Below are 122,396 nucleotides of genomic sequence, written 5' to 3' on the forward strand. Positions count from 1 at the left end.
TTCAATTTGGGCATCATGCTCAGTACAGACAGGTGGGCCGAAGGGCCTGTTCCTTTGCTGTACTATTCCATGATGCATGAAAATGAATAGTGAACTCACTTGTGTGAGTGGTTGAAGAGTTAGCACTGGTGAGACAGTTAGTGACAGAAAAAGCTGTCTGGAAAATGAGGTAAAAATATCCATGGCAACTTGCAAATCTGATTCTTCAGGATTTCCTGTATTTTTATATGAAAAAAAGATCGACGTCCAATCTGAATTCCCAGTGAGAGATTTGACACTTCCAATAAGTAATCCAGGACAGCCTTGCCATCCTCTCTCAACTCCCGGGTGTGACTTCCTGCATGCCTTCTCCTGTGCACCGCATCACACGCATTAACCATCTGTACAACGAGCCTACGGCCACATAACCATCCACCCACCCGTGAGGGGGGAAATGACTGATGAAGGTTTTGAAAAGTACCTCCACCACAGTTCAGGAAGGAAGCATGTGTTAATCAGTCCTTCCAGGATTAGACTTACACAACCTGGTAGGATTTCCTTTGTGATTGATTTTTCCTGGCATTCTCAGGAACTCAGGATAAGGACAGATAAGGAAGAAAAGTAGTGATGCATTCCCAAAAGTCAGCCCGTGCAGAGACAGGCATTTATTTAAATTTAAAATGTAGTGCAACGCTACTGGAGCGCCAGCGACCCAGGTTCAAATCTGGTGCTGTCTGTAAGGAATTTGTACATTCTCTCCATATCTGCGTGGATTTCCTCCAGATGCTCTGATTTCAATATGAGGGCTGTAGGTGAATCGGTGTATTAGCGGGTCAAGGGTTTATAAGCCCTAAATATGCCAATTAACCTACAACCCTCGTACGTTTTGTTTTTGAAGGTGGGAGGAATCCAGAGCACCCGGAGTAAACCCATGCAGTCAAGGGGAGGATGTACAAGCTCCTTACAGACAGTACTGGATTCGAACACCTGTCAGTGGTGCTGTAATGACATTGAACTAACCGCTAAGCCAACCGTGCCACACTGTGTTTCTCAGATTACATGGGCAGTTGTCACAGTTTGAAAATTATGAAAACTTTTTTTCCATTTCCTCATTTGTTTAGTTTTATATTTGAGACTTTTCCATTTCATGCAATGAAAGGAAAAAAAAAGCCTTCACTATCCTCTATAAACTTGAGAGGACAGCTGGATGACAAACTCCTTAACTTCCACACATCTAATCTCTATGGGTTGTCTGAGTGCACCTCTAGTTTTGGAGTTCAGTGATGAGGACACGAATGTCTGCAGATTCCCCTGCATCCATGAGAAATCCATCCACTGAATCTGCACCAGTTTACAGGGTGAAATCCTGTTCATTGGGAGGAGGTGGGACATCTGAGAGGTGATGGGTAAATAGAATTAAGATTGATTTGAATCAAGGTGTACGTGTTTTTCTTTGTTTTCTTTGTGCCTTTATGTATTTCAAGAGACATATGATATGATATGAGCTTATTGTCACACTGGGGGCATTTGTGCAAGAAAATCTCAGGGAGATACCAGTTTTTACAGAGAGTGATGGGGGCCTGGAGTGTTTTGCGGCGGGTGGTGGTGGAGGCTGGTACAAAAGGACCATTCAAAAGACTCATAGATAGGCACATGGATATAAGAAAAATAGAGCAGTATGGGTATGAGGTAGGGAAGATTAAATTGTTGTGGAGTTGAGCCAGAGGGACTGTGCTATGCTATTATGTTCTATATTCTATTATCTATTTTCTATACAACAGCACAATGTACAAATGCATTGAAATACTTAGTGCTGCAGGTATGTAAGATGCACCAAGTACAGTGCTATAAATTAAATTACCATGAGACAAAAAAGGGATAATTAACTTAAAAGGTTGATGCCATGATTATACACAATTTCACTTTGTGCAGAAAATCAGTGATGTTTCATAGAGCAGGCCAGAACTTTAGATGATCCTGTAGTAATTCATGGTCTGGGATATGGCAGTTCAGAGAGATTCCGTAACCTGATAGCTATTGGGAGAAAAAGACTCTTCTTGAACCTGTGGGTGCTAGTTTACAGACATATGTGCTTTTGTCCAAAGGTAAGCAGCATGATCAGGTTTTAAGCAGGGTGATGGGGTTTATATTCATAGATTGTCAAAGAAAGTTACTACATGGAAAAAGTCTCTTCAGTCTATTGAGTCTGCGCTGACTCAATAACATTTTACCCATTTTATTTTGCCTATGCTCCTGCAAGATCCTACCACTCATCTACACACTGGAGATATTTATCATTAACCCATCAACTCACACATGTGTAGAATTTGAGAGGAGACTAGACCACCTGGAGAAAACCCACATAGTCACAGTGAGACCGTGCAAATTCCACAAAGGCAGTGCCGGAAGCAGGATCAAACTCAGACTACTGAAGCAGTGAGGTAGCAAATCTACTTCCTGTGCATCCATGCCACCCTTACTGTTAACAATTTCAAAGTACATGGCGATTGTTCACTTTTATTGGTGCATTTAATATTTTAGCAATTTTTTTACTATTTATGAATGAAGAAGACTCTTATTCACATTCCATTTCATTGAAAAGCTTTGACTGCTGGTAAGTTCAGTGATGGAGCTTAACTGGCTGGAAGTGCAATTTGAGAGTGAGGCTTATAATTTAGTCTGGGTCAGACCTGTGCTGCAATGGCACATGACGGACAGAGTGGGACTGGGCTACTATGTATGCTCAACAACACTCTCCACACCAAAGCAGTGGGCAGTTAACCAAGTGAGTTATTCTCTTCCATATATGGTTCATCATGACAGGTCACCTTGAACTTCTGAAGGACCAGAATGTTCCTGGAAATAAACTACCTGTCATCTCCAGGAAGTGAAGATGCCAACAGTTTCCCAGAGGAATTAAGCCAGCTGTTGGGAGAGTAAGACAACAAGAGGCAGGTCTCAAAGGATGTGTAGGGTTGGATTCTGACTCTACATTCATCAGAATATGCTTCCTTTCCCACCAGAAATATCTCTGGTTGAGTGATGCACTGCCACAAGGGGTCTGATCCAATTTGTAGAGCCTTGCGATGGCCGAGCAGTGGATCTATTGTCTGTTTCAGGCAAGTCCGCCAGGTCAGATATAGCAGGGGACCACTTCCAATGAAAATCACAGGGCATTTGGATTTTTTTTAACCTCACTCAAAAAGTGCAGTAGACAGTCATTTCAGGGGCAGAACATCCTGGACTTAAGCTGAAAGAATGGAGAAGTAGATAGAACATAGAACAGAACAGCACAGGAACATTCGGCCCATCATGTCAGTGCTGAACATGAAGCCAGATTAAGCTAAATCTCTGCAGGTTGCCTGTTAACCACATCCATGCTCTTCCTGCACATTCAAGTGTCATCTAGAGCCTCTTAACCACCATCATTGGATCCGATCCCGTGACCATAACATAAACATGGAAGCAGATACAAGAATTAGAGAGGTTTTGAATTTCCGATAATGGTGTTTAAGAACACACACACACACACACACACACACACACACATGCACACACACACACACACACACGCACACACACACACATGCACACACACACACACACACACACACACACACACACACACACACACACACACACACACACACACACAACACAGAAGCAGTAATATGAATTATTGTTGGATATCTGACAACTCAATACATCAACACTTTGAAAAGAAAGCCAAGCAACTGCGTGCTGTAAATCTGATTTCCTGAACACAGGCTCAAGGGCATAGAGAGCATCCAACGTTACACCTCCACAGTTCCCCGCAAATCATTTGGCTAATAAAAGTGACCACAGTATCCTCGCCTCAAAGCAGCAATATCACGGTAATTGTTGAATCCTTCGGGATGGAGAAAGGAAATAACATTTCACAGGGCCTCAATTTTCTTGTGCATCCTTTTTTCACGTTTCCCCTCCCCTCCCCCACACTCTGCCTTGAGGAACCTTTCTGGTAAAAATGCAATTTGTTCATTTGCTATAAACAGTGATATATTTATCCATCTCAATTTCTGTTTATCACACACAGCAAGTTTCTACTGGATATGCACCATTACCTTCTCTCCTCAGTGTCAGGTTAGCCAATTCCTCTCCCTTCTAACAGAGGTGAGTTTAACATCTAAGTTGGACCCCACTGCAGGCACCACCCTTCTGTGAAGGAAGAAATGAAATGGGAGTCAGCTGGTGTACCAGACCCTGGAATCTGCTCCATCAATCAATGATGATGGCTTACCTTATACCTCAGACCCATGTTGCTCCATTAACTCTACGTATCATGATTCCCTGTTAATCTCTGCTTCTTAATCTACTTGGCAACTGAACCCCCACAGCTATCTATGGAAGCAATTCCAGGATCTCTAACAGTAACGAGTCAGAGTACTATAAGACCATAAGACATAGGAGCAGAGGTAGGCTATTCAGTCCATTGAGTCTGCCCCACTATTTAATCATGAGCTCATCTGATTCCCCACTCAGCCCCACTACCCTGCCTTCTCCCCATAACCTTTGATGCCTTGGCTAATCAAGAACCTGCCAATCTCTGCCTTAAATACATCCAATGACTTGACCTCCACAACCACCTGTGGAGACAAATTCCACAGATTTACCACACTCTAGCTGAAAAAATTACCCCGCATCTCTGTTCTAAGTGGACACACTTCAAATCTGGAGTTGTGCCCTCTTGTCCTAGATTCTCCCACCATGGGAAACAACCTTTCTTCATCTACTCTGTCCATGGCTTTCAACATTTGAAATGGTTCAATGAGATCCCCTCCTCCCCCTCCCCAAAATCTCCTAAATTCCAATGACTCCAGGCCAAGAACCATCAAACACTCTTCATATGATAATCCTTTCATTCCCGGAATCATCCTAGTGAACCTCTTCTGAACCTTCTCCAATGTCAGCACATTTTTTCTTAAATGAGGAACTCAAAACTTCTCCAAGCGAGGTCTCATCAGTGCTTTATAAAACCTCAATATCACATCCCTGCTCTTATATTCTATTCCTCTTGCCAGCATTGCATTTGCTTGCACCGACTCAACATACAAGTTTTTCTTCAGGCTATCCTGCACCAGGACTCCCAAGTCCCTTTGCAACTGGGTATTTTCAATTTGTTCCCCATGAAAATAGTCTCCCTGTTTATTTTTTTCTACTAAAATGCATGACCACATAACTTCCAACATTGTATTTCATTTGCCACTTATCTGCCCATTCTCCTCATCTGTCTAAGTCCTTCTGCATCCTTTCTGTTTCCTCTATGCTACCTCTTCTTCCACCTATCTTCTTATCATCTGTTAACATGGGCACAAAGCCATACTCTAAATTATTATTATACAACATGCAAAGAAGTGTCTCCAGCCCCGATCCCTGTGGAGTACCATTAGCAACTGGCTACCAACCAAAATATGATCCCTGCATTCCCACTCTCTGCTTCCTGCCAATCAGCCAATGCTCTGCCCTCACCAGTATGTTTCCTGTTATAGTTATACCATGTGGTCTTATCTTGTTAAGTAACTTCAAGTGCACCATCTTGTTAAAGTCCTTCTGGAAATTCAAATACACAACATCCACTGCATCTCCTTTATCTAGCCTGCTTGCCACTTCTTTAAAGAATTTCAACAGGTTTGTCAAGCAAGATTTTCACTGAAATAAACCATGTTGGCTTTGGCCTTTCATGGCATGTGCCTCCAAGAACTCCAACTCGGTATACATGGCAATAATCTTGAACTTGAGTTTGCTGTATACAAACTGAATATGGTGTTTCCTACTTTTCAGTGGCTGTGAGCACTTTGAGACAGTTTTAATGCATTGCCCTCTGTACCTTCCTGTCTAACGAATGGAGCAAACATGGGGCTCCCACACTATTATAGAAAGAACATAAAACTGTAGAGCACCAGGAATGGGTCCCTAACCCACCTTGAGGCCAGTCTAATCCCATCAGCCTCCACATGCCTCCTCCATTCACTGCCTGCTTCTGTGTCTCTATTAATGCCTCGTAAATGAAATTATCATATCTGCTTCTACCACTTCCTCTGCCAGCATTTTCCAGGACCACCACTCCCTATGTAAAAATAATGCCTTGGAAATCTCCTTAAAACTTTTCCTCTCCAACCTTAAGCCAACACCCTCTAAGATTTGACTTTTCCACACTTGAAAAAGAATCCACCTGTCTGCGTTATTGAGGCCTCTCATAATATCAGGTCAATACTGAGTGTCCAGTGCTCCATAAAAAACATTATAACTTTGTCCATCCTTTCCTTATACCTACTATCCTTCAATCCAAACAACATCCTGGCAACCAGAACAGCACACAATTTTGTTTTGAAGGTTAATTTCAGGTTATTTTGTTAATTTATCCCTAACTATAATACAGCACAGTAGAAGCCCTTCCACGCCATGAAGCCCACACCACCTATTTAATCTATCAACCCTTTATATTTTGGGAGGGTTGGAGGAAGCTGGAGCAGCCGGAAAAAACCCACGTAGATCATGGGGAGAATGTACAAGCTCCTTACAGACAGCTCTGGATTCAAAGCCTGCTCACTGTCACTGGAATTGTATTGCGCTAAATGCTATGCTCATGGTGGTCTCACTGAAGTTTTAAAGCCTAAATATCATAATAAAACTCAATATAAGGTTAAGGAAAATCATATCTCCAACTAGACAAGTGACGTCCTTCTGGACTCAATGTTCCATTCAGGTTGAAAGTTTCCCATAGTTTAGTAGGTCCTCACAACAGAGGAGGCCATTTCAACACATTTGGTTCATTAATGGAAGAGCTGGTTACATCAGGATTGGATTCAAACTTGAGTTTGCCGAGCAAACTCGTAAACCAATTCCATTCCCCCTTAATTTTCCCTGTAATCTATTCTCCTCCCCCCTCCACATTTGTATCAATTCCAAGTAACCTACCAACTTGCATATTTTTTTGGATGTGGGAAGGAACAAGAGCACCTGTATAAGCCAAGATGGCAGCAGGTAGAACATTAAAACTCCACACAGAAATCACCCCAGACTAGGGATCGAACTGGGATTTCTGAAGCTGTGAGGCAGCAGGCACTCACTAGCTGCACCACTACACCACACCAGAGGACAGCACTCACTAGCTGCACCACTACACCACACCAGAGGACAGCACTCATTAGCTGCACCACTACACCACGCCAGAGGACAGCACTCACTAGCTGCACCACTACACCACACCAGAGGACAGCACTCACTAGCTGCACTCACTACACCACACCAGAGGACAGCACTGCTAGAGCAGCTCGGCTGGGTAGAGCATGACTGACACTCCCTGGAAGGTGTGGCACTTCGATCAGTGTGTAGCACAGCGACTGAAAGGAAAGAGTTTTGTGTGACTGCAAGATGGAGTGGGAGAGCTTGAATTACTCTCAGCTCTGCAAACTTAAGTTTGAAGCCAATCTTAATGTAGCCAACTCTGCCATTAATGGGCCTGACAACCTCATCATCCTCAACTTCACTTGCAAGAAAAAAAACAGCGATAGCCAAGCCCATGGCTTTGAACTTCATTTGCTTTTAGAATTCACTTAAGTGCTAGAGCAGAATTTGGCCATCAGCGCGCCCTGTTTTCATTTGCCTTTTAGTGTCTTATTACAGTGCCCGTGAAGTGAACTGTATGACTATCTCAGATGGTGAATTATACCTCAAGGGACGATCAGGCATGGTTTGAGGTTAGCCTGAGGTTTTCATAAACTCTAAAAGTTACAATCAAGATGAGAAGCTTGAGATTCAAGAAACAGTCTTCAGTGGCAGAATGTACGAGGAATTCAGAGGCAGGAAGGTTTGAAATGCTCATGAATGTGGTAAAATCCATTCAAGAGAGTGACAGAAATACAAGAAATCAGGAGCACAACATAGACCTGTTATGTCCCTCAATACCACGGAACACAATCTGGCTGCTCTACATTTGCCTTAGCTTCTGTTTCATATCAGTTCCCCACAGCCCTTAATCTCCCAACATTTATTTGATTGAAAAAAGTTAAACTGAGTTCAAATGATTTGTTTATTTTCACATGCACAGTGAAACACTTTGTTTTGCATGCCATCCAGGCCAGGCAACACCCAATTAAGAACAGCAGGTGGCACAATAAAAACAAAGGTGCAAGGTACGATGTCACAGCAAGTCAAAGAGAGCAGTATACCAAGGACCAAGTGCAGGGTATAGAGAAAAGTGCAAGAGCATCATCTTTTTATTGACCTCCACTTTAACTGCTTCAAATGATCTTGCCCCCATTACTCTCTGGATAGAGAATTCCAGAGAGTCACTAATCTCTGTGAAAAGACAATTCAGTACATCTAAATGTCCATCCCCTTATCTTGCAGCTATATTTTCTAGTTCACTAACAAAAATATCTTGTCACGTCCCCCCAGGATCTTATATGTCTAAAAGGTATCTCTTCACTTCTCAGGAAGGAGGCCTTCCTGAGAAGGTTGAACCTGGAAAGGCTACCAGCAGTTATCATTTCAACCTTCTGCAGAAGGTTTATCATGAAGTCCTCACCATGTGGTGCGGCTGCTACAGAAAAATGGATTGGAGGTCAATCCGCAGGACCATAAGGAGGATCACTGAAGTCTCCCTCCACCCAGTCAACGTGATCTACCAGGATCTTTGTCCAAAGGCCGTGCAAAATCATCAAGGACTCCTTCCACCCTGCACACAGCATCTTTCAGCTTCTCCCACTGAGAAAGAGATACAGAGATATCTATCATATCCAGCACCACTAGGCTGAGGAACAGCTTCTTCCCACGAGCAGTAAGAATGTCGAACGACCACAAGAACTGCTCACACTGACCATCCGAGACTCTCACATTTGTGAAACAACATTTATTTGTTTGCTTATATATATGAATACTTGACCTGCAAATGTATTGTTTGTCTATATGTGGGTTACGTCTGGCTATGTGTCTGCATGTTTTACACCAAAGACCAGAGAATGATATATTGGGTGGGACTTGTGCATTTAGATGACAATACACTTGACTTGCTAAGATCACTCAGCATTCTTCCAATGATCCAAAATTACAGAAATATTTAATCAGTCTCCCCATGATAGAAAAATCCTGGCATCTATCTATAAGCAGCATATTTTAAGTGTAATATAGGCATCATGTTCAACTCAGACATGAGAGGCTGAAGGGCTGCACTTTTCCAAGTTTTGGGCTCTATCTAGGGAATTTGCTAGGTCCTTCTGGACTTCCTCCAGTGCTAACATAATCCTACTGATAGTTAATGGTTTGTGCATTTACAGACTCACGCCTCCCTCTCAATGCAATTTCCTCTCCCCTCACCACCCTGTCAAATTTCCATGCCACCGTGGTTCCGACCAATTAATTACTCCCAAGGTAAATAGTCCCTCGATTGGGAGCCATGCCTTCGGCTGCCTGAACTCCATTTTCCTCCTTTCTTTCGAACTTGAAGGTGACCTTAAAACCTACATCTATGAGCAGGTTTCTGTCCATTGTTCCTGTTCTCTGCAGTGTTATTATGATTGGTTATTGTGACCAAAGCAAGAATACATGGATTTTTTTTCTACTGATGTTTCCAGTAGTGGGAGAGTCTGGGACCAGAAGGCTCAGCCTCAGAATAAAAAACTGTCCCATTAGAACATAGGAACATAGGAACATAGGAAGTAGGAACAGGAGTAGGCCAAAAATAGCCCATCGAGCCTGCTCCGCCATTCAATACGATCATGGCTGATCTAATTTATGATCTAACTCCACCTACCTGCCTTCTCCCCATATCCCCTAATTCCTCTATCATGTAAAAATTTATCTAACTGAATTTTAAATATGTTTAATGAGGCAGCCTCAACCACTTCCCTGGTTAGAGAATTCCAAACATTCACTACTCTCTGGGAAAAACTATTTTTCCTCACCTCTGTCCTAAATCTACTCCCCCGAATCTTGAGACTGTGTCCTCTCGTTTTAGTTTCCCCGGCCAGCTCAAAAATCCTTCCTACATCTATCCTATCCATACCCTTCATAATCCTATATGTTTCTATAAGATCTCCTCTCATTCTTCTGAACTCGAGCGAATACAATCCTAGACGATTTAATCTTTCATCCTAAGTCAACCCCTTCATCCCAGGGATCAACCTAGTAAACCTCCTCTGGACCATCTCCAAAGCCAGTATATCCTTCCTCAAATATGGAGACCAGAACTGGACACAGTACTCCAGGTGCGGTCTCACCAGTACCTTATACAGTTGCAACATTACCTCCCTACTCCTGAATTCAATTCCTCTAGCGATGAAGGCCAACATTCCCTTTGCCTTCTTAATAACCTGCTGCACCTGCAACCTAACTTTTTGCGATTCATGCACAAGCACTCCCAAGTCCCTCTGCACAACAGCATGCTGTAGTTTTTCACCCTTTAAATAATATTCAGCTCTTTTATTTTACTTGCCAAAGTGGATAACCTCACACTTACTAACATTGTACTCCATCTGCCCATCCTTTGCCCACTCATCCAGCTTAACTATATCCCTCTGCCGACTCTCCACATCCTCATTACAATTTGCTCTTCCACTCAATTTGGTGTTATCTGCAAACTTGGCTACACCACATTTTGTCCCCTCCTCCAAGTCATCAATGTAAATGATGAACAGTTGTGGGCCTAACACTGACCCCTGCGGCACCCCACTTACCACTCTCTGCCAACCTGAAAAACTCCCATTTATCCCGACTCTCTGCCTCCTGTCAGACAACCAATTTTCAATCCAGGCCAATATATTTTCCCGGACTCCACTTTCCTGTAACTTACTGATAAGTCTCTTGTGCGGCACCTTATCAAACGCTTTCTGGAAATCCAAATATACAACATCAACCGGTTCCCCTCTATCCACCGCACCCATTATATCCTCAAAGAATCCTAACAAGTTTGTCAAACAAGATCTTCCCTTTCTAAAACCATGCTGCGTCTGCCTGATTGAACACTTACGTTCCAAAAGTTTCACTGTTTCATCTTTAATGACGGCTTCAAGTATTTTTCCAACTACAGACATCAAGCTAATTGGCCGATAATTTCCAGTCTTCTGCCTACATCCCTTCTTAAAAAGTGGTGTGACATTTGCTGTCTTCCAGTCTGCCAGGACCTGCCCAGAATCCAAGGAATTTTGGCATATGACCACCAATGCATCAACTATAACTTCTGCCATTTCCTTCAGAACCCTTGGATGCATATTATCAGGACCAGGTGATTTGTCTGGCTTTAGTCCCATTAGTTTCTCCATCACTACTTCCTTTGTAACAACTATTTTATCAAGGCCTTCCCCAACATTCACATCTTGAACTCCGCACTTGGGCATGCTGGACATGTCTTCCACCGTGAAGACTGACACAAAATATTTGTTCAATATCTCGGCCATTCCTCACTTTTTGCTACCAGTTTTCCTTTCTCATCCTCCAAGGGTCCTATGTTAACTCTGGCCACCCTCTTCCATTTTATATATTTATAAAATTTTTGCTTTCTGTTTTTATATTTTGTGCCAATTTACTTTCATAATCCTTTTTCCCATTTCTTATTACCCACTTTGTAACCCCTTGTTGTCTCTTCAAGTTTTCCCAATCTTCCAGTTTCCCACTGCTCTTTGCAGCTTTGTACACCTGCGCCTTCAATTTTATACTCTCCTTTATTTCCTTTGTTAACCACGGTTGATATTTTCCTCCCTTGCTGCCCTTTTTCCTGACCGGAATATATTTTTGTTGAGCATTACAAAATATTTCTTTGAAAATCTTCCACTGTTCCTCAACTGTTTCATCAATTAGCCTGTGCTGCCAGTCCACTCTGCCCAATTCCTCCCTCATCCTATGGTAGTCACCCCTGTTGAAGCATAATATATTAGTTTTAGATCTAACTATTTCCCCTTCCATCTGAATGAGAAATTTAATCATACTATGATCGCTATTTCCCAGATGGTCTCGGACTATTACATCATTTACTCTACCTATCTCATTGCACAACACTAGATCCAGGAGAGCATTTTCTCTTGTGGGTTCCTTAACGTGCTGCTCAAGAAAGCTATCGCGGATGCATTCTATGAAGTCCTCTTCCAGACTCCCACGACCAACTTGATTTTCCCAATCTATGTGGAAGTTAAAGTCCCCCATGACGACTTCCGTATCATTATTACATGCCTCACTTATCTCTCTATTTATTTCCTGTGCCACTAAACTATTGTTATATGGTGGGCGATAGATAACACCCACCAATAATTTTTTTCCCTTTGTTATTCTTTATCTCTACCCAAATGGACTCAACATTATGCTCTTTAGATCTTATATCATTCCTCACTACTGCCTGGAGCTCATCTTTGATTAAGAGTGCAATTCCACCTCCCTTACCATCCTGTCCATCTCTTTGCACCACCTGATACCCTTGAAAGTTTAATTCCCAGAGAAGAACAGAGAAGAGAGGTTGTTTCTTCAGTTAGATGGTGGAGAATCTGTGGAATTCATTGCCATAGACGTCTATGGAGACCACCCATGGGTACAATTGAAGTAAAAATTAAAGAGGCAAAGAGAGCATATGAAAAAATATTTGCTTCCGTCGTAAATACAGTCATCAGCATTAGTGAAGATATAAATTGTGTAGGAGGATTTCAGTTTTCAGATTTCCAATTTCAGATTTGTTGTCAGAGTACGTACATGACATCACATACAACCCTGAGATTCCTTTTTTTCCTGTGGGCCAGCAGAATTACTGTACTCATTGTACATGTGAATAAATAAAAAATGTAAACAATCTGACTGTGCAATACAGAGAGAAAAAAACTCTATAAAGTGCATAAGTAAGAGTCCTTAAATGAGTCCCTGATTGAGTTTGTTGTTGAGAAATCTGACGGTGGAGGGGAAGCAGCTGTTCCTGCATCTGGCAGCGTGACTTTTGTGGCTCCTAGACCTCTTTCCTGAAGGTAGCAGTGATTACAGAGCTTGAGCTGGTTGATGTGGATCCCTGATGATTTCTGCTGCTCTCCAATGGCAGCGCTCCCTGTAGATGTTCTCAATGGTGGGGAGAGTTTTGCCTGTGATGTCCTGGGCTTTTGCAGGGCTTTCTGCTCAGGGGTATTGGCGCCCCCAGTCCATGATGCAGCCAGTCAGCACACTTTCCACCACCACACATCTGTAGAAATTTGCCAGGGTTTCTGATATTATACCTAACCTCCGCAAATTCCTGAGGAAGTAGAGGTGATGACGTGCTTTCTTCATGGTTCCATTTATGTGTTGTGTCCAGGAAAGATCCCCCATGAATGGGACATGCTAAGGAAAAAAATGGAAACTCAGGCCCGAAACATCAGTAGCATAGTATATCTTTACCTCCCATGGGCGCTGCGAGACCTGCTGAGTTCCTCCATCATTTCTGTGTCTTTACTTCCACATGGATGCTGAGAGCAATGTTAAGGAACTAAACGAATACTTAGCATCTGTCTTCATCAGGAAAGGAGGTGCTTCCAACGTAACAGTTGAAGGAGAAGTTAGCTGTGACACAGCATATATTTGAAATTGAGTGCCCTAAAGACATTAGAAATTTGGATGAACTTGAAGCAGATAAGTCAGCAGGATTAAACTGGAGAAGGATTTTGAGCAAGGAAAGGAGGAACATAAAATATTGTAAAATTAGCTAAGGAACATTGAAATAACATTGCACCCAAAAATTAAAAGATCTGGCTTGAAAAGTGCATCCATCTTATTTGCAATAAGAGAGAGAGAGTTAAATATGCATTCTGAGCTTAATGATTCTTACATTGCCAAGAGGTTACGTGGTCATAAATCTGCCATATATTCCCTGCTAAATCAGAAGCTGCTGTCAATGTGCAACTGTGGGGAATCATTAAATCTGTGCAGGATAACATCACAAAGGAGCCTTTGGTTTCAAAGTCAATGCACAGGGAATCCACCCAGAATGATGGCATTGGGCTCGAGGTTAATGGGATGCTAGAAAATAATGCATAAATAAAACATCTACTCTGCTTGACAACTTTAAATTTGCAAACTAAATCTACAGTGCCCTACATAATGTTTGGGCCAAAGCCACTTTTTATCCCCTTTATTTCCCCCTGTGCTCCACAGTTTTTAATTTGAAATCAAATAATTCACATGTAATTAAAGTCCACAATCCAGATTTTATTCAAGATTATTTGCATACATTTTGGATTGATTATGTAGAAATTACAGCACTTTTTATAATCGTCCCCTCATTTCAGGACAACATAATGTTTGGGACATTTGGCTTTACAGGGTAGTGAGTACACAGGTATGTTTAATGGCTTCATTGGTGCACGTACAAGAGAGCTCGGCCTAATACTAAGCTTTTAATCACCTTTGCGATCTGTAGTTGCCATTTTCCTACATGAGGGCCAGAGTTGTGCCAATGAATGTCAAAGAAACCATTATGAGTCTGAAAAACAAAAATAAAACAGTAAGTGACATCAACCAACCCTTAGCAACACCAAAATCAACAGTTTGGAACATCATTAAAGAAGAAAGAGTGAGCTGGTGAGCTCAGTAATCGCAAAGGACCTGCTATTGCAAGTGCAATGTGACCCAGATTTGAATCTGGTGCTGTCTTTAAGGAATTTGAATGTTCTCTCCGTGTCTGTGAGGGTTTCCTCCAGGAGCTCCAGTTTCTTTCCACCCATCATGACATAAGTGGGTTGTAGGTTAATTGGGTATATTTGGACAGCATGGGCTCATGGGCTGGTAAGGACTGTTACCGTGCTGAATGTCTGTATGTCTACATTTTAAAAATGTAACATATCAAAGGACTCATCCCATCCCAGCCATTCTCTCTTCACCTCCTTCCCTTTAGGAAGAGTATGAAATGTCTTGCCACCAGATTCAAGGACAGTTTCTTTCCTACCATTATCAAACTCTTTCATGAACCCCAAAATTGTAAAATGATGCTGCCTTGGCTCTGCAACAACTGAGCTCCCTTGGGAACTCCGCACTTTTGCACTGCATCTTACTTGTTCCATGTACAAGATGTACAACTGACTTGCTTGCAAAACAACCTCCATCACTGCATTGTGGATACTTGATGAAAAACTTGAGGTTGAATGATTGAATGTTGGCACTCAGCATTTCAACCTGTGCTTCATCTCCCCATGGTAGATCAAAGTAAGGAAAACTGACATGAAACAATATTTTGCCCTCAGCGTGAGTTGGATTGGCATTCACTTCAAAGAGGTTAGCTTGAAGTTATTTGAATTTTAAATCCTAACTAGCGCCTTGGGAATTGAACAGTAAAACCCCCGGTATCCAGCACCTATGGGGATTGGTAGATGCTGGATTAGTGAATTTTCCAGTGGCTTGACTTTGTATATTGTGTGATTGGCGAACTAACTGCAGGGGTGGGGGTTGGGGGTGAGCCAATTTTAAACTTTCGTACTTTTTACCTATTTTCCACATTTTTTTTTCCCAGTTGCTTGAGGCTGCCGGTTGCTTTAATTCTGGATAATGGGAATTTTACTGTTTTTGGGTTGGTGATCCATGTTTTTTATAACTAGTCCAATATCATGTGTCTACAGACTGGGAAGAGGAAGAGAGAAGATGTAACATCTTCTGGGATGCATGTCAGTGGACATGAAAGAATGAGCAGATAAACTCAGGGTGGTGAAAGATGAGATAAACTTTGATCCTTGTTTTCTGCTTCTCATTAATCATTCAATAGATGTGGGCTCTGGTGGTAAATGCAGCATTCCCTGCCTGTCAAATTATCCATCAGAACAGAGTGGTGAAGTGTGGAGTCAAAATTAAGTTGACATTCTTGTGAGTACATTCACACAGTACTGTTAGGGAGGTCCAAGTTTTCGAATGGTGCATTAATGGTGGGAGTTAAATAATATTGGCAATTTCAGGTTTTAATTTCTATTCCAAGTATCCAAGTTGCCCCATAATTGACAAGGCAATTAGATGTCAATCACATTGATGTATCCAGAATAATATAAAGGCAGGCCAGGAAAGGATGATAGACTTCCACTCTTGGGGGACATTAATAAACCAGATTTTATTTTAAATAAAGCAGTAAGTAATGGCCACTGTCACCAGTGATGTTTGTTTTTATGCCAGATTTAATGAATTATTTGAGTTTAAAATCCTAACTACAACGTTGGGATTTGGATCAGTGATCCATGATTCTTGATACTGGTCCAGTCGCATGTGGATGAAAATCAAAACTACTCTAGGTACTGGAAATCTGAAATAAAAACAGGAACTGCCTGTGGAGAGAAACAGGATTAATGTTTTAAATTGGAGACCTCGTGTCTGGATCTACTGCCCCTGATGAGGGGTTTATGATCTGCAAACTTAATTGCTTCTCTCTCCTCAGATACTGGCTGACCTGCTGAGTGCTTCCCACATCTTCTGATTTTATTTCAGATGCATGACTGCATGCTCACAGCATTATTCTTGAGATTATGCTGAATAAAAGCCATTCATTGATGCCAAATTCTCTTGGAAATGTCATGAAAGAAAAAGAGAACTCTGCACTTGATGTCATTATGAACAAAGCCAGATGCTCGCCACCACCCGAAAAAAAAATCACATCAAATAACATGCAAGTTTCATCAGTTCTTTAATTCACTTCCTCAAAGCCGCAAGTCAATGCTTAGTTTATCCAGGGCTGGTTTCCAACATTCTGGTTTCACATTGCCTACTGTTTGTCATCAGGAAGCAGTTCAATCTCTCTGGGAAATGAGTCTCCTTTCACGATGTTATGTCACTCATTTCCCTCTGTTCCCCACAGGACACCACCTCAAACTACTGATTGTGATGTGAGAGGTTTCAGAACTACCCACCACATCCTGTCAATCTGGGCATGAGTCCGTCAGCTTTCTCGTCCTGTCCTACATTGTTGCTCTGCTGTGCATCTGTGGGAATAGAAATGCACCATCTTTTATTACAGTTCTCCCCTTCTTACAGAATCAAAGAGAGATTCTGTGGAAGCAGGCCCTTCTGCCCATCAATTCTGTGCCAATCATCAACACCTGTATGCACTCAGGTGGCTCTCAAACTTTTTGATCAAATTTATTCAAACTCCCCACATGAGCGATTCCTATCATCTCGGGAATCAGTCCCATAAATTTTCACTGCATTCCTTTTTGGGTAAGATCACCTTCCTCAGTTAGGGAGACCAGGCTGTATATAAAATCTTTGATGCAGTTTCATCAAAATTTTTGCAGCTGAAATAAGACATCCTTTCTCCTGTACTCACACCCTCTTGCAATGAAGGCCAACAAACTAGTTTGTTTCTGAAGAACATTTGCAACCATTTATTTCCACCAATCCCTCACTAATGGGGTTACATCCAATTAGTGCAGAGGCTCTCAACCTTTTTCTACTCACCTACCACTTTAAGTAATCCCTATGTCATTGATGCTCTGTGATTAGTAAGAGATTGCTTAAGGTGGCATGGAGTGGGAAGGAAGGTTGAGAATCACTGCTCTAGAAATATTTTGCTTGAGAAAAATTGCCATTGGCCCAATTCCTTTGGAGTTGAGAAACTGTGCATATAATAAGTCAATTAGGTACGATTAAAACAGTGGCTTTCAAACTTTTTCTTTCCACCCATGCACCACCTTAAACCATCCCTTACTAATCACAGAGCATCTATGGCATAGAGAATACTTAAAGTAGTATGTGAGTGGAAATAAAAAGGTTGAGAACCACTACACTAATTGGATGTAACCCCATTAGTGAGGGATTGGAGGAAATAGATGGTTGCAAGTGTTCTTCAGAAACAAACTAGTTTGTTGGCCTTCATTGCAAGAGGGTGCGAGTACAGGAGAAAGGATGTCTTATTTCAGCTGCAAAAAATTTTGATGAAACTGCATCAAAGATTTTACATACAGCCTGGTCTCCCTAAATGAAGAAGGTGATCTTACTCAAAAAGGAATGCAGTGAACATCTATGGGACTGATTCTCGAGATGATAGGAATCGCTCTTGTGTGGAGTTTGAATAAATTAGGTCTGTGTCACTTACAGTAACGGGAATGGATCTCAAGGAAACCTATAAAATTCAAATAGAACAGATGTAGAGAGGATGTTCCTCATCCAGGAATCACCGCCTTAGATTGCAGGGTAAGTATTTTAGAGTCAAGATCAAGCAGAATGTCTTCAGCCAGTCAATGGTAAATGGGTGGATTTTTTTTTATCAATGAAGGCAGTGGAGCCCATCATTCAAGAAAGATGTTGATATATTTCTGAATGCTAAAGGGATTAAGGTTTAGAGGGAGATGTTGGTAGCATGAGAATAAGCAGCCAATATCATATTGAATGGAGGAGGTAGTTCGAAAGGCTGAATATCCTTCTCCTATATGAATCAGAATTTATTGTCTTTAACATGTGACAAAATTTGGTGTCTTGCAGCAACAATCATAGAGCAAACATTCATATAAACCACTTTTACAACGAGAAAAAAAATGCCTAAAACGTAAGCAGTGTCTTTGGTTCAGGAATCTGCTGGGAGCAGGGAAGAAGCAGTCCTTGTGATGCCGAGTGCTCGTCTTCAGGCTCCTGTACCTTTTTCCCGATGGTAGCAGATTGAAGAGGATAGAGGGCGGTCTTCAAAGATAGAGGCTGTTATTAAGGCACCGTCTCCTGTAGATGTCCTCAATGGAGAGACCTGCCTGTGATGTGGCAGGTCGAGTTACTGACCCTCTGGAGTTATTTCTGTCCTGAGAGTTAGTGCCTCCATATCAGACCAGCCAGAATGCTCTCCACCTGTAGAATTCTTGAGAGTTTTCAGTGGCATACCAAATCTCCTTAAGCACCCCACAAAGTATAGCCACTGGTGAGCCTTCTTCATGATTGCATCGGCATGACCTTAGATTCACTTTCCTACAAGTCTGCAAAAACCTATAATCCTCTTTGCTCTGAAGGGTTAAGCCCAACATTGAACACATTCACTAATTCAATCTCCCTTGCTCTCTCAGATAGATAGTTCCAAAGAGTCCCAAGTCTCTGAGAGAGTCTCTTTGGGCACCACATTTAGAGTAGCCAATGGCATGGTTAGCACAAGGGCAGCACGGTTAATGTAGCGGTTAGCGCAATGCAATCACAGCACCAGTACCTGGTTTCGAATCTGGTGTTGTCTGTAAGTAGTTTTTACATTCTCTGTATATCTGCGCGTGTTTCCTCTGGGTGCTCTGGTTTCCTCCCACCTTTCAAAATGTAGGGGGAATTTTAAGTTCATTGGGGTAATAGGGTGACAGGGCTTGTTACTGTGCTGTACTGTATATCTAACAGCAAATTCTGACCTGCAAATACATGTTTATTCAATGCACCCTCATTCTAACTTCCCCAAGCAGGGGTAACGGCATCCTTATTGTTGAGATCCCTCAGAATCGTTTATCATTCTAAGCTACTGAATAAACATGCTCATCTTGGTTTTCTTCCTGCTCTTTACAACTATGGAGATATCAGGTATTGCGGCCCTTGTCAGTCCATTAAGCAAAAATATTTTCAGGTAAGTTAACTCATAATCTTGTTTGGAGTGAAACACGGAAGTCTACAGATGCTGTGATTGTAGTACCTGTAAAAACACAGAAATGCTAGAGCAAAAACACACAAATGCTGGAGAAACTCAGCAGGTCAAACAGTGCCTTTATGTAGCAAAGGTAAAGATATATCACCAACGTTTTGGGCTGGAGCTCTTCATCAAGGTGCTGGAGGAACTTAGCAGGTCTCACAGCGTCCATAGGAGGTAAAGATATATAACTGATGTCTTGGGCTTGAGCCCTTCCTCAAGGTATGAATATCACGAAGAAGGGCTCGGGCCCCAAGTGTCAGTTAATGTATTTTTACCTCCTATGGATGCTGCGAAGTCTGCTGAGTTCATCCAGCATTTCTGTGAATTTACTCAAAATCTTGTTTCATTTGTGAAGCTTCGTGCACATCACAAAGGAGTGGATGAATGCCACTTGATATAATGCTTGCACCAAGATCAACTTCCACACTTCGTAAATTGACATGAAACCTGATGCTTTGCCCTCAGCGTGAGTTGGATTGGAACCATGAGCTTGTGCAGAGCAAACAGATGGATGCTTCTTTTGCTGTGCTAAGTGTTTCATCTTCAATGCCCTTTATATACTGTACAATGTACAAAGCACATGTTGTGGAGTCTTCGTCAGTGTCACTGCCAATATTGCCGCTGAGGGAGAAGTAAGAACAATGACACATTGTTTGGCGTCTTGCTCTAAAATGATTTTGATCTGTATTCAGCCTCCCTGCTCACTTTCCATGACAATTACCTCTTTGCCTGGAGTGCAAAATTATTTTATATTTTTCTTTAAGGGAAGAATTGTGGAATTAAGCAATACTTCAAATTAGAAAGCTGTTAAATGAAACTATAGAAACCATGGAACACTACTGCACAGAAACAGGGCTTTCAGGCCATCTAACCCGTGACAAACTATTTATTCTGGCTGGCCCCATTGACCTGCCCTCCTATCCATATACCTATTCAATCTTTTCTCATCCATTGGTAGTTTGTTCCACACTCTCACCACCCTCTGAAAGAAATAGTTCTCAGAATATTTCCCTTGAACATTTCATCTCTAACCCATGGTCTCTTGCTCTTGCCTCACTCAACCTCAGTGGAAAATGATTGTTTTCATTTACCTTATCCATGCCCCTCATAATTTTTTATACCTCTATCAAATGCACCCTCATTCTCCAATGCTCTTGTTCACCTTTCCCTATAATTCAGCTCTTGAAATCCTGGCAACATCCTTGCAATTTTTTTCTCCACTCTATCAATCTTATTGATATCTTTCCTTTCGATGGGTGACAAAACTGCATGCAATACTCTGAATTTGGCTTTACCAATGTTATGTACAACTTCAAGATAACATCTGAATTCCTGTACTCATTATCTTGATTTATAAAGGCTAATGAGCCAAAAGTTATTTTTAGAACCCTATATACCTGTGATGCCACTTTCAATAAATTATGTATCTGTATTCCCAGATCCTTCTGTTCTACTACACTTCACAGAGCCCCATCATTTACCATGTAAGTTCTACACTGGGTGGTCCTCACAAAGTCCAACCTCCCACATTAATTCCATCCGTCATTTTACAAACCTTTTTTCCAGCTGATCTAGATCCATCTACAAGCTTTGAGATCCTTCCTCATAGTTCACTACACTCCAGATTTTTCTGTCAACTTTGCTGGTCGCTTCGACCAAATTATTATCCACATCATTGATATAGATGACAAAGAACAAAGGCCAGGCATCAATCCATTCATCAGGACTCCAGTCAGCGAGGCAATCATCCACTACCACTTGCTTTTCCCACAAAGCCAATGTCTAATCCAATTACTTCATCCTGGATGCCAAGAAACGAAACCTTCTGGACCAACTCCCACGCAGTATTTTGTCAAAGGCCTTACTAAAATCAGAATCAGAATGTTATTGTCATGAGCAAGTCATGAAATTTGGTGTTTTATGGCAGCATTATGGTGCGAGCATGCATATTATAACCATCTCATGACATTACTATATAAAAATAACATTAATGGTGCACGAGAAGTAAGGCACTGACTTTGATTCATTGATTATTCAGGAATCTGATGGCAACGACAAAGAAGCTGTCCTGGAACCATTGAGTGCTTATCTTTAGGCTCCTGTACCTTTTCTCCGATGGTAGTAGAGAGAAGAGGGCATGGCCTGGGTGGTGAGGGTCTTTGAGGATAGAGGCTGCTTTGTTAAGTCACCGCCTCTTGTAGATTCCTCGATGAACTCTGTGCCAGTGATGTCACAGGCCGAGTAAACACCCTCTGGAGAATGTTCTTGTCCTAAGTGTTGGTGCCTCCATACCTGGCAGTGATGCAACCAGCCAAAATACTCTCCACGGTACACCTGTAGAAGATTTTGAGTCTTCGGTGACATATTGTCCATGTAGACAACATCCATTGCCTTTCTTTCATCAACCTCTCTGGTGTTCCTCTCAAAAAACTTTATCAGATGGGTTAGACATGACCACAAGTGCAAAGCCTTGTGACTAGCCCTAATAAGACCCTCTCTTTTCATGTACTTGTGTATCCAGTTTCTTAGAAAATCTTACAACTGTTTACCCAATACTAATGTCAGGCAGACTCACCTATAATTTGCTGAGTTTTTATTATTGTCAGAGACTGAAGCTGGTGTTTATATTTATTTTCCACCTTGCTTGATCCAATCCTTTATATCTAATTTGATGCATGTGGTGGAACACGGTAGTGCAGGTGTGACCTCACTAGACTGTACAAGTTGACCCACCTCTGACACTGTGATTTCTCCCTGTGCACGCCCAATAAAGGGTGATAGCCCTAGTCTCCTCCCTCTATACCAGCCTTGGATCTGGGCCAGCAGCATGTAGAGATGTGCCTGATGTTTCTGGATATTAAAGCCTTTAATCACTTGCTTCGTGTCTGCTTGTGGTTATTAATCATGCCATAATTTAATATCCAGAGTACTTGCCAAGGACAAGGTGATCTGAGTGGAGAAGTTGGAGACCAACCCTAGGGTTCTAGAGGCCTCCTTCAAGTTTGATATGTGGCTTCACTGCTTAAAGGCCTACATGAGATGCCACGAGATTTCCACAGACATGGACAAGTTCAATCTGCTCTTTGCATCAGTGGGCCATCGAGCTTCCCAAATAATACAGGACTGTGAAAAGTACAAGGATGCAATGGCCCTGCTGTGGTAGCAATATGGTGGTCCCATTACCAGCTGGTCACCTGACACAAGGCTCCTGGTGAGCAAATTGATGACTTTGTGAGGACCATGAGGGAACTGGGATGAGCCTTCGGGTGTGTAGATGTGACTGTGGCAGTCTACTAAGAGGAGCTCATCTGTGATGGGCTAGTGGCCAGCTTCCTTTCCAATCATATCCTGGAAAAGTGCAATTGGACCCTGCAGGAACTCATGCAGATGGCTTGATTACTGGAGGCAGCCCAGAAGAATGCTAAGGCTTACACTGCAGGCCATGCAGCCACCAAGTGGGGAGCACGGGCTCTGCCATTTTGAGACTCGGGGACCCTGACTCCCAATGCTGCTGCCAAGCACATGAGGTGCAACTACTGTGGCCAGACCAACCCCCGAGGCAGTACTATCCAGCCTGTCATGAGACCTGTTCGAACTGCAGGAGGAAGGAGTACTATGCCAACGTATGTCATTATAAACCTTCTACAGCAAAGCCACTTGCAGACTGCAACCCACATCGCTATCATGGATCGACCCACTTCTGGTGCCACTTCCGTTTTTAAATTTAGACATACAGCACATTAACATGAGGCCATGCTGCCCATTACATCCAATTAACCTTCAACTCCTGTATGTTTATTTTGAAGATTAACCGGAGAACCTGGAGGAAATTCACGCAGTCACGGGGAGAACATACACACTCCTTACACACAGTCTTGAATTCGAACCCAGGTCACTGGCAGCGTTGCACAAACTGCTACCCTAACTGCGCTACTCCTTATGGTAGGGTAAAGTTTGCTTTGGGGAGAAAAGCAGCGACCTTCATGAGGATTCACTGGTGTCTGGCCTTCATGTGGCTAGACATAAGGGGTTAAGTTCCTGTACAGGTGTCCATGAGCTGGATCTGGATGCAAAAGCATCAATCCCATTGAGGGTATATTAAATTCACAATGAATTCAATTTAAATGAGTTTAGTCATGGTGTCCGTGGATTGTTGTAAAACCCTTCTGCATCCATGAAGGAAATCTCTCATTTTGATCTGATGGTTAACTCTTATGTGCCCTCTTAGATGGTAAAGCAAGTCACAAGGTTCAGGCACATTTATGGATGTTATAAGTTTTGAATGAGTCAGCGAGACAATATCCCATGAGTGGGTCATCCTAACGATGAGGTGGAAACACCTGAGATCACAGATGCTGGAACAAATGCTGAAGGAACTCATTGAGATTTGCTTCAGATACTGCCCACTTTTTCACATCTTTTGCACTATTTTTTTTTAAAAATGTAATTTATAGCAATTTTTGTGCTTGTAATCCTGCCACAAAACAACAAATTGCATAACGCATGTTCATGACCATAAATTTTGATTCTGACAGTTGACACGCAGCGGTAACCTGCCAAATTCCTGGTAGCATAGGTCCATAAGATATAGGAGCAGAAGTAGGCTATTCAGCCTGTCAAGTCTGCTCTGTCATTGAATCGTGAGTTAATCTATTCTCACACTTAGTCCCACTCCCCTGCCTTCTGCCCATAACTGATACCCTGACTATTCAGATACCTACCAATCTCAATTACCTGGCCTCCACAGCCACCCCTGCGGGCAAATTACATTGGTTCACCACTCTTGCACTCAAGAAATTCCTCCGCATCTTTGTTTTAAATGGGTGCCCTTCAGTCCTGAAGTTGTGCCTTTTCCCGTACTTTGGGAAACAACTTTTGCCATGGTACATTTGCAACCTTGCTACATTGTTTAAGTGATGTAATAATGCTGCAAGCCCACATGCGAGATGGAAAGCTCGTCAAAGGGAACTTAAGGCCCTACCATTAGGCAAGCCCCCTAAAGATAGGGATTTAGTCTTGACCTGGCCTGTAAACCCATCTTCTTTCTTGGTGAGGTTGGAAAGGTAGAGGGCTGGGGAGATCAGGGAAGCAGATTGGTGATCCTGAGATTCAAGTCCTTACCAAGATGATCTTTCCCAGCACCACAAAGACACCTGTCAATGGCACATGGTGTCTGCACCCACACTGACCCGCAGGCACAGAGGCAAATGCAAATGCAAAAAGGCAGGGTTGGGTGAAAGAAGAACCAGGGGGCATGGGTTAAGGGTGAAAAGTGAAATATTTAAATGGAACATTAGCGGGAACTTCATGCAAAAATGGAGAGAGTGCAGAATGAGCTGCCAGCTGAAGTAAAGAATACGGGCACAATTTTGAAAAGTAAGATAAATTTGGAAAGGTTTGTGGATAAGAAGGGCATGGAAGTCAATGGTACAGATACAGGACAATGGGACTAGGCAGAATAATAGTTCAGCACAGAGTAGATGGGCCAAAAGGCCTATATCTGTGCTGTAGTGTTCTATGATCATATGGTTCACACTTTTCACTGTCAGTTTACAAGGATATTGTACTTTTACAGAACAGTGCAGCACAGGTACAGACCCTTTGGTTCTTGATGTCTGTGTCAAAAAATGTGTTCAGATTAATCTAAATCTCTGCTGCTTGCACACGATCCCTATATCCCTAATATAATCCCTAATTCCATGTCTATTTAGAGGCCTGTTAAACATTACTGTCATATCCACCAACAGCAACTCTTGGAATTCCATTCCAGGGACTTAACACCTTCTCTGTCAAAAAGGTGCCCCTCACATCTCCTTTAAACTCCACCCGCCCCCACCCCTCATCTTAAACACATTTCCTCTAATATGTGACATATTTTACCCTTGGAGTAAGGCCACCTTGTATATGCTTCTCATAATTTTATGAACTTTCCTCATCACCCTCTGACGCTCCAAAGAAAACAACCCAAGTTTGTCCAACTTCTTCCCATGGTTTGTACTCTCTAATCCAAGTAGCATACCGGTAAATCTCTTCTGTACCCTTTCCAAAGCCTCCACATCCTTCCTGTAATGGGGCGACCACTATTGCACACAATACTCGGAATACAGATTTTTTTAAATTAAATTTTAATTTTAACAATGGAGTGCAGTAGAAGGCACTTCCGACCCATGAAACCTGTGCCGCCCAATTACACTCAATAAGCCTACCAAATCCCTACGATTTTTTTTCAGAATTCAGAATCAGGATTTTATTGACATGAACAAGTCATGAAATTCGGTGTTTATTGACAGTGTCACAGTGCAAATGTACATATTATAACCATCTTATGACATGACTATAAAAAAAAATAAAAAAAATAATGATAGTTGATGAAAAGTAAGGCCGTGTCTTTGGTTCAATGATCATTCAGGAATCTGATGGCAGCGGGCAAGAAGCTGTCCTTGTGCCACTGAGTGCTCATCTTTAGGCTCCTGTACCTGTTCCCCAATGGTAGCAGAGTAAAGAGGGCATGGCCTGGGAGGTGGGGGTCTTTGAGGATTGAGGCTGTTTTTTTAAGGCACTGCCTCATGTAGATGTCCTCGATGGAGCGAAGTCTGGTGCCTGTGATGTCGCAGGCTGAGTTAACTCTGGAGTTTAATCTTGTCCTGAGACTTGGTGCCTCCATTCAGACAGTGATGCAACCAGCCAGAATGCTCCCCATGGAACACCCGTAGAGGTTTTCGAGAGTTTTTGGTGGCATACTGAACTGCCTCGGTCAGACAAGCCTTCCTTGTGAATGCATCAACGTGGTCTCCAGGGCATAATCTCAGAGATGTTTATCCTTAGCAATTTGAAGTTCTTGACCCTCTCCACTACTGAGCCCTGGATGAGGACTGGGTCATGTTCCCCAGACTTTCTCCTGAAGTCCACAATCACCTCCTTGATTTTGCTAATGTTAAGTACAAGGTTGTTGGTGCGACACCACTCATCTAGTTGATCTATCTCCCTCCTGTAAACTTCTTCATCGCCATTTGTGATTCTGCCGACAATTGTGATGTCATCAGCAAACTTTTAGATGGCATTGAAATTGTCCCTGGTCACACAGTCATGGGTGTATAATGGGTAGAGCAGTGGTCTAAGCACACATCCTTAGGGTCCACCTGTGTTGATGATCAGTGGGGAGGAGATGTTGTTTCCAATTCATACTGACTGTGGTTTTCCGATGAGAAAGTCAAGGATCCAGTTGCAGAGGTGGGGGAGGGGAAGTGCGGAGGCCTAGACTTTGTAGCTTTTTGACCAGCACTGGTATTGAAGATGGAGCTGTAGATGATGAAAAGCAGTCGTATGTATGAATTGCAGTTTTAGAGGTGATCCAGAGCTGAGTGGTATTGCACCTACTGTGGAGCGATTGTGACGATAGGCGAATTGGAGTAGGTCCACATCTTTACTTAGGTCCATGTTAATCTGGCCATGACCAGCCTTTGAATGCACTTCTTCACAGTAGAAGTCAATGTTACTGGGAGTAGACGTTGAGGCAGCCCACGGTACTCTTCTTGGGTACCGGGATGATTGATGCCCTTTTGAAGCTGGTGGGAACTTCTGACAGCCACAGTGAGAGGTTGAAAATGTCTGGGAACACTCTAGCTAGTTGGCTTTAGGAGGTCTGGGGGAGTAGGAGAAACTGGAGCTCCAGGGGGAAACCCACAAAGGTCACAGGGAGAAACTCCTGACAGACAGATTCGAACATGGGCTGCTGGGGCTGTGATAGTGTTGCGCTAACCGCTACGTTTGACTTTTTTGGAAGTGACACATAGTCCTCCTGGACATGATGGGGTCTCCATTATTCATGGATAAGGTGCACAGGGAATTCCCTCTCATCCCCTTCCCCGAGACTCCATGTTATAAAGTAAACGCAACTAATGTGTTCAAGGCACTGTTATGGGATGTTTTCAAGGACATTGTTTCTTTGCTTTGACTGTGCACAAGGCCCAAATGTATCCATTCCAACTCATCACAGAGGCACAGTGTAACAGTTAACGCAACTTCGAATCCTGCTCTGACTGCAAGGAGCTTTTGTACATTCTCCCCATGTCTGTGTGGGTTTCCTCCGGGTGCTCCGATTTCCTCTCACTCTTCTAAAATATACTGGGGTTGTAGGTCAATTGGATGACACAGGCTTTGAATCCCGATACCTATCGCTGGTGCTGTAAGTTGGGCTAACCACTACATTAACCATGACACCCAAAAATTTCTTCCCATCACGGAAATGAACTCTGGTCCCCCATGTGGCAGGCAGGGAGAACTATACTATGCTAACGAGGAACCAACGTTCCTCAACTAGCTCCTGGAAGTAGTAAGGCAAATGTAAGCTGCATTAAAGCTTAAAGTAAGCCTGTGTGACAGCACCAATGCTTAATATACTCAGGGATTCCTACTGCCTTGTTGTTGAATAGGCTCGTGAGGCAGTATTTAGATGTTATGCCTCTGGGCACCAGAAACCTGAGTCTGATCCAACACTTCGTTCGGTTCTTTCGGATGTTCCAGTTTCCTCCCGCATCCCAAAGATGAGCTACTCATTCAGTTAATTAGGGACACACAGTCGTGCTGCACGGAACAGGCCCTTCAGCCCTACCCATCCATGCTAACCTAATTGTCATTCTGGAATAGTCCCTTTTGCTTGCATTTATTCCAGATCCTTATAAACCTTTACGATCCAAAGATCTGTTCAAATCTTTTTTGAACTGCATAATTCTGACTGTTCCTTCTACCAGCTCACTCCAAGACTACCCTCTGAGTGAAAATGTCACCCCTCAGGGGTTCATCAAAATCACTCCCCACTCACCTTCAGCCTGTGGTTCAAGAACCATCTTGCCCACCGAAAATTTCCCCTCATGTAGCTGGGAGGAGTTTCCGCATTGAATGAATGGAGATGCGAGACAACAGGTCATAGGGGAACAAGTTAAAGCCAAGATATAATGCTGGAGAAACTCAGCAGGACACACAGTGTACTTTAAAAAGCAAAAATAAAGATACATGACCAACATTTCAGGCTTGAGGCCTTCATCAAGGAATGAGTAAAAGGTAGGCAGGTGTCCGAACAAAATGGTGGGAGGAAGGAGGACAGGTCCACAGCCAGGAGGTAATAGATGGATAAGGGAGGGAAGGCACACCAGCAAGCAGTGGGGAGGGAGGGGATGGTTCTGTGAAGGGAGAGGGAAGGGGTGGAGAGATGGAGGAAAGAAGACAGGGATAGTAAGAAGAGGGAGAATGGAGAGAAGTCACTGTTAGTACCATCTGGTTGGAGAGTGCTCAGATGGAATATTAGATGTTGCTCCTCCAGTTTAGGGCTGGCCTTGGTTTAACAGTGCGAGGCTGTGGATAGAGATGTTGGCGCGGGAGAGGGGGGATGAAATGAAGTGGGTGGCCACTGAGAGATCCCTGTCATTGATGCAGACGGAGCGAAGGTGCTCAGCGAATCAATCACCCAGTCTGTGTCCAGTCTAACTGATGTAAAGGGAAGCACAAAGGGAGCACCAGATGCAATGAATGACTCCTGCAGATTAACAAGTGAAGGGACCATGAATGGTGGGGAGGGAGGAGGCATGGGCGCCTCCTAGAGTCACAGGTGTAGATGCCAAGGGGCGATAGATGGGAAGGGATGAGTGGACGAGGGAATCACAGAAGGAGCAGTTCCTAAGGAATGAGATAACTTTGAGAGCCAGAATGGATTTGATGGGCTGAATGAGCTCCTTTTACATCCTGAGAAGTCGGATAATGTTGACAATGCTCCACTTTGATTGCAAGACATTTAGCGATATCTGGAAGGAGTTATTTCACCACGTCCTCCTTTTATCTTTTTCAACTGATAGCCAGCTGGAACAGTGACGAGAGGAACAAGTTAGACCACTTCTGGGGCCCCATTGATGTCCTCTGGCCAACGTTACCCACCCCTCCTCCGAGTTCACACTGAGTTCAGTCGCGATGAACTGCTGACCACAAAGCTCACAGTTGCCAATCCCATTTCATGTGGAGTCGTGCATGCTCAATTCTGCTGTTCCCGCTGAATTAGTGCCCCAGCAGGCTTTAGGTCACATTGATATTACAGATTTGCTTTCAGTCGATTTGTGCGATCATAAATTTTTTAATGTTCTGAGCCAAAGGAGCAAAAACACACACACACACACACACACACACACACACACACACACACACACACACACACACACACACACACACACACACACACACACACACACACACACACACACACACACACAGTGGTCAAAGTGTAACAGAGAGGAAAGCTTAGAAAATCCCTGTGGTCTCTACCAAAGAGCAAAAGTTTGAATAATTTCAATAAAAAGTCCCTGTCTAATCTTTCAGAAAAGATTAAAATAAATAAAAGTACCCAAATTAACTTCTGTGTTAAGATTATGAACAGGCAAAGGAAATATGTAGGAATGAGTGTCGTGCACTACCAATAACCACAGAGATACAGCTGAGGGAACGATAGGCTTTAATATATAGAAGAACCTTGCTGGCCCAGATCCAGGTATAGGAATGGCAAGAAGGGAGAGGTGGCTCGACCTTTATGGCCCAGGACCACGGGGGAGGAGACATAGGGTATGAGTCATCAGTGGGCGGGCCAGCTCCATATATACAGTAGCCAACAGTAACTATATACAATGGAGGAAACATATCACCACATTGGGGTAAAAGGAGGGGAGGGGAGCATGGGAGAATTTGGAGACTGGAGTTGAAGGAATGGGAGAGGAACGGAAGAGGACGTGAGAATAAGGAAGGGGAGTAAATGAATGAATGATGTTTATTGTCATATACATTAGTACAATGTACAGATGTGATGAAAGTCTTCTTTGCTGCAGCGACACAGGTCAGTAATTCATGCTAACATCAATTTAAGGTATGTGACTTTCATTTTCCCTGTATCTTCTCTGAACTGTGTTCCTTCTTAAGTAAGGGTACAGAATCCGTACATGCTCAAAATACAGGAGGACGGCGACAGGTACATTTCAGCATTGATGAAGCTTGGGCATTTTTCAAGAGCAGCCATCCTCTTCATGGGCCATATGACCCCCATGGGGGCCATGGAATATTTAATGGATTCCACAGATTGAAATTATAACTTTTTAAATGTTTTTCTTGTAGTCAGTAGGAGAGAAGCATGGAAGAAGCCAACTGAATTTGACTGCTTCATGGGGAAGAGGGCCCATAAACTTTGAAAGAGTCCTAAGGGGGCCATAGCTGATAAAAGGCAAGAATGGCTGGTCTAGAACATGGGATGTAGAACATTACGGCACAGTACAGGCCCTTCAACACACTATGTTGTGTTGGCATTTGTTAACCTACTCTACAACAATCTAATCCTTGGAGCCCATTACCCTCCATTTTTCTTACATCCATGAACCTATTTATGAGTCTTTTAAATGTCCCTGTTGTCCCAGCCTCTAACACCACATTTCTCAATGCATTCCAGGCACCCACCATTCTCTGTGTGAAAAGCTTACCTCCATTCATCTTAAACAGGTGTCCTTTGGTGTTAGCCACTGCTGTCCTTGGCAAACGATGCTTTGATCTCCTTTCCTCCAACTCTGTCTTTCTGTCTTTCTTCACTGTCTCTCTTGTTCTCTTTTTCTCCTCTCTCTGTCTCTATTTCTCTCTCTCTCTTTCTCCTTTTTTCTCTCTCATTTTCCTCTCACATTCTGGAAGGCAGGGTAAGATTCAAAAACAAGGACAGGAAATTGGACGACAGTTCTGTCCCATCACCCGTTGATCCTGCAGCCCCTCTCAATAATCTGATCCTGGCATCAGCACCACTTTCCTACCTCTTCTCTGTAACTCTTGATCTGCTGTCTTAACATCTGACTGTCTCTACCTCAAGAATATTCAATGGTAGTCTCCACAGTTCTCGAGGTGAAGGGGTCAGGGTTCGGATGATTCATGACTTAGTGAGAACAAATTTCTCCTCATCTCTGTATAAATATGTGGGCATCTTTATCAAGATTCAAAATTCCTTTTATTGTCAAGTAATATTACACAAAATTGCCTTCAGCCTGCTGTAACTGTCCTACGACACTTCTGATAGTAAAAGAAAAAGAGAAGCAAAAGAGGGTCCCTTCTGAGTCACTGAGTGTCGGTGAATTCGCCTCCAGCACTCCCGCAGCCTCTGCAGCCGCACAGGTTCTTATTATTTACATTGGCGTCCAGAGCTCAAGATCCAAATCTCTGACACGTTCGGGTAGACTTCAGTGCCCAAGAGTCCTTTGTGAACCCTTCTTGCCCATCAGAGCCCCATGACCTGAAACATGATCTCTTCCCACAGATGCTGACTGACCAGCTGAGTCTTTCAAGAATTTTCTCTTTTTACTTCAGCAACTGTATTAGCATGTTTATTCATATGAAGACAGTGACACATTGTGGTAGTTCAACAAACAACAGGGAAGAACCAATCCTTGAATCTGGTGGTGCATGAAGTAACACTTATGAATCTTCTTTCTGATGGGAAAATAGGGGGCTAGTGGGGGGAGGGGGGCGTGGGAGGGAAGGTGGTGAGGGGATGAAGAGGGACTCTTAATATGTATGAGTTTCTTAACGTGTTGGCTGCTTTTTCAAGGCAGCAGGAAGTGCCGGTGAAATCGATGGAAGGGAGTGGGGTATATGTGATGGCCTGAACTGTGTTCACAACCCTGCAATTTCTTGAGTAGTTCCCGTAGTACAAGGTGATGCATTCTGGCTTAGAAATGCACAAAAGTGCTGGAAGAAAGTCAGTAGGTCACGCAACATCCACAGGAAGTAAAAGGTGTCCAAGGTGTCATGTCTGGGCCCTTCATCGGGAAAAAGAAAACAGAATAGATAGATGCATGAATTAAAAAGTGGGCCAAGGGGGAGGAGGAGAGAGCAGGAAAGAAGGTGAAGGAGGAGGAGCACAGGCTTACAGGTGATTCGATGGATACAAGTGGGAGGGTAGAAGTGAAAGAAGCTGAGAGGTGAGTGGGGGAGAGGGAAGTGGCCTAGGAAGGGTAGTTGTCTGATAGGGGAAGGAAGGGAAGGGGTAGGGAGCTGGAGGAAGAGAGATACGGGTAGGGAAAACGTGAGGCTCGGGAGAAATGGAGAAATCGATGTTAATGCTGTGTGGTTGGATTCCGCCAGGATGGAATATCAGGTGTTGTTCCTCCAATTTGTGGGCGATCTCAGTTTGGCAGTGCATGAGGCCATGGACAGAGGTGCCAGTGAGGTGTGGAGTTGAAGTGGCTGGTCGCTGGGAAGTTTATCTCCCCATGGATGCTCTCTGACCTGTTGAGTCCCTCCAGCTTTGACGGGGTGGGGGGGGGGGGAGGTGGTGGGAAAAAGGGTTTGGGCCCAGGGCTGAGGGTGGGGAATTGTGCCAGAGGTGGTCTGGATGTTTGCTGGTGGCAGAGATCAAATGGAGCGAGGGCAGTTGTCACTGGACCCCACCCAGATCAGACCAGCAGCGACATTGGTTTCTGTGGTGCTTTGCTGCCCTCCAGTGGTAATGCTGATGACCACCCAAAGCCAGCTGAGGATTAATCTCAAATGTTCCTTTTATTGTTATGTAATAATGTATTAAAATGTAATATATATGATATACTTCAACTTTTGTCTGCTATAAGGGCAAAGAGTCACCATAAGCATTGCCTGATGGCCCTAACAATAAGAGAAAGAAAAGCAAAAGTGCGTCCCTTCAGAGACACGGAATGTCCATGGATTCACTTCCAGCATTCTGCAGCCTCACAGTTCTATCTATTGGCAACCCCAGCTCCAGATCCAAGTCTCCAATACGATTTTAAAACCTTCAGCACCTGAGGCATCTTTGGAAGCCCTTCTTGCACTCAAAACCCTCTCAAATCCTGGATCCGATGCCCGGTTCCCATGAGCCAATCTCCAGTGGACTGCAGCCTGTGTAATTCCTTCAACCACAAGTCACAGGCCGCCCACAGCACGTGTGGGTCCTTCTGCCACTGAGCCTTTTGCTGGTCTGCTGCCATGGTCACCCCTGTCCTTTTTCCTTCCATTCCTGAAGTAATCCCTATGCCATAGATGCTTTGTGATTGGCAAGGGATTATTTAAAGTGGAATGTGAGTGGGGAAAAAAGGTTGAAAACCACTACTCTAGACCCAATTGTTAAAGAAATATTTTGCTTGAGAAAAATTGTCATTGGCCCATTTCCTTTGGAGATATGAAACGGTGCACATAATGAGTCAGTTAGGTAAAATTAAAACAGTGGTTTTTAATTTTATTTTCTTTCCACTCACAAATCACCTTAAGTAAACCCTTACTAATTACAGAGCACCTATGACATAGGGATTACTTAAGTGGAAAGAAAAAGTATGAAAACCACTGGTATAAAACTAGAAGTCATTGAATTAAGGTGAGAGGGGTAGTCGCGGAAGCAGATACAACAGTCGTGTTTGAGATGCATCAAGATAGGCACCTAGATATTCGGGGGATGGAGGGATATAAATCAGATGCAAGAAGCTGAGTTTTAATTTGATTTGGACTTCATGTATGACCCAGACATGTGGGCCAAAGTGCCTGTTTCTGTGCTGCACCAATGGTCTAATGTCAATCCACTGCAGTGGAGGAGGTTGTAGGGCAATCTTACATAGGTTATATAAACTTGTGAGGGGGCACAGGTAAGGTGAATAGATAGTCTTTACTCCAAGGTAAGGGTGATTAAAACTAAAAGGCGTGCATGGAATGAGCAGCCAGAGTAAGAGGGCAAAATTATAATGCTTAAAAGATGTTTAAGTAGGAAAAGGTTAGAGAGATGTGGGCTGAACACAGCCAAAGTCCTGTGTCCTTGCAGTAAAGTTCTCTGCTGGGTACAGCCAATAAAGTATTATTATTATTTTTTGGGAAAAATTTCTTTGAACCAACTCATCATTAACTCATCTACACTACTAGTTAGGAGAGAAGCAATGCATTCAGTGTTGACTTTCTCATTAGAAGACCACAGTCAGTACGAATTGGAAACAACGTCTCCTCCTCACTGATTATCAACACAGGTACACCCCAAGGATCTGTGCTTAGCTCACTGCTCTGCTCCTTATACACCCAAGACTGTGTGGCCAGGGACAATTCCAATTCCACCTACAAGTTTGCTGATGACACCACATTTGTTGGCAGAATCACAAATAGCAATGAAGAAGCGTACAGGAGGGAGATAGATCAGCTAGTTGAGTGATGTCATGCCAACAGCCTTGTACTTAACATTAGCAAAATCAAGGAGATGATTGTGGACTTCATCCTGAGGCAGGAGAACACCACCCAGTCCTCATCAAAGGCTCAGTCATGGAAAGGGTCAGGTACCTCAAATTCCTGCACATCAGCATCTCCGAGGATTTGTCCAGGAGCCTCCAAGTTGATGCAACCACAAAGAAGGCTCGCTAACAGCTATACTTTGTAAGGTGTTTGAGAAGATTTGGTATATCATCAAAGACTCTCGAAAACTTCTACAAGTGGATAGCATTCTGGCTGGTTACATCACTGCCTGAATGGAGGCGCCAAATCTCAGGACAAGAAAGAATTCCAGAGGGTTGTTAACTCACCCCGCGACATTACAGGCACCAGACCTTACCCCATCAAGGACATCTACATGAGTTGGTGCCTTAAAAAAACAGCCTCTATCCTCAAAGACCCCCACCACCCAGGCCATGCACTCTTCAATCTGCTACCTTCAGGAAAAAGGTAAAGGAGCCACTCAGTGCCAGAGGACAGCTTTTCCCCGCTGCCATCAGATTCCTGAATAATCAATTAACCGAAGATACTGCCTTACTTTACATGAACTATCATTTTTTTAATATATATGTATATTATTGTTGTAAGATGGTTTATAATATGAATGCTTACACTATGAAACTGCAGCAAACACCGAATTTCATGACTTGTTCATGACAATAAATTCTGTTTCTGATTCTGTCGATCAACATCTCTCACTGAACCTGTTGGGTGTGAGGCCTCTGTAATGGTTTGCCTGGAGACTTGCTGCCATCTCGTGGTCTTGTGGAATATGTGCACTCCAAAATGAGTATCAACTTTCCTCACCTTGAACAAGGGTTCAGGCCTGAAATGTCACTGATATATCTTACCTCCTATGGATGCTGAGACCAGCTCAGTTCCTCCGGCATTTCTGTGTTTTTACGACAATCACACTATCTGCCGACTTTCGTGTTTCACATCAACACTCCTCCATTCTCACTCCTGACTCAAGTGGGAACTCTTGCAAACTGGGAATATTGCACTTCAATTAAATCTTGATTTAAATTTGGACATACAGCGCGGTAACAGCCCTTTTCGGCCCATGAGCCCATGCAGCCCAATTTCACCCAATCAAGCTACAGCCCCCAGTACATTTGTGAATGGTGGGAGGAAACTGGAATGACCAGAGGAAACCCAAATAGACACGGGGAGAACGTACAAACTCTTTACAGGCAGTGCCAGATTCAAATCCTGGTCACTGGCACGGTAACGGCAATGTGCCAACCGCTACGCTAAACTATAGTATAATTCCTGGGTGGGTGATGGTTTAACAAAGCAAAGAACATTCACCCAGTTTGGACAAAAAAATGACTTCTGAAGGGCGACTTCATTATTTTATCTAACTCTCTGTTCCAGAGATGCCATTGAGTCATGAAGTAGTTGCTCAGTTTAGTTTATTGTCAAGTGTATCGAGGTTTCCTTTTGTTGTGCTGTATGGAAGCAGGCCCACTGGGCCAACTCATCCAAGCTCACTAAGTTGTTTACCTTAGCAAATCCCTTCTCTCTGCATTTGGCCCATATCCCTCCAACCTCTCCTCTCTGTATACCCATTTAAATACCTATTACAGAACTGCACACAATACTCCAAGTGCGGTCTCACCAGCATCTATTACAGTTGTTACATGTTGTCCTAACTCTTGTACTCAATGCCCTGATGTTATAGACAGATAATTGTCCACCCCAAACTACCCCAATAACAATAACAGACCACAAGAGAACCTTGCGAGTCGATAACAATGATGTATCCCTTCCAGACAGGCTGTACAACAAAGGAGAATAAACAGTCTCTCTGTGCTGGTCCAAATGTTCCTTTTTATTGTCACATAATAATACATTAAGAATATAATATACATGATGTACTTCAACTTATGTGCCATAAGGCAAACAAAAAGTTGCCATGAGCATTACGCTGTGACCCTAACAATAAGAGAAAGAGAAGCAAAGGAGAGTACTTCCAGAGACGCTGAGTGTCCGTTAATTCACCTCCAGCGCTCCCACAGCCTCTGCTTCCGTACAGACTCCTGCTCGATCCATCGGCAAGCCGAACTCCTGATCCAAACCTCCGACATGATCAGGAAGCCTTCAGTGCCTGAGGCCCTTTGGGAGCCCTTCTTGCCCTTGCCCTCAACCATTTATTATTGTTAAGGGTAGAGACACAGCAATAGGTAATCCAATAATGAAACAAAGTGCAGTGTTACGGATGGCAGCTTTCCTGAGGCAGTGGGAGGTGTAGACAGAGTCGACGGAAGGAGGTTGGTTTGTGTGAAGGCCTGAGCTGCTTTCGCAACTTGATGTTTTTTCTCACAGTCTTGGTCGAACAGTGCCCGTCCCAAGCTGCGATGCAGTTAGACAGGATATATTCTGCGGTACATCTGTAAAAATTCCTGAGAGATTTTGGGGACATGCTGAATTCCCTTAGATTTTTTGAGGAAGTACAGCTTCCCATGCGCTTCCTTGAACAAAGACTTGATGTGTTCGGTTCTGGGTCAGAGTGCAGGTGGAGTGTGAAATAATTACTCTGCCTTCAGACCTTCAGAGGGATGGTCATTTCTCTGCAGATGTTCCGTTTCATTAGCTACAAAATAATCAAAACGATTTCAAATGGAAGCATTTTTTCTGTTTAATATCTGCACAAAAATCCTTGGCAATCTCTGATACAGTCCATCCCTGATTTAAACCCTCCACCATTGGTGGTTGACCTTCAGCTAATTGGAACCTGAACTTTGAAAGCCACTTCCTAAATCTCTTTTTAACTCTCATTTTTTCTGAAAAAAAATTGCCTCACTCCATGCAAAATTTTAGCTTGAGCCTCATATCCCCTCGGAGGTTTTGGCAACATGTTTTCATTCCTCCTGCACACTGTTAGGCGCCTTCAAATAGTTGCAACACTATTGAGGGTATTGATCACACTTTAGTTTGAAACTTTGCCCCAGCTTCACATAACCAGTCACATCATTTAGAATGATGTAATTTAGTGAATACTCACAAGGTCCATTTCAATTATTGGTAAGAAAATTGGTGGGACAGTTTTTGATCTTGTAGAGGTGTACAAAATAACAAGGGGGAAAGATAAAAAGAATGGTCACCATCTTTACCCTAGGGTAGGAGAATCTACAACTGGAGGGAGTGGGGTTAAGGTGAGAGGAAAAAGAATTAAAAAGACCCGAAAGGCAACTTTTTCTCACAGGGAGAGGTGGGGTTCTGGATGCATTGCCAGAAGAACTGATAGATGCAGGGACAATTATGTTGAAAAGAGATATAAACTGGTACTTGGATAGGAGAGGGTGAGAGATTTTTTTTTAAACTTAGAGATATAGCACGGTAACAGGCCTTGCTGGCCCACAAGCCTTATGCACCCATGTTACCAATTAACTTTCAAAGCCAGTCTCATGTCTTTGGAATGTGGGAGGAAACCTGAGCACCCAGGGGAAATCCACACATGTTGGCAAGAATATACAAACTTCTTACAGACAGCGCTGGAGTCGAAACCAGGTCGGTGGGACTGTGTTATCATTCCACTAACCACTATGTTTGTCTTGTTTGGAAGTTACACATAGTCCTCCTGGAGATGTTGGGTCTCCAACACTCCTGGATAAGGCCCACAGGGGATTTCCTTTCACCTATTTTGCTGGAGCCAGTTGCAAGCAAATGAGCTCCAAGTTGCCTATCTGAGCTAATTTTCCTGCGCTTGGTTCATGCCTTGGGGGGCACAGTTCATGTACCAGTTAGCCAATGCTTTTACAGCTCCAGTAAATGACCAGCCAGCATGGCTCAGGTGGGCTGAAGGGCCTGCCTCCGTGCTGTACATCTCTATGCCCCTACAATTCGAGGTAAATGCATTCAGTGCTTGTCATTGCAGAACACAAAATTGCTGGAGAAACTCAGCAGGTCACTCAGCATCCATGGAAAGCAGTAGGTGCCTTCCCACCAGTATCTCCCACTGACTTGCAAAGGGATCCACAGCTCAGTTGCAAGCTTTCAGCATGCTGATTGTTTCCTCGGGCAGAGTCATCGTGTGCTGGAACTGAAACGCTCCATCTCTTTCCTTTTAGCTGCTCTTCACTTACCTAATATTGCACTTTAGATGCACGCGCCTTGGAGAACAAGGCCAGATACCAACCTCTCGTCTCTGTCCAGAATCCTCTGACTGATTCAGGGCCCAGAACAACTTGGCTACAGCCGCTTCCATGGTGATGTCATACCCAAGGATGATCCCAGGCACGGTCCATCCCTGCATGGATGTACAAAAGGTAGAATCAAAGGGATATGGCAGCACCAGGAGAAGATATTGCTCAAATGTTTGCAGCGTATATCTTTTAACATAATTTAATATTAATTTAGAGATACAAGACCTTCTGGCCCATGAACCTGTGCCATGTGACCAATTAACTACAAAACCTGTACATTTTTGGAGAGTGGGAGGAAACTGGAGTACCCAGAGGGTACTGACGCAGTCAAAGAGAGGACTGACAAACTCCTTACATACAGTGATGTATTCGATCCTCAAGTCGAGTCACATCACCTTTATTTATTTTTCATACCATTCTTGCAGGTAAAGATAAGATAGCATTTCTCCAGGGCCATGGATCATATTTACATAAATATAAGTTAGAATAAAAATTAAACACTATAAAATATTAAGACAATAAAAGTAGAAGTCCATGGTACCCTATCTACACCTGTTCTGATGGCTTGAGGGAAAAATTGTTTCCCAATCTGGATGGAAGGCCCCGAGTGCTGGAGTACCTCCTACCAGATGGCAGAAGGGAGAGCAGTTCACATGAAGAGTGTGTGGAGTCCTTCACAATGTTTATTGCCTTTCGCCTGGATCGAGTGTTGTAGATGTTATTCATGGCAGGAAGAGAGCCCCCAAAGATCTTTTCGCTGATTTCGCTATCATCTGCAGGGTCTTACGGTCTGAGGTAGTACAGTTTCCATACTAGATGGTGAAGTAGTTACACAGGATACTCTCAATGCATCCTCTGTAGAATGTAGTGAGGATGGAAGGTGGGAGATGGACTTTCCTCAGCCTTCGCAGGAAGTGGAGGCACTGCTGGGCTTTCTTGACTATGGATCTGGTGTTAAGGGATCAGGGATCAGGTGAGATTCCCTGCCAAGTGCACTCCAAGGAAATTGATACTTTTGATTACCTCAATGGTCGAGCTGTCAATGGTCAAGGGAGCATGGTCCCCCGGGCCCTCTTGATATTGACAACCATTTCTTTTGTTTTATTAATATTCAGATGCAGGCTGTTGACTCTGCACCAGTCCATTTGCCTTGATATTGACAACCATCTCTTTTGTTTTATTAATATTCAGATGCAGGCTGATGACTGTGCACCAGTCCATTTGCAATTGCAACTCATCTCTGTACGCTGACCCATCATTTTTATTAATAAGGCCCAGCACGGTTGTGTCATCAGCGAACTTGCTGATGTGGTCCAAGCTGTGTTTAGCTGCACAGTCGTGGGCCAGTAGTGCGAGCAGCAGTGGACTAAGCACGCAGCCCTGGGGGGGCCGGGGGGGCTGTGTTCAGAGTGATGGCCTTATAAGTGCTGTTACTGATCCTGACTGCTTGAGGATTCCTCGACAGGGTCGAGAATCCAATGGCAGAGGGAAGTGTTTAGACCCAGCAGGCTCAACTTCCTTATCGGCTACTGTGATATGATTGTGTTGAATGACGAGTTGAAATCAATAAACAGCATTCAAACATACGTGTCCTTATTTTCCAGGTTGGTGAGGGCTTGATGGAGGGTGGTAGTGATGGCATTGTCCGTAGAGCAGTTAGATCTGTATACAAACTGCAGGAGGTCCAGTGGCAGGGGCAGCAGGAGCTTGATGTGCCCCATGATGAGCATCCCGAAGCACTTCATGACAAAGGACATGAATCAGACAGGGCGGTAGTCATTGAGACAGGAGACAGACACTGGTGCTGGAATAGGGTTGAGCTAATCATGTCACTCTGAGATTTTGGGACGTAGACATTATTGACAAAAATCAGCATTTCTTACCTGTCACTGACAGTCTTTGGGGAGGTTGTAGGGAGGGGGGTATTTTTGATTACCATGGAAATCCTACCTGTAATGTTTGTTCCTTGAAGAACAATTTTGTGTGGGTTTAACGCTTAAACGACTTTATCTTTTAAACTGTTTGAATGCACAACTCATTTGACTCCTGTCATAGTCGACTGCGAAATGTTGTTCTTTATTATACACTCAGAATAACACATCTTTCCCCTTTTAAAAAGAGAATAAAATCTAGAACAATACTATGTTTACACATCAAGGGGTATCTACATTCCATGGCCAGTCGCTTCCCACTCAGCAGCTTTCAATCAGTCTCTGAGGTGGTTTAACAGTCCTTTTTGGTCTGGTATGTGTTTCCACCAGTGTATTGCTTGGATTTCCCAGGGTGTTTAAGATGAGTTTCGACTGTGGGTTGGAGCTTGTGGTCGTAGATCCACGTGGTTCCTTCTCAGAGGTATCCTTCCCTCTGCCTGGGTCTGATAGGAATGTGGAACTATTTCCTCTTGCATGGATCATGTGCCAGGATTGTGATCTTGGATTCACACTTGAACTCCAGGCTTCAGGATTTGTAGGCTTTTCCCAGGCTTGTCATGACATTGTTTCTGTTTACACCAGATAAACATTCAAGCCATTCAGAGTCTTCCATGAGTGTTGTGTGCTCATCTTGGGTGTGTGAAGCCACTATGAAAACTATTTTCACCAGACTGAGCTCTTCACATTCCCACAGACCTAATATTGGTTGTACTCTCTTTCTACAATCAGTAGCTGTGACTTTAGTGTCCTTTGTGTTTGAAGATCACCATACAGAGACCATTTACTGGAAAGTTCTCTCCAGTGCAGCCTGTCACTTTTAATTTCAGTGGATAAATCTTACTCTTTACAGTGAGGGTCTTGTAATCGTCCATAGATAACAGATTCACCTGGGCTCTGGTGTCGAGCTTAAATGGAATTGCTGTCTCATTCAGTCACTGGAATGATCCATTCTATTTTACCAGCAGCCGTCTAGAGTGAATCCACGAAGAATTCCTCCATTTCTTCATCCACCTTCTCGTGGTAGTTCTTGTTTTGCAGCATTTTGCAAAATGATATTTCTTCCCACATTTATTCCATAGCCAGGACACATCTTTAGAATATGTCTACCTCCGCACCTGCTACATTTGCTGTTTGTACCTACCTCTTTGCTTTGGGAAACACCTTGTGCTTTGCTCCTCTATTTACACAGGACATCCTGTGGTCTCTATCCTGTGCAGCTCCTTAGCTTGTGCTTGTGTGGTCTCTGCTGTCCTACACATATTTACAGCCTTTTCCAGTGTCAAAACTTTTTCACACAATAGTCTTTTCTCTAAGCCCATTATCAGGGATTCTGCAAACTATTCTTCCTTTAATGAGTGAGTTTTTCAAATCTTCAAATTCATAGGACTTAATCAATTTGTGAATTTCAGCTAAGCATTGGTCAAAGCTTATACCATGTTTCTGGTCACAGGAGAAAAACTTTAATCTCTCAAACATGACATTTTTACTTGGAACAAAATACTCCTCAAATTTTGTTATCAGAATGTCCAACATGAAAGTTGTCTCATCAATTTTAAAACTGTTATAGATGTCCAAAGCCTCTTCATCCATCACATGTAAAAATATAGATGCTTTCCATTTTACATCAGCCTCTTCCACTCTATCAGCCTCTAAAAAAATGTTGAATTGGTGTTTGAAGTGTTTCCAACTATCAGTTAGATTGCCAGTAATCTGCATCAGTATGAGAGGGTTTAACTTACTCATGACAGGAACTATTGACTTTTCTTTTCTGGTAAAAAAAATCAAATCCTGAGTGAGGAGGGACATAGGATCAGAAGATGTTGAATTCTTGTGGGTAGAGTTGAGAAACTGGAAGGGTAAAACAGCTTTGATGGGATTTACATACAGGCCTCCAAAGGCCTTATTTTCTTGTAACTCAATTCATCTTCTCCAATCTAACCCTGGAGCTGAGATCCCGGACCATTCTAGTCGATCTTTTCTGTACCCCTCCAAAGCTCTGCTGACCAGAATTGGACGCAATTCTCTTTTTGGACCTAAATTAAAATTTAAATATAGACATACAGCATGGTAATATGCCTTTAATGGTTCATTTACACCCAATTAACTCACAAACTACTTTTTTAAAGGGTGAAAGGAAACCGGAGGACCTGGATGAAACCCACACAGACTTGGGAAGAAAGTAAAAGCATGGATTTGAACCCATGTTTAATTGGTCTATTAAACACAATGAATTGAGTGACTGTCAGCACTTACCTGAGCTTCAGGATGTACAGCTCCTTGAAAGCACTGGCTAGTGCAGATAATCAGAACTCCGGAGATCACGGCTTTGCGCAGTAAGCTGACAAACCAGTCGTCACCAGGAATTTGTCCAAAGCCGTATATTCGCAATACCACACCATCTGCTCCTTCTAGAGTGCCTGCAACCTGGTGTGGCAGCAAGGGAAGACACACTCACAACAATGTAAGAAATAGGAGCAGGTGTCGGCTGTCTGGCCCATTGAGCCTGCTTTGTCATTTAACAAGATCCTGGCTGATCTGGCAATGGACTCAGCTCCACTTACCCACCTGTACCCCATAACCCTTAATTCCCCAACTGTGTGAAAATTTGTCTGACTGTGTCTTAAATGCATTTAATAAGGTAGCCTCTACTGCTTCCTTGGGGCAGAGAATTCCACAGCTTCACTGCTCTTTGGGAAAAGCAGTTCCTCCACAGCTCCATCCCGGTCTTGAGGCTGTGTCCCGTCATTCTCATCTCACCTGCCATTCTCATCTCAAGACTAGTGCAGAGTGGAAACAACTTGCCTGTCTCAAGGGAGCAAATCTGCTCATATTATTCAGCAGCTTTATTTACTGGGCTTGGCCACAATTTCTGGATAACTTAAACTACTATTGCATTTGCTTTCAATGCCATCCCTGGCAGGTTGTTTCAGGCACCTACCACTATTGTGTCAAAAACTTGCCCCAAAATGCAGAAATGCTGGATGAACTCAGCCAGTCTCACAGCGTCCATAGAAAGTAAAGATATATTATTAATGTTTTAGGCCTGAGCCCTTCCTCAAGGCATGTGAGAAAATACAGGAATCTGAATTAAAGTCTGAGGAAAGAACAGGGAAAAATGAGAGGGGATGAGTACAGACTAACAGACCCCTCAAGTTCCTGTTAAATCTCTTCTCTCTTGCCTTAAACCTATGTCCTCTGATTACCAATTCTTCTACTCTGGACAAAAGACAATGTGTTCACCCATTCTTGATTTTACACACTTCTATGAGATCACCATCATCCTTTTGTGCCTCAAGGAATAAAACTCTAGACAGCTTAACCTTTCCTGACAGTTCTGATCTCGAGTCCTGGCAACATTGTTGTAAATCATCTCTGCTCTGGCTCCAGCTTAACAACATCTGTCCTGTAGCATGGTGACCAAAACTGATCACAATACTCCATGCAGCCACTGCCCTGGCCTTCCTTGGAAATGAGCTTGCAAATTTATGAGATGCAGTTGAATTAGGGCAATTATTGGGAGCAGTGGTTGTCTCACAATATTTCATCTTTTTGTTCCTCTCACAGTGGAAGGCATTCCTCAGACAAGCAGATGCTACTTTCACAATCCGGTGCCAAGGTCCCTCTCCGCCATCTCCAGGGGATTCTCCCCCAGTAGTAATCAATGCAAGATAATGACAGGAGGCAGAACACAGATCAAGTTGCATGGAGGCCAGTGGGTTAAATCCACTAACGACCAGGCAGAGAAGGTGTGATGTGACCTTGATGGTCTGTGGTCTCCATGGTTGCTTTCACATTCACCAACAATCAACTTGGAACTGAATATTGACCCTTTACGTGGCTGCTTGTGAACTTTGTTCAGACGTTCGTGTATTCTTAAAGGTTTGTTGCTAATGCATACAATATATGCAGTCATAATCAAATATCTGAGCCAATTTACAGCGAGAAGGAGGCCGTTCAGTTCATCACACCTTTTAAGTGGTGTCACACCACCAATCTTCAACTCAATGATAGCAAAACCAAGGAGATGATTGTAGACTTCAGGAGGAAGTCCGGAGAACATGATCCAGTCCTCATCGAGGGTTCAGTAGTGGAGAGGGTCAAGTACTTCACGTTTCTGGGTGTTAATATCTCCAAGGATCTGTCCTTGCAATCACAAAGAAGGCCCGCCAGCAGCTATGCTTTGTAGGGTGTTTAAGAAGATTTGGTAAGTCATCGAAGATTCTTGAAAACTTCCACAGGTGTACCATGGAGAGCATTCTGACTGAGTGCATCACTGCCTGGTACAGGGGTAGGGAAGGGGGGGGGGGGGTGGTTCCAATGCTCAGGGCAATAAAATCTTCAGAGGGTTAACTCGGCCTGCAACATCATGGGCACAAGACTTCACTCCATTGAGGACATCTACAAGAGGCGATATGTTATGAAAGCAACCTCTAGCCTTATGGACCCCCACCCCATGCCCTCTTCATTTTGCTACCATTGGGAAAAAGGTACAGGAGCCCAAAGATGAGCCCTCAGCAGCGCAAGGGCAGCTTCATCCCCACTGCCATCAGATTTCTAAATGATCAATGAACCAAAGACACTGCCTTACTTTTTGTGCTCTATTTTTGTTTTTGTAAAGTGGTTTATATGAATATTTACGGTGTGACGCTTCCACAAAAAAATAAACTTCATGACTTGTTCATGACAATAAATTCTGATTTTGATATTATCACATCACAGCACAAACTGACTTGAAATATTATCTTTTGACTCGCTTAAATCATTTTCATTTTGAAAAATACTGCAGGATTAAATATAGCAAAAGGAATTTGATAAACAACTGCTAATTCTGAAAATAGGAAATAAAAATTATAAAAAAGATATATGAAAGATTCAGTGGGATTTGGAGAGAGGGGCAGGAAGATATTTCCAGTTGGTGATTTCTCATCGGAAAGGAAACACAGCACTTAGGACAGAACAGCATATTATAGCCCACAATGTTGGTGACCTGCAGAAGCATATTCTAGCATCAATCTAACCCTCCCCAACCTCGTCACCAATAACTCTTTTTTTTCTTATATCCATGTGAAACACTAAAGTCTGCAGATACTATGTAATGAAAAAAAAAATCAGAAATGCTGGAGAAATTCTGCAGGTCTCGCAGCGTCCATATGTCTACAACATTTTGGGTCTGAGCCCTTCCTCAAAGTGTGAGTAAAAAGCAGGCAGGCGCCTGAATTAAAAGGCTGGGGAGAAGGGAAGAAGGGACAGGGGTGAAGTACAGCCAACAAACAAAAGATGTTAATTGGATATAGATGGGACACAGGAGAGGGAAAGGTGAGAATTGACAGGGGGAAGGAGTGGGGGGGGGGGGGGGTTTGTGGAAGCAGACCTGTGGGAAAAGGAGACAAAAGGAAAGAGAGTGCGAGAGAGAACGAGAGTGCGCGAGGTTCACACACAAACAGACAACTAGAGGAAAGGAACATAAACTGGAGAATTTATGTTAATGCCATCCAGAAGGAGAGTACACAGATGGAATATGAGGTGTGCTTCCCCCAATATGTGGGTGGTCTCAGTCTGGCAAAGCATGAGGCCAGGGACAGACGTGTCAGCATGGGAATGGGGCAGGAAATTGAAATGGGAGATGGCCGCTGTTGTGGTGGAAAGAGCCAAGGTACTCAATGAAGTAATTGCCCAGTCTCTCCGATATAGAGACCACATAGGAACACCAGATGCAGTGGATAATCCCTGCAGATCCCCAGCACCTGCCCTGCTTTTTACTCACACTTTGAAGAAGGGCTCAGGCCCAAAATGTTAGTTAGATATCTTTACGTCCTATGGACGCTGTGCGACCAGCTGAATTCCTCTAGCATTTCTGTGTTTTTGTTACATCCATGTGCATACATAAGCGTCTTTTGAATGTCCCTATTATACCACCTTCCACCAGCACCACCTGCAATGTATTCCAGGAACCCACCACTCTCTGAGTAAAAATGTTACCTTGGTGTCTGGCCTGAACATTCTTCCATTCACCTTAAACAAATGTCCTCTGGTGTTAGCCATTGCCACCCTGGGAGAAGGGTGCTGGCTGTCCAGCCTATTGTCACTCTTTGAAGATTCTGCCTGACCTGCTGAGTCTTTTCAACATTTCTGGTCTTTAACCACACACGTTTAAAATCATGTTGATATACTTACATATTTTTCATTAATTCCAGGAAAGAGCTGGAGTATTCTGATATCTGGTATATGCTTCAAGCTGAATATTTGCAGGGCACCTTTGTCAGCCTTCTTTGTATCCCAGTTTACTGAAACGAATATTGAGAGAGGAAGGGAAAGGAAGAAAGGTGTTAATTAATTATGTTTATTATTTGGAAAAAGAGACTATGGGCAGTAGCTGTAAGGAGACCAGAGAGGAAGGGCCACTGCCTCACAACTCCAGTCTCCCAGGTTCACTCATGACTTTGGGTGTTGTCTGTGTGGAGTTTGCAAGTTTTCTCTGGGTTTGTGTGGGTTTCTTCCATATGTTTTGCCTCCTCCATATTTCAAACCCTCAGTCCTTATGAATCTTTACTAAACCCTGTGTAATCACATCCTTCTTTTATCTAGGCTACCGGAATGGCACCCAATACTCTGAGTTTGGTCCAACTAGGTTTCCGTACTACCATGACATAATGTCTCAATCTACTCCGTGCAACAGCCAATGAAGGCAAGCAGGCTAAATGGCTTCTTCTCCTCATTGCCAAGCAGAAGGTCTGCGGACACTGGGGTTAAGTGTAATACACAAACACGCTGGAGAAACTCAGCAGGTCACTCAGCATCCATAAGAAGTAAAGGTTAACCAATGTTTTGGATGCGGGCCCTTCATCGAGTATTTGTCAGGTATCACAGCTATCACTACATTGTTTACCCATGTTGACACTTTCAGGGGATTAATTATTTCTACCCCGTAAGACCTCAAGGCATGGGAATGTAATTAGGCCATTCAACCCATTGAATCTGCTCTGCCATATTCTATCATGGCTGATTTAGTATCCTTTTCAACTTTGTTCTCCAGCCTTCTCCCCATAACCAACAGCTTCCCGTGAACAGACTAGATGAGTTGTCCCACAATATCACAAAGTTTTTCATTGGATATCCCAATGCCCTTGGGGGAAAAAAAACATGCAAATACCAATCCTTGTTGTGCCATAGGATTTGTTTGAACTCAGTTTGAACTGATACCTGCCCTAAAAATGAAGCTAATTAGGATATTCCCAGCAAGACTTAAATATGTGAAATGTATCCTTAGTGGTGATCAAGAAACATCAGGAACTTCTCTTGTTCCCTTATGTTCTTTGGGCAAAGGAATCTGTCAACTTTAAATATCTGGTGAATGAATAGATGAGTCCAGACCTTAAACAATATGGTCAGTGGTGGATCTGATCAAGGTGGCAGCGCAAGAGGGTAGTTTAAGCCATGCCCAAGTCCAAGAACAACAACAGTCACATTGATTTCAGCAAGTGGCACCGAAATGGGATCAAGAAGCCCAAGTCTTATTTATTTGAACCCTTAAAGGGAGTTGATACTAAGATACTAAGGAACATGTAAACAACAAGAGATAGAAAAAAATAAGCAAAATTGAAATGGCGAGCAGTTTATGACAAGCCAACTCACAGCCATTGGAATTTGTCAGCCATGCAAATTGTGTATTTTGGTTTTTGTTTATGTCTGAAGTGTTTAGAAATTTAAAAAAAATACTCTCTGGGAAGGTCAAGCGAGCTACACAGATCAGAGACAGCTAATAATGAATAATAAATTCCAAGCTTGCAATTGATGTTCATGTCCTGGGAAAGATTGTGCGAGAGTGAGCAGGGGCCAGAGGTCACTCTCTTAGGTTATGAGCACGTATAAAATACAGAGGCGCGATTGCTGTAGGGTTACATCGGGGGAAGTTGGATCACTGCTCTCAGTGATTTACCTTTAACCTGCTTGTTCAGATCCAATAGAGGGGGTTTGTTGGGTGAGGCAAAAGCATCCACATCTTTGGAACTCTGCTTAACAGCACGGTTTCCCTGGAAAAGCTTTGAATTGAAAAATACGCAAACCTGCAAAGCAAATTGTGACTGGAAATCAAAACATGAAAGGAAAATATTTTCTATAATCAGACAATCACAAGCCCCTTTTACACAGCCAGGTTTTATCTGCCTTTCAAGCTCCGTGTAAAAGCATTGAAGGCAGATTGGGGGTGTGGGGGATGGGGTGGGGGGGGGTCTAGACTTATCCAGCTTTGATCCACCAAGGTAGGTATTCACAGTATATTTGACTCGTTCTGTGCGAATGAGCAAGCTGGCTTCCAGAGATGGGTCGTGTATACAGCTATAAAGCAAATGTTCTGTGTAAAAAGGGCTACAGAGAGAGCCTGCACACTTAGTCAGTCTAAGAACGATTACCACTCTCCCATCAGCTGAATAAATTCACGCATGGTTCATCCTGACCAGACCAACTCAGAAAATCTCAAAGTTAATGCTATTAAATGTTAACTGGCTGATTACATTTTAGCTTTGTTTGGGAATTTAACTGCTCAGGAATGGAAAAGGCTGCAGAAGATTCATAAACATAGCCAGGTCTATCACAGGCACTGGCCTCCCATCCATTAAATGGATCTTGTGAAACACTCCCTCAAGAAGGCAGCCCCATCAGCCTGGTCACAACTTTCTCTTGCTGCTACATTAGGGCAGAAGATAGAAAAGCTTGAAGGCCAGGATCTCTAGGTTCAAGTACAGTTTCTTTCAAACAACTATCAGGCTCTTGACCTCTCCTTGTTACACTAATCAGACACTGCTCCAACACCACATCCGGTGCACACCTCTGTCTGCCACAATAGTGCAGATATCCCAGTGGCCACCCATTCCCTTGCTGAATGTCTGTCCATGGTCCCATGCACTGCCAGACTGAGACCAGCCGCAAATTAGAGGAACAACACCTCATCTTCTGTCTGGGCAGCCTCCAACTAGATGGTATTAACGTCGACTTCTCCTGTTTCTGTTAAACTACACACCCCTCTTCTTCTTCTTCTTTGCCCTATTGCCTTTCCCCCAGCTCTGTGTCCCTTTTCCCTCTGTCACCATTCACATATCCAATCAACACCTTTTGTTGGTCTAAACTCCTCCCCCTGCCAGTCTACAGTCTTTATACTTATGCCTTCCTATTCTTTGCTAATTCCTTGAAGAAGGCCTTGGGCCCGTAATGTTGTTAATATAACTTTACCCCGAAGGATATGCTGCTGGGCTTACTGAGTTCATCCAGCACCTTTTGTGTTTTGTTCCTCTACCCTTTCAGTCCAGGTAAAGGGTCTCGACCTGAAACATCGACTCTCCATTTCTCTCCATGGATTCAGTCAAAATCGTTGAGTTCCTCCAAGCAGTTTGCTTTCATTCCCAGCAAATGTTCCCAAGTCAGATACTTCTCCAATTCCCTTTTAAAAGCTGTTATTGAATCTTCTTCTGCTACTCTTCCAACAGCACAGTGGAGATTGCAATCCCCGAATATCACCCCCTCACCGCAGATGTAAAACCAATTATTTTGCCAATTATCTTGTGGCAAAGTGGGAATTGCTCGTGGAGGAATCAAGGGATCCAAAAACTATTGAATGTCAAGGGGTTAATAGAGAAACACAAGCAATGCAGGGCTGGAGTCATGAGCAGACAATGAGAAGATGGTAGATATCAAAAGGTGAGGCAGCGTCCAAGGGTAGAAATGGACCGTCAACACTTTGGGTCAGGATCCTTTATCTACACTAAAGTGTATTTACATTTTAAAAATTTTATTTTCAATGAGCAGCACAGTGTAGCAGCTAGCTCAACGCCTTTACAGAGCCAACGATAAGGTTCAAGTCCCACACTGTCTGTAAGGTGTTTGTACATTTTCCCATGTCTGCTTGGGTTTTCACCACGGGCTCCGGTTTCTTCCCACCTTTCAAAACGTACCAGGAATGTAGGTTAATGGGGTGTAAATTGGGCAGCATGGACTTGAGGGCTGAAATGGCCTGTTACCATCCTGTATGTCTAAATTTAAAAAAAAACCTGGTAGAAGCTGATTCCGGCCATTGAAACCTGTGCCGCCCAATTACACCCAATTAGCCTACCAACCTCGTACATTTTGGAAGGTTGGGAGGGAAGCCGATCACCCAGGGAAAACAAACACAGGTCATGGGGTGAATGTACAACTCCTTACAGATGGCTGGATTTGAACCGGGATAATTGGCACTGTTGATGCTAACCGCTATAATAGCCGTGCAATAATGGGGAAAGAGGAGTTAATATAAAAGATGCTAAAAGAAGCTGGAGGGTCTCACCAGGTTAGGCAGCATTCATGCTCTCCATGAATAGGATGGCAATATTTTGTTATGGGACCCTTTATGGAGACTTGGATGGGAAGTGGGAGAAGGTAAGCATGGAAAGGAGAGCAAGGTGCTAAGGGGCCAAAATGGACAAGGGACTGATACTGGCCCAGCTATTTCTCTATGTGAGGATGCACGAATTCCTGACAGCAAGACTGGTGCTATATTTTAATCTACCTGCTGGATACTGTCCACATGTGACAAATAACCTGCGATCCGCAGAGATCCAAGGATGTTGTCAACTGCGTCATTTCTGTTCTCAAAAACTGTTTTCTGTTTAATAAAATAAACATGGATTAAACATGGAATTGGACGTTGGTTTCCCTGATTCTACACAGCAAACCCTTGGGCCTCTCCCACGATTATTATGTCTGTTCAAGGTAAGAATAATTTTACATGGCACAGACATGATGGTTGGGACTGTGGATCATCAACAGATGAGAAACTGCTTAATGATGATGCCAAGTATTTTGAACAGGGAAAGCACTTGGTAGGGAAAGAGCTCTACTGTCTGAAAATAGGGCCTTTGGCCCAACTAGTCCTATTTGCCTGTGTTTACCCCAAGTCCCTCTAAACCTTTCTTATCCATGTGCCCATCCTTATGTCCTTTAAATGTTATAAATGGCCCCATTGCTACTGCTTCCTCTAGCAGCACATTCTATATTCCTACTTCCCTCTGTGTGAAATTACCTTTTAAAATGCACTTGGGGAAGATTAAGGTGAAAGAAAGAACATATGTCCATCTCACCCTGAGCCGATTTAGGATTTGGGTTGAAGATTATAATTGATTTCCTTCTTGACAATTTATTTTCTACTCCTATGTTGAAAATTTCCTGTCTCACCTCAGTCATAAATATAAAATATACTGTAATTGCATAAATAATTTTCAAACTTATATTGCGCACAATCTATTATGTTGCTCCATTGAAGGATGTATATGGGTTTGGAAAGCTTTTGAATATTTGAGACAGACCTCCCTCGACCAACAGGCTGATTAGACAAGTAGAGAGTTTCCTGAATGCCTTTGACCCAGATTTTATTGGTAGATGCCAAACAATCTGGATGGAGCCACAGTCATTCATCTTTCCTGGTGCAATGTCCATGACTTTCAAAAATGTGTGAAGGGATTGCCTCGTGGCACATTGTCATCTTAATACTGGCACAGGATCTGCTACCCTGTTCATTTTGGTTGGGACTGCCTTCTCCATTCCAACCTTGTCATGGCAGTGAGGCCAGCAGTGGAACAATGAGTTGGAATTTGATGTCCATCTCCCCCAGAATGGTCATCCATGTGGGTAAAATCAAAATGGCGAAGGGATACCATACAAAGAGAGAGCTGTATCCAATATCTCAGTGATGTGGCAGACGTGTGTACATTGCAACATAGGAATACAAGATATATGTGCATCTGACCTCTTGTTCAGCCTCATGGACTCATTACCAAGTCTAATGGTGGCTCCATAATGTGCTGAACTGCAGGTTTGCATCTACCCAACTCTCAGCTTTATGTTATACATCTTCACACATCCTGGGCACTGACCTTCATTAAATGATGTGGGCTTTTCCTTAATTATAATGGTATCGTTTGAGCAAAAAGATTTTTTGATGTGCGTTCATTATCTTTTTTTCTTAATATTTGCAATAATGTACATGGTTAATAATTTGTAAATATTTAAAATTATTTCTAAATATTTCAACTATTTTAACATTTCTCTGGTCAAAGAGAAGCAATGGATGAGGGAGGTCCATAAAGGGAATGAGCTGCCAGAGCAAACTAGAAGCAGGCATAATCACGATGTTCAAAAGACTATTTATATGGCTAGGAAGGGTGACAGGGGTGGCCAACCTTTTAATTTTTAATTTAGACATACAGCATGGAAACAGGCCATTTTATCCCACAAGTCTATACTGCCCAATTAACCTTCCCTCCCAGCGGTACATAGTCATGGGCTGAAATGTCCTGTTACCGTGCTGTATGTCAAAATTAAAAATTAAAAGGTTGGTCACCCCTACTGTAGAACATTATGGACCAAATGCAAACAAATGGAACTATTCCAGAATGCCAACTTTGCCGGCATGAACATTTGGGCTGAAGGACCTGTTTTGCACTGAATGATTCTGAGGTCTTTAGATGGCAAGAACAGTGTGACCTCAGAGCAGAACCCCCAAAAAAAGAGTTTACCTTATGAGCAATCCACTTTGTGCCTTTTGCTTCAAGTTTTAAGTGTGTTCAAAGGCAATGTCTCTGTTATCCAGGTTTGGAGTAGGTGCAGGTCACTGAATCTGTGGTTCAATATCATGGCTAATTTGATTATAACCTCTGTATTTCCACCTACCACTCAACAACTAAGCTGACCAAGTATCAGTCTTCTTCTACCTTACAAATTGTGGTGCGCTGAGGTAGCAGCGAGCAAGTACAAAACTCAAAAGACTGTACAACAGGCTTTATTCCAGTATAAGCATGAACACCAGTTCAAGCCTTCGTGGCTCCCTGTGTGACTGGCTCAGGAGGGGCCAGCTCAGGTTTTTTTCAGGTCAGCCCCTTAGAGGGTCTATTCAGGTCGGCTGATTAACAGCTGCCCAGGTGGAGTCAGCCCCTTAAGTCGTCTTCCTGCAGGTACAGAGATCGCCCCCTGCAGTCGGCTGGTGGTCGTATCACGACACAAATATTCCTGCCTTTTGAGCAAGAGGGGTCCACAAACTCATGACCTGAAATAAAACAGGGCTGAAGTGTTTCAGATCCGTGTTAAATGGAGGATGCAATGTTTTCAAACAGTGACCACCAATTTTAGGTTCTCCCACGAGAAGAAACATCCTCTTCACATCCACACCATCTTCCTAAAGATTTCTTCCATTTACATCATCTTATATGCATCTATCAAATTTACCTCCATATTTTTTGTACCAAGGAGGGCTACCCCAGAGGCTCCATATTAATGAAAATATCAGAAATATTCCCAGGATACAAATAACAGAAGATTTTAAGTGATGCATGCTGACCTCTACAGTCCAGAAATAAGTTCAAAATATATAGCTCCATCTGACCTTTGAACACACGTTATTCAGGCACAGAAAATGAATTGAAACCATTGAAAGTAATAAAGCCACACACCATAGATCCTGTAAGAATGATTGGTTTCTTCAATGGTTGAAGCAGGAAGGAAAGAGCAGAGGATGTGAACGCCATCGTGTTTGTCCCATGAAGGATGATAAACCCATCATAATTATCATAGCAATCCTGGAATTCAAATAGACATATAACACATTAATTGGATTGTCAACTGTTTCATTGCCTATTGCTTTGGAGCGTTGGAAAAGCAAAAAGAGGAATAAAGTGGGTGAAGGAATGAATTCACTTCACTTCCTTAGCAGACTGAAATGAGCAAAACTACCAGCCGTCATCCTGTCAACCTTCTACATGAGCTCTATCGAGAGTGATCTGGCCAGCTATAGTTACAGGTACAGTTGCTATAGAGAAGTGGCAGAGAGGATCACTGTAGTCTCCCTGACCTCAGTAGACATGGTCTACTGAGATCATGGTCTAAAGAGTGTGTGCAAGATGGTTGAGGACCCCTTCCACCCAGAAAACAGCATCTTTCAGTTTGGTTCAACACAAATGAGGATATTATGTGGGCCAAGTGTATTCTGCAAAGTTCATGAGCATGGCTATGAGTAACTTTTCCTTCACATGGTGTTTGACTCAAAGCTGGTGGTTTCCCCAAGTGCTGTAAAACCATTGAGATGCTTTTGAAGAGGAGGCAAGCATTTTTTGTTCTAATGATCTGCTTGATTGGCCAGAGAACTTCCATGTTCATTAACAAAAAAACAAGAAATTTAGAGTTGTAGATTCAGTCAACATGGAAACATATCCTTCATCCAATCCATTCCCCATAAACTATCAAGCACCTTTTTACACTGACCATACCTTTCATATTCTCCACTTTCCGATCAACTCATCCCCGATTCTACCACCCACTTAATGTACTAGGGTTAATTTTCAGTGGCATCAATCCCCATCAATCTGCTTGTCTTTGGAATGCAGGAAGAAACTGGAGCACCCAAGGGTAACCCATTCGGCAGCAGGGAGAATGTACAAATTCCACATGAAAAGCGGTCACAATCGAACGTGGGTCACTAGACCTGTGATACAGCCACCCCATCAGCTATCCCCATTTACTTCTCTTATAAATAATACTTTTATAAACTACAGGCTTGATAAAAAATCCTTCCTATCTTGCACTGAATTTTCTTTGGAGTAATCAGATTTGAAAACCTATTTTATTTTAACATTTCTAATGTTTATTTTCTGTTTCCCTTCACTCGCATGTTCAATCTATTGAATGCATCAACACAAACATGTAAGAAGTCCCGAGTGCATGGTCGTACATGGCTGTGGAAGCGAGTCTGGGTGAGTATATGGTAATCATATAAGAAGAGCCATACATAAATCCTTCTGGCCAAATCCTGCCAGTGCCCAGGTTTCATGTTGGAAGAGTCGATTGGATCCTTTATGCCGTCAATCATGTATTTCAAGCCTCGTTCAGGATCAGGGAATCCCCTTGCTGAGCCTGATCTGTTTGGAAAGGAAGAGCCAGATACTCAACAAATCAAGGTGTCAATGTTGAACTTAACAGGTCAAAGTGAAAGTTATTTTTAAAAGCAATGCTTTCAACACAAGTGAGGATATTATGTGGGCCAAGTGTATTCTGCAAAGTTCATGAGCATGGCTATGAGCAACCTTTCCTTCACATGGTGTTTGACTCAAAGCTGGTGGTTTCCCCAAGTGCTGTAAAACCATTGAGATGCTTTTGAAGAGGAGGCAAGCATTTTTTGTTCTAATGATCTGCTTGATTGGTCAGAGAACTTCCATGTTCATTAACAAAAAAACAATCATATATTTTATCTAAATGTAGAGACCTTCCTGCCCACGAGCCCACATTGACCAAGTAGAACCATGCGTCCAATTAACCTACTGACCCTGTATAACTTTGGAACATGGGAGGAAACTGGAGCACCTGGAGGAAGCCCACTCCGGTCATGGGGAGAACTACATCTCCTTACAGACAGTGTCGGTTTCAAACCTGGGCCGCGGGCCCTGTGATAATATTGTTCTAACCTCTGCACAAACTGTTCCACCCTTTATTTATTCACAACAGGCTTGAAGCAGATTCCAGCCATTGAAACATGTTTCCACCCAATTAACCTACCAGCCCAGTACTTTTGTTGGAGGGTGGGAGGAAACTGGAGGTCCCCAGCCAAACCCCACGCAGGTCATGGGTAGAATGTACAAACTCTTCACAGGCAGCGACAGATTCGAACCTGAGTCTCTGGCACTGTAATAACACAAACACTATGCTAAAGTAGGTGCAAGCTTCATCATCTGACCCATATTTTTAGGCAGGAAATGGTCAAGGCAATATAACTACTTCTGTAATATGGAAGAGGAAAATAAACCCAGGTTGTTGCATGATTCTTTCACCATGAAGGGCATTTCTGAGGTTCACAGGATACAGATGTTAGATTGGGATCTGAAGCTCTGTCACCATAATATAACCAAATCAATCATGAAGAAGACTCACGGGAGGTAAATCCAACCATTCTCATCTGACCTTGCGTATAGCTGAGGATAGATTTTCAACCGTTCAATAAAATCTTCAAGTTTTGTAGGGTTTTCTGAGAGAAAGAAGATTGCATCCAATTTTAAATTTTAAAATAAGTAGACTCAATAATAGTGAAACATGAAGGTCTGCACACCAGGAACACAGGAGGAACTTAGTAGGTCTTGCGGCACCCATAGCAGGTTAAGACGCATAACTGGTGTTTCAGGCTTGAGCCCTTCTTAAGACTCAACAACAAACTGATCTGAATGGAATCGAACTCATGGAAGAATTAATTTGTATGACAGTTTTGAAAGATTGGGGAAATCAGGACAATGCGAAGATGGCACAAGAAAGGAGATGAGATCTGGGTCATACTGGCATAGCGGGACTATGTGGCTTACTGCTTGTCCTAGTTTCTTGTTTTGAAATGTTCTAAGACAGAAGATTCAGAGTGACTTGATAGACGTGTACATGATGATGAGAGGCATTGGTTTGGCAGAAGCTTTTTACCCAGGGCTAAAATGGAAAACATGAGGGGACATAGTTTTAGGATGCTTGGGAGTAAGTACAGGGAGGATATAAGAGGTAGGTTTTTCACATAGAGAGTAATAGACACATGAAATGTGCTGCTGACAATGGTTCTGGAGGCAGGTATAGGATCTTTGAAGGGTCTATTAGATAGGTACATGGTACTGAGAAAAATGGAAGGTTATACAGTGGGGAAATTCTAAGCAGTTGTTAGCGAAAGTTAGTAGGTCGGCACAACACTGTAGGCCAGGGGTGTCAAACTCAAATTCACCGAGGGCTAAAATTAAAAACTTGGACTAAGTCGAGGGCCGAACTAAATATTTATTGAAAATTTTCAACAACATCTGCATGTTTTCTCTCAACATATGTAATGTTAAACTTTTTCTTATTAAAATAAATGTTTAATAATAGTTTTGGTTAAACTCTTTCCATAAGAAGCATTAACAAATAAGAATTAAAATATTCAATAAATAATATTTCTCTCTAGCCTTTAAGCCAAGGATCGCACGTTGCCGAGAAGCATGCCAGGGAGCGGAGGTCTGCAGGAAGCCCTCCCCAGCCCAGCCAGCAAACCCGAGCGGCATCCCCCCCTGTCCCCTCTCCCTCCTCCGCCACCGCCTTCGCCTGCCGCAACCACCGTCAACAACCCAAGGAGTCCCCGCTGGTCTCGCTATCTCACCGGGAATACCGTGAGAGTGGTGGAACTCATCCGCGACCTCCACCCCAGCGGAAAGTCCGATGCCCAGCAGCACCCGCCCACAGATGAAGCTCAAGGAGACGTGGAGGTGACCCACCACGTCCAGCCACATGGAGCTAGGCGGCGGTTCCGTTGTAGCTAGGCGGCGGGTCCGTTGTAGCTAGGCGGCGGGTCCGTTGTAGCTAGGCGGCGGGTCCGTTGTAGCTAGGCGGCGGGTCCGTTGTAGCTAGGTGGCGGGTCCGTTGTAGCTAGGCGGCGGGTCCATTGTAGCTAGGCGGCGGGTCCGTTGTATCGGCGCCGCTGTGAATATCTAATAACTTTCCCGTTAACTATATCGGTGTACTGCTGTGCTTGCTGTGGAAGTGCTAAAAGTCCATGGGTTCACTCTCCAGAAAGCCAAAAACTATTTTGGAATAACTTTCTCAGCTACAGAATACCATTTAACAATCTCTCAATCTGCAGGAAGAAGCTATTTCCCAGCCTGGCAGCCCTGATTTTTATGCTTCTGTACCTCCTTCCTGATGGTAGTGGATCAAAGATCCTGTGTGCTGGTAGGGCCTGCTGCTGTGCATGTGCTATACTTGTGCGGCGGCCAGCGGGCCAACTCTAATATATATTTAATATGATCTTGCGGGCCAAATATAACTATATTGCGGGCCAAATTTGGCCTGTGGGCCAGAGTTTGACATCTGTGCTGTAGGCCAAAATTCCTGTACTGTTCTATATTCTATAGAGGAAGCGCTCTGCCCAAGACATCTGCAGAAGGTCTGGGCTCTCTGGCAAAACTGCTAACAAAATAAAAGACCCATCTTACAGGTGGATACACGCCGCCAGTGAAAGCCTGCAAAGAGGTGGAAAATATCTGTGAATACTGTGGGCATTTGGACTGCTCAGACTCTTCCAGGGATTCTGTCTGGTCCAGCTCCTTTCCATGGGTTCACTCTCCAGAAAGCCAATTTTGTTTTCAAAAATAAACTTTTTGCAAATAAAACTATGTCCAATAGAAAATCATGCAAGAGTTATATTCATATATATATATATATATATATATATATATATACTTTACTATACGTTGTTATTAAGCCTCTAATTTGCTACATAGCACTATTGCCAACACTGCATTTACTCCCATCTCTGTTGTTTGAGGGGCTTCCCACCACTCTCAGCCTTCAATGCCTGGTGTCGGATGGACTTCAGACCCATAAAGTCCTTGCATGGGCTGCGCCAAGCCTCAGTGAGTTCCTCAGCATGTACTCCTGGACCTTGGGATGTGCTGGTCGGCAGCATTCCCTCACCAACATCCAACATCTCTGTGTACTGGAAGACCAACAAACTTTGGGCAGACAGAAGGGCGTCTTTCACCAAGGTGATGATCTTCCATCAGTTCTGGATGTCTGGCTTTGCATGCATCTCCAGGAACAGCTCCTAAATTAGAGTCGTTTGTCACACTGCTGCTGGGGATGAACCGTGACCGCTTTCTTTTCCGCACGCTATTTGCAAATCCACAGTCTGTGAAGAGATGGGCACCTTCACTCTACTGCATTTGTCTTGGGGGAAAAGTGCATCATGGGTGAAGACCGATATGACATCTATGGCAGTAATCATGGGGTCAGACGCGTTCGAGGTAGGATATTTTTGTTCCACTAGCTCACTGGCCTCCCCCTCCAAGCAAGCATAGAATGCATTGTGCATGTCCGGGAGGGGACCCAGTGCAGATCCATCAGCAAAGTTATCCCCATTAGGCACCAGGATTATGAAACGCAAATAGTTTTGGGGTAGAGGTACAAAGAGGGGTGTCAGGAAGAATTTGGTTTTTAGAAAGTGATGAAAAATGTTTTGGAGCTCACTGACTACAAGGTGGGGAGGAAGGGGCAGGGAACAACCAAAAGGAAATCAGATCGGAACTTGCACATAACTTGACAAATCAATAGGGATCAAGGGAGGAATGGGAATGATTGGAATGTTCAATACAGGGTTAGCATAATGGGCTCTTCCTGTGCTTTAAGGAGACCATGACTTTCATTGTTCAACAGTATAACTTGTATCTTGCTTCCATATATAAAACTGGACATTATCCACAGATAGATCATGAATCTTTGAGAACCTCTATCTTTCAATCTTTTTACCATGATAGACAAAAAAGATAAGTGGAAGTCTCCTGATGCAAACACATGACAGTACACAGTATTGATTAAAGAGATCAATAAATGAAAGCATAATGACTGAAAAAGCAGATAAACTGATTTTCTGAGAAAACAGATAGTTCAGGGTTATTACCCTCTGACTGTACATGCACAACCAGACAAAACAGTGTTTACGGTGCACACACAATACACAGCACATGATGATCACATATACGCGTAAAAATATAACACAAAATAAATATGTATAACTATTTTGGAATAACTTTCTCAGCTACAGAATACCATTCAACAATCTCTCAGTCTGCAGGAAGAAGCTATTTCCCAGCCTGGCAGCCCTGATTTTTATGCTTCTGTACCTCCTTCCTGATGGTAGTGGATCAAAGATCCTATGTGCTGGATGGAAAGGGTCCTCAAATATTCTTTGAGCCCTATTAAGCCAACGGTTCTGGTGAATGTTATCAATAGAGGAAAGGGAGACCCCAGAGTTCTTCTCGGCCATTTCAGTGATCCCCTGACTTGAATACAATTGTGAATCATCCTGAATTTACTAGGATTATTATTGTCACTAGAGTAAAGGAGATCGTGGGGAAACCTGATAGAAATATATACGATTATGGGAGGATTGTTAGGGCAGCTAGTCATTTTTTATCCACGTTTAGGGGAAGAAAAGCAAAAGGCTATAGTTCACGGGGGAGAGGAAAGAGTTTTAAATGCAATTTCAGCAGGTGCTTTCATTGTATAGGGATATCTGGAATGCCCTGCAAGAGGAACTGGTAGAATCAGACACAATCCATACACTAGAGGCATTTAGATAGACACTTAAGAGGGTAAGGCACCAAAAGATTCCGCATTAACACAGGAAAATGGGATTGGCGTATAATGGCTTAAAGGTAGGTTTGGACATGATGGGGAAAAGGGCTTGCTTCTGTGCTGTGTAACAACAATATCGATGACTCAATAATCAAATAGAACCACAGCAACTCTGTGGAAAGGTTAATAATCATTTAAAAATAAATGTTTAAGCTGGACATTGCTGTTGTACCAGTGAGTGACTGATACTTAAATATTTCTGCATAAGTAGAAATAATTAAAGAACAGGCTACCTCTGGACAGTGTTAAAGAAAAAATGCACTTGAATCGCAGACATTGATAAAAACTCTCACCATTCCCAGAAGCCGTCTGCCCAATGGTTCCACCAGTGTAGAGGAGATAAACTTTGAGTTCAGACATCGTGAGACAGCTCTTGTTTCAGGAAAGTTTCTGCTGAACTGGAAAGCACTATGGACTGAGGGTAGCAGCAGGGAGCTTGAAGGTGTGTGCTCAAAGGTCGTTGTATCAAAATGCTAGTGTCAGAAATATAACTTATCTAGTTTTCTTAAGCGGAAATAATCTAATCTTTTCGCATATTTCCAAGAAAGGAAAATTTTACAGAGGGCTAGGAAATCACACTCACGCACACGCACACTCACACACACTCACACTCACACACACTCACACTCACACACACTCACACTCACACACACTCACACTCACACTCACACTCACCTACTCACTCACACACACTCACACTCACACTCACACTCACACTCACTCACACTCACACACACACTCACACTCACACTCACACTCACACACACACTCACACTCACGCACACACTCACACTCACACTCACACACACTCACACTCACACTCACACTGACACTCTCACACACACACTCACACACTCACTCACACTCACACACACACTCACACTCACACACACTCACACTCACACACACACTCACACTCACACTCACACTCACACACACTCCACTCACACTCACACACACACTCACACTCACACACACACACTCACACTCACACTCACACACACTCACACTCACACACATTCACACTCACACTCACGCTCACACTCACACTGACACTCTCACACACACACTCACACACTCACACTCACACTCACACTCACACTCACACACACTCACACTCACGCTCATACTCACACTCACACACACACTCACACACTCACACACACACATACGCACACACACACACACACCCACACACACACCCCCACACACGCACCCACACACACACACACGCACCCACACACACACACACACACACACACACATACAGGCACACACACACGGGGACACACACATATACTTCTCATTCCTCCTCCATACTGGGTACCTCCATACTGGACTGTTATGCAGCCGGTCAGTACACTTCCCATTACACATTAGTATTAGGCAACCAGAACTGAACACAATCCTTCACTTGTAGTCCAAACAGAGTTTTATAGAGCTGTGACAATACCCAGTGACCCTTAAAGTCAAGCCCCCAACAAATAAAGATCAACACACCATGCACCTTCTTAACCACCCTATCAACTTGCGCAGCAACCTTGAGGGATCCATAGACTTAGATCCCAACATCCCACAACCACCAACAGGTCCTACTCTAAGCTGCACAATGTCCTGATCGGGAATATACCCCTGGATCTTCATCATCATTAACTCCAAATTCTGGAACTCTCTCTCAATAGCACTATGGGTGTCCTTCATCTGAAGTCTTGCAACTGTCCTCATGATCCACCCACCTCAAGTGCAGATAGATCCAGAGTGAAGAAATGTCTTCGCATCTCAGCTTTCAAGGACCAGCTCCTTGTTTTGTACCTGAAACTCCCTGTATGGGATTCTCTAACTGCTTCAATTAGAGAATTAGTTACAGGGAAAGCAGTGCAATTTTCTTAGGTGTCACCAAAAAAAAGTGACAAGGAAGTCTCACGAGACCTGGCCTTGGTGGTCGTCATGTTGTATTTGGTGGTGTATAATTGACAGCAAACTGTAGAACTGCAAAATAGGACAACAGGTTGTGGAAGAAACAGGTATTTCCAGAAAATATAGTAGCGCTCAGTGAAGGGGGTAGGGGAGTGGTGTGGGTCATCTTATTCGAAGTCGTCTTATACGCAGGTGGTTTCAGCCACCCTGAAGAGGGGTCATCTGGTGTTGGATCGGTGCTCCGTCAGCACTGCACCCCTGATTAGTTCTAATCTTAAAAAAAAATTAAATAGTTCAGGATTTTACCTGGTCATTAGGTTTCACTCTTCAGCGCTTGACGTCCTGCTTTGCGGAAACTGCCAAAATGTTTGGCCTGGAAGTCAGCCTGAAGAAAACTGAGGTCCTCCATCAGCCAGCTCCCCACCATGACTACCAGTCCCCCCACATCTCCATCGGGCACACAAAACTCAAAACGGTCAACCAGTTTACCTATCTCGGCTGCACCATTTCATCAGATGCAAGGATCGACAATGAGATAGACAACAGACTCGCCAAGGCAAATAGCGCCTTTGGAAGACTACACAAAAGAGTCTGGAAAAACAACCAACTGAAAAACCTCACAAAGATAAGCGTATACAGAGCCGTTGTCATACCCACACTCCTGTTCGGCTCCGAATCATGGGTCCTCTACCGGCACCACCTACGGCTCCTAGAACGCTTCCACCAGCGTTGTCTCCGCTCCATCCTCAACATCCATTGGAGCGCTCACACCCCTAACGTCGAGGTACTCGAGATGGCAGAGGTCGACAGCATCGAGTCCACGCTGCTGAAGATCCAGCTGCGCTGGATGGGTCACGTCTCCAGAATGGAGGACCATCGCCTTCCCAAGATCGTATTATATGGCGAGCTCTCCACTGGCCACCGTGACAGAGGTGCACCAAAGAAAAGGTACAAGGACTGCCTAAAGAAATCTCTTGGTGCCTGCCACATTGACCACCGCCAGTGGGCTGATAACGCCTCAAACCGTGCATCTTGGCGCCTCACAGTTTGGCGGGCAGCAGCCTCCTTTGAAGAAGACCGCAGAGCCCACCTCACTGACAAAAGGCAAAGGAGGAAAAACCCAACACCCAACCCCAACCAACCAATTTTCCCTTGCAACCGCTGCAATCGTGTCTGCCTGTCCCGCATCGGACTGGTCAGCCACAAACGAGCCTGCAGCTGACGTGGACTTTTTACCCCCTCCATAAATCTTCGTCCGCGAAGCCAAGCCAAAGAAGAAAGAGGTTTCACCTTCCAGGAGCTGGCCATGGTTTTAAAGCAGAAAATGCTGGAAACACTCACCACGTCATGCAGTATGTGTGAGAAGAAAAACTGGTTGGGCAACCTTCATCGTCGATAGATTTTCTGATCTGAGAGCAGAATCCATTTTTACATCGTGTAACTTCAGCTATACACTCACTGTACATTTCCAGCTCTGATTTGGAACAGAGACCTTCGAACATAGAACAGTACAGTATAGGCCCTTCAGCCCACGATAAACTTCAATACCTGTCTCATTGTAGTGAAATAAGAAAGTCCGCAGATACTGTGATTGCAGTCAGTACACAAAATTTCTGGAGAAACTCAGCAGGTCCTGCGGTGTCCATTAGAGGCAAAGATAAATAACTGATGTTTTGGGTCTGAGCTCTTGGTCAAGGGCTCATGCCTAAAATGTTGGTTATGTTATATTTTTGCTCTGGGATCTGCTGAATTTCTCCAGAAACTTTGTATATTTACCTGTCTCAATGTCGCCTTTATTGCATAAAGCACAACTGTAAATATTTATCCATTCATTGATATTTATGAATTCTTTTTGTGTCTTCCATTTATGATCATTTACATTTTTAATACTGTATGTGGCATCTCCTATGTATCTGTTTGGCTGCAGCAAGTAAGAATTTCAGTGTATCTGTACATTATACTTGTGTATATGGCAATAAACTCTCATCGAACAGTGAACATTAAGTGCCTTTTTAACTACTTCCACCACTTCCCCTGGCTGCGCTTTCTAGGCACCTATCACTTTGCTTGAAAAACTCGTAAATCTCTTCTAAATATCCCGAGAGGCTGTGGAACATTTCCAGCAAAGTATCGTCAGTACTGAAAGAACAATGCTCAGCAGCATCTGTGAGCGTCCTGACCCGATGACATATTGACACGAGCATTCTCGTGTGCACCTCTTGTTATATTTATGTGTCAACCACAAAGTGGTGTTGGCTTACCGCATCATGATTCTTATCATAGTGAGAAACCCTACGGTGATGGCTGGTTTCTATGGCCATCTGCTCAGATGAGGAGAAACCGGATATTCTCTGAACAGTCTGCTGCCTCGACTTTCATAGTTCCTCTCACAGGGATTAGGAGGCAGATAGTAGCTGTCCCTGTGATATCATCTTGGATCAAGACATGCATTCACCTTGACTTTACTTCAGTACCTTTGCCAGAAATGTCTTCCTTCCAGGTGAGTTGGTAAGAAATAACAAGAGGGTCTGTTGTTTTACATGATGACTGTTCCTAGATCGAGTAGACCTTTTGTGATATTGCAGCTTGGACCGCTAAAAGGCTATGCCATATGTATCCAACCGCTGATGAAGAGTTTTCTAAAGTATGATTCCGGTAGGTCTGTGGGAAGCACAGGCAGAAAATGCTCACGCAAGCATCTTCGTCTCAGGCAGTCCTGTGGGATTGAGGATGGTTCACCTCCATGCCAGGTTTCTCATTTCCCAAGCAAAGAACAAGCTACTGGAGGAACTCGGTGAGGCGGGAAGTATCTGCGGAGGCAAAGGGATGGAGTGCACCGTGATTGATTCAGGTCCTTAACCTGAAATACCTAGCCCTACACCTCTAGAGATGCTGCGTTCCACCAGCAGCCCATTTTTATCTTTGTTGCCTCAAGGCTCCAGCATCTAGCGTGTCTCCTCGACACCCTCTTCAATTGTGGCTTCCACGTGTTCATTCTGAAGTGTCTGATGAGTTCAATGTCGAAACCACAGGCTCCTCCGCAGTTGGGACAGTGGTGGGGGGGCGGGGGGGAGTTGTTCCTGAGTGGCACATGTGCGGGCAGTTTGTGAGGTGCTCCACTCCTTCTTAGGCTCCGGTGAGTCCCTGATGCATGAGCTCAAGGTCCTCAATATCATCGCAAAGGCTCCTGCTCCACTTTGAATGGACATGAGTCACAGGTTCCCAGGAGCGAAACACAAAAGCCTGCAGACACTGTGATTGTAGTAAAAACACAGTAATCTTGCAGGAACTCAGCAGGTCTTGCCACGTCAATAGGAGTTGAAGATATATAAGCAACGTTTCAGGCCTGAGCCTCTTCTTGTATGCAAGATGGGGAACAGTGAGAGAGACTCTCACAAAACTCCCCTCAAAATCTTTAGGGTAGGGATCTCTCGAAAAGATTTCACAGTGGAGTAACTGAATGAAGTACTAAATAAAAGTCTGCAGATACTGTGATTGTAGTAAAAATGCAGAAATGCTGGAGGAACTCGGCTGTCCACACACTGTCCAAAGGAAGTAAAGATATATTACTGACATTTCAGGCCTGAACTCTTCTTAATCTTTTCTCCTGTCCTTCAGGTCTCCTCTTCCCATGATGAACCTTGGAATAGTCTTTGTTTTGGGAGAGTGGTGTATAAAAAAAAAAGGAAAAAAAAAACACTACTGGAGAAACTCCACAGGTTAAACAGTGTTCTTTATATAGCAAAGATAAAGATACATAACAACAGTTTCGGGCCTGAGCCCTTCATCAAAGTCAGAGCCCAATTTACCTGCCTGAATACAATGGAGATCCCAGTGTTGAGGATGTTGGCCTGGGAGGGTGCATTCAGTTTGGTTGGCCAATCCTTCCAGTGAATATGGAGGACTATATGAAGAAGATATTGGTGGCACTTGCTGTTGTCCAAATATCAGGAACAGGTAGGAGGTCTCTCTGGTCAACCATGAGCTTTGGGTTAAGTCCAACTTCTTCACCTTCAAACACCACATTCCTCAAATGACCAAAGACCAGGATGAAATTTTAACTCTTTGATGAGATCCCACTTTTCAGGTCAATAGCAGAATTAAGTGTCTCTTCCCTTTCTCTTGTGTCCATCCATCAGAGACCCACTGCTCAGCGCTGAATGAGTCAAACCCAGTGACTACCAGCTCGGGATGAGGCCTTGTTCTCGAAAACTGCCGCAAACTGTCACAGGTCTCGGGTATTTAGTTAAATATAATATATATTTTTTAAATTTAGTCATACAGCACAGTAGCAGGGTCATTTCAATCCACGAATCCGTGCTGCCCAATTTACACCCAATTAACCTACACCCCCAGTACGCTTTGAATAGTGGGAGGAAACTGGAGCCCCTGAGGAAAACCCATGCTGACACGGGGAGAGCATGCCAACTCCTTACAGACTGTGCAGGATTCCAACCCCAATTCTGATCGCTGACACTGTAAAGGTGTTGTGCTGACCGCCAGTATGTTCAACTTGGAGGTCCTGCCGTCCTCTACACTAACTGCGCTGTCCTAGCAGGAAATTGTCTTTGAATCTCACGTATCTATTTGAATGGCACGGTGAGCATATCGGTTAGTGCCAAGCTGTTACAAAAGCAGCGATCCGGGTTCGAATCTGGTGCTGTCTGTAAGGAGTTTGTACATTCTCCCCGTGTCTGGTGAGGTTTCCTCCGGGAGCCAAGATTTCCTCCCTCCTTTCAAAAAAATCGTCAGGGTGTGGTAGCTTGATTGGTGTGTATTGGGGCAGCAAGGGCTCATGGGCTGGAAGGGCCTGTTACCGTGCTTTAAGTCTAACTTAAAGAAAAATTAATTTAAATCTTCTGCCCAATGGAAAGGGGGAAAGAGAATGTGACTGAGGTGGGATGTGTCCTTTAGTATTTTGGCTGCTCTCCCGAAGCACGGACAGGCGAAGATAAGAGAATATGGATGGGAGGTTGATCTGCAATGGCTCGTTGAACCTGATTTCCTTTTACAATATCCCTTTAATTCTTTTCTCATTAATAGTTTATTTTTAAAATATTGCAGATATATTTAATTAATTTTAAGCTTCCTGACTGCCATGGAAGACTTAAAGGTGCATCTCTGGTACCCACACCCTATTGAGCAGTAGTACTATGACGATGTCAATACTTTATTTTGTACTCTATCTCATGGTCAGGTACAATCTGAGGCAGCTAAGGAAGCAGATGATGACACAAACATTGAAATCGTGTCGGTGACAGAAGATGAGCTGCCCACCATTGCGCTGCCCAACACCATGCAGAGGGTCTCCAACATTCTTGAAGCAAAAGTGTTGCCTGTTGAGACGGGTAATGGGCCTATTTTCATCTCCTTTTTTCTGTGACGCCTAGGGTAAGATCCAGATTTCTGCTATACTCTCAGAAGGGACACTGTCCCATGAGAGGACTCAAAGCAAGAACTAATGTCCTCTGTCACATTCATTAGGTTACAGAAAGGCCCTTCAGTCTGGAATTCAAGCAACCAGCAAAAATATTGCAGAAAAGTTTAAAATTGGTACCCACAGCTGTCAGCTCACGAAACCACACACACATAATCTCAAGCAACCTGCAAATTCACTTATCTGACATCTACTAATCCCCATAGGTGCCGGATAATGGAGGGTTTACTGACTGTACACATGTATCTATCTATATATAGGTGTGTGTGTCTGTGCGTGTGTATAAAACAAATATATGGCAATATTTTGGAATCATTTATTTATTTAATCACAGAGTCAAGGTTACAGAATACCATCATCAATCTCATAGCCTGCAGGAAGAAACTATTTCCCAGCCTGGCAATCCTGATTTTGATGTTCCTATACTGGCACCCTGATGGCAGTGGATCAAAGACCCTGTGTGATGGATGGAAAGGGTCATCACTAATTCTTTCTGCCCTATTTAAGCAACACTCCTTGTGCCATCGCAATCCCTTACTGGCCCGACCCCGGTGAAAGTGCATTATGTATATGCGCAGGACTTTTCACGCAAAATCTCTCTCATCAGAGGTGGGAGTGAGATTGATCCCAGAACAAGTTCCACTCATGAAATAGCTGAAAAAAAACACAAGTCCAATCTATTCCTCCTTGCTAAATGAGTCAGAAAGTATACAAACCAAAATACACAAATACATGTGCAATTTTAAATGAAATATAACAGTTGGAGATGTACATGAACTAAAAATCATGGGTCTTCTTTGGAGTTGTTCTTTCAAATGCATGGTAAACTATTCAAACGCCAAGTAAAAGCAGAGACATGATATTTGGGTAGGTTCTCCATTGTGAGAGCTGGAGAAACTGTCAATTTTACATTGCGACGCTGGAATCCATGAGGAATCTGACATCATTGCAAGTTACTGAAAAAATACAGCAAGCAATCTCAAAATTCAGATTTATTGTAAGAATACATGCGGGAAAGGCAGAATCACCACTTATTGGCATAAAAAACTGACTCAATGTACATATGTAAACAAATTAAAGAAATGTAAACCAACTAAAAGTGATAAAAAAATCAAAACAGATTTATTGTTAGAGTACATACATATCCAACCCTAAGATTCTTTTGTCCTGCAGGTGAGACAGAATTACCACTTATTATTAGTGCAAAAAACTGTTCTTGACATAACACGTAAACAAATAAAGAAATGTAAATAAAACAAAAATACTCAATACAGAGAGAAAAAAATCAATGAAGTGCAAAAGTCAGAGTCCCTAAATGACTCCCTGATTAAGTGTGTTGTTGCAGAGTCTGATGGTGGAGGGGGAGCAGCTGTTCCTGAATCTGGTGGGGTGAGTTTTGTATCACCTAGACCTCTTTCCTGATGGTAGCAGCGAGAACAGAGAGTGTGCTGGGTGGAGTGTATCCTTGATGATTGGTGCTGCTCTCCAACGGCAGCATTTTTTGTAGATGATAGTGGGGAGGGCTTTCCTTGTGATGTCCTGGACTGTGTCCACCTCCTTTACCACTCAGGGTATGAGTGTCCCCATACCAGACCGTGATGATGCTGACTACAATTTCAGGAACCCCCCCCCCCATGTCATGGTGGAAACCCGAAAGTTGCTGACAGAGGCGTGGCCGAGGTCAAGTATTTCCCTCCAAAACCTGACCTATTCTGATTGAGTCGTCTTTTTTCCTACACCCCCCACCCCCCCACCTCTCAACTTTGTTTAGGAAAGGAAGAGAGAAGCACTTCAAAGTTCCAGATCTTCACATCGAAGAAGTTTCTGATATTAGTTACAGCTGGAGTGGCAATCATTGCTGTGTTGATTATCATAGCCATTATAGTGGGAGGTAAGTACATTGTTTTTGGTGCTGACTGTTAAATGTGTGACATTTGGTATTTGAATGGGACATCTTCTACCACTCCCTCCTCCACCCCCCCCCCCCTACATTGCTAGGAACTTTTATACACTAGATAAACTAGCATTTAGAAATAATCTCTTGGGGTAAACTGCTGTAAGTAGAATTTAATTTACAACTAAGTTACAATAATAGAATTGTGAAAATTACAAATTACTTTCTAAGGTGGGCATCTTCTATTATTGACCAAGAGACGACACTGTGAGACGAGTCTCAGGAGGGCATTGTTTTAACACCAGTTAAAACCCAAGGCCTTGCTTATCAAGGGGATGGCAACATGCATTCAACTTTAGCCACATCTCATGAAGAACACTTAACTGGCCTATGTAACTTAATGGAAGCATCCAATTGAGAATTTTATACTTGAAATTACTCACATGTTTAAAGTCCATTGAAGGAGTGGAACATTTGGCAACTTCACTTGGGTTAACCACCAGCAAAGATGTCACATCACAATGAGACAAAAAAAAATATTCACAGATGGCTGACCAGTATTGAGGAATGCAAGCAAGGTTTTGCAACTCCATATCAGTTCCACAGTTAGCTCCCTCAACACCCGGTTCTGACCAAAGACCAATCACAGTGATTTTCTGCCTGGATTTATGCAGAAATGTGGAAGGGAGAACACCTGAGATCATGTCTTTGCCCGTTCCTGAGCCACCTCTTTATATATGCTTTAAATTTCCAATATTTATATACTTATTGTATAGATGAATACTTGTCCTACATATGTATTGTTTGTCTATATGTGTGTTATGTCTGGTTGTGTGGCTGTCTGTTTTGCACTGAGGACCAGAGCAGATTGTTTCTGTGAGTTGTACTTATCAATCAGATGACAGTAAACTTGACGTATCTTGACTTGGCTAAAGCTAGCGCCCTCAGCAAAGACATTACATTGTGTATTGAATCTGAAGACTTGAACCAGTATCCAATCTAAACTTCTAATGTTACTGTGAGAGTGCCTTCTTCTTCAGCAGCCCTATCAGGATAATTTATTCCACTCAGATTCCAGATCACCAAAAAGAGAAGGAAGAGGAGGCCATACAGCCCCATCACCTACTTCTACCGTTAAATAAAATCATGGCTGCTCTTTTACCTCACCAACATTAACCCCATATCTTTTGATTCTCTTAACAGAGACAGAGAACTAGAAGATATTAGAGCACAGCATGGATCTTTCAGTTCACGATGTTTTACTGACCTGTATAAACCTATTCCACAATCATCTACTCCTTCCCTACCTCATACCCATAATCCTCTATTTTTCTTACATCCATGTGCCTGTCTAAGAGAGTTTTATGTGTCCCCATTGTACCAGCCTCCACCAGTACCCCTGGCAATGCATTCCAGGCACCCATCACTCGTCATATCCAAGACTCTGTCTCCAATACCCCCAATTAGATAATGATATTCAAAGTATCCTGTGTGAGAAGAAATTTCTGGTGTATCAGTCTCAAATGGACAACCCTTCATTCTGAGATTAGAATCCGTGATTCCCCCTAACCAGGAAAAATGTCATCCCTCCATCTTCCTGACAAGATCCACAAAAATTTCATATCTATCCGTTGAGCTGGCTCTCATTCTTCTTAATCTGAGAGAGCGTTGGCTTAATCTTCCCTCTTTGACAACTATCCCATCCCAGGAATCAAACCAGAAAAAGAAGAGAATGCAGGAAAGATGTAGCAGATCACGCAGCATCCTTGGGAAGAGAAGAAGGCAAACAACACCCCCCCCACCCCCAATTTATCTGATGCTGCCTGACCTGCTATTTTTTTGTCTGCATTTCCTCTTTTTAGTTCATCTGGAATGGAAGAATGACCAAATGAAGAAAGATTGCCCAAACTATCACATTCAGCTCCATCATTCAATATTATTGACACATTTTGCAAATAATCTGCCCAAGACCACAGGCAACTACAGAGAGTTTGCTAAGTACTTCAGGCCATCACACCAACCAGCCTCTCCTCCATTGATTGTGTCTGTACCTCCTGCTGTCTCTGGAAAACTGCCAACATATTTTTTAAAAACGCATCCCGGAGCGGGCCATGCTCTATTCTCCTCCCTTTCATCAGGCAGAAGAAATATCAGCTTAATATTTTTAATTTAATTTTGTGATACAACACAGTAACTGGAACTTCCAGCCCACATGGCCATGCTACCTATTAATACCAAATTACTAATCCCTTGCGTCTTTGGGATGTGGGAGGAAGCCCGAGCACCCAGAGGAAACTGACATGGACATGAGGAGAACGTACAAAAACCTTACAGACAGCACTGGATTCGAATCCAGGTCACTGGCACAATAATAGCGTTGCGCTTGCCTCTACGCTAACTGTGCCACCTAAATCTGACTCCAGAAACTCAAGGCCCTTTGTTGTCTCCACATCACCTTCCAACCTCAGTCCCCACCTCCATCCTCTCACCCTATCCATCTGCCCATCATTTCCCTCCTCACCCAGTTCCACCTATTGTATGCCAACCCCTGCATCGCTATATGGGCTATCTCCACTCTACACTTTCAGTCTTATTGCAGGGTCTCAAGTTCCAGATTCCAGTCTTAGTGTCTCTATTTTGCATCATTCTAAATAGCTGCGTAGGCTGAAAACTGTTACAGTTTATTCCATGCCTGTAAGAATGCAGCAGGTTGTTAAATATAAGCACATAGACATTTAACTTCAAAACAGGACATCTAGTCCAACTGGCAGAGAAAGGGAGCCAAGAGGTTGAGGGAGAGAGGAGGGTGGGAAATAGAGTTGAGAGAAAAAGGTATAATGAGGAATGCAAATTTGTCCTGTAAAAGACTGGGTTTAAATATAGAAATGAACAGATTAAGCCAAGTTAATTGGGTCAATTGAGCCAGACGATAGGAAATACTTTTTTCTCTGCAGACATGTGGCTCCTTCCGAGGTAAATTGGCCCCCAGTGAGTAAAAATTCCATGCAATCCATCGAAAGGAAATCAGACAATGTGGAGTCAGCTCATTCAGAAAGTTATCTGTCACTCGTTAATGACTGAATTCTTCACTCAGATAGATTGACCTTGACTGCTTGATCGCCAACCACCGTTGTTGAGAACTCATTGTGGTTGAGAGGGGTAGAAGGGTTTAAGTTTCACTGGACAAACAAGTTATCTCACAAAACTTGCTTTGCTGCAAGAAATGTTGCATGTTTGTTAATAAAAGAGTTCCTTGTATGTTGAGGAGTGTAGAAACTGATTAAATCTGTGGAATTTGTTTCCACAGGCGGTTGTGGAGGCCAAGTTATCAGTATCAAGGCAGAGATTGATAGGCTCTTGATTAGTCAGGGTACCAAAGGTTATTGGGAGAAGGCAGTGGGCAGAGTGGGAGAATGGATCAGCACATCTTTGCATGAATGAATGGCAGGGAAGACGATGGGCTGAATAGCCTAATTCAGCTCCTACATCTTATAGTCTCATGGAATCCTGCTTAGAACATAAATGGAAAGGATACAGCCTTCCACTGACCATGATACTGAGTGTCAGTGTTTTAAAGAAATACAGATAGATATATTTGGGCAGCATGGGGCTGTGGGCCAGAAGGGCCTGTTACCATGCTGTATCCCTAAATTAAATTCACAGAGCCGTCATGTCATTCAGCACAAAATAGACCATTTGGCCCAATTCTTCAATGCTGACCATCCTGGGCTCATGCCATTTGCCTGTAATTGGTTCATATCTTTCTAACCCCCCTCCTATCCTTGTGTGCAAGCACACACAATCCGATCAGTGGAATTGAAGACATCATAAAATAGATCTTTAAATTATTCAGGAGGGAAAAGCCACACCAAGGAAAATTGACTGTCTCATAAATCACCCCATTAATCAAATTCAGTAACCGCACAAATGAGATTGATTTTATGCACATAACATTGAAATTATCCCACACTCTGCATTTCTCCCAAGAAATTATCTACCAGTAGCTTTCATTGGGTAAAGTTTCTGGCTTTTCAACTTAAATAAATTGCTTACTTGGCAAAGATAGTTTGTCTGCAGGTACAAATGCAGATTCTAAAAGGCATGTGGACAGGTATATGAATAAGAAAGAGTCAAAGGGATATGGGATAAACAGAGTCAAAAGGAATTAGTGGGGATAGCCATCTTGGTTATCACGGATGAGTTGGGTCCAATTAATTTGAATCCATAAATGAATCTATAAACCTCATAAATAATTCTCATTCAGAGCCCAACCTATTGGGAAGCAAGTTGGAGCCCCTCCTCTTGTGTTTGTGACTGATATGCAGGCCTTTATAAGGCCTTTGACAAGATCATGGGAGGTTAATCAGAAAGGTTCAGGCGCTTGGTATTGGTGGGGAGATAGTAAACTGGATGTGACATTAGCTTTATGGGAGAAGTTGGAGAATGGTTCTCAGTCTAGTGGCCTGTGACTAGTGTGCCTCAGGATCAGTGCTGGGTTCTTTGTTGTTTGTCATCCATATCAATGATCTAGAAAGATGATAATGTGGTAAATTGGATCAGCAAGTTTGCAGATGATGCAAAGATTTGAGGCATAGAGGATAACAGGGAAGGCTTTCAAAGCTTGCCTGGGGATCTTAACCAGCTAGAAAAAATGGGCTACAGATGGCACATATGTACAAAACAAATGGAAGAAAGTTTAGGGGAGACATTAGGGGTAAGACTTTTTTTTACACAGAGAGTTGTGGGTGCTTGGAGTGCATTGCCAGGAGTGGTGGTGGAGGCTGGAACAATGGGGGTATTTAAAAGACAGGCACATAAATGAAAGAAAAATAGAGGGTTCTGAGGTAGGGAGGGTTTCATTTTTTTTGGTCGGTAAATATTGGTCAGCACAGCATCATCAGCTGAAGAGCCTGTATTGTGCTGTAATATTTTATGTTCTAAGTGTGAACTGTTGCATTTTGGATGGACAAACCAAGGTAGGACATACTCAATAAGCAGTAGGGCACTGAGAAGTGTGGTAGATCAGAGAGATCTGGGAATATGAATACATAATGCCCTGAAAGTGACGACACAGGCAGATAGGTTCATAAAGACAGCTTTTTACATATTGGCTATCATAAATCTTCATCTCAATTTAAACCAACACCCTCTTGTTTTTGAGAGTCATTCCATAAGAACGAAGATTCTGACAAAATATGTTATCTCTGCCTTTCCTGACCCCCATTAGGTCACCCCTCCGCTTCCTTCACTCCAGGGGAAGGGAGCCAAACTTATCCAATCTCTCTCTGGAAATAAAGGACACCAATCTCTTCTGCAAGTTCTCCTCTTTTCACTCAGAGTTAATGCCTTCAGAGGTACTGCAACACAAGTGCATAACCCAGCAGGGGATATCATTTCAGCTATCTGATTTTCAAGCAAGCAGTGGTAGAAGCATCCCTGTGATAGACTCCGTGGTAGAATATCTTTGCAATTGCGATGCATGGATGTAACTGGATTCAAGTCCTGGATCACACCAGGAATGTCCAAGTGAAGAAAAATAAAGCACATGGATGCAATAAAAATGGAGGGTTATGGGCTGTGAGGAAGGGAAGGACTGATTGATGTGGAGTAGGTTTATATAGGTCAGTATATCATTGCCAGCTGAAGGGCCTGTACTGTGCTAAAGCATATGTTAATCAAATTTCAAAATGAGCTCTTTGTTGGGTATTAGGTTGCTTTAAAATGAATAGCTAAACTTGATCTGTTCACCTCACCTTAAGAACTTATCATTGAGCTGTTCCATACAGTATTGTCCTGAGTAATGTCACTTGATCTCTCTCACTCACATTTCAACCGGTTTTCAAAGCATTTGTGGGATAACAAAAAAGTTCGACTTTTTCCACCATTTATTTTCATTATCTTCCATTAAACCATTCATTTTCCAGTGCAACTTCTAACTTCTGGGCTATTTATTTAAAAAAAAAACACAAAAACACTGAAGGAACTCAGCAGGAGACACAGCATCCATAGGAGGTAAAGATATATAATCAATGTTTAAGGCCTGAGCCCTCCTTCGAGGTCCGAGCAAATAGCAGGCAGGCGCCTGAATAAAATGGCTGAGGGAGGAGGGAAGGAAGGGCAGGGGGGAGGAGCACAGGGTCAACAGGCAAAAGGCCATAATTGGACATGGATTGGAGGACAGGAGAGCAAAGGTGAGAATTGATTGGAGGAGGAGGGAGGGTCTGTGAATGCTTGAAATTCTTCATTGATGTAGGCACTGGGATTATTATTTCACTGAAATTAGCCTCGTCCTTGGGCTTGCAGTCCTTACAGAGGGCCAGAGGCAAGCTGTGCAGTCACCCAGTGACAATTTCAAGTTTATTTTCACATGTACAGAAATACAGCAAGAATTTTCATCTAGTGAGCAAGAGCAAGTGGACAGAGACAAGATTTAGAGTTGCTTGTAAATGTCGTGGAAGATCAGAACTTGCTTTCTTCGGAAGTTAGTTGATCTTCCCAAACTTCCGTGGATTGAAGTTGGATTGTTGAAGCTTATATGTGTCTGCACCAAACGGGGTAGAATGTCTTCAAGCTCACAAGTGTTAGCATCACCCCAGGGTGGCGTGGTTAGCATAGCGGTTAGCGCAATGCTGTAACAGCGCCAGCGACCAGAGCTGGTGTTTGAACACCGTGGTGTTTGCAAGGAGTTTGTATGCTCTCCCGTGTCTATGTGGATTTCCTCTGGGTGCTCTAATGTCCACCAACCTTTCAAAAATTGAGTGTGTTAGGGTAGCACAGGCTTGTAGGCAAAAAAGGCCTGTTACTGTGCTGTATATCCAAATTTAAAATTTTCAAATTTTGAATTTATTGTCAGAGAACATACATGACATCACATGTCCCTTACTTTTATAAATTATTCTCACTAAAGTGTGCTTTCTTTGATTGACTTCTTTTGAGCGCAAATTCAAGTCTGTTGTCACATTATAACTGATACAGTGGGACAATTTCTTCCACAAACCATTCAGCAAGTCAACTCTAACATGCATGTAATGCATCAGGGCAAGAGCACTATTGCAGAGTATAGTGTTACAAATGAAAAGGATCAATTAGCACACATCAAGGGCAGCATGAGAGCACTGTTGTGGGGTTAATTCAGGAGAAAAATGGCTGGGCAATTAAAAAGCACTCTCTTTGAGCCTGCTGGTGCCCGATTTTACACTCTTGAACCTAGTCCCCAGTGGCAGGAGGGAGAAGAGAGCATGTCCTTGGTGGGATGGGTCTTTTATTATGTCCGCTGCCTTCCCTAGGCTTGTTGGAACACGTAGGTCACATTGAGTTTTATAGCATAGTTACCAGACCTTCTGCCTGACTTATCCATGCTTTCTTTTGGGTTATTGTTTTGTCCCACTTCACACTATAGTATAAGAGTTTCACAAATCATCGATTTCAGGGGATGGAAAGCTAAGCCTGAAATCTCAGCCAATGCCACTTTAAAGTTTTATCTTTCTGCAAGAAATCTGAGTGCACTAATGGACATTTTCTCTGTGTGAATCTTTCAGTGACATATAGCTGTACCGGAAAGTTCCAGTGTCCAACATCCTCATTGTGCCTATGGTATGCAGCCCGCTGTGATGGTGTTAAAGACTGTCCTTCAGGGGAAGATGAGCTGGGATGTGGTAAAGTAGTCTTTTGAAAGGATCAAGTTATACTGGACAAGAAAATAAAGTTTGTTTACAATGTAACTGCAGTAAAAGCCCTGGTGTCTGGCATCTATGAGGATTGGTAGATGTTGGATAAGTGAATTTTCTGGTTGCTTGAGATTGGATGTTGCCTGGGGTTTTACTGTATTAATTCATAATATGGCATCAAAATTCATCAGATCTATCAAAACGTACCAGGGCTGTGCGTTCATTGAGGTATTTGGGCGACAGGGGCTTATGGGCTGGAAAGGCCTGTTACCATTCCCTATGTCTAAATTTAAAATGTAAATTTAAATATATTGGTTATTTTGCTATTTAATTCATAAAAATAGTTCTGCCCTCTTTATTTTTATGCAATTGCTGTATTTATAATTAATTGAGCACTCCATCTACTGATAATTTATTTCCTGCATTTCTTTAACAACATGGTTGTGTCACCAATAATTCTTTCTGTCTCAGTAAGGGAAATATGACAACTGAGTTACAGGGAAAAGTTAAACAGGGTTAGGACTTTATTCCCTGAAGTGTAGAAGAATGAAGGGAGATTTGACAGAGGTATACAAAATTATGATGAGAAGTAAATCACGAAAATCTGTGAGACCGTGGCTGAAGTAAAAACACAAAATGGTGCTCAAACAGTGTCCTTAGTAGTGAGGAAGGCAACGTGGCTGTGGAATCGTGTTTGGGTGAGTACATGGTCATAAATTGAGAGCAAGCAAGGATTACAGATGAGGAGCAGAGAGAAGGAATCCCACGGAACTCCTTTCGGAGGAGAAGGGCTTTTCCTTGATGAAAAGCTCAAGCCCGAAATGTCGGTTATGTATTTTTACTTTTGCTACAAAATTATGATGAGTATCGATTGAGTAGGTTTTTTCCACTGAGGGCAGGTGAGATACAAACCCGACAACATGGGTTAAAGGTGAAAGTGGAGAAGTTTAGGGGGAACATTAGGGGATTTCTTTTCCCCACACAGAGCGTGGTGGGAGTGCAAACAAGCTCCCAGCTGAAGTGGAGAGTTTTAACATTTAAGAAAAATTTGCGCAGGTACGTGGATGGGAGGGGTATGGATGGATATGGAATGAGTGCAGGTCAGTCGGGCTAGGCAGAATAATAGCTTGGCACAGGTTAAATGAGCTGAAGGGCCTGTTTTCTGTGCTGTAATGTGCAATGGTTCTGTTGTTCTATTAAGGAGTCTTAAACAATAAACAAGTGCTGGAGGAGCTCAGCAGGTCAGGCAGCATCCAGGGAAAAAATAGGTTCAAAGGTTCCTTTTATTGTCAAGTAATCATTCATTAAAAATGGTAGACTACAACGTTTGTCTGCCATAAGGCAAACAAAGAGTTGGCACAAGTAAAAGAAGCCAAAGAGAGTCCCTTCAGAGTCTCTGAGGGTCCATGGATTCACCTCCAGCGCTACCATTGCCTCTGCAGCCTCATGGACTCCAATCTCATCCATTGTGAGGTCTAGATCCCAACCAGGAGTGGTTTCAGCCCCCAAAGTCCTTTAGGAGCCCCTCTTGCCCCAACATCTCTCAAATCCTGGTCACGATATCGGATTCCTGGCAGCCAGCAACCTGTGTGAATCCTTCGACCTCAAGTCTCCAACAGTCGACAGCATGTGTAGGTCCATCAGCCGCTGAGATCCTTGCTAGCCTGCTGCTGTGGTTACCATCCAGTAGGGTCATCTTCTGCTCTCCTTCTCAATAGGGGTTGTTTTCCACATTTCTGGCAATAGAGACTTGCATATTGTACATTCAAATATTGCTTTTGCAATTCTTATTTTAATTTATGTTTGCTTTTCTTCTTTACTCAAAGCATTTATTTATCTTCTTATATTCCTTTCTGGCCATAATTTGGCTTTATTTGTGTCCTCTCTGTTGTTTCATTCTTCATTCTTAAATACCTTTACCTGAATCACAGAGTCATACAGGAGAGAAGCAGTCTCTTCAGCCAAAAGCCTCTCTCATGGTTATCTATGCTCATCCCACCTTCCTGCATTAATTCGATCTCCCGCAATGCCCTGCTCATACCTTGAAGAAGGGCTCAGTCCCAAAATGTTGGTTAATCATATGCATGGATACTGCTTGACCTGCTGAGTTTCTCGAGCACATTTGTGTATTTCATTTAAGTTCCTGTTCAGATGCACCTTAAATGTTACTGTTCCTGCATCCTCTGTATCCACCAGCTGCTCATTCCAGATACCAATGACTCTGTGTGAAAATTTCTACCTCAGATCTTCTTTACACCTTCACCTCATCGCTCTGGTTTCCAATGCCCAGACTATGGGGAACATACACGGCCCCTCATAATTCTATCTAACGCTAGCACACCTCCCAGCCTCCTTCACACATTTGCTCATGCGAGAGGAGAGCTTGTTGCTGATAAATGCCCCAACTGCCTCTATCTGGCCAGCATTGGAAGCTGCAGAAAGTGCCGAGCTGGATATTCCTCACCAATAATATAACCATTCGAGCAAGGATTGGTATAATTTGGCATTTCTGAAAAAAAAATTATATTTTCCCAAGGCAAGCAGCAAACTGATCAAACAGACAAAGAGCGTGAAACATCTCTCCAGAGTGATGTCAGGCACGTTGGCCTTGACTTGTTCTGCAACAACTGAATGACAAACTATATAACATGAAGTCACACAGGGTCAATAACTGGGACAGGGTTAGAGCTCTTCGATAAGTCCCTTCTACCCTTCTTGATCCAATCCAAATAAGAAAATCTTCTGCATCAAACAAGGTGCTGGAGGAACCATGTGCGGCTCCAGTTTTAATCCACAGGAGTCATCTACTATTATCTTGTGCTCCTGTTGTGGCCTCCTCTACCTTGGAGAGACTGGACGCAATTGGGAGATCGCTTTCTTGAGCATTTCAGCTCTGTCTGCACAACAGCAGGGATTTCTCAGTGGCCACTCATTTAATTCCCCATCCCATTCCCAATTTGACATGGCTGTCCATGGTCTCATGTACTGTCAGTCTGAGATCACCAGCAAATTGGAGGAACAACACCTCTTCTTGTGTCTGAGCGCACCCTCCAGCTGGATGGCATTGACATCAACATCTCTAGTTTCTGTCAGCATTCCCCCCCCCCCCATCTTTTGCCATGTCTCCTTTTCTCTCTCTCTCTCTCTCTCTCTCTCCCCTTTTCCCTCTGTCTCCCTCTGACAGAGCCAAATACAAACCCCCTCCCCAATCTTTCCTCTCTCTCCTGTGCTTGTATCATACCTTTGGTCGGTTTGTCTGTACGTTCCCCCCCACCACCCCCTCTCCAATTCTTCCCTTTTCACCAGGCTGTTAATGTAGGGGCCTACTTGCTTTTGACTTTCACCTTGATGAAAGGCTCAGGTCCGAAACACATTTGTAATGCATATCTTTACCTGCTAAAGGCATTGCGATACCTGCTGAGTTCCTCCAGCATCTCTGTGTTTGTTCTTTATTCCTGTATCAGCAGACTTCTTGTTTACCTCCAACCTGCTGGAGAAACTCAGCGGGTCAAGTAGCATCAGCAACAGAAAAGAATGGTCGACGTCTTGGGCCGAAACCCTTCATCAAGTCTGATAACATTTTCTATTCCTTTCTCCTTTACTGTCAAGGTTCAAGTTTCCTTTACTGACGTGCAGAAAATGCACAAAGGTTGTCTGCCCTTGGCCATTTTCTTCTTCTCTTGATGAATCTTTGTTAATCCAGTGTGGAATTTGTCACGGTAAAGAGGTTTATCCCAGACTCCACACTAATCTTTCCTGTATTGTTCTAATCTCCCTCCAAGATAAAGCATAATCACCTTATTTAAACCTCTTTCTTAATTTTACAGTATTGGGTTATTTTACGCCGTCAAAATCTTCACTAGTCCTATTTCAGAGCCAGATAAAACCTGAAATCTATAGAACAAAGGATATTACCCCACAGTCCAGGCTCTTCAGCCCATGTTGCGTGTGGTGATATACCACTGTATGCTGTTACTTGGTTACTGGCAGTGTATATGTTTGTTTCATACGTGCGGCGGCCTGCCCTCCCTTGGTGACTTCATCCCCTGCAATCCCCTAATAAAAGCAGTTAAGCCAAGTCCCTCCCTCAGTACGTGCCCTGGGATCGGGCCAGAACCGAAGCATGGTCTAAGTCTTATAATATTAAAAGCCTGTCGTCCGGCAATTCCTGCCGTTTGGTATTATTGATAGTGTATCATTGTGCCAACCTGTAAAAACCCATTCCACCATCAATCTGATCCTTCCCTACTCATACGCTCTATCCATAACACGAAAGATCGAGAGTGGGAAACGATCGGCTTTAATACACTTTAGATTGTAGCTGGCTCGACACCATGAGCTCAAATGGAGGACAGGGGAAGGGAGGACGACCTTTATGGCTGGGTCACAAGGGGAGGAGTCACTAGGGAGCGAATCGTCAGTGGGCAGGCCATCCACTCGGACACAGCGCAGTATATACATATCACCACACCCACCTCGCAGCCGATAACACCCCTTTTTTCTTTACATTCATGAGCCTATCTTAGAAGCTTTTGTATGTATCTTTTGTTCCAGCCACGGCAATGCATTCCAGGCACTTTCTTCCACTAATTTTTTCTAACCCTCAGCTCGCATAGATTAAGCACCTTTGAAATCCTTGTTTTAAAATAGACTTTTCCTTCAATATCAACTCACCGACAACATACTCACCCTATCCTGTTTAATATCCTAATTATTTTATTCTAAATTTATACATTAATATGGATTATTATTTTAGCCTGACAGAATACAGTGAGTGATGAGAGCTAGTGAATGATCTGTTTTCTCGAGCATGGTGGATTCAATTGCCTTAAACTCTTCTCCTTTTGGGTTTATCTCCATCAGTGCGAGTCAGCGGGAAGAGTTCAGTGGTGCAGGTTTACACTGGTGGTGTGTGGAGGACTGTGTGCTGGGAGGGCTGGAATGAACAGCATGGGACTGCGGCCTGTAAACAGCTGGGATACAGCAGGTAAACTTACTCGCAGCTACATTCACAGTCTCTGCTTTTTATTTCCAGCATAGTAGAAGATGATTCTGGGCATTGAAACCCGTGTCGCCCAATTACATCCAAATTAACCTACAGCCCCATATGTTTTTAAAGGTGGGAGGAAACTGGGACATCTGGAGGAAAACGCATGGAGGTCACAGGGGAGAAAGTACAAACTCCTTACGGACAACCCTGGATTCAATTCCGGGTCGCTGGCCCCATCATAACTAACCATGCCGCCAAGTTGCCATTAGTGCAAGGGAAAATCAGGATGGTGGTGTTTCAGTGGTGAGACTTTGCAGTTCTCCTGCTTTGTCTTCTCAGCTACATAAACTCGATGGAGTTACCGATCACATCCATCGAGGAAACACTAAGGCACAGCTTTGTGGAAGTCAACTTCAAGGAACGCGTTATCCGACTACAAATGGACGTTTTGGTCAGGTAAATCCGCACACCCTGTTAGCTTCACTTGGTGTTTTTAGTTCATAACATGCACGTGCTTGGTTGTGGATTGTGGGTAGCTCTGATCATGTTTCAAGTTCAAGTTTATTATCATCCAAAAAAGTGTTCTCTGATCCTCGGTGCAAAAACATGCCAACACACAACCAGACATAACACACATGCAGACAGTCAATACATATGAAGCACAGATATATAAATATAAATGTATTTTCGGGGTTTTAAGATGAGCTGTTCATTCAATCATTTAGCATTCTCACTTCCCGTGGGAAGAAACTGTTCCTCAGCCTGGTGGTTCTGGCTCTGATCCTCCTGTATCTCTTTCCTGGTGGGTATAGCTGAAAGATGCTGTGCGTGTAAATCTGTAAAGATTTATACCCTGTGGTATAATCTTATCTCCATATGGACGCACTGACAATGGGATGCTCTTTTTTATGTTTCTTTTTCTTTGTTCTTTCTCTGTTTAATAGGACTATATAGAGTGAGGGGGGGGAGGGGTTCTCTTGGTATGATTGCTGATTTTAAATATATTTAACATGATAAGTATTACAAAGGAAAGATGCTGTGTTTGGGGTGTAGAGGTCCTCAATGGTTTTGTGCACCCTTTTCAAACCAACGATCCCAGTAGTTCACATTGATGGGAGTGAGGGAGACTCAAGTGATTCTCCCTGCCGCTCTTGTGGTCCTGTGGATTGACCCCCAAATCCAATGCTACAGCAGCCATACTACACTGTGATGCAACTAGACAGGACACTCTTGATAAATCTCCTGTAGAAACTTGACAGGGTGGTGGCTGGTAGCCTTGTCCGCTTCAGTCTTCTCAGGAAGAGCTGTCGCTCCAGCAGCTTCTTGACAAGTAAGGAGATATCTGTACATGATAGGCCACTACTTAATTGCATGCTGAGGAACTAGGTGTTCTCTACTCTCTCAACTACTGAGTTCTTAATGTGTGATGGAGGGTGGTGATTCCTGGTCCTCCTGAAATCTCCTTCATCTTGTCCTCATTGAGACTCGGACTGCTATTCTCATCCACCAGAGCAACATATTCAACCCACTCCATGGCCTTTCAAATGTTTCCCCAATTTGTACAATCTATTTCCCTTTTGATTTTGAACCTGCCTTCACCACAGCAGCAGGCAGTGCTTTGTAGATTTCATTCACAGCTCACTGCCCACCTGTAGGCTCAGGAAGATGCCAGAACGTCAAAAAGGTCAGATGTGTCTAAGTGGGATATCATTGGTTCCAGCACCGAGCCCTCTGTATCCAATGCCAGAGAGAAGTGTTGTGCTGAGGGAGATTCTGCAGCCAAGGATTACTGCGGCCAGAATCAGTATCAGAATTTTTTTTTTGTCATGAACATGTCATGAAATGTACTGTTTTGTGGCAGCATCACAGCCCAATCATTTATATAAACCTCCTTACAAAATCATTTTTTTTAAAATGCAAGAAAAAAGTCAAAGCAAGGCAGTGTCTTTGATTCACTGATCATTCAGGAATCTGATGGCAGCGGGGAAGAGGCTGTCCTTGTGCCGCTGAGGGCTCGTCTTCAGGCTCCTGTACCCTTTTTCCTGATGGTAGCAGGGTGAAGAGGGCAAGGGTTGGGTGGGGGAGGGGGGTCCTTGAGGATAGAAGCTGCTTTCTTAAGATGTCTGCTTATGTCGATGTCCTCGACGGAATGAAGTCTGATGTCGCAGGCCAGGTTAATTTTTTCTTGTCCTGAATTATTTTATTGAAGGCAGATAACGTAGGAAACACACAGCATCTGTTAAAAAAGAATCTCATGGTTGTATGTGATGTCATGTATGTACTCCAGCAATAAATTTGAACTTTGAACATTGGAGAGAGAAACAGAGTCAATGCTTCAAGCAAATGTCCCCTCACTAGAACTGTGGCTAATGAATGGTAAACTCTGTTTCTCTTTCCCTGGGGGCTGGCTGACCTCCTGAGTATTTCCAGCATTTTCTTTTTTTGTTTCAGCTGCCATTATTTTCTTTAAAAATATTATATTCTCCTTATCTTTTTTACCATTTTCAGTTGTCAATATGTTTATTCGATTTTTAATTTAATTTAGACATACTGCACGGTAATGGGCCAAAATGACCCATGAGTCCATGCCGCCAAATTTACATCCCATTAACCTACACCCCCGGAACGTTTCGGATAGTGGGGGGAAGTTGGAGCCCCCAGGCAAAACCCACACAGACACAGGGAGAACGTACAAACTCCTTACAGACAGCGTGGGATTCGAACCCCAGTCCAGTCCTGATCACTATGTTCGTTGGAAATTTCCATTTATTTGACATTATTCCAATGATATTTCAATGGTTGATAGATGTCTTTGAGCCTCGGAGATATTTAAAAATGGTCAAAAGATTTTTTTTTTACGGTGGGGAGGGTCTTCAGGATGTGACTCTATGGCATTGCAGTTGTTGGAGGTGGGGAGGGGAGGGTCACGTCACCTCGCAAACAGAGACGATCAACTGTAGCTTTCTCTCCTGGGAAAACAATGAAGCTGAGCCCAGGGCTTTTATTTCAGAACCCTCTACTTCCATGGATACAGTGTGTGTGATCAGAGATGTGTCTAACTTGAACTCTGCCAGCAGAGAGTAGATATGGTTTGTTTAGAATTGGATTGGAATGATCGTAACACTCCTCAGTGTTCATGGCATTTGAATTATTTATGTTGCAATGTTATTTCCTGATCTTTAGGTCTTAATATAAATCAGTTTTTTTTTTGTCTCTTCGCTAATTCCACAGTGAGTGTAATTCGGGGAGGGTGACCTCACTGAAATGTTTGGGTAAGTTGTTTTCCATTTATCAGATGTTCTGTCACTAAAACTGTTTTACATGGACTAGGCTGGAAACAAGTCAGCATGTTCCACCCCGACACTTCCCCATTTTGAATCGGAATCGGAATCGGAATTCATTGCCATGAACGTGTCACAATACACATTTAGCAGAAGCAATATAGTGCAAAAATGCTATAAGTGACATTAAATAAGAAATAATGCAAGAGAAAAAGTGAGCTAGTGTCTGTGGTTCATTGCCCGTTCAGTAATCTGATGGAGGAGGGGAAGAGGCTGATTTTGTACCATTGCGTGTTCGTCTTCAGGCTCCTGTACCTCCTTCCTGATGGTAGCAGTGTGAAGAGGGCACGGCCTGGGTGGTGGGGGGTCCTTGAGGATACAGGCAGCTTTCTTAAGACACCGCCTCTTGTAGATGTCCTCGATGGAGTGAAGTCTGATGACGCTGGCCAAGTTCACAAGTGTCTATAGCCTTTTTCTGTCCTGTGCATTGGCACCTCCACACCAGACCATGATGCAACCAGCCAGAATGCTCTCTGAGGTACTTCTGTAGAAAATCATTGTTGACCTAGCTCATCTTCGGAAACTCCTCACAAAGTAATGCTGCTGTTGAGACTTCATACCCAATCTGAACCTGAAACATATTGTTGGGTCAACACTCTCCCTTCCCCCCATCACTCACCCCTCCCCCCAGTCTTTCCTCCATTACACACTCCTTTCAATTACACCCCTCTCCCCTCCATCAATTCTCATCTATATATCCTGCTGCCTGGAAAAGCAGCCAACATATTAACTTCCCATCCGGCCACACACTCTTCACATCAGGAAGAAGGTACACGAGTGTATGACCACGCACCACCAGATTCAAGGACAGTCTATTTCACACTGTTATCAGTCTCCTAGATGAACTCCTAAATGTTCAATTATATCTCTTTTGCTTTGTAACTCTGCAATTTTGTCCTGTGTTTTAATGTTGCACCATGTACGTCACTTATACTGGTCTACTTTCAAAACAACATCTACCGCTGCGTCACGGCACATGTGACCACCAAGTTGAAGTTGACATGCATGTAAATTGCCCTCAGTATGTGGGTGATTGGTAGAATCTCAAGGTCAAGTTTATACACAGAGAGTGGTGGGTGCCTGGAATGGATTGCCGGGGGTGGTGGTGGAAGCTGGTACATTGGTGACTTAGAAAGGCACGTGGATGTAAGAAAAATAGAGGATTATGGACTGTGTGGGAGGGAATAATGGTGGAGTAGATTCTTATAGGTCGGCACAGCGTCATGTGCTGTTCTGCTCTGCGTTCAATGATCTATTGTCACATATGGCAACTTACAATAAAAAGTTCATTTTCCGAGCAGTTCATCTCATCAACCCATACATAGGACACTAGCCAAAAGCACAGCACACAGTGCAGAGTTAGAGAGTTGCAGAGAGAGATCACTTAGTATAAAGGCAGCACTTGAACAGTGCAGGATATTGTCTGATAAAGGCTGGAATCTCACTATGGGAGGAGTTGACGGAAATGTGGAGAGAATAGAATAGAATTAGTATAATGGGTGGTTGATGGTTCCAAAGAACTGTGAGAACTCAGCCAAGGGTGTGGGCATACAAGGTGGGGCTCAGAGACAGGATTAGGCAGGCTCATGTGGTACACTTCAAATTATGTGATGGTAAGAGAGGAAGGGGAGGAAGGGAGGGAGGGAGGGAGGAAGGGAGCAAGGGAAGGGGTAAAAGAGGGGAGGAGGGAGGGAGAGAGGGAGGGAGGGAGGGAGGAAGGGAGCAAGGGAAGGGGTAAGAGGGAGGGAGTGAGGGAGGGTGGGAAGGAGGGAGGGAGAGAGGGAGGGAGGGAGGGAGGGAGGGAGGGAGAGAGAGAGGGAAGGAGGAGAGGAAAGGAGGGAGAGAGGAAGGGGAGAGGGAGGGAGGGAGGGAGCAAGGGAAGGGGTGAGAGGGAGTGAGGGAGGGCGGGAGGGAGGAGAGGGAGAAAGGGAAGGGGTAAGAGAGGGAGGGAGGGAGGGAGGGAGGGAGAGAGGAAGGAAGGGAGCAAGGGGAGGGGTAAGAGAGGGAGGGAGTGAAGGAGGGTGGGAGGGAGGGAGGGAGAGAGGGAGGGAGGGAGCAAGGGAAGGGGTGAGAGGGAGGGAGTGAGGGAAGGCGGGAGGGAGGAGCAAGGGAAGGGGTAAGAGAGGGAGGGAGGGATGGAGGGAGGGAGGGATGAAGTAGGGGAGATCCCAGGGATGTTCAGAGTTGATGTGAAGGAGATTCAGAAAGGGTGAGAGGTTTAGCAGAGGCTTTGGCAGACCATTGTTGGTGCGTGTAAGGATGCAGAAGCAGTGATGGCCAAGGAGATAGGCAATTTTGGGGAGAGTGGGAGGGGGCATTGAAATTCCCCCTGTGCTTGTACCTCTCACACAATAAGGAGTCGAGGAAGTCAACAAAGGGGGCAAACATTGCAAAATGGTTAATGCAGCAGTTAGCACAATGCTGTTACAGCACCAATGACCAGGGTTCAAATGGAAGGAGCTTGCACCTTCTCCCTTTTGACCGGTGTGGGTTTTCCCCGCGTGCTCTGGTTTCCTCTTCTGTCCAGAAACATACAGGGCTGTATGTGAGTTGGGTGGCTCGGGTTTCAAGGGCCTTCTATTGTACTGTATCGTTAAAATAATAAAAAAGAAAACTGCAGCACCCCCCACCCTTTCTCTCCCCCTCCGCCACCCCTCTACTCCAGCACTTACCCGTTCTTTGCTATTCTCGATGAAGGGTCACTAACCGAGACATTAACTGTCCATTGATGCTGCCGGACCAGCTGAATTCCCCAGCATCCTGAGGGTTCCAGCAACGGCAGGTAAACTTTTTTATGGACTGACAACAACTACAGAACACATGGTGCCAGTTTCACGCATGCACATAGCCGTGATGTCTGCCCACACCACCAACCTATGTAAATGCACCAGTTTCTCATGGGCTGAAGGTTAATAAATAATTGATTGTCGGACGCTAATAACTTCCAACTGGATGGAGGCAGCTTAATGTTAGGGTCAGGAAGGAGGTGACATGACTAATCCCCTCCTGAGAAATGGAGGAGGGTGCCTCATCCTTCAGTGATGTCCTGGGACTAGAGAGGACAAGAGATTGTACCCAACATTATATCAAAATTTTATATTTAAACTGGACAGAATAAACGAGCCCATCCCACCCGATTACACCCAATTGACCTACACCCCTGGTACATTTTGAATGGTGGGTGGAAACCGGAGCCGCCAGAGGAAACCCACACAGACATGGGGAGAATGTACCGACAGCACGGGATTTGAACCCTGGCCCCGATCACTGGTGTTGTAACAGCATTGCATTAACCATTTAAAGAGAGATTAACAATGCACAAAAGAAGTCATGAAAAAAAGGATGTAAATAGACCCAAACACTCGTCAATATCGAGGGATAAACCTTTATCCAAAACTTGCCAAATTGAATGAGATTTCCAAAAAAAAGGTGATGCATCTTCACCTTTGCTACATAAAGGCACTGTTTGACCAGCTGACTTTCTCCAGCATTTGTATGTTTTTTTTCACTTAACCACCGGTGTCAACAAAATCCTGTGTTTTGCCACCGAATGAGATTTCTAAATTGTTAAATTGTCTGGGTGCAGTACCAATTATTGACTCTAGGTGACACTGCCAAGACCTTTGACATTAGTGGAGCATCACTGCCACCTACTGGAATCTTCTGCTTACAACTCAGAAGTAGTTGGGTCAAGTTTGCCTGGCAGGTCCTGGAAGGTTCTTCTAGTCCAGTCGACCCTAGGATATTCTAGTTAACTTCAGAGTGAAACACAAAAGTCTGCAGATGCTGTAAATGTCATAAAAACACAGAAATGCTGGAGGAACTCAGCTGGTCTCATAGCGTCCAAAGGAGATAAAGATATATAACTGACCTTTCAAGCCCTTCTTCAAGGTGTGAGCAAAATGAAGCCAGGGGCCAAAAGGCTGGGGAGGGAAGAATGGGCAGGGAGTGGAGTACAGACCAACAGACAAAAGGTGTTAATTGGAGATGGAGGGAAGACAGGAAAGATGAAAGGAGGGAATTGACTGCGGAAGGTGGTGTGTTGTCTGGGGGGAGGGTCTGTGAAATCAGGGCTGGGGGAAAGGAGACAAAGGGAAAAGGGGAGAGAGAGATAGAGAGGGGGGGGGGAGAGAGACAGAAACAGACAAACAGAGACAGAGAGAGACAGAGCTAGAGGAAAGGGGACATGGGGAAAGTTGTGGGGGTGGGGGCTAACATAACCAGAGAACAATTTGGTTTGAGGATGCCCAGACAGAGTGTGAGGTTCTTGCTAGATAACTTCAGAGGAAAGTTCTGCATGGAAGGCTTCAAAATACTTCATTAGATCCATCATTTGATGCACAGAGGCATAATGCAAGGAAAGAGGCCATTTGGCCCATCACCTTTACACTCCGTGCTTTCAAATTGCAGCACCTGGGTAGCCCTCCTCTGACCCAGATGAGATTACTGAGTCATGCGTGCCTCCTGCTCCTTCCAAATAGCAGCCTAACCTGGCAATTTAAGGGGGATCCTGCCCTCCGATGACGTGGTGATGTAGTCACGGGGAATCCCTTGTTCCTTGTGTCCTTCCTTTTTAAAGTTCCTGACTAACCAGATGAGCCATTTCCCCTTTCAAATAGGCAGAGGAGGTAACATCTGGGTAAGTTTTACTGGGTTCCCTGGCCACCTCGAAGGTAGGTCTGGCACCCGGGTGGATTTTGACCAGGCTTCCCCGGATTGGCCCTTTCAAATAGCCCTGCACCTGGGTCTTCAGCCTAGTAAATTGTCCAATTAACTTCATTTTATAAGGCAATTTAAAAGGACCTAGACAACCATCAGTGTGCACTCAACTTATCTTCCAGCACTTGCTCTGCAGCCTTCTATCCCTGGGTGATTCAAGAGCTCATCCAGACTCTCCCCTTCCAGCGATTCTGCCTCCACCACTTTCATCGGCAATGCATTCCAGGTACTCAACACTCTGGATGAATAAAGTTCTCCTCTGATCCCCTCTAAATCTTTACCCTTTTCCCAAAATCTATGTCCTCTAGTTTTATCTACCTTTGATATGAGAAAAAGATTCCGTCACTTAACCTCATCTATGCCTTTCATAAATTATATCTCCTCTGAGATAATCATTGCCCAGGAGTTACTAAGAAACTGCAGAGAGTTGTGAAAGCAGTTCCAGCCATCATGCAAACCAACCTCTCTTCTGTCCACAATACACAAACATGCTGGAGAAACTCAGCAGGTCACACAGTATCCATAGAGAGTAAAGGGTCACTGGTGTTTTGGGACTGGGCCCTTCATCAGGTATAAGCAAACCGAGGAGGATGCCTGAATAAAATAGTGGGGGGGGGGGAGAGAGGAGAGAAGAGGAGAGGAAGGAGCTGTGTGAGGAGAACAAGCTAATGGTTAAGAGGATATAAAGCTTAGAGTGTCGAGATTAGCTCTCTGATAAGAGAAGGAAGGGCAGCGGTTGGCGTAACGCCTTTACAGCGGCAGCGATTGAGACCGGACTTGGGTTATTTTGGATGTTCTCCCCATGTCTGCGTGGATTTCCTCCAGTTTCCTCCCACCATTCAAAAACGTACTGGGGGTGTAGATTAATGGGGAATAAATTGGGTGGCATAGACCCGTGGGCCAAAATGGCCTGTTATAATGTTGTATCTCTAAATTAAATTTAATAAAAGAAGGGAAGGAGCTGGGGAGCTGGAAGAAAGGAGACATAGGGATGAGGGAAAGAGAGGGACACAGGGTAGGGAGATAGAATCATAGAACACTACAACACAGAAACAGGCCCCTTGGCCATTCTAGTCTGCACCAAACCATTTTTTTTCCTTGCCCACTGACCTGCTCCTAATCCATAGCCCTCCCAGTCAATAGCCCTCCCAGTCCGTAGCCCTCCCAACCAGGTACCTCTCCAAGTTCTTCATTGAGCCTGCATTCAGCACAGAAATTGACGTTAATGCTGTCTAGTTGGAGACTATTTACCTGTTAGCCTGTGTTCCTCCCACGTCCCCTTCCTCCCTCCTCTCCTTTGCTTCTCTCCCCACCCCACCCCCACCCCTCCAACCCACCTTTTCATTCAGGCCCAGGCCCAATACGTCATTGACCCTTTACTTCCTATGGATGCTGTGTGACCTGCTGAGTTTCTCCAGCATGTTGGTGTTTTGCACTTGACCCCAACTTCTGCAGACTTTATTGTCTGACCCCCCCCCCCCTGCATCTGCACCTCCCGCCACATCAGCAAAGGTGCCGACATGTGGAAGGACCCATCCCACCCCGCTTCAGGATATCATGCTCTGACGACAAAGAGAGGACAAAAGAGAAAAGTAAGATTAAACATTGCAAGGGCACTATCTTTTATCAATCAGCGGACCCGGCCAAGAGTCCAATAACAGAAGGAAAAAAACTGTCCATGAATCGGAAGGTTCATCACACTCGTGTATCTTCTGACTGATGGAGGAGGGGGGAGTCAAGAGAATGTTACTGGGGTGAGATATGTTGGCAACTTCCATGGAATAGCCACAGTTATATTGGATGATGAGAGGTTCATGAGGAGTTGAATGGCCACAACTGTGACAAAGCATCTTTGAAAGGGCAGCAACATAGAGTCAGAGAGCGTGGAAGCAGACCCATCTGCCCAACCTACCCATGTTGACCAAAATGTTCCACCCACATTAGCCCCACCTACCTACATTTGGCTCATATCCCTCTAAACCCATCTTATCCATGTTTCGGTCCCATTGCAGCAGAAGGCATGAAGGGTGGGGAGAAAAAGAGTTGGAGAGAGAAAGAGACAAGGTTAGATGGGATGAGAGAGGGAGAGATGGAAGATGGATTGGGAGAGAGAAGGAATGAGAAATGGAGGAGTGGAGTGAGAAAGAATTAGTGAAATTGGAAGGAAAAGAAAGGATAGACACAAATGGAGAGATGGCCAGAGTTGAGAAAGAGACAGAGATGGGAGAGAGGGGGAAAGTGAGAGGGTTGGGAGAGAGAGAGAGAGGTGGGAAGAGGGAGAGAGAGTGAGAAAGAGAGAGAGAGATAGGTGAGAGTAAGAGAGATGGGAGAGAAAGAAAGAGAGAAAAAGAAAGAGAGATGGGGAGAGGGACAGAGAGGGAGAGTGAGAGGGTTGGGAGAGAGATGGGAGAGAAAGAATGAGAGAGAGAGAGTGAGAGAGAGGGAGAGATGGAAGGAGAGAGAATGGGTTGAGTAAGATAAGGAGTAAGTCAATGGAAGGAGACAAGACAACCTACAGAATGAGGGGGTGCTTGGAAAGTAGATGGCATGAGCAAGGAAGAGGGGAGCAAAGGCATTGGCAGAGGGAAGGATGGAAGGAAGGGAAGACTTGGTCCTGAATCACACTTACCTTCCCTTGTGCAGAGTGTGGCTCCAGACTCAGATACTCACCTCGGATCGTCGGTGGGAACCTCTCAGCAGCCGGCCAGTGGCCTTGGCAGGTTAGTCTTCATTTGGACGGGCACCACCTGTGTGGAGGTTCCATCATATCCTCGCTGTGGATAGCAACTGCCGCTCACTGTGTGGCCGAGTAAGTCTCACCTCACAGTTCCAACCTATTGTCAGCAGGGCTGGTGTTTAAGTGGCACAGATGCCAAGCAAAAGTGCAGCCACCGTGGAGATGCTGGGCATCAAATTCTTCCCACGTCTGGATGTGATCTTGTTCCAACGTGTTTAATATACCAATGTTTTTAAATCACTTTTTGATAGAACAGAGGAAATGATACATTTTCTACTAAAATCCTATCAACTTCCAGTGTAGCCGGTGCGATTCGAGGCAAGTTCGGAATGTGATTCTGGTGGGTTTGAAGGTAATGTGGGACTGCTCCCTCCGGGACTCCTTCGTCCAACTCATACCTTCCCAATAATCACCCCCTCAGTACCTACCCCTCTGACTGCAAGAAGTGCTACACTGGCCCAAACACCTCCTCCCTCACCACCAAGAGAAGGAACATTTCAACATTTCATGTGAATCTATAGGAGTCACCTATTGTATCTGGTGCTCCTGTTGTGGAGAGATTGGATGCAGATTGGGACATCACTTCACTGAGCACCTTCGCTCTGTCCACATCAATGACAGGGATATCTTATTGGCCAACCGTTTCAATTCTGCGTCCCACTCCGACATGTCTGTCCATGGCCTCATGCACGTCCAAACCAAGGCCACCTGCTAATTGGTGGAATAACATGTCGTATTCCATCTGGACTCTCTCCAACCACATGGCATTACTATTCCTTGGTCCATTTCTTTCCCTATTCTTCTATCTCCTTTCCACCAGCTTCCCCATCCCCTACCCTTCCTTCTCCTATCAGAGAGTTAAACACTCCAAAATGCTGGAGGAACTCAACTGGTCTTTTCAGCATCAATAGGAGATAAATATATTTATCATGCCTGTGTGAAAGGAGACAGGAATGGAGAGACGAGGGGGGAAGGAAGGGGGTGGGGGGGGGAGGTTTAATGAAAGCCAGAGTAGTCAATATTAATGCCATCCGGTTGGAGGGCGCCCAGTCAGAAGATGAGGTGCTGTTCCTCCAATTTACAGGTGGTCTCAGTCTGGCAGTGCATGAGACCATGGACGGACATGTCGGCAAGGTAATAGGATGGAGAATTGAAATGAGTGGCCACTGGGAGATCTATGATAAATTCTTATCTCATCCCTTAGTATATCCAATTAACACTTTTTGTGGGTCTGGATTCCACCCCGTTGTTTGAATTCTGAGACATTCTGAGATTTCCTGCTTCTGCCTTTTCTGACTTTTCCTTGAAGAAGGGCTCAGGCCCGAAATGTCGGCAATATTTCTGTGTCTCCTACAGATGCTGAAAAGACTAGCTGAGCTCCTCCAGCATTTCGCTGTGCTTACTCCAATTACAGCATCTGCGATCTCTCCTATCAGAGAGCTAGCCTATGCTCCCTCCCTTATCACTTCTCATCTACTTTCTCTTCTAACCCTACCTGTATCTACCGATTATGTCTTACCTGTTAGCCCGTGCTCCTTCCCCTACCCCTTCCCCTCTCCACTCCTCTCCTTTTCTCCCACGTCTTTAATCACGTGTCAGTTTTACCTGACAAAGGGCTCAGGCCCAAAATGTTGGTTAATTGAGTTTCTCCAGCACTTCTCCTTACTGCGCTTTCTTCAGACCCCACCACCACCCACCCCCCCCACCCCACCGTCGACCTGTGTCACTGAGGGAATAGCACAGTAAGAGCAGGGTAAATCCTCCAGGAAGTGGGGAACATTTATAGACAATTCCTGCCATAAACTGAGTCCCAGCCATTTACGGGAGGATGGTCCTCAGCTTTAAATGGCAGAGGAATGTCCCATCCACCTTCGCTCCAGATGTGAACAGCATGCTCTTGATAGACAGGTAGGGTGGAAAGCCTCAGAAGGTCAGTCAGAAATAGAATCAGCACTGAAGGGCAACCATTATTAGTTGGCAATGGTTTAAGAGAGATACACAGGAAACCTCAGATGCTGGAAGCTGAAGCTAAACACAATTTAAAATTTTTAAATTTAATTTTTGAATTAAAACCTGCAGCACAGTAACAGGCCTTTCTGGCCCATGAGCCCGTGCCACCCAAATACACCCATATGTTTTGAAAAAGAATGGTCAACGTTTTGAGCCGAAACTCTTCGCTGAGGCTGGAGAAGTCGCCACCATTCCTTTCCCTCCCTACTGGTGCTGCTCAACCCGCTGAGTTCCTCCGGCAGAGTGTGTGTTGGGTTTTGTTTTAATGAGAGAGAGAGGAGGGAAGGTGAGAACAGGAACGTGGATGGCAGGAGGGACTGATCATTCCAGGCAATTGGAAATAGAAGATATGATGCATAATGAAGCAAAACCCGAACCCAGAGTTCATGCAAGTAGGAGCCCATCAAAGAGATGAGGGAGCTCCTGGAACGCAGAGACAGAAGCAAACTGCTGGTGGAACTCAAAGGGCCAGGCAGCATCTGTGGAGGCAGACGGATGGTCAGTGCTTTGGGTTGAGGCACTGAATCAGAACTAATTTAACTGTAAGTTTTATTTACTTGGCACAAAATATCTTGTACAGTCAGAAAGGTTCTTCTGCGAGCAAACACGTTATCTAAAATATTCATACAGCTGTGTGAAGTGCACCATTTACAGAGTGTGGGTTACAATGAAAAGAAAGATCAATTAGCACCAAGCAAGGGCAATGTGAGAGCACTGTGGTGGGGATCATTCAGGAGCCTGATGGCTGCAGGGGAGAAACTGTCTTTAAGCCTATTGGTGAGCCTTCATTCAAAGAGAAGGGAGAAAAGGGATGGTGTGATCAATTCAAACATTAACTTTATGGAGATAATGATTGACTCTGAGTGACTTTCCGTTTCTGTGGGAACCACAGTCACCTTGAGACCAAGTTGTCATAGAAGAGAGAGATCCTTGCTGAAACTAAAGGCTTCTTTCACTTTGCCCACTGGCTTAAGGTTCATATTTCTGTCCTCGTGGAAAGTGTACGTTGGTATCATAGAGCAGCCCGTAACAGCAAGCTCATCGTACATTGTGGAGAAGATCATACACCACAAGAAGTACAAAGGACAGACTTACGATTACGACATTGCACTCATAAAGCTGGCACGGCCGCTAACGTTTAACGGTAAATTTGACCGCTTTTCTTCAGAAAACTCATGAAAAGTAGCCTTGGATTCTTTCTAAAGTGTCGGATTCTAAAGGCTTCTTTCTTGTGTGTTGGTCATTTGCTCTTTCTCACTGCATCAAGAACTAGCTCCAGTTCCCAGGATCAGAATCCCTTCTCCTTGAGGATTGCAGATTTGTCATCTAAAAGGAAACAATGCCCCAATTTAGACCCAGTTCCTTTGATGTCCGAGCCCATTGCAGGAAAATAATTCATGACTGGCCTCACAGAGAGGCCGCACTAAAGATGACTTTAGGGGATAAATTGTTTTTGTTTGCAAGAGTTAAATGGCATTTAGGTGGATTGGAATAAAGTTAAAATACCATAGATGAAGGAAATCCAAAATTAAACAGAAACCAGTTGCAAGTGTTCAATAGGTCAAGCAGTATCTGTGGAACAAGAAACAAGGGATTACATGTCAGGTTGTAGGTATTTTCCCTAAAATATAACCGTACTCTTTCCATGAGCATTTATCTGTTGAGAATTTCTGGCACTCTGTTTTCTGTGGGAGAAGTGTTTTTTTTTTTACTGTACTCTTTCCTGAGATATAACCCTATTGGTCAATTTATGTAAGTGATTCTTTGATGACCTCACATTTTACTGTAAGGCTTTGGGACAGAATAAGGCCATTTGACCCAAAGCGTCTGCTCCAGTGTTCAAAGCATGGTTGATAAATTTTTCCTCTCAACCCCATTCTCCTCCCTTATCACCATAGCCGCTGACACTCTTACCCATCAAGCCCTCTCAAGCCCTGCGTAAAATACACCCAATGACTTTGCCTCCATAGCTGCCTGTGGCAACGAATTCCACAGATTCACTGCCATTTGGCTGAATAAATTTCTTCTCATGTCCATTGTAAAGGGATGCCCTTTATATTCTGAGGCTGTACATTCTGGTCCTAGACTCTCTCACGCTGGAAACATCTCTTCCAGCTCCACTTTATCCAGACCTTTCAATATTTGGAGGGTTTAAATGACATCCCTCTCATCAATCTAATCTCCAGTGAGTAGACACCCAGAGCCATTAAATGTTCCTTGTACGGTTCATCTCTCTTCCATGGATCATTCTCGTAAACCTCCTCTGCTCTCTCTCTACTAGCGTTACCTTCCGTTGATTTGGAGCTGAAACTGTTTGCAGTGCTCCAAGTACGATCTGATCAATGCCTCTTAATGCCTCAGCATTACACCTGTGTTTTTGTGCAATCAACGAAGGTCAAATTTCTCCCCTGAGTCACCTCTATGGTCATGCCTCAGTTCAGCCAGAGATGCAGAGGATCGTGGTTTGAGATATGGAAACTCACCTCAGGGCAGAAGAACATTTGCTTTCATCCAGGTCTCAGACTCCACTTACTTATGGAACAGTTGCAGTATTCTTCATGTCTAGGGGTCTTTTGCAACTCACGGAATGACCCAGCAAAGTTCCAAGTCCCTGCATCCTCTTGTCATCCAGCTTTATTGGCATCAGGAGATGCTATGTAGTTAACCACAGAATATTCCTGGGTCCAACACTGGGAAATGGGGAGTCATGTCCTGACCCAACAGTCATAAAGTTCTGGGCCTTGTTTTCATAACTTAATTGCCATATCTCCAACTGTCTCTGTAACCTCCTTCAGCATGACAAATCTCCAATTCAAATTTCCACCTCTCCAACACTTAAAACTACTTGGGCCCCAATGTCTCTTATCTCCAACTAACTCATTGTGCTTTGAAATTGTAGCTTGAAATGGTCTGATAAGAAATAGTCTCTGCCTCTTCTTTCAAATGTAGATTGGGTTCAGCCCATCTGTCTCCCAAATTACGGACAGGAATTTCCAGATGGCAAAGGTTGTTGGATCTCAGGCTGGGGTCTGACCAATGAAGGAGGTAAGGAGAGTTTTATCAATGGTTATGCGATTGCAACCATTGTGGTAGCTGAAGGATCAGCCAAGGTCATCTTCTGCTGGGTATAACAATATATTCATCTGTTAAACGAGCAGTGGAGCAGCTGCAAGAGACTATAAAACTAGGGTGGCCATTCCAAAGGAGGACATGGTCAAAGGTTACTTTATATTACCATATATATTATGGCAGCCCCCTCGGGGCGCCTCACAAAATGAAGAACAAAAGCGACAATCCAGCAGGCTGCACGAAGCCCGCAGTGCTGCCCTCCAATTGGCCACAACTTAAAGGAGCCCAACTGGCCTATCAGGGAAAGCTGATCACAAATGCACTGATCAGCACTGAGAGGGTTTTGACCACACCCCTTAGCTTGAGAATAAAAGCAGGTCTGAGAGCCCAATAAAGCTCAGTGTTAACTACGTCATTCGTTCTGGGAACAGCGTGTTCTTTCTGAACTAACCTGGGAAATGGGGAGTCATGTCCTGACCCAACAGTCATAAAGTTACAGGCTCTGCAGGGCCATAGATTGTAGCAGCTAGCATATATATGTGTGTGTGTGTGTGTGTGTGTGTGTGTGTGTGTGTGTGTGTGTGTGTGTGTGTGTGTGTGTGTGTGTGTGTGTGTGTGTGTGTGTGTGCGTGCGTGCGTGCGTGCGTGCGTGCGTGCGTGCGTGCGTGCGTGCGTGCGTGTGTGTGTGTGTGTGTGTGTATAAATATAGTGCATTTTATAAAAGATATATATTTTATAATATTTAAACTGTATTGCAATAACAACAAATGCAAACACTGTACATAAATATGGTAACCTATGACCATGTCCTCCTTTAGAATGGCCACCCTAAAACCAAGGAAAGAATTAGGCCAGTTGACCCATTGAGTCTACTCCACCATTCAAGTCGTGGCTGATGCATTTTCTTTTTGCCGGCAGTCTCTCAGACTTTGATGAAGGGCTCATGCCCGAAATGTTAGTTATGTATCTTTGCCTTTGCTACATAAATGCTCCTCCAGCATTTATTCAACCTATGCTCTTTATAATTTGTATTTTATAATTTTTTATTGCAAGTGTAAAAACAAGAAAAATATACAGAGTAATTACCATAAAAATGAATATTGCAACTAATTACAAACAGACAGAATTTAATATTAAATCTCTTGTTCCTGCAGAAAAAAAATGTGCCCTTTATAATTATATAACCCTTTCCAGACTTCGCTTTACTTGGTTTCCATCTAGTGAATCTTCCTAAAAGCCATGTTATTGTAATTCCAGCAGATGAAATTTCACTCAGGCTGAGAGAAGCCAAGGTTCCTCTGATTCCCAATCACATCTGCCGCCTGCCAGATGTTTACTATAAGAGAATAAGCTCCAGGATGATTTGTGCCGGCTATCTGCAGGGAGGCGTTGATACCTGTCAGGTAAGGCTCCAAACAGTGCGAGGAACTTGCCCAAACACTGTATCTTTGGCTGATACCTCGCTTGTGCAGGCTCATCTCAGAGGTCCTGATCAACAATGCCCAGCCTCAGCTATATGCTGTTAACGCCTGATCACGTTACCTGCAGGTATTGCATTTACCTGTGTTACTTCATTGGCTTGGATTTCCTTGTGTTTTGCTGGCTATCCACAAATACACATATCTAAACAAAGCAGCCCCAAACTTCCTGATGATTTATTTGAGGCCACTTACTAACCTGGGCTGATTCTGAATGTAAAATGTGGTGCAAGAGATCACAGGAAAAGTCCAATTTTTAGACTAGATTCTGCTTCTGAGAGGAATTCTCAGAATGATCATGAGTTTATTGTCATATACATATGCACCAGAATTCTAACTTGCTGCAGGTGAACAGGTACTTTGTAAAACAGTGAAAGACAACTAAAGAAAAATTACAATTGACCTATGGGGACTGGTAGATGCCAGATAAGGAAATTGTCTGGTTGCTTGAGATTGCATTGTGTGAATTGATGTACTGTACACTAGGGGGCGCCAGTGTTAAGCATTCATATTTTTCACCTATTTATTTTCCACAATTATTTTGCCTGTTGCTTGAGGCTGCCAGTTGATTTTACTGCATTTTAATTGAATTTAAAAAATAGACAGATAGATCGATTTTACAAGATAGATTACGAAGATAAAAGAAAGATGGAATACTTTTTTTTAATCAAAAATGGATTAAAGTATTAAATGTTTCTAAGCATTCATGTTTTATTTTAGGGGATGTTTATTCTCCAAATCTCAATCCCTTGCTGTGTTTGAAGGGGCTTTAATTCTATTTCTCTCTGTGCTTTCTATTTTTACAAGATATTGTGGAGCTTGCCAACTCTTTGCAAACCTTTGAATGAGACAGAAGAAAGAAAGCTTTCCTCTGTATCTCATGCCAATAATCTAATCTGATTGGTTCGTCTTTGAACACATTGGTGGAACGGTTAGCATAATGGTTAACACGAAGCTATTATAAATCTGGCGCTGTCTGTAAGGATTTTGTATGTTCTCCCACTGCCTGTGTGAGTTTCCTCCCAGAGGTCTTCCCACCCTCCAAAAACACACACGGCTGTAGGTTAATTGGGATATTTGGGTGACACAGGCTCGTGACCTGAAGGGGCTATTACTGTGCAGCATGTCTAAATTTTTTAAAATGTAGAACAATTTAAATCAATTTCCATTGATGTAATGTCGAGTTCATTTATAAACGTAGAGAGGGAGGTGGGTGGAGCTGCACCACTGATCATAGCCGTACATAGAGCGGTCATCTGGGGGCTCGTCAGCTGGGACAATGTGGATAGAGCTCCGGAATAAGAAAGGTGCAACTGCCATGATGAGGTGGCGTTATAGGGCTCTCACTCAGGAAGATACAAGAAAGATAAGCAGTAACAAAAGCATTGGAGAAACTCAGCAGGTCACATAGGAAGTAACTGACAAAGCCTGAAGGCATAAAATGTTGGTTACCTATGGATGCTGTGTGACTTGCTGAGTTTCTCCACCACGTTTGTGCGTTGCAGCTGCAATGTTTAACTAAAGGTACGCAGTCAGTGCCTTTCAAATGCCAGGTCCTTTCTAAGTGACACAACTCCAAGCACCTTCCTTAAGCCAAAGGCTTCTAGTTTTAGACACCTTATCCAGGGAGAAATGTTGCCCATTTTCTGCCCCATCTATGCCCATCGCAAGTTTTCACACCTCTCATGAGTCCTGCTAAAGTTTCCCGTTTTCGGCACCCTCTCTTCACCACAATCCCTTTTAGGGATTCTCCATGCCATGCTCCAAGTGCAGCCTGACCAACGGTTGTGCCCCATCCATGGATTTTCTGTTCACCTTAGAACTTTCCATTTGGATCTCACACACAGGGAGACAGCGGAGGGCCACTTGCCTGCAGTGAAGAGAGCGGATGGAAATTAGTCGGGATCACAAGCTGGGGAGCGGGCTGCGCCAACCAGAACAAACCTGGCGTATATGCGAGGGTCACTGAGTACCTCGACTGGATTCATGAGCATATGGAGGTATGAGCATAGCTGCTACCCCGGTCTTGCATTGGGTTTCTTTCTCTTTCCTCGTGTGATAACAAAAGCTGGGGTTTTGGCCCGGGAATGGAGGTCACAAAACTTTGAAGGGCAGATTTAATAGCAGGGGCCCATGAGGCACTAAAAAAAATCCAGACACCTCTTGGCACATAGACACTTTCACTAGGTGAGAGATAACCAAGGAAGTCTGCAGATTCTGGGGCTGAGTGCAATACATAAAAGTGCCAGAGAACTTTAGCAGGTCATGCAGTGTCCATAGGAAGCAAAGGGATAGGACCAACATTTTGGATCTGAGCCCTTAAGGTATGAGCCAAGTAAACATATTCAGGAGTCTGCCTGCTTTTGGATGAGGGGCTCAGGCCTGAAACATTGGTTCTATCCCTTTACTTCCTATAGACGCTGTGTGACCTGCTGAGATTCTCCAGCTCTTTTTTGCATTGCACAATAGTCATGGTGCCTGCAGACTTCCCTGCTTTAATTGCAGATGCTGGGGTCAAGCGCAAAATGGACAAAAAGTGCTGGAGAAACTCAGCAGATGATGCAGCATCGATCGAAAGTAAAAGGCAGTCAACATTTTGGGCCTGGGCGCTTTGTCGGGAGTGTCAAAAGTCAGGCAGACGTCTGAATCAAAAGGTGTGGGAAGGGGAAGAGGGTAGAGCACAGGCTAACAGGTAAGAGGTATTAGGTGGGTACAAGTAAGAGGGTGGAAGAGAAAAAAGCTGATGAGGAGAGAGCAGAGGGGCTAAGAAGGGTAGGAGAAGGAAGGAAAGGGGGGGGGAAATGAGGGAAGGGAGAGAGGGGTGAGGGAAAGGCAGAGCTTCTATCTAGCTTCTTCCAGCTTCTCTCCCATTTCTTTTATCAAAGATCTATCCTGAATCATTTACAAACCATCTCCACCAGAACAGCTTCCAAAACGTATACCAGTTCACAATCAGTCTTTGCTATTCCTTTGTACATTTTTCATCACAGTGAAGTGATTGGCACATGTACATCTGATTTTATGTTTTGTTTTCGGAAGAATGTAAAAAGTCTTTTGCACAGAGAAGGGGAATCAGTAAGCTGAGGACGTCGGTTTAAGGTGAGGGGGGGGAGAGATTTAACAGGAACCTGAGAGGTAACCTTTTTACGTAGAGGAGACATGATTAATGAAACAAGCTGATGGCAGAAGTAGTTGAGGCAATGTATGTGGATACATTAGAGGGAAGGGCAAACATTTGTTGCCACAGGTGCCTGTAGAGGCCAAGTCATTGGGAGTATTTAAGGCAGAGATTGTTGATAAGTTCTTAATTAGCAGGGCATTAAATGTTATGGGGAGACAGGCAGGCATTGGGGCTGTCAGAAAATGGATCAGCTCATGATTGAATGGTGGGACAGACTCAATGGCTGAATTTCTGCTCCTATGACCATAGTGCAGTCAGGTGGGGTTAGTGTGAGCCAGCATGGGCCTGTTTCCCCACTGTATAACTCTATAGCTCTGCAACTCTATATCTATTTGTGTTGTACACCTCCATTATCCCTCTAATATGTCACATGTTAATATGGAAATTCTATCACCATGTATTTCTATCTCCTGAATTATAATTTTGTTCCTTTCTCTCCCATCACAACTGGGCTAATTAATTTAAGCTCCATCTCCATCCAGTAATGTTAAAACTCAGAATTATCATTATACACCTGGGAAGGAAATCTTCTGCCCTTACCCTGTGTGGCTTCGGTGTGGTCCAAGACCACATCAAGGTGGTTGATTCACAGTGCAAGGGGAATTAGGTATGGAGGAGTGTCAAAATCACTGGTGACATCCATAAGTACACGACTGGTTAAATGTAGAAAGTCACACTCTCCAAATCTTTCACTCAAAATAATTCACAAAAAGTATGACCTGCTGTGAAATGTTTCACAACAGTTCAGTAAGAACCTTGCTTTCTGATATCTCGTTTTTAAACTGAGCCATCTGTAATACTTGTGCGTTTTTTTTAATTCTTTCTGATCTCCCAATCATATTTTTGGCCCTGGGGGATATTAGGAAATAATTGTGTTTTTGATACCATTTAAAGACTCATATAAAATAAATAGGGCTGGGAGAATCACCTGGGGCTGAATTTAATGGTAAGCCATGATATGAAAAAAATAGATCTCAATTCTTCAAGTTTAAGTTTATTCTCATCTGATCATGCATATACAACCCTACAAGACAGTATCTGTCCGGACCACGGTGTACAAACAAAAACACACATCAACCGCTTAAACAAACATATTTCTAGCTGGATAGGTGAATCCGGAGTGGAATCCTGGAACCATATTTTTCTAATTACCAGACTGATTCAGCCCTTCATTTCCCTCTGTTCAGTTGCAGCTGCAGGTGATCCAGTTTATTTTGGGGAGATTGTACATTTGAAAATAAAATTGTTGGGAGTGCAGACCTGGATTTGCTTTGAGTCATCCACGACCGCTAGCTTGTTTAGCCTGCTACCGCTTTCTGTCTGTTTCCAACGCCCTCTTCCCTGAGGTTCAGTTTAGGTTCACCTTGCTGCCTTCCTTCATCAGTGTCTTCCATGATCTGGTTCTCTAGCTTGATAGACCTACAGGTTTTAGTGTTCCTCCCATTTACCAGACTTTTCCAGTTGTAAAGTTGAACAGAACCAGAGAGTGGCCACTGTGTGGTGTGCTGTTAGCCAGAATCAGACACACACAAGGAAAAGACTATACAACAGGCTTTAATCCACAAAGACTTCCACAGAGATATTGTAGCTGCAGTAACTCTGAGTGAGACTTCGGGACGCCGGCGCAGGCTTATATCCCGGAGGGTGATTGACACCCAACCAGGTGGGGCTTGATCCCTTTAGGCCAACTGATTGACAGCCGGCCAGGTGTTGTCATGTCCCCTTACACTCCTGCAGGTACAGAGGTTGCCCCCTGCAGTAGGCTGGTGGCGTACCACCACATTTACCCCCTTCTTTAAAATTGTCCCGGGGGGGGGGCTGTAACAAGGAATCACACCCACTATGTACATACAATATTTACAGGTAGAAACGATCCGGCAGCCGCCGGGGTCTCTGTGACCGTCGTAGGACTGGCTCCTGGTCACTAGTCGGAGGGGAAGTGGGGAGGGGGGCTGGCAGCAGGGGTCAGAGTGGCTCGTGAGGTGCCGGGGTCGATGTATGAGGGTCGTATTGGATGGGTGGGGGGGTGGGTTCGTCTCCCAAGGCTGAAGTGGGCCCCTGGTGGTCAAGTGGGCCCCTGGTGGTCAAGTAGGTCCTGCGTGCCCCATAGCTGTCTGGGGACGGGGATGTATGCCCGGTCAGCGTCGTCCTGAGCTGGAGGATGGCATGGTGTGGTGGGTGCTCCTGCTGGTGCCAGGTCCCTGGTTGAGATGGTGTCCTCCCTGCCACTGGCGAACCTAACGTAGGCATAGCTGTGGTTTGCATGTAGGAGGGAGACCTGCTCGACCAGGGCTTTGGCCTTGTGTGTACGTACATGCTTACACAGGATCATCGGTCCTGGGGACATAAGCTATGCTGGGAGGGACATTCCAGTCGCCGACCTCCTGGGGAATGAGAGCAGATTTTCGTGAGGGGTCTCATTGGTAGCTGTGCACAGCAGCAACCGAATGGCATGGAGCGCCTCAGGCAGGGCGTCCTTCCAGTACTCAGCGGCCCACCCTTTCAACCTAAGAGTCAGGAGGACTGCCTTCCAGACCACCCAGTTCTCACGTTCTACTTGCCCAATGCCTCTCGGGTTATAGCTCGTCATGCGACTGGTCGCGATGGCCCTCGCTGTCAGGTACTGGTGCAGCTCATCACTCATGAAACTAGACCCCTGGTCGCTGAGGATGAAGGCGGGGTAGTGAAAATCTGCCCCAGAGCACTGATGACAGTGGCCGTGGAGGAGTCTGAGCAAGGGATAGCGAAAGGGAAGCATGAGTACTCGTCCACTACCATGAGGAAGTAGACATTTCGGATGGTGGAAGGCAGGGGCCCTTTGAAGACCATGCTGAGACACTCGAAAGGCCGAGTAGCCTTTTCAACATGGGCCTGGGTCAGGTGGAAGGCAGAAGTTGTCGTGGGGACAATGTCACCGCCCAGCATGTGCACGTGGAGGGGTCCGCGGGGGAGGTGGGGAGGTCATAGAGGGCCGCTGAGCTGCCTGCAGGTTTTGAGAGGCACACTTTTGCAAAGTGGCCTTTCTTGCCACATAGGGAAAAATACTGGTTCCTAGCTGGGCAGTTTTGGCGCGATCGTCGATCTGACCCACACCAGGACCCACAGTACTTACAGGGGCACCGGGCGCCTGCCACAGCGACGTTCTCCTCCCCAGCTTAGTCTGGGGCTGCAGCTGCAGTGTGAGAGGGCCATGAGAGAGCCTGGGGGAACCTGGAATCGAAGGTTTCGATGTGCAGGGCTGCAGCTTCCATGGTTTGAACCACTTCCACAGTCTTGGTTAGGGCGTAGATATTGTCTTCCAGCAGCTTCTGCCGGATGGCCCACGAGTGTAGCCCTCAGATGAAGGCATCCCGGATCAGCCTCTCAATCTCCTCTGCATCTACCCCGGTGTTCAGCCAGACACGGTCGGGCCAATTCTCGCAAGTGTCCCAGGTAAGACTCAGCCGTCTCCCAGGGTTGCTGGGCTCGGGTTTTGAGGAGGTACCTTGCACAGACCGCATTCATGGGGGCTTGTACAATTTCTCAAGAGTGTCCATTGCGCTCTTCTCCTTTGGTTGCCTGGAAGGCGTGGGGACCCAGCTTTGACTGGAGTAGGACCAACCTCTTCCGATCTGAGTCCAGGATGCTGCGTTCGTGTGCCTCGATGATTGCCTCGACCGTGTGCTGCCAGATCTCGAAGCGTGTCTGGGCTTCCGGATGGCATGGGTCGACTTTGAGGCTCCCTGCGCTCAGGAGTTTTTCCATGGCAGCCATGGGAAAATTTTGTGGATTAAATTGTGGTGCGCTGTTAGCCAGAATCAGACACACACAAGGTAAAGACTGTACAACAGGCTTTAATCCACAGAGCCAGGCTGGCTGTAGCTGCAGCAACTCTGAGTGAGCTTCGGGATTGACAGCCGGCCAAATGTTGTCCTGTCCCATTATACTCCTGCAGGTACAAAGGTTGCCCCCTGCAGTAGGCCGGTGGTGTACCACCACACACTGCAACAGGTACATTTTCTCCTACAGGATGCTCTGTTGTACTACTGGTCCCCACTATTTATTTGTCTGCCTGTGGGCATACTCAAAGGTAATCAGCCATTTTTCAAGATAACCCCCCCTTGTATTCTTTGGAAAAGTCCTATTGGCTGTTCCCAACTCTATAACAAGATTTTTCCTGGCTTGGTTTTCAAAGTCCTTTTGTAGTTCCTCAACATCTTTATATAATCCAGCCGTGTGTGCAAAACCTCTGGCAGTTGCCTTCAAGCTTCAAGGTCCCTTTATTGGCATGCAAATTGTTCACAAAACTATTTTTCTTTGCCTCTAAAGGCACAAGAAGCAGATGTGAGTCCCTTAGAGATACTGAGTGTCTGCCACCTCCTCCGATGTCATCAGGCCTTTTTTGTGGCGAAAAACTGCATTATAGCTGTCTCAAGTGAAAAAAAAGGTGATTTTACCTTTTATGGTGATGACCTATAAGGCGGACGGCCCCTTTATGCACGGCTGAGTCAGGAGCTGGCTTCCAGAGCTGAGGGAGGCGGGGCGAGTGGTGCAGTAGCACCGCCCATCGCCGTGACTTCAAACTTACATGCTGAGAAGGGAAAATGGCCTGTACCCAAGAATGGTGACTGAAGGGCAGGTAAGAGCATTAGTGGAGGTCTGTGCAAGCAGTCTTAGGACTCAGGCAGATGTCCTGCTCAACGTTATAGCCTCTATTAACCACATGAGTTTTTAAAAAAATTGCACTCCTGGATCATGGGCAGATGGCATCAGCCCTCCCCTTTGTATCTGCTTTCAGTAAAGGAGGTGGACTACACTCCACCTTTAAGTGTACCCCCCCACCCCCAGCAGATGGAAGCTGGAGCATATTCAAGCAGTCCATCCACCTTTGGACCTTTTATGGAGGTAAGTGAAGTGATGTAAAGACAGAGATTTGCCTTCTCGTAACCTCTGTAGCCACACAGCCTCTTGTCCATTCCAGAGGTGATCCTGAGCTCCAAGCGCCTGAGTCTCCCTCCTCGGCTGCTGTTTTGAACCAAAACTGTCAGCGCCTGCAGCCCTTTGGAAGCCCTGCTCGCCATTGGAAGCCCCCAAGAATCCCGATACCTGGTTCCCCCAAGTATGTTTCCAGTAGCCCTAGGCCTGGGGTTAGCTCTTCATCTGCCAATCGCCTTGGACCCCTCCTTGATAGGCATCTCCTTCTCGGCACTGGAGTTTATTCCCACACAGGTAACCTATGCCAGACTGCTGAGCTTGCATTGTTTAGCTTGTCTAAAATTTGTCTTCTCATTATACCTTGATTCTCCCTGAGGGAATAGGGGTCAAATATTTATTTAGGACCCTTTAGATCCACCACAGAGTATCTTCAATCTACTGTCCTTAGGATGGAAGTCGAGGAGCTTCAAAATCAGATCTGCTAGGCTGGGAAATAGTTTTTAAAATTAAAAAAACATCATACATAACGGTAACAGGCCATTTCAGCTTGAGTCCGTCTTGACCAATTTAGACCTAATTAACCTACACCCCTGGTACATTTCTTCCCAAAGGCTGTGAGATTGATGAACGGTATCCTGTAACTGAGTAAATCATTCCAAAATATTTATATATATTGTATTTATTTTAAATGTTATCTTTGTGTACATATGTAATTAATATGGGCTGTTGACTGTATTTTGTATGCATGTGTGTGCATCATGGTTCAGAGAAACACTGTTTTGTTGGGTTATTTATTTACAGTCAAACAATAATAAACTTAAACTTGGAGTTTAACAAAGTGAGATATGATTTGATGAAAGTATATAAGATTTTGTGGGGTCTTGGCAAGGTGGATATGGAGAGGACTTTTCCCTCAGGGAGAATCAAGGTTCTGTATAATGAGAAGACAAATTTTAGACAAGCTAAACAATGCAAGCTCAGCAGTCTGGCGTAGGTTACCTGTGTGGGAATAAACCCCAGTGAAGCAATGCTCCCGGTGAATATCGTCAATAGAGAAAAGGGAGACCCCAGCTGATACAATCCTAGCCTCTTCACATTACCTCTCAAAACAATTCTACATTCCACATACTAGCCTAATAAAACTCTCTGGAATGAAACATGAAAGTGTGCAGAAGCTGTGATTGTAATGAAAACACAGAAATGCTGGAAGAACTCAGCAGGTCTTGCAGTGTCCACAGGAGGTAAAAATATACTCATCGAAGTAATATCGACTTCTCCGGTTTCTCCCCCCATCTATCCCTATTTTTCCTTTCCTCTAGCTCTGACTCTCTCTTTCCCTATCTCTCTCTCTCCTTTCCAACAGATCTGCATTCAAGGAGCCATCCTGTTTCTCCCCCCCTCCCCGATCAATTCTCACCTTTCCTCTCCTATCCTCCTATCCAAGTCCAAGTATCACCTTTTTCTGTTGGTCGATGCTCCACCCCCTGCTCATTCTTTCCTCCTCTCCCATCCTTTTAATTTAGTCACCTGTCTGATTTTTTTCTCATACATTGAAGAAGGGATTGGGCCTGAAACACCAGTGATATATCTTCACCTCCTATGGACACTGCGAGGCCGGCTGAGTTTCTCCAACATTTCTGTGCTTTCATTCATAATATAACTTCCTGAACTGATTTCCATGCTTTATTGAATTTAATGATTTTTTTATTATCATATACACAAAGTTAAAGTGCAAAACATTCTTTTGCAAGCTATCCAAGCAAGTCACCTCTCCATAGTACAACAGAATCAGAATCAGGATTTATTGCCATGAACAAGTCATGAAGTTTGGTGTGTTGCAGAAGCGTCAGAGTGGAAACATACATATTATAATCATCTTATGCCATTACTGTAAACAAAAAAAAACAATAAAAGGGAATGAAAAGTAAGGCAGCATCTTTGGTTCATTGATTATACAGGAATCTGATGGCCGTGGGGAAGAAGCTTCCCTTGTGCCACTGAGTGCTCATCTTCAGGCTCCTGTACCTTCTCCCTGATGGTAGCAGAGTGAAGGGGGCATGGCTTGGATGATGGGGGTCTTTAAGGATAGAGGCTGATTTTTTAAGACATCATGTCCTAGATCGAGTGAAGTCTGGTGCCTGTGATTTTGCAGGCCATGTTAACAACTCTCTGGAGTTTATTCTTGTCCTGAGAGTTGGCACCTCCATAGAAGACAGTGATGCAACCAGCCAGAATGCTCTCCACAGTACACCTGTAGAGGTTTATGAAAGTCTTCAGTGACATACTGAATCTCTTCAGACACCTCACAAAGTATAGCCGCTGGTGAGTCTTCTTTGTGATTGCATCAATGTGGAGGCTCCAGGACAGAACTTGGGAGATGTTGCCACCCAGGAATTTGAAGTTCTTGTCCCTCTCCACTACTGAGGCCTCAATGAGGACTGAGTCGTGTTCCCCTGACTTCCTCCTGAAGTCCACAATCATCTCCTTGGTTTTTCTGACATTGAGCAGAAGGTTGTTGTCGTTAAACCATTCAATGAGCTGATCTATCTGCCCCCGTACTCTTCCTCCTTCCTATTGTGATTCTGCCGACAGCTGTGGTGTCATCGGCAAACTTGTAGATGGCATTGGAATTGTGCCTGGCCACACACTTATGGGTGTATAATGAGGAGAGCAGTGGGCTAAGTGCGCATCCTTGGGGTGTGCCTGTGTTGATAATCAGTGAAGAGGAGACGTTGCTTCCAATTCATACTGACTGTGGTCTTCCATTGAGAAAGGCAAGGATCCATTGCAGAGGTGGGTATAGAGGCCTAGACTCTGTAGCTCCTTGACCAGCACTGAGGAAATAATGGTATTGAAGGTGGTGTCAAATGAAAAACGAAATACAGGGATAGTGTCACATAAGAAAAAAAAAGTCTTGGGTGTAGTGTGAAAGAAAAAAGTGCAGTTAAACAGTGCAGGGCATCAGCTTTTACTTGTGAGACTTAAACATTCTTCCTCAAATAAAATCAAAAACTGAATGCAGTGCTCCATTTGTGGTCTCTTCGAAACCCTGTTTGACTGAAGCAAATCCTCCAAATTGGGTATTCAATTCCTCAAGAATGGAAGGAATTTAAAAAAATATAACATACTAGTACACAATCATGTTTTTAATTTACTTTTATTTCACAGAAGGAAGAGTCAAAGGGCTGAAGATAGCAAAAATAAAACATTTTAATAAAACCATGCCTGTTTAGTCCTAATTATACAATGAGGTATTTCTCAACATAAGTATTTCATTTTGAGTATATTACATGGCTTACCCTTGGGAGCGGGTGTGAATTGCATACAGTTTTACAGAGAATACAATTTTACAGAGAATACTTCTTTTTTTAAAGTGTTTGCCATTTATTTCTGTTTGAGTGGACCATCTGATATGGATAATGAATGTTTAGAATTGGTTGACCTTTGCTAATCGCACCACTAATTCCGTGATTGTCAGTGGTTGCATCGTTGGCCACGAGATAATGTCTGTGCTTTCATCGGCTGTTTCTGTGGAAACCTTCATTTCTGAAAACTGTTTTACTGTTTCCGTTTTTTTCCGCCCAGAATTCTGTCTCATATCCCTCATTTCAACATTGCCCAGTGGAAGGTTGGGGTGTTGTCATTGGTAACTATACATTCTGACAAACAATTGTGCATTGACAAAAATCACCCACTAACGAATTCAGCTCAAAGCAATTTATTTGTTTGAACTTGAGCATGCAAGCATTAGAAGTAGGAGAAGGTCAAATATGTCTCCAAACCTGTTCTACCATTGATCTGATAGGTGACCCCCCTCCCCCCCCCAACTGCCCTCTCGTGTCTGTTCTTCATTATACTGACTCTCCAAAACTCACTTCGAAGAGTTGACTAATCTAGGATGGCACCTTAAAGATGTACAAGTTTGTAAGGGGAAAATGGACATGTTAAACACCGAAGATTGTCGATGCTGAGGTCGAGACACTGTGCTGGAGAAACTCACCTGTGAACTGGAGGAACAACACCTTGTATTCACATCTTGGCACTCTCCAACCAGACAGCATTTACATCCACTTCTCCAATATCTGGAAATACTCTCCCCCATGTCTCTATCTTTCCCTATCCCTCTGCCCCCTTTCCTCCAGTGGTTTGTTCTCCAGTCAGAGAGCTTCCCTCGACCCTCTCCTCCAATTGCTTCTCAGCTTTTTGCTCTTCTACCCTCTCTCTCATCTGTATCCATCAATGACCTCTTACCTGTTGGTCTGTGCTCTTCTCCCTACATGATACCATAATCTCTTCTGGTTGCCCATGATTAATACCCCTCCATTCCCTGCATATTAATGTGTCAAAATAGAAGCCTCTGTATCTGCTTTCACCCCTACTCCAACAGACCATTCCAGCACTTGCATTTTCTGTGCAAAATGCATGCCTCTCACTTCTCATTTAAACTCACTCATCCTCCCTCCCCCTCCCCCTCCCCCACCCCCTAAATTTAAACATATGCCCTCTAGTATGTGACATTTTTAATCTGGGGAAAATATTCTGACTACCTCATTTATGCCTCTCATAAATTTATAAACTTCCACTTGGTCTCCTCTCAGCCTCTGGAAGTTTGGATCTGGAACTTGGGTTGTCAAAGGATCAAACAGGGGCCTATGTGTCTGCATAGGCTGCGGGAGCACTGGAGATGGATCCACGGACACTCAGTGACTCTGAAGGGACTCTCATTTGCTTCTCTTTCTCTTCTTACTGTAAAGGGAAACCAGGCAATACTAATAGCAATTCTTTGTCTACCATACGGCAGAATAAATAAAGGAAATTTTGTGTAATATTACATTTTCTGTTTTATTACATGACGAAAAAAGAATGTTGAATCTTGAAAACAGCCAAAGTTTATTCAACCTCTCCTTATTGCTTATCCGTCGAATTGTGGCAGCATCCTGATAAATGTTTTCTGCACCCTTTCCAAAGTGTCCATATCCTTCCTGAGTGACCTGGGATTTCAATAGAGCCAATATTCCAAGTGCTTTGTGAGTTCCTGGCAACTGTGCTCACTGCCCCAACCAATAAAGAATTTTCTGCCCATTGAAGTAGTGGAAACAGACAAAGATTCCCAAACAGCAGAAATTGTCCGGCTCCCTTACAGTCAGAGAAAGAGAAGCAAACGAGAATCCTCCCAGAGTCACCGGGTGTCTGTAGATTCACCTCCAGCTGTACTGCAGCCTCCACAGCCACACAGCCTTCAGTTCAAACCACGGCAACCCGAACTCCAGATCCAAACCTCTGACACAATTAGGAAGCCTTCAGCCCCTTTTTGCATCTTGGTTTCGATGCCTGGTACTTCTTCAGCCAATCTTAAGCCAGTTTCCAGCAGCCCGCAGCCTGTGTGTTCTTCAGACTAAGAGCCCCTCACTCGTCCTCCGCTGTGGTCACCGTCCAGTAGGGTCAGCTCCTCTACTTCTGAATGAAGTCTGACGACAGTGGGGAAAAAAAACATTCTTTAATCTGGTGGTGTATAAATATTCTTCCCAATTGGAGGGAGATAAAGAGAGTGTGGTGGGGTGGGATGAGTATTTTAATATATTGGTTCCATTTCTAAGGCAGTGGAATTTATGTGGAGTTGATGGAGGGGAGGGTGTGTGTGTGATGGTGTGAACCATGTTCACAATCCTCTGCAGTTTCTTACTATCTTGGGTGGAGTAATTCACATCCCACACAGTGATGCACCCTGACAAGATGACATACCAAATTTCCTCAGGGTTCTAAGGCATTTTCTTGGCCATTGCATCGACCTGGGTGGGACCAGAACAGGTCACTGGAGATGCTTATTCCCAGGAACTTAAAGGTGTTGAATATCTCCTCCTCAATACTGTTGATGAGGGCCGGGAAATGAGTCTCTCTTCCAAAACTGTATAACTAATTCCTTAGTCTTGCTGATGCTGAGCTGTCCCGGCACCAACCCACAAGCCCCTGTCTCCTTTCAGTAAACCAACTCATCACTGTGAGAAATCTTACCCATGACAGTGGTATCAACTGTGAATTTATAGTTGCATTTAGAGCAATATTTGGTCCCTCAGTCATGGGTGAACAGGGAGTATAGTAGGGTGCTGATTACATAGTCTTGTGAGGCCCTAATGCTGAGAATGATTGTGGGAGAGGTGTTATCACCAATTGCTGTCTGCAGGGTACAAAATCATAGATCCTATCAGGACGGTGTGGGGTGGGGGGTGGTGAGGCCATAGTCACGGAAGTGGAGCTGTAGTCAATCAATGGTAGTTCCTGTCCCTGGCCCAGTGTCAAGCAGTGGGCAAGTTCAGGAAATAATTAGGAAAGAAAAGTAAGGGTTGGCTCTGAATGCCAAAGATGTTTTGCTCCATTTATTCAATGTCACAACATACAGAACATTCTTGAGGGGAAAAGTTTGAAGGAGTTGCAGGGGCAAGATTTTATGTTACAGAGAATGGTTGGTGTCTGGAATGGCTGCCAGCGGTAGTGGTCGAAGCAGATAAGATAGTAATGTTTAAGAGGCTTCTAGATAGAAGCCTCTTCAACATAAATATGCAGGAAATGGAAAGATGTACACCTCAGTAGAGGAAGAACATGGAAGATTTAGAAAGGGTGCAGAGATTTACCGGGATGCGCCCTGGATTAGAGAGTATGTCTTATGAGGACAGGACAAATAAGTGAGGGCTTTTCTTTTTTCAATGACAGAGGATAAGAGTTGTCTTAATAGAGATTACAAGGGCCATTGGTAAAGTTGACAGCCAGCACCTTTTTCCTGGGGCAGCAATGACAATTGGCAGAGGACACCTACTTTAGGTGAGTGGAAGAATACTGTAAAGAGACGTCAAAGGTAGGTTCTTTTATAGAGGGCGATGGGTACTGGGAATACACCTCTAGGGGTAGTGGTTGAAGATGATACAATAGGAATATTTAAAAGACTCTCAGATCAGCAAACAGATATAAGAAATACAAGGGAGAGAAGGGTTAGATTGATTATGGAGTAGGTTTATATAGGTGGGCACAACATCATGCGCTGAAGGAACCTGTGTGGGCAGAAGAGATTATGTTTAATTTGGCATCATGTTCAGCACAGACATTGAGGGCTGAAGAACCTGTTCCTGTGCTGTATAGTTCTGTGATCCAACATCACAACTTAAAATATACATTTGAAGGCAAGAGAGACGGGTTTCTTAAAAATATTTTTTTATTTGACTGGTCTTGTTTCAAGCAAACAAAATAGAACTGTGACCAACTTGAGCATATATATTCATTCCGTGCAGCCTGCTTTATACTAAAACATTTGACACCTCAAAGAACATTAAGATGCAATATTGCCTTGAAATACTGCTTAAAAATAAGGATCACTTTATTGCTGGGCTGGTCCCAGCTGGTTGGTGAACAATTCTCCACATCTGTTATAATCTGATACGAGGTGAAAACAAGCTGAAATACTTCCAGAAGAGCAGTCATAAATATTCTGTCCTGCTCTTAGAACATAGATGCAGAGGAACATCTTCAGCCAAGTGGAGATGAGTCTGTGGAATTTGTTGCCACAGGCAGTTGTGGAGGACAAGTCATTGGGTATATTTAAGGCAGAGATTAACAGGCAGGGGATTAAAGGTTATGGGGAGAAGGCAGAGCAGTGGGGCTGAGGGGGGAATAGATCAGATTATGATAAAATGGCAGGGCAGAGTCGAAGGGCTGAATAGCCCATTTCTGCTCTGATGTCTAATGGTGTCCTGGCTCTGCACAGATTTGGTGCATGGTCTGAGAACTAGGAAAGTGGCTCGGCTGTCAAATACTTGCAAACCTAGGAGGGGTAAATATTTTTGAAGGGTGTGACATCATTAGTGGGATGAATTACAAAATGGATATAAATTATTGTGGTCTCATTGGGATTGCCAACACCACAATTGCCAGGGAGTGAAGATCAGGGATCTCCTGGAATCATATAACTCGGTATTGGGCCAGTTTGGCTTATCTTGTCCATGCAGGGCATGGAATAATTGTATCACCTGTCCTCACCAATCCCATATGCCTGCAATAGGCCCATCTCCCTCTGTTGCCTATCTGTCCAAATAACTTTTTAACATTGTAATTCTATCTTTCTCCACCACCTCTTCTGCAGCTTGTTCCAAATAACCACCATCCCCTGTGCAAAAAAAAACTTACTCTGTTAATTTCCTGTAAATTTCTCCCTTCCCACCTGTATCACCTAGTTTTAGATTCCACTGCTCTGGGGAAGAGTCTGATTATCTATAGTATTAAAGTCCCTTATCATTTTATCAACCTCTGCATGGTCACCCCTCAGTCCTTTACACCAATGGGAATGAAGCCAGTGCATCCAAACCCTCGTTACAACCACAACCTTCCAGTCAACATCCTGGTAAATTTCTACTGCACTCTATTGCTAGCATATACCACCTGTAGATTAGTAGTTAGATTCCACATTGTGTTGCCAAAGGCTGGGCAGTGGGGCTGAGTGGGAAAATGGATCAGCTCATGATTAAATGCAGGACAGACAAAGTGCTGATAGCCTTTCTCTGCTCCTATGTCTTATGGTTTTAGGCCTTAACTACACAAGACATGCCTCATGATCAACATCTTGGCCTATGAAGGGAACTATGCCAAATGCTAGATACCACACTCAAGCTTCACTCAATAAACCCTCACGCACCCCTCTGCACAAATATTGGTCCCTCTCCAGTTCAGATGCAATGTTTCTTCTTGCACAGGTCACCCCTGCCCCAGATGAGATCTCAATAATGTACAAATCTGTAAGATCACCTTCCTATATCAGCTCAAGCCATGCACCCATCTGTCATTTCTTCTTATATCTATACTTGCTGACACTTAGCACAGGGAGTAACCTGAAATGACAGTCCTGCAGGTCCTGCTTTTCTACATTTTACCAAACTCACAAATTTGACTTGCAGGATGTCATCTGTCTTACCTATGTTGTTAGTACCAAGGGAAAAATTGAGGTTTTCACAAAAAAAAGTTTAATTTTCAAAGTCATCAAAAATATTCATCATGGACAGATTGGAAAGAATCACTCAATTGGTAGCAAGCAACCTTTGGGCATTTTGGGACATTGATAGAGGACTGAGAAAGTGGGGAAATGAGAGAAAGGTTGTCACATAGTAAAATGTCCAGTCATTGTTCGTACTCCTCGAGTTTGGAAAATCGCATTCTTAAACTAATATTATAACCTTTTTCTTCATGACCATCAGCAAGATAAACCCTGAGAAATAGAGGACTTAAAGTCTTGGATTTGTGTCCACATTGCTGGTTTTCCCATAATAACCTGAAATATATCACTGTCACTGAGCTTGACTTCAGGCGCCAAGTTCTCTAAACCAGGTAGAGTGGAAAGGTCACAACATCGTACAACATGGAAACACCTTTTGGCCGACTGGATCTGTGCCAGTTTGGCAAATGATTTCTTTAGAACAGTCATTGCACAAAGAAAGCAAACTTTATAAATTACTGAATCCTGTGGAACAATAGCACGGTGGGGAGGATTATCCTGGATTTAGGATTAGCAGACACTTTATCTTGTCGTAGCACAAAAATGTCTCTACTAAGAGTCTGGTTCCTTGTGGAGCTACCAGCAGAACACTGGCATAACAGTATGGTGCTCAAGATTTTATTTATTAACATGGCACAGTTAGCATTGTGGTTAGCACAACAGTTACAGCATCAGCGATTAGGACCGGGGTTCAAATACCATGCTATCTGTAAGGAGTTTGTACATTCTCCGCATCTGCGTGGGTTTTCCCCAGGGGCTCCAGTTTCCTCCCACCATTCAAAATGTATGGGGGGGTGGAGGTTAATCAGGTATAAATTCAGCAGCATGGACTCATAAGCCGAAATTGTGGTGCGCTGTTAGCCAGAATCAGACACACATAAGACTGTACAACAGGCTTTAATCCACAAAGGCTTCCACAAAGCCAGGCTGGCTGTGGCTGCAGCAACTCTGAGTGAGGCCTCGGGAGGCCGGCGCAGGCTTATATCCTGGAGGGTGGTTAATATCCGACCGGGTGGGGCTTGATCCCTTCAGGCCGACTAATTGACAGCCGGCCAGGTGTTGTCCTGGAGGGTGGTTAATATCCGACCGGGTGGGGCTTGATCCCTTCAGGCCGACTAATTGACAGCCGGCCAGGTGTTGTCCTGGCCCCTTACACTCCTGCAGGTACAGAGGTTTCCCCCTGCAGTAGGCCGGTGATGTACCACCACAGAAATGGCCTGTTACCATGCTGTATATTTAAATTTCTTAAAATGGACAACAATTTGCTTCCTGAACACTTCTGGGTGTATTTTATGGATTTTGGGCTGCTGATCACAAAGATCACCTTAAAATTTTCCTATAACTTTTTTTTTCCCCTCAAGATATAACCTTTTTTTTTATATTTCCTGTCCTAGTTTAAGCCCACAAAACTATGAAGTGCAACGTGTCATTGAAAATTTATTTTCTGCATTCACGCTTGGACGTCTTCCCTGCTGACCTTGGTGCAGTCAATATGCACCAAATAATGAACATGGTGAAAGGTTTCACCAAGATATTGCAGCCATGGAAAAGCAGTGTCAAGGCTATTGGAATCTAGCAATGCTGGCCAACACACTGACACGAGAGGCAAAACATTTTTAGGTCAGTCGAACTAATACAATGTGTCAGCATCGTTATGCGATTAAACATGCCAACTTCAATAAAAGTAAATCTAATGTTTCTCCAACTTCCTAGGTGAAAGAGCAAATCTGAAATTATCTTTGTGTTCAGCTTGAAGTTGTCGATCATAATCCCAATTGTTTTTTTCAGGAAGCAAACCTTTTGGGGGAAAAAAAAAATTGTTGTCCAGTGTAATAGAACAGGAGAAGGAAAGGTGAGAATTTGGCTTTGTGAAAAGAGAGGGCGAGAGAGCGAATTTGCAGGTGGTCTCAGTCTGGCAGTGCTTGAGATCACGTACAGACATGCCACCAAGGGAATGGGAAGGGGAACTGAAATAGGTCGCTATCGGAAGATGTACACTATCGTGGCAGACAGAGCCAAAGTGCTGAATGTTAATCACAGAATAACCATCCTGTACAGGTACAAACCACTTCCCCCTCCATCCCCCCAAATGCCCAACAAGACAATCCCCCATTGACAACCATGATAATTGCATTGGAGCGTGCAAGAAATTCAAGTATGTTGAACTCTAGGTACTAGCTTATTTATAATAATTTCAAAATGCTTTCCTGCCCTCCTCATTGGAGGCACGTCAAAGAAAATTTATGCCATCACTGCAGTCATCGAATGTAAAGCAAGTTTCATCTGGATGTTTGCGTTGCATTGATTTTTGTTTTTACATTGCAAGTAGTCTCCGACAAGGATTCACGTAAGGAGTTGTAGCAGCTTGACGTCACTGATAAAAGATGACCACCTCAGACTCTGGGCATGCGTTCTGGCTATGTGGCTCCACTCCATCAAAATGCCTCAGATCCACAACCATTAAGGGTGCTGATTGACACAAGTGAGACCAGAAAGCCACCTGGAAACTGTCCGATGTGGCAGCAGCCTTCTTTCATCTGAAGCACCCTCAATTCCAAATGAAAATGTCTAATTACTTTCTGATTAGAGTGTTTTAAATTATATCAGGGGTGAAAAATCAGGACATCTCCAGTTTTGTGCAAGTACTTGGCAGATCTTGTTAATGAGATTGAAAGAATTTAAGTTGGGAGGTGGAGCACAGGGCCAGGAAAATCGTAGGGGTGGCGGGTGGGGAGTTGATCGCAGCTAATCAGATAGTGCTACTTTAAGCCTTTGTCAATAGCTGTTACCCAGTCAGTAGCCAAGGGTTTTTAAAAGCAAGCGTCGGTTGCCTCAGGTCTTGGGAGTATGGAAATTTCCAACAACAGTTCCTACAGCATTAAGCGATTGTCCAGCCACTTCACGTGTGGTTTTTAGACTGCAGGCATTTAACAGCACAATCAATTAAATTTGCTGTTACATGGGCAGTCTAAAAAGGAAATTGCAGGAATTTTTATTCAATTCCTGCACCGCAATTTATACTACTTTTTTGGGGAAACCTGCAATCTAAATCACACCACAAAACTCACCTCATGAATTCAACGTCCAGCTGATGAAGATTCAGGCCATGTTGCTCCACGTAAAATCACTTAGACTAACGTGGACAGGATCTTAAGCCGTGCAGTGACCACAAGATGAGTAATTATGTTAATTTATGTTAAATTTTTCTGAGATTTTTTCCGGCATTGATGTCTAAAATACTCTATGGAGATTGTGCAGGATGTGTGGAGAGAACTAGTCTCTCGCTGCCTGGAACTGCAGTCTGCTTCTGGTCAAATCACTTGCAGGTCCAAAACTGGAGCCATAGAGTCATCAGGCATGGAAACAGGTCCCTTTGCCTAAACTTTTTGTGCGGACCAAGTTACCTCTCTAATCTTGTCTCGTTTGCCTGCATTTAGCCCTTATCTGCTCCTCCCTTCCTCGCGCCACAAGTCTTTCCTGTCCATGCACCTGTCTAAATGGCTTTTTAATATTAAATTACACCAAGCCACTGCCTTTGGCAGCTTGTCCATATTCCCATGACCCTGTCTGAAAAATATCCCTGTAGATCAGGGGCAGGCAACCTTTTACCATTCGTAGGTTGGATGGGTGTGTCAGTAGTTGAACGCGGGCGGGGTGGGTGACGGCAATGTTGGATGAGCTGGGGGGCGGGGGGGCAGATAAATATGGATCGCAGGTTGGATGCAGCCTGCGGACAGGTATACATGGTAATTTTGATTGGGTTCTGGGCTGGATACATTTGGATCTGACCCGCAGTCCATAGGTTGTACACCCCTGCTTTAGATGTTTCCTTTCTCAATTCAAATCTATATCCTATAGTTTGACATTTTCCTACCCTGGGATAGGAAAAATAAATGATGACAATTATATCTGCACCCTCATTATTTTATACAACTTTGTAGAGTCACTCTTTGACTTTCTATACTCCAGGGAAAAACATCCCAACGTATCCAGCCTCTCATAAGTCAATCCCAAGTCCAAGTAACATTCGTGTGAAGCTTTCCTGCTCTCTTTCCAGTTTAATGGTATCCTTCCTGAGCTAAGTTTTCAGAACTGCACCCAATACACTGTGGTCTCACCGAAGTCTTGAACAATTGGAATATGTGGTCCCAACACCTCTATTCAATGCCCTGACCGATAAGGCAAGTACAAGGCAAGAAACCCTCTTCCTCACTACCCTGTGCCACCACTTTCAGGAAACTATATACTTGAACCCCAGATCACCCCACAATATTCACCATGACCTTGCCATTTACTATACAAGTCATGCTCTGATTTGATTGACCAAAATGCATTACTAGGCAGTTGTCAAGGTTAAGAACCATCTGCCATTCAGTGGTCCACTGCAACATCTAGACCCTACTGAAATCAGATACCTCCCTATTCCATTAATTTTGGTACCACCCACTGATGAATTTGACCACTCCATAGGTAGGAAAGCAGAGCAATGCTATCACAGTGCCAGTGGCCCAGGTTCAAATCCAGCAATGTCTGTAAGGTGCTTGTAGGTTCTCCCCATTTCTGTGTTGGTTTCCTCGGGCTGCTCCCACCCTTCAAAATACATGGGGACTGTAGGTTAATTGGGTATTTGGGCAGCATGGGCTTGTGGGCCGGATGGGCCTGTTTACTATGCCACATGTCTAAGTTAAAAATCAAAATACAGAGAGCAGGCTCCCATCAGATCATTTGGTGTAGCCAACTTGTGTGGGACGTTAAGAGATATTTTCATCTCACTTACCCACTGGGACAGGACTGACAAGCACACAAGAGAAGAGGCCATGACTCTCACAGACATACAAGAAGCATAGCGTCTTCCAATGTGAAACCTTCAAATGCAAAAGGTATTAAGACAAGAGGATTCCATGAACA

At 43.9% G+C, this 122,396-nt stretch overlaps 2 protein-coding genes across 4 annotated transcripts; one reads left to right on the forward strand and one right to left on the reverse strand.

Annotated features, from left to right (window-relative positions):
- Positions 1-36,641: 36,641 nt before the first annotated feature.
- Positions 36,642-61,680, reverse strand: LOC138739806 (L-asparaginase 1-like). 3 transcript variants are annotated; one of them, XM_069892358.1, is made up of 10 exons: positions 61,397-61,680; positions 56,874-56,937; positions 55,708-55,837; positions 54,377-54,502; positions 51,442-51,537; positions 48,844-48,970; positions 47,082-47,191; positions 43,161-43,331; positions 38,970-39,080; positions 36,642-37,424 (listed from the first exon to the last, which is right to left on the reverse strand). In XM_069892358.1, the coding sequence occupies exons 1-10, from the start codon at positions 61,461-61,463 to the stop codon at positions 37,374-37,376; spliced, it is 1,053 nt and encodes a 350-aa protein (XP_069748459.1). In that variant the 5' UTR covers positions 61,464-61,680; the 3' UTR covers positions 36,642-37,373. The 3 variants fall into 3 exon arrangements, with proteins under 3 accessions (XP_069748459.1, XP_069748458.1, XP_069748460.1); XM_069892357.1 differs by having other exon boundaries at positions 56,844-56,937; positions 61,397-61,675; XM_069892359.1 differs by lacking the exon at positions 51,442-51,537 and having other exon boundaries at positions 56,844-56,937; positions 61,397-61,678.
- A 3,669-nt stretch (positions 61,681-65,349) lies between these two features.
- Positions 65,350-111,679, forward strand: LOC138739967 (transmembrane protease serine 3-like). The gene is made up of 17 exons (XM_069892424.1): positions 65,350-65,520; positions 65,606-65,814; positions 65,956-66,075; positions 66,639-66,689; positions 67,252-67,258; positions 68,218-68,368; positions 70,229-70,348; positions 77,890-78,006; positions 82,882-83,005; positions 83,348-83,464; positions 86,240-86,280; positions 93,712-93,877; positions 96,790-96,959; positions 98,765-98,860; positions 100,142-100,287; positions 102,210-102,362; positions 111,626-111,679. Exons 1-17 carry the CDS (start codon positions 65,350-65,352, stop codon positions 111,644-111,646), a joined length of 1,980 nt encoding a protein of 659 aa, XP_069748525.1. The 3' UTR covers positions 111,647-111,679.
- Positions 111,680-122,396: the final 10,717 nt, after the last annotated feature.

This window comes from Narcine bancroftii, chromosome 7, assembly GCF_036971445.1.
Source record: "Narcine bancroftii isolate sNarBan1 chromosome 7, sNarBan1.hap1, whole genome shotgun sequence".
Taxonomy (NCBI): Eukaryota; Metazoa; Chordata; class Chondrichthyes; order Torpediniformes; family Narcinidae; genus Narcine; species Narcine bancroftii.

Excerpts from the sequence above, each read along its gene's own strand:
- LOC138739806 (XM_069892357.1), bottom strand. The coding sequence starts at position 61,463 with ATGTCTGAACTCAAAGTTTATCTCCTCTACACTGGTGGAACCATTGGG. Across the intron at positions 54,503-55,707 it reads ATTTGGCCAGAAGGATTTAT|GATTGCTATGATAATTATGA; the intron begins GTATGGCTCTTC and ends TTTGAATTCCAG. Across the intron at positions 43,332-47,081 it reads CTGGAATTAATGAAAAATAT|GTTGCAGGCACTCTAGAAGG; the intron begins GTAAGTATATCA and ends CTGCCACACCAG.
- LOC138739967 (XM_069892424.1), top strand. The coding sequence starts at position 65,350 with ATGAGGAGAAACCGGATATTCTCTGAACAGTCTGCTGCCTCGACTTTC. Across the intron at positions 68,369-70,228 it reads AGTGTTGCCTGTTGAGACGG|GAAAGGAAGAGAGAAGCACT; the intron begins GTAATGGGCCTA and ends AACTTTGTTTAG. Across the intron at positions 78,007-82,881 it reads GGAAGATGAGCTGGGATGTG|TGCGAGTCAGCGGGAAGAGT; the intron begins GTAAAGTAGTCT and ends TATCTCCATCAG.